Source organism: Oryzias latipes, chromosome 16 (assembly GCF_053564925.1).
Source record: "Oryzias latipes strain Hd-rR chromosome 16, Olatipes_Hd-rR_3.1".
NCBI lineage: Eukaryota > Metazoa > Chordata > Actinopteri > Beloniformes > Adrianichthyidae > Oryzias > Oryzias latipes.
This window is the reverse complement of record NC_136252.1, coordinates 20,467,091-20,588,986: the sequence shown is the minus strand read 5'-3', so window position 1 is coordinate 20,588,986 and position 121,896 is coordinate 20,467,091. Positions and strand designations below refer to the sequence as shown.

General features: G+C 39.8%; 6 protein-coding genes and 2 long non-coding RNA genes across 12 annotated transcripts; 4 read left to right on the top strand and 4 right to left on the bottom strand.

Annotated features, from left to right (window-relative positions):
• Positions 1–1,355: 1,355 nt before the first annotated feature.
• Positions 1,356–5,454, bottom strand: LOC144984390 (uncharacterized). The gene is made up of 6 exons (XR_013648028.1): positions 5,150–5,454; positions 4,020–4,111; positions 3,736–3,885; positions 3,206–3,339; positions 2,300–2,425; positions 1,356–2,005 (listed from the first exon to the last, which is right to left on the bottom strand). It is a non-coding gene; the product is annotated as an uncharacterized LOC144984390 (long non-coding RNA).
• A 17,015-nt stretch (positions 5,455–22,469) lies between these two features.
• sec61b (SEC61 translocon subunit beta) lies at positions 22,470–27,390 on the bottom strand. The gene is made up of 4 exons (XM_004077865.5): positions 27,231–27,390; positions 26,829–26,926; positions 23,760–23,864; positions 22,470–22,979 (listed from the first exon to the last, which is right to left on the bottom strand). The coding sequence occupies exons 1-4, from the start codon at positions 27,231–27,233 to the stop codon at positions 22,892–22,894; spliced, it is 294 nt and encodes a 97-aa protein (XP_004077913.1). The 5' UTR covers positions 27,234–27,390; the 3' UTR covers positions 22,470–22,891.
• A 216-nt stretch (positions 27,391–27,606) lies between these two features.
• Positions 27,607–31,435, top strand: alg2 (ALG2 alpha-1,3/1,6-mannosyltransferase). 2 transcript variants are annotated; one of them, XM_004077863.5, is made up of 5 exons: positions 27,607–27,819; positions 28,168–28,365; positions 28,538–28,675; positions 28,887–29,054; positions 29,936–31,435. In XM_004077863.5, the coding sequence occupies exons 2-5, from the start codon at positions 28,195–28,197 to the stop codon at positions 30,674–30,676; spliced, it is 1,218 nt and encodes a 405-aa protein (XP_004077911.1). In that variant the 5' UTR covers positions 27,607–27,819; positions 28,168–28,194; the 3' UTR covers positions 30,677–31,435. The 2 variants fall into 2 exon arrangements, with proteins under 2 accessions (XP_004077911.1, XP_004077912.1); XM_004077864.5 differs by having other exon boundaries at positions 27,608–27,819; positions 28,194–28,365.
• Positions 31,436–42,236: 10,801 nt separating this feature from the next.
• frrs1l (ferric-chelate reductase 1-like) lies at positions 42,237–46,821 on the top strand. Its single transcript, XM_004077862.5, has 5 exons — positions 42,237–42,764; positions 44,233–44,317; positions 44,530–44,668; positions 45,592–45,838; positions 45,914–46,821. Exons 1-5 carry the CDS (start codon positions 42,560–42,562, stop codon positions 46,084–46,086), a joined length of 849 nt encoding a protein of 282 aa, XP_004077910.1. The 5' UTR covers positions 42,237–42,559; the 3' UTR covers positions 46,087–46,821.
• LOC105355928 (uncharacterized) lies at positions 46,250–47,771 on the bottom strand. The gene is made up of 2 exons (XR_910242.3): positions 47,632–47,771; positions 46,250–47,188 (listed from the first exon to the last, which is right to left on the bottom strand). It is a non-coding gene; the product is annotated as an uncharacterized LOC105355928 (long non-coding RNA).
• On the top strand, positions 47,626–59,004 carry tmem245 (transmembrane protein 245). 2 transcript variants are annotated; one of them, XM_004078112.5, is made up of 18 exons: positions 47,626–48,312; positions 49,031–49,148; positions 50,390–50,485; positions 50,786–50,893; positions 52,270–52,467; positions 52,558–52,727; positions 53,983–54,006; positions 55,423–55,527; positions 55,604–55,686; positions 55,782–55,872; positions 56,343–56,441; positions 56,506–56,634; positions 56,708–56,830; positions 56,982–57,127; positions 57,195–57,295; positions 57,385–57,559; positions 57,679–57,873; positions 57,946–59,004. In XM_004078112.5, the coding sequence occupies exons 1-18, from the start codon at positions 47,713–47,715 to the stop codon at positions 57,989–57,991; spliced, it is 2,607 nt and encodes an 868-aa protein (XP_004078160.1). In that variant the 5' UTR covers positions 47,626–47,712; the 3' UTR covers positions 57,992–59,004. The 2 variants fall into 2 exon arrangements, with proteins under 2 accessions (XP_004078160.1, XP_011483528.1); XM_011485226.4 differs by lacking the exon at positions 53,983–54,006.
• A 2,749-nt stretch (positions 59,005–61,753) lies between these two features.
• On the bottom strand, positions 61,754–103,817 carry galnt1 (UDP-N-acetyl-alpha-D-galactosamine:polypeptide N-acetylgalactosaminyltransferase 1). 3 transcript variants are annotated; one of them, XM_078932616.1, is made up of 14 exons: positions 103,299–103,817; positions 89,608–89,715; positions 77,339–77,478; positions 77,078–77,246; positions 73,297–73,463; positions 72,699–72,826; positions 72,532–72,611; positions 72,140–72,310; positions 67,578–67,695; positions 67,080–67,260; positions 64,384–64,523; positions 64,197–64,295; positions 63,783–63,917; positions 61,754–63,623 (listed from the first exon to the last, which is right to left on the bottom strand). In XM_078932616.1, exons 3-14 carry the CDS (start codon positions 77,475–77,477, stop codon positions 63,477–63,479), a joined length of 1,674 nt encoding a protein of 557 aa, XP_078788742.1. In that variant the 5' UTR covers position 77,478; positions 89,608–89,715; positions 103,299–103,817; the 3' UTR covers positions 61,754–63,476. The 3 variants fall into 3 exon arrangements, with proteins under 3 accessions (XP_078788742.1, XP_023819785.1, XP_078788743.1); XM_023964017.2 differs by having other exon boundaries at positions 89,608–89,712; positions 103,299–103,808; XM_078932617.1 differs by lacking the exon at positions 103,299–103,817 and adding an exon at positions 102,244–102,265.
• A 10,643-nt stretch (positions 103,818–114,460) lies between these two features.
• ino80c (INO80 complex subunit C) lies at positions 114,461–117,137 on the top strand. The gene is made up of 5 exons (XM_004077860.5): positions 114,461–114,744; positions 115,742–115,855; positions 115,943–116,054; positions 116,217–116,284; positions 116,360–117,137. Exons 1-5 carry the CDS (start codon positions 114,577–114,579, stop codon positions 116,489–116,491), a joined length of 594 nt encoding a protein of 197 aa, XP_004077908.1. The 5' UTR covers positions 114,461–114,576; the 3' UTR covers positions 116,492–117,137.
• The last annotated feature ends 4,759 nt before the right edge of the window (positions 117,138–121,896 follow it).

Here is a 121,896-nt window from a genome sequence, read left to right as displayed (position 1 = left end):
CTCGTCGAAGCTCATAGGATAGTTGACAACACAGCCAACTCACATGCTGTCGTGTCTTTGTTTGGTGACTGTCGGATGTTGCAGCGGTGCTGAGTTTTCTTGTGTGTTTACTCAACAGGGTGTTAACGTCAATTAAGTAAATCAATGTTTATCCTCACACGTGTCAGGAGAGGAGCATAGGAGTGTGTCTACACCATATTGTTTTGCCATCATTTGTTCACTGTCCCCAAACACACACAGAAGTGCGCGTGCACACACACACACACACAAACACATTATGTGCCCTGATTCATTTCTTCACTGTTAGTAAATATACCCACCAGCTGGCCAGTACAAACAAAGCACAATGCTACAGTAGTTTTCCATGTGCGGGGTGGATGGAGGGCAGGGGGTGGAGCACAGTTGCTCAGTTGCTTTAGCTTTCCGCTTTCATTTCTATGGTGGGTGGTGTGAGAGCGTCACTACTGCTTCCTGTGCGCAGTGGTGTTTACACTCAGTCACACGCAGATTCAGGAAGATTTTGGTGACTGCATGATCATTTGAGGTCCAGAAAAAGACAATGGCATCACCATGCCTCCACTAATAATACGCTGCACATCAGAATCAGGGTCGCTCTCTCCTCTGCGTCTCTCTGTTGAGGCCTTTGGGAGAATCTTTGTGGCCACTTTCTCAGCTCTCCCTCCGGGATTCGGCTCCAGCTGCCTCAGATCCATTCAATTCCAAACCTCAGCTTTACTGGACTCTCTCGACTTTGCTGACCACAGCCTGTGTGCTGACATCACACACAGGAAGCGCAGGCCAGCACATACGCACTCCCTCGAAGATGTCACAGCCAGGACAAGTGACACATGGATGTTTCCCAGTGGAAGATAATGTTCCCAGAGCTTACAAGTTATTATCATAATTCAGCTTGACTTCATCAAACATAGCAAATACACCAGTTTCATGACCAGTTTTACATCATCAACTTTCTTTCAATTTCAAACATCTTTATAGAAATTATTTCCATTTTACCCTTTTACATTTTAATTTTCTTTGAGATATACACTGTCAGAAAAAATGTGCAAAATTTGTACCTTTAGAGGTACAATGGCTTGTCACTGGGGCAGTACCCTCAAGGGTACAAATGTTGTACCCTTTCATATAGGTGCGTATCTGTACCCTTACAGTATGTACCTTTCAAAGGCAAATATGTACCTCTGTGGACAAAATTGTACCTTATAGTGCTATGGTACCATAATGTACCTTTAAAAAAGGTACAAATTTGTTCTTTTAAGGGTACTGCCCCAGTGACAAGCCTTTTGTACCCTTTGATGGCAAATTTGTACCAGATACAGCACATTAAAAGACCAGTATACTGTTTATCACATTTATTAAACATTCAAAACAATTACAATTCTGACATTTCACAGTATGAATGTTTTAAGCTCCACAGTTTCACAACAGGATGCATATATTTACAATTATTAGCAATTTTACAATAATGAAAAATCTATATTTTTCCTTCAGTTCACATTGCATTCATTGTAACTATAACCTTAACATTTGATCAATTGTAAACAGCACATAGCACTTCAGTTACCATTTTTAAACCATGAAATAAAACTTGTGACATTAACAAAAGAAGCACTAGACCTCATTTTAAGTACATCTTTCTACTGCATTCTACATTTTCTAAAAATAGATAATAAAAAAAGTAAACTTATAACCAAGTTTAAATCCATAATTTAAATAATAAAATGCATAAATGTGATAAGATAATATTGATACAAATTCTAAAAAGAAGAACTATAAAACACACTAAAGATTACCAAGGATTACGTTTATGTCAATACCTAGTAGATCCTCTGCAAGCATCTCTTCTCTTGCTTCTTTGGAGACTTTGGCTAATGGAGCTTTTCTTTGAACAAGCTCAAGCACCTTTGGCACAATACTGGTAAACGCCGTCTTTGAAGCGCTGGCTTAAACTGACAGGTGATGGATGCATTCGGTCAACATCAAACAACTGAAAATTAAAAAAAAATTAGAAAATTAATCATTCACTTCAACTAAAACAAACAAAAGACATAAAACATTCTAATATTCTTTGTTGCCTCTTTCATTGCCATTTCCCTTTAGTGATCTCATTGTATAAATATTACTTGGCTTGAATGACTATATATTTATATATGAGTTTAGAAAATTACAATGTTTTTACCATTGGGTTAAAGCTGTTAATGTTCATTTTAGCAGATGTCTCAGCTTATATTGACATTCAAAATGTATTTTAAGCTGAGAACTGATTTAAAATGTCACTGACCCCTGAGGTTGTCTTCAAGAAAGGGTACTTCTTTAGTATATCCTCTCGCACTTTGCTGTACAGGATATGCAGGACATTCACATGACCTTCAACGGATGATGCATCCTCACCAATGACAGCAACCACCTATTGGATCAAATTTAAAAGTCCATATTAATAATAAAAAATACAACTGCAATCACTGATTACTGGGGTTAAAGCACTTTGAGATGATGTTTAAAGACAGTTTGTGCAGAATGGTTTGGAGTTGATCAGAAATTAACTTCTGAGTTGTAGGCGGGGCTATTGACACAGTAGTTACCTTCTGCTGATGTCCAATCATCCCTTTGTTTACGCCCTCTCCCACTAGCTTAGTCCTTCCAACCTAAAACTAACATTAGTGGTGAAACCAAAATGGTGAGCAATATTGAAGCTTTCTGGCCATAGTTTAGATCAAGCTCAGACAAGTATGATGAAGATGTTAATGGATCTGTTTGTCTGCAAGTGGACGCATCAGAATACGGCAGAGCAGAGGGACTCGGACCCACTTCATTTCATGTGGTGCGTCACAATAGAGACCTTCCTCAAACTGCATTTATTTTGTCTGTTCCTGATTCATCCCAATTTGAGTGAATACTCAAACCACCTGAGCCACTGTCGCCCGTATAGTCAATATCTTGTTAATTATTTAGAGCTTTGTTGAAGGAAATACAGAAGAATTATATGTTTGTATGATGAGGACAGTATTCCAGAATGTATTCAATGTGTTGTGACTTACTCACTCGGTGCAATCTGCTGTTTCCCTAGAAAACTTTAAACTAGTTTGGATGATCTGCCTTACTGCACTGTTTGACAACTAAACTGAATTGGAAAGACAGCCTGACTTTGAATGCTTGAAATGACTTTGTGAATAGATTATTTACTTACTTTGGCAAGAGAGGCGTCTTCAACTCTTCGTCTTGTTGTAGGACTGTGTTGTAATATTATTGTGTCATCTGAGTCCACTTCAGTATCTCCACTTGAACTGGTATTGCAGGTTTTTGCAGGACAACTCGGCTGATCTGTCAAAGTATTAAAGCTTTCAGTTACTGTAATATTTAAATGAGTGTGATAGCAAAAACAAAAAAAGTAAAAAAGATTTTTAAATACTGACCAACTTAACAGTTTAGCAGATTTATTATCTTGTCTAAGACAGCAATAGGATAAAAAACTCACTTATTTTCCCGTCTTTTGTTCCCTACACTATCCTGCCAAATAAATCATTAACCCTTAGACTCCTATTGATGCAAATACATAATCAAAACTCTTCAGCTCAAAAATGTTCTTAATTTAGCATGTACTTGAAAGCAAAAACACAGATTATTTCCCTTGGAAATAAATTCAGGCATCAAAGGGGAATTTACCCAAAACCATTCAAAACAAAATAGATAAATTACAATTTAAAAGAAAAACTTCACCTTCTGGATTTGTATCTTCGGCCAGACAAATTTCCAACACACCAAGGTTTGGGTTTTTCAACAGGAGATCAAAAACCTGCTCATCAACTTGTGTCTTTGAGTCATCAAACACTTTCAAGTCCAAGGTTGGGATGTTGAACTTTTTGGCAGCTGTGAACACATTCATTATCTTTAAATTAAAAAGCAATTAAAAAAATCTGTTTGCATCACAGCTGACAGTTTATCCACAAAGTTGACTGATTCCTGTAAAGAAAAATGCTGGAAATTGTGATGTTTCCACTCACCGCATTCCCAAAAGGATTTGAAGGTCAGCTGAACTTCAAAACTTTTTTTTTTTTTTGGTATTCGACATGTTCACTCACAGCTTGCATCTTTCCTGGTGGGAAAAAAAATTATATATTACAAAAAAGAAAAAACATTACAACACCAAAAGGTACCAACACAGCATTTATTCAGATCTAGGCCCTGTTCCAAATAAATGTATACATTTTAAAATAGTAATGGCAAATATACAGTTCACACTAGCTGCCACAGCAATGTTGCAGGATTTGTAGAACTGCTAAAAAAAAAACACTGACGACAATGCACTGGCTTCTAAGGGCCTACAGATTTATTTCTTGGAAGTTCATTTAAATTTTTTTATTTTTTCCTGGTTTATAGATGAGTTTTTGGTATGGGAAATCGTGACGAGTATCTGGAATCACGGACCTCCATTTAAAAAAAAATCTCTGCAGGAGAATGATCAAAATCAACAACACAGTGTAAACTTCGCTTGACCAACAATGAGCGATCATGACAACCAAACAGTCTCTGTCACTGTCTTGCATTCGAGAAATGGTGGCTGCGCGCGCACAGCAGCTAAGGCAGGCTGACATATAAATGGGAAGGACTGCCATACTGGGGTGTAAAAAAACGTTATTGGACTCCTACACATTACAGATTCAAATGATTAACGCATTGAATTCGACGGACCTGATAAATATCAGCAGGAATTATGGAGCTGGTCATTTCAAAAGTAGCTGGCTTCCTTACTAAGAAAGACAGAAAGAAAAAGAAAAGGAGGGGGGGGGGGGGGGGCAACAACAACCGGTGCATAAACGCCAGCGTACATCGGTAAAACGGCGACAGAATTATCTAGTGATAAAATGTATATATTTCAATGTATTTAACGGAACGCGGTACAACACCAATAAAAACAACAGCTTAATTCATTTAATGGCTGCATTTAGCTGAACTTCAAACGGCTGAGGCTAACCGTTAGCAAACTCCTGCTCGTAGTTTGCAATCTCCTCACAGGCACATACACGGTGGAATAGCAGCATTCCTCTACAAAAAAGTTATTCCTTACAGATAAAATAACCGAACCCGCTTAAAACAAGTTTCCAACTTATTTTTGAGCAATTAGCAGACTTACCTCAGTCACAGCCTCTATCTTCCTCCGGCCGCTGCGGGATAACAAAATGGCGGAAGAAACGAAACTTAAGAAAGTAGAGTGGGCGTGGTCTCGCTGGTTTACTCCAACATATTTCCTCTACGTTTTTACACCTACTTAAATAAAAATTACTGATGGTAACTCCGAAAAAAGTACTCTCTCATTTTTCCTGTGTAGGTAGAAAAGCTAAAAGGTACTAATATGTACACTTAATGTAACGTAGTAACAGAGAAATTTACTTTTTATGAGAATGTATGATTAGAAAAAAAATAACTTAAATTAACAGCTCAAAGACTAGAAATTTAAATTGAACTTAAGCCAAGTTAAAGTACACCATATAAGGTTAAAAACATCAAATAATTTTGTCTACATTGTGCTTTTGCTCTAAATTAAAGGCAAAACTTAAAACAGCTCTTATATAAGTAAAAAAACAAAACAGGCTCACACTAATACATGTTTAAAAGTTATTATCTTGATGCTCTGCACAATCAATAAAATATAATGTGCTTGTGTACTGTTCCGAACTAGTCATAAAAGATGTGTGGTCTCTTAAATATATATGGTTATTTTTTGCATTTTTTCCAAATTACCAACAACGTATTAAATGATTTTGGGTGACGTTTCATACACTTTGAATTATTACTTTTGTCACACAAGTGATTGTACCTTTGTTTGTGGAATAAAGGGTCCAAATATGGGCCCTCTGATGGTTGGAAACATATTTGTACCTTTTTTATCCTTAAATGGTACATATGAGTACCCTAAGGTGTAATTATGACTCACTTAGGGTACAAATTCATCATTTGTACCCTAAGTGTTCACAAACGTACCCCAACCGTACCCTTTTTTCTGACAGTGTACTGTATGTGGAGAAAAACGTTCTGGTTCCTAACCAGTGGAATTTATCTGGTTTAACCCTTGTCACCTAGGCCCTTTGACATTGTGAGTTGGGTCATCTAGACCCACTAGACAGTGCGCTGAACCTTTTTTCTTCAATGATTTGTGATCTTCACTGGTGTCCATGGATTACATGAAATCTTTCCACCTTTATCCACCTTTTTCATGGCAGGAATAACACATCAAAGTAAGGTGGGGGTCATCCAAGATAGCACAAGGGTTAAGGACCCATCCAGAAGTGCCAGATGAACTGGAATTTTCTGTGCATTTTGGTTAATATATGGAGCTAAACTTTGTGTAATTGTCTGTAGGTTATTTCTGTTGAGTAAACATAGCCCTTGTAAAATAAAGATTTAATTGTACAGATGTTTAAAATTCTGTTCAATTCCCTCCCAATTGTGTCAATTGTCTGATCGGCCAATATATAACCTCTCATGTGTCTTGTCTTCAGTTAGATTTGTTTCTTTTTTTGTTCTGTTAGGTCAGTTTAAATTTTGTCTAGCCATTTTTGCTTAAAAAACTCACAATTATCGCGTGGCTCTTTCATCAACTTTTAATCCATCAAATGAACACAATGAAGAACATCTGTATTTTTGTCTGTGCTCTGTTTTTAACCCTTGTGCTATCTAAGATGACCCCACCCTTACATTGACATGTTCTTCTCCCTACCATGACAAAGGTGGATAAAGGTGGAAAGATTTCATGTAATCCATGGACACCAGTGAAGATCACAAATCATTGAAGAAAAAAGGTTCAGCGCACTGTCTAGTGGGTCTAGATGACCCAACTCCCAATGTTAAAGTGCCTAGGATAGCACAAGGGTTACATGTATAAACATTAAATCACTTTTAGCTAATTACATTTATAATTTTAAAAATGCTTTCATGACATTTATCTTTTATATACATGTTTTTTGGATTCAGGTTTTTGAATTTAAAAGAAGTTCTGACTCGCCAAAGATTGTACCATTTCAATCTCCTTAAAAACAGTAGGAAGTCTGCCCCAAAAAAGAGAACAAATTTTGTAAAACAGTACAAAATACAATAAATTATAAACTGTTTTTTTTAATCAAGCATACGGTTCATTTAAGTTACAGCTTTATTTATTGACCTTACTATTTATGTTTTTTAACTTGTACCCTTCATACATCTTCTTTAAGTTTAAGAAAACTAGTTCTTCTTTCTCTTTCGGCTTTTCCCATCAGGGGTCGCCACAGCGAATCATCCTTTTCCACCTCACTCTATCATGAACATCTTCTACCCTAACATTAGCCAACTTCATGTCCTCTGTCAAGACATCCATGTATCTCCTCTTTGGCCGTCCTCTTGCCCTCCTGCCAGGCAGCTCCATCTCCAACATCCTTCTACCAATATATCCACTATCCCTCCTCTGAACATGTCCAAACCATCTCAGTCTGGCTTCTCTGACTTTGTCGCTAACACAGGCAACATGAGCCGTCCCTCTGATGTACTCGTTCCTTATCCTGTCTAACCTGGTCACTCCTAAGGAGAACCTCAACATCTTCATCTCCGCTACCTCCATCTCAGCCTCTTGTCTCTGTCTCACTGCTACCGTCTCTAACCCATAGAGCAGAGCTGGTCTCACCACTGTCTTGTACACCTTTCCTTTGAGTCTTGCTGACACTCTTCTGTCACACAACACTCCTGACACTTTCCTCCACCCGCTCCAACCTGCCTGCACTCGCCTCTTCACCTCTTTTCCACACTCCCCATCACACTGAACTGTTGACCCCAAGTACTTAAACTCCTGCACCTTCTTCACCTCAGCCCCCTGTAACCTAACGCTTCTACCTTGATCCCTCTCGTTCAGACACATGTATTCTGTCTTACTACGACTGACCTTCATGCCTCTTCTTTCCAGAGCAAACCTCCACCTCTCTAGCTGTTCCTCCACCTGCTCTCTACTCTCACTGCAAATTACGATGTCATCCGCAAACATCATTGTCCAGGGAGATTCCTGTCTTACCTCGTCTGTCAGCCTGTCCATCAGCATAGCAAACAAAAAAGGACTCAAAGCTGATCCTTGGTGTAGTCCCACTTCCACCTTGAACTCCTCTGTCTGACCTACAGCACATCTCACCACCGTCATACTTCTCTCATACATGTCCTGAACTACTCTGACATACTTCTCTGCCACTCCAGACGACCTCATACAGTACCACAGCTCCTCCCTCGGCACCCTGTCATACGCCTTCTCTAAATCTACGAACACACAATGCAGCTCCTTCTGACCTTCTCTGTACTTTTCCATCAACATTCTCAAAGCAAAAATGGCATCAGTGGTGCTCTTACGGGGCATGAAACCATACTGCTGCTCACAAATCTCCACCTCTTTCCTAAGCCTGGCTTCCACTACTCTTTCCCACAGCTTCATTGTGTGGCTCATCAACTTTATTCCTCTATAGTTGCTGCAGTTCTGCATGTCACCCTTGTTCTTAAAGATCGGAACCAGAACGCTTCTCCTCCATTCCTCAGGCATCTTCTCACTCTCTAAAATCCTATTGAACAACCTCGTTAGAAATTCCACTGCTGTCTCTCCTAAGCACTTCCATACCTCCACAGGTACGTCATCAGGACCAACGGCCTTTCCGCTCTTCATCCTTTTCAGAGCCTTCCTAACCTCATCCTTTCCAATCTCTGCTACTTCCTGCTCCACAACAACCACATCTTCCTCCCTTCTTTCCCTGTCATTTTCCTCGTTCATCAGCTCCTCAAAATACTCCTTCCATCTTTTCTGTACACTCTCCTGGGTTGTTAGCACCTTTCCGTCTCTGTCCTTAATCACCCTTATCTGTTGCACGTCCTTCCCATCTCTGTCTCTCTGTCTGGCTAGCCTGTACAAGTCCTTCTCTCCTTCCTTTGTGTCTAACCTGTCATATAGCTCATCGTAAGCTTTCTGTTTGGCCTTTGCCACCTCTCTCTTCACTCTACGCTGCGCTTCCTTGTACTCCTGTCTACCTTCCTCAGTCCTTTCTACATCCCACTTCCTTTTAGCCAACCTCTTCCTCTGGACGCATTCCTGTACTTCCTCATTCCACCACCAAGTCTCTTTACCGTCTTTCCTCTTTCCAGATGACACACCTAGCACCTTCCTACCTGTTTCCCTGATAATCTCTGCTGTAGTTTCCCAGTCCTCTGGAAGCTCATCCTGACCACCCAGGACCTGCCTCAACTTCTGCCTAAATTCCTCACAAGTTTCTTCATTCTGTAGCTTCCACCACTTGGTCTTCTTTTCTGTTTTCCCTCTCTTCTTCTTCCTGACCTCCAGAGTCATCTTACACACCACCATGCGGTGCTGTTTGGCTACACTCTCTCCTACCACCACTTTGCAGTCATTAACCTCTCTCAAATGACCTCGTCTACATAGGATGTAGTCCACCTGAGTACTCCTACCTCCACTTCTGTATGTCACTCTATGTTCCTCTCTCTTCTGGAAGTAAGTGTTGACTACAGCCATTTCCATCCTCTTCGCAAAGTCCACCACCATCTGTCCCTCCAGATTCCTTTCCTTCACACCAAACCTGCCCATCACCTCCTCATCACCTCTGTTGCCCTCACCAACATGCCCATTAAAGTCTGCTCCAATAACAACTCTCTCTCCTCTGGGGATACTCTCTATGACCTCATCCAACTCACTCCAGAATCTCTCCTTCACTTCTAACTCACAGCCAACCTGTGGCGCATACCCACTGACTACATTCACCATCACCCCTTCAATTTCTAACTTTAGGCTCATCATCCTGTCTGAGACTCTTTTCACCTCTAGAACACTGTTTACAAACTCCCCCTTCAGAATCACACCTACCCCGTTTCTCTTCCTATCAACACCATGATAGAACAGTTTGTATCCTCCTCCAATACTACGTGCCTTGCTGCCCTTCCACCTTGTCTCCTGCACACACAGTACATCTACCTTCCTTCTCTCCATCATGTCTGCCAGCTCTCTGCCTTTCCCTGTCATTGTGCCAACGTTAAGAGTCCCTATTCTCAAACCTATGTTCCTGCCTTTTCCCTTCTCTCTCTGGCCACGGACCCTTCTGCCTCCCCTCTTTCTTCGACCAACAGTAGTCAAATTTCCACCGACACCCTGTAGGTTAACAGCATCGGTGGCGGTCGTTGTTAACCCGGGCCTCGACCGATCCGGTATGTCAAAAGTGTTGTGGATGATTCGCATGGTTATTTTGGCAATTTTTACGCCGGATGCCCTTCCTGACGCAACCCTCTCTATTTATCCGGGCTTGGGACCGGCACAGAGGCAACTGGCTTGCAACCCCTGTGGCTAGATTTTTAAGAAAACTAGTACATCTAAGAAAACTAGTACATCTTGAAATGAAAAATATGGTTGTTTAAAGATGTTGTCATCAGCACTCTGCCTTAAGAAAAAACCTGCTAGCTTTAAGTAGACTGCAATTAAAATGTTGTTCATTTTTGCCTGTCAGAGGCCTAATCTAAACCTTCTTGTGGCTATTGTTTTCTCAGAAGATTCAATCATTTTATTTCAATTAGCTGTTGGTTTTTAATCAAGCTCAATTTTGCCTCACTGAATCGCTTGCACTGACGCATTTGTAGATTTATAGGAAGATACTAAGACCTTTCCTTATCAAACAGCCAATTAAAATATTTCATTGAAAATTAATGGATATATCATGTGAAATCCCAAAAGGAAAAGTTGTTTTGCCCATATCTTCACAGGGGCCTTTAACAGTCAGGGACCTCAGGCAGCTACCTACCTTTGTTTAACCTCTGCATAAACCCAGAGATTTGATGCAGAATTCATAATACTGTAAAAAAAATGTATCCAACCTTTTTAAGGAGCCATACAATTAAAGCCAAAACTACATAACTCCTATGATAAAATGACAAAAAAATGTGTGGTTTTCCTTTGTGGAGTTGAAAACATTTAGTTATTTTAGATAGGAATTTTAAAATGAAATCATATTTTCTTTCTGCTGATTCTGAATTATAAATTAAAAAAATTTCCTAAGCAAAGATCCTCTATTTGTTGTTCATGTTTGCCTGTCAGAGGCCTAATCTAAACCTAAGTATGCTAAACTATATAGAATACTTAGGTTTGACTAAAAAAAATATGAAGTGAACTGAATGTGCTGCCAAACATACATTCCCTGTATGTCCAGTGAGTTAAAATGTAGCTTATTTAACTTCTTTTTTTTGCTGCCAAGGCTTACAACATCAACTATAGTTAGAAATAAAACAATAACGCCACATTTTTGCTACTAGGCCGAACTAAAGCACTCGTACAGCACTTATTTTTTCAAACGCTGTAGGCTGCAAAAATCAGGTCTAATTTGTTTTAATTTATTTAGTTATCTGTGATTTAAATGTGTGACTTTTACATTGACTCTGGCTGGTTGCAATTATTTGTTTGGATCGTATGTTCTCAGGGAATCATGAAACACAAAGCAAGCTCACTCTTCCTCTGGTCATTTTTGGAGGTCAGACGCCAACTCGCTCCTTCCCCATCACTTTCTATCACCTTGTTTTGGCTCACTTATTGCACCTTACCTTCTATCATTTTGCTACTGGCTTTAAAGGCCTGTTAGTGAAGGTGTTGGAAGCACCTGGCTGTCTCTCACCAGCTGGCGTCCCTTGAGGTTGACCCTTTCGGCTTTTGTGTTCACAACTTTCAAGAGTCAAACTCTGCAAAGAAGTGAACTGTAAATGGAAGGATGGAAGACTCTTGACGGCCAGATGAAAGAATAGGAAAGTCAGGAGTTGGACTTTGGGGAGGATGGGGTGGTCCTCTTTCCTGTATCAAGCTTGGTTGCTTATCTTCATTGATCTCATGAATAATAGAGCTCCCTTGGCCGTGTGATTGTATTAGACTTGACATCGAATGACAACCTGGATTTACCAGTTTTTCAAGATGTGCACAAACATGAGCACATACATGTGAGCATATCTGCAGGTATATGCTGGTTAATCTGATTAATTCACTTTCAAATGTCCAGCTCAGGAGAATGACATACAGTCTTCAGATACTGACAGGCCAACAATATAGTTTCAAAATGAAAATGGCCAGACATGGAAAAAAACGTAGACAAACAAATTACTGTGATATGTTGTAGTGATACACTGAGTTTTCAGTAATTACTTTAAACCAGCGTTTAAGGTGAAGTCAAAGTATCCAAAAGGTCACAGTTAAGTTCCTGGAATATGAAGCTCAATCAAAGTTGTCCTTGTTTGACAACAAAACACATAATTCACAACAGTCATCAATATGAAACACCATCATCAAAAAGTAACAAGCTTTTTTTGCCAAATAAGAACATCTCCTGTGTTTTTGTGTATTTCTCTGCTTCTTAATAATGTATTGTACAACAGTTAAAGTCCAGTGCTCAATGCATGCACACACACTCACACACACACACACGCGTGCATGCTTCCCCTGCTGCCATGTTTGTGTTCACTGTTTGTCCCTGCTCATCAGTCATTCACTGTGTCAAATCTATGTGAGAAGAAGTTGCAAGTGTGCAGTTTTTCTCCCCTGGCTGCATGTAACTGAGGTTTATTTTTTCAGTTCTTCTGTTCATTCATTTATGCATGCAAACTGCTGAACATCAGAAGCAAAAGCAAGGGGCCTGGAGAGAATGAGGTGAAATGAGGAAGTTTGAAATGACAGAAAAGGGAAAAAAAACAGGGAAGAACAACAAAAGTCTACTACGGTGCTTAGACAAGTCCGATTTTTTCTAATTAAACATGCAGGAACTGACCAGCGTAAACTGAATTTAATCAAGAACCAATGGACCTTATATTTTGATTTGTTTTGAAATATGTATGGCTGACAGTGACTTTGGCAATTCTAAAAGTGCAGATGTAAACAGATGATTTCAAATGTTTTCTGTCAGACTCTTGTTAGTAAAACTAAAACTAAATATTTAATTCAGTTCAATTTAATTTTATTTAAAAAGCCCAATATTATAACACAATTGTCTCAATGGGCTTCACAATTGTACAAAACAAAAATTCAGTTATGAAAACAAAAGCTGATTGCTAAACTAAGCTGAACTGGGCATCCCTGCCCTCAGAGCCTCCTGCTTTAAGGCAGGAAGCATCCCAGACTGCTGCACAAAAAATTAAGAAAATGATTAAGAGAGGGCCTTGAAACCTAAGAGAAAAAACATTTTGTTCTTGTCATAAAATCTCTGAAGAGCCCACATCTCAGCTTGAAGCTGCCACTGAATTATGGCTGGGGGCATTGGGCGGTCTTCATGTTACTTTGCTGTTTGTTGCCTGAGGATTTGACATGTCTGTGCTGAAATCTCTGCAAGACCTTAAATGCTTATAACCGATTCGAGAAAACTCCATGTTTAAACTGTGAGAGGATACATGATGATGACATCTCAGCTGTGCAGCACAGCTTGTGTTCATTAAGCCTGGGAGAGCACACTGGACTGAAGGGAGCATTCTTGCACCTGAAAAGCGCAGAGAGTCAGTGAAGGCAGCATACTGCTGGGTAACAGCAATCCACTGATAGGGAGGTTAGGAATGTGCTCACATGTACTGTAGAAAAATTATAAACAAAGTGCTGTTTGAAAGTGGATAATGCAAACATTTTTTTTACATCAACTTAGGTTAATCTGACAAGAGGCCCTCAGCCAAAAGTGAGGCAAACACATGAGTATGGAATCATGAGATTCACCCACAAACAGCTCTATTGGCCACAGTCTGCAGAAAAACGCTGTTTAGAGTTTGACAAAATGATTCACATCGTGCATCCTTGCCGTGAGCTTTTCAGTTGCATAATTCACTCTCACCTATTACAGAGGCATGCACTCCGACACACACGACAAGCAATAACCTGCTCTGACAGATGCGCCATGAAGGAATGGGGCTGCCCTCAAAGGAGCACATAGCAAATCAGACAGCCACTGTATGCAAATCAAGCAGTCTGACAGCTTGTGTCAGAAAGAAGAGGCTATGCTGTAATCCATCCAGTATGTGATCGAGAACATTTTTTCGTTAAAAAAATATATTTCTATTGGTTAACAGGACATCTATATTACCCCCAAACTGTAAAAGTGAGAGATGAGAGGCAGTAGATTCATTGATTTGAAACCCTTTCTGTCCCAGCCAGGTGTTAGAAGCAACAAAAAACTTACTTTAATTAGTTTAACAGGTTAACAAACTTCACCAAAATGTCTTGTTTTTTGTCACACCGTTTTTGTCTGAAACACTTCATTTTGGCTCCCACCTTTTTATGGTCTCCCTGAGGGTCAGAGTCAATTCCCATTACTCAAAACCGACAAAGAGCGTGACTGAAAAATGATGACCGCAGAATGTTTTTAAAATGTACCAAACCTGGAGCATGCTTTATGCAGATATATTGCACAGCGACGTTGGTAATTGAGTGAGGAAGTCAGTGAGGTGTGTCAAAAACTTCGGTAAAAGCATCTTCAGAAAGAAACATTGAGCCTATTCCCATTTATGTAAACCAGCAAATATTTTGCAGGTATATAATCTCCAAAAGGAAAACATGACTTCATATATACAAAGGAAATTCGAGATGTTGGTTTTGATATTCAGTTCACGTCTGGAAGGCGTATTCGTGACTTTTAGAGTTGCTGATGATAAACTCTGAACCAACAGAGAGTTGTGAAAAACACCATGTGTACTAAGTGATCACTTTTATTGATGCTTTAGGAGTCACTGGAAATTTCTGTGTATTTCTTTGCTTACACAGCCCTCTGCTGGCATTTCCTTTGTTTCATCTTGTTTTGTTGCGTTCTGGACAATTCTGGATCTTATCTTTTGATTCCAGAGTTCACCGACATCAATCGATAACAAAGTAAGAACTTCACCAACCATTTGGTAACAGTGTCTACACTTTTATTTGTGTTTTAGAACTCAAAACCTTTACCCAAACTCTAGTTTTGGCTACATTTATAGGGGATTTCTGAGACTTATGAAAATTCTAAGCAGTAACTTATGATAAACAGCTCATTTTAGTCTAATGTGGAGATATTAAATAATAAAACGTGAAGTTCCACTGTCATTCTAAATTCATTATATTTGCCAAAAACGTTTCTGCATAGGATACCTAAAGACACTGCAATTATTCTTATTTTAGTCATAACATGTCTTAATTCTTACACAATTTCGACTTAACTGAGGTCTAGGCTATTAAGAGTTGCAGATTGAAAGCATAAAAAAAAACAAAAAAAAAACACCTCATGACTTTTTTACCAAGAGGTATTGTGTTAAAGCTTTCATGAGTACCATTTTATTGCCTAAGAAATTTGTTTTCATGTTAAAGTAGTTCAATTAAAGCCCCTTTGGCTGTAAATGTAGTTATTTTTACAGAAAAAAGTGTTAAGTGTGTTATAGATTTACATGCTTCAGGATGGATGCCTCGATCACTGTCATAAACAATATATTTAAAAAGTTTAACTTTAAAGCTAAGGTACTTAAACGTTTAGCACCCAAAAGTGTTGTTATTATCTACTAAACCAAAACCACCCAGAGTAAGTCTATATAAAAAGAAAAACTGAACCAAAAAACGACTAACAATAAATTATAAGAATCTATAAATGTCAAAGCTAAGGGAGTTTTATGTAGCGCGTTCCTTGTGTATAAACGGGGATGAGGGAGACGGGGGGGGGGGGATAAAGTAAATCTCTGCAGAGGCCAGACAGGCTTTTGTGATCCTTTTCTACAACATCCGCTCCCCGCGGGGCCACGACAGGCCCGGTGATGCTGCGTGTGACTGCCACAAGCACGCAGACGGAGTCAGCTGGACTGCTGTGATGTCACAAGCGTGTGTCCCCCAAAACCTCTCCACTCCTGCGACCTGACTCCAGTCTCTTAACCACTCTGAACCCGCCGTGCCGAGTGTATCAGGTGTCAGCCTTGTGCTTTCTAATAGAAAAGACTCTTGGCTGGAGTGAGCGAGGGTGTGTGCACCCATCTGTCTGTGTGTTGTATACGTGCTCAGTGTATTTTTAGCTGATTTTCCACTCCCTGTGCAGCGCTCCGAGGCAGTGACAGCACAGAGCGGGGACACTGAATCTAAGGATCACCTGGCTCTTAGATAATAGTGTTGAACTGGTCTGTGTCATCTGCTTGAATTGTGCTTGACTTAAATGTGTCACACGGTTGCACGCCAAGATGTGAATCAAGACAGAATAAGAGTACATGGTTGGTACTTTTTCTAATCTTTTTGCCAACTGATTCTTCATCTCTACAACATAAGATACCCCCCCCCCCCCCCCCCCGCTGCTCTTTATTTAGCAGAACCCTGTCTGTAGTTGAACCTCCACATTGTTCCATCTTCACAATCTTACAACAGAATTTCTTTTAATTTCTTCTCCCTCTATCAACAATCTCCCTTTGTTTCCATCTTCCTGTAGTTATTCATATCTTTCTTCTTGGTGCTGCTGCCTATCTTTTGTGCATTTGTGTTCTTTCCTTTTGTGCTTCTAAACTGACAGATCTGTGTAGTCAAGAGTATCAGTTTTCTTCTGTTTTTGATTTTTCTATTTTTGGATGGCTTTTTCACAGTTTGGATTTCCTTTCTTTCATTTGTTTCCTTTGCGTCTCTGTACATGTAATGCAATCAAGTCAAATACAATTGTTATTGCTTGGTAACACTTTTATTTACTATGCTTTATGTTTATAGAATAACTATTAGATACATGGAGTAAAAAAGTAGGATTAATGTTTATTTAGTATAAGGGAAATGGTATATTAAGAAAAGTATAATAGTTTGACATCAAATAATAATTATCTTTCTATATTCTTTGAATTCAGATACAGATTGGTTCCCTCCATCAGTTTTATTGAGTGGAAATTTGTGTTCACAATAGAGTTCTATCCAGCAATCCAGCTTTGATTGAAAATTTTAATCCAAAATGGAATTTGGATATTAATTTGTTTTGATTGTAGCATATTTTGCTTTAGTAAAAGATAAAACCAGACTGGTGATTAGTCCAGGATGTCCCCTCCCTTTGCCCACGAGTGGCCGGGATAGGCTCCAGCAGCCCTTCGACCCCGAAAGGGACAAAACAGGCTTAAAAGATGAACGACCGATAAACGAAAGATAAAACCACATCCATTTGACCAAAGCAGTTCATTTTAAGTATAGCAACACTTTATGATAATAAAAGAACATGAATAAAAGTGTTTTGATGAAAACAATATTACGATTAAGAAAATAGTTTTAAGAGTATAAAAAGAATTAGTTCAACTAAAGTCCCACTCCGATCATTTTTTGAGCTATTATAAAAGCAATCCCTGAGGTCTTTTAATTATGACCATTTAAACCCAAATTTTAAACCACATTTTTTTTCTGCAGAGCGGCGAGTTTGTTATAAACTGTCCTCTGAGATGTTGGCGGGACCGTTGGCACAGAGCAACCCCAACCCCCTTCCCCCCGTCTTGTTGCTGTGAGCTGGGAGAGGGAGCTTGTGGCCCGTCCAGTGTATTTTCTACATCACTAACAATCTCTTTTTCAAACTGCATTTTATGTCTGTGACTGAGTAACAGCAATTTGAATGAAAAATACTCAGAAATGCAATTTTTAGGTTAATTCAATGTGTATATGTTCTCCATCATCAGAAAAATGCCACAAGAACATGTTAAAAACACCAAAAACACAGTTTTCATTGGAGGGGGTCTTTGAAACACTAAGATCTGAAATAGGCTCTACAGCTTGACCAAGAATTTACTTCATGTATGATATCTGACTTAATGGGTTCTTTGAGGTGGGAAAAAAATCAGACCCATTAACTAACATGCTGTTTATAAATAGAAATGTGACGACTTCTGCTCATGCCACGCATCAAGCATGAAGTGTGGACGCGTCTTCTAAAGGAGTGCAGAGTGACAGATGAGGTGCTGATGGGTGCAGACTCAGTCTTGGCCCCAATACCGACACTCTTATTTCTGTTTGGGAGAGAGGGTGGTTCAAGATCAGGGAGCATCCAACTGGCACATACTGTACACGCATTCACAAATTCTCACCCCACCTGAGCCACATCCTGTTCATATGACGGTCTCCACGCTGAAATGTGGAGCCAGATATTTTTACAGTGAACAAGCTCTCACCTCTCTGCAAATCAGGCGGTGCTGCTGATCGCTGAGATTTAAAAGAGTCTGGCATCCATGTCTATTTGCTGACTAATCACTAGCTGCTTACTGGTCTCATGATCACTGCAACTGCACACATTTGATATAGAGTCATGTGAGACAGAAAATACATCCTCTGTCAGGATGTATTTCAAACCCTATGAAGGTCGAAGGTTATATGTATTAGGACACAATAAAGTTATTTGTGTCTTAAGAGGTCATGCAGTGGCAGAAATACATCTCTAGCAAATCTGAAGATGTACAACTTATCGGTGAGTCAGCGGGAAGTTGGAAAGCAATGTGGGTTTTGGATTTGCCCTCTGATTCCTGGCTTTGTCTCTGAAGCCTTGATGTTCATGCTGCTTGTTTTGTTTGCAGAATATACCTATTGTTTTTTTTAATATTTTTGACAAATAAAGACATATGTTCATTCAGAAATTTGCACTGAACACGTTTGAATACTGATTCAATCTGCAGCTCGGTCTCCTGAAATGCCTGTGTGCAGCCTCACTGCCATTTCAGCACAGACTGTGTGATGGGCATCACAACATTCCCTTTGCCAGGCAGCAGTTACAGGGTATCCCTCAGGATTCACTTGGTCAGTGAACAGGGATCAATTCCAGCCGCATGTTCATCCATTCCACGCTTTGCCAGCCTGGTGATCTGTTCAAAAGAGAAAAAAAAAAGAACAAAATCACACACATGCTTCACATGACTTCACACAGTATTGGACATTTGCATTCATCTGCAAAGAAAAATACTCTGCTTTGCCTTTGGATGGAAATGTTCAAATCCCAAACCCTGCCATGTGCCTGATATTTCGGCAGCTTTGTTGATTTGTTCCACAAATTCTAGTAACCCTTGTGCTATCCTAGGCACTTTTACATTGGGAGTTGGGTCATCTAGACCCACTAGACAGTGCTCTGAACCTTTTTTCTTCAATGATTTGTGATCTTCGCTGGTGTCCATGGATTACATGAAATCTTTCCACCTCTATCCACCTTTGTCATGGTAGGGAGAACACGTCAATGTAAGGGTGGGGTCATCTAAAGTAGCACAAGGGTTAAACAGGAAAAGCTAGATACAACATGAAATATGACCATTTTTTTCTGTTGTGCCACAACATAACAATAAAAAGCTGGCATTTACGATGGAGTTTGATTAGATTGTGTTCTGTTTTTTTTTCTCCTAGATTAGAAGAAACCTAAAAGTGACTGCAAACCTTATAAAGAACTATGTCATCACTGAAGTCTTCCTTCAGTGAAATAATCAAACACATTTGATCATTTGTTTAAGGCGTTTTTTGTTTCAAAATAATAATTTTGGACTGAATTATTTTTTTAACAAGTAACTCATTCTACACTGTTTACATTTAGAGGTCTCAAGGCCTGTATCACCTATATTATTGACCTTAAAGGTCAATCTAAACAGATTGAGAAAAGCTGCAAATGAGCAAATACAAATAAATGTGAGTTAGTTTAGGGGATTTGTCCGACAAAAAGAAATAAAGACTGGATGATTTTAGTCAGAGCTGAGACAACAGCGACAATCCGTTGTACTCCAGAGAGAAACAGTGAGTTGAATTGTGTGGACAGTGTCAGGAATAGTTTGGAACTACAGGTAGCAGCACCAAGGAGGGCCTCGGCGCTCCGCATCCTGCCTGGGCTTGTTTGGCCCTGAACATCGAGGGACAGCTTTTCCCAACCTCCTTCATATTTCATAGTTTTGTTGAATTATTCTGGCTCACTGCCGTGTTGCGCCTTCGTGAATTGGGCCATGGAGTTTACGATTGTATCTCACTCTGTGTATGTGTGTGTGAGTCTCGGGGACGGTGGGGAGAGCGGTGTGGGAGTAATGTCTGAGTTTACCACGAAACGCTGGAAGTCTTTCGGAAAGCAGAGCCATGGCAACAGAATGAATGAATGAATTAATGAACAGGACATGAGTGCTACGTTTAACATGAGATACAAGCAAGCACATTGACGAGCACAAGCCACAGCAGCTGCTGGTTTCATATTCATCACGGATAACCTGGTAACACAGGACGACTGAAGACTGAAGGAACTACTTCCTTTAAGCTTCCTAAAATGAGTGAGGTGAAGAACATAAAGATCAACATAGACACGTATCCAAATCAAAATCTGACTTTCAGATAAAATTATTAAAAATATTTATTAAACTAAATGGTTACATTGTGGTTCCTCAAACCCATTTGATTTGTTTCCACGCAAGTATATTATTTTAAATGTAACTAGCATGTAGAGGAAATTCATATCCATCTGATTTAAAACTATACAGTTGTCACCATCTGCTAAGTCCACATAATTTGAAAAAAGTAGTCTGCAGCGCCCCCTTCAGGAAAGGAGAAAAACACATTTAAAATTTCTAATTTCCAACTTTTATTTTTAAAATAATTCAAATTTATTTAATTTGTTGGACAAAATGACTATAGAATTTATTTTAAAAACATTCTAACTTCTTAAAAAAATTTCAGTTGTTCAGCAATTTATTATCTTTTGTTTTTATATTTAACTAATGAATTTCAGTAAAATACTTAAACTATGTTCCCTAAAGTGTTTTCCTCAGCATGCAAAAGACTAAATCTATTTGTTATGGTCACTTCTATGGCCACAGGTGTATAAAATTCTACAGACATACAGACCGCTGATCCAAACGCTTGTGAAATAATGGGATGCTCCCAAGAGCCAGTGTGGTTCTCTGATTGTTTGTCACATAAGGAAGAAATATAATTGAGATTTTCACACTTGAATTAACTATTCCACAGTGAACTGGCTGTACTATTAGAAAGAGTAAGGCTTTGGAAATGACAGTAACTCAGCCATGATGTAAAGTAACAGACTGGGTCGGTAGACGCTGAGGCCCACAGTGCACAGAGGTTACCAACTATCTGCAGGGTCAGTCCCTCTGGTCATGCTCCTTCATGGTTTTAAAATTATCTAAAAAATGATGCATAAAAAGCATGGTGGAATGATGTCCAAGCTGCTGCACTCCAGTCATATATGACGAAGAACGATGCGAAGGGTGGGAAGCTGTGGTTTCAAGCAGTGTTTCCCAACCCTGGTCCTTGGGGAACACTGTCCCGCATGTTTTCCATGTTTCCCTGCTTAAACACCCCGGATTCAGCTCATCATCAAGCTTTACAGAAGTCTGACAATGGAAGTCATCAAAAGCAGGGCAGGGTTAAAAAGGCAGGACAGTGTTCCCCAAGGACCAGGATTGCTAATGTAAAGCATGCTGCCAGTGGACCACAAAGCAATGCTAAGCTGTGATTCTGGAGAAATGAATTGTTCATCATCTGGCAAATTGATGGATGGCTGGGTTTGTGTTTGATGGTTGAAAGGGAATGGTGGTATGGGTTATTTATTTGGTGGAGCCAGGCCCCACTATTTGGAACGATTCAAGGCTCCCAAAGAGAACAGCTGGAGATGTTCCTATCTGTAAAGTCTCACACTGATAGAACACCACAGGGATAAATAAGAATGAAGACTGGGTTTTTAATGTCACAAATGTATTAGGAAGAAAAAAAACCTTTTGCATTTGAGCTTTTGCTTGGTAATTTGGTATAATGGCATTTTAGGTGAATGTATGACCCTTTTAAGAAATTTCAAAATAAAAAGCCTGTTTGTGTTTGTAACACACATCGCTTCCACACATGGATGTAGTGGAGTGTTTATGGTCCCATATGCATGTCTGAATGGTTTTTATTTGTACGGAAGCAAAAAAAAAAAAAAGGCTGGCATGAGAAGATTTACTAAACTCTCCTGAATATTTGTTTTACCTCTATGGTAATTTGTATCCTAACAAGTTAACACCTTGCTAAACAAAAAATATGTTTTCAGACATTTACGTGTTTTATTCTAAAAACTGAGCATGTGGTGATACCCTTACCTTTGGGCTTCACACCCAACAGACTCTGCAGTTGCTGAGGGCGTGGCCTAATTGTTCCATCCACATATCTATTTTTATCTATATATATCGATAGATATCTATATATCAATATATATATATTTTTTTACGGTGACTTGCCCGCCTTTGTGTTGTTTGCACTAATAAGACATTTACCAGAACAAAACTCTCGAGCACATGACTTCGATGAATCAAGTCATAAATGTAATTTCATAAAAGTTATGAAACTTTAAAATACAAAGTACTTCAGAGCCTTGTGGGAAGTGAAAATGTGCAGCTTTCAACCTTGTGGTTATGAGCACAGAAAGTTAGACAAGAGAACCGTTTCTGAACGTCTATTCAGTGAAATCATTTGGTTAACTTTCAAATCCCACTGGGTTTTTTCAGTTTTTATTGTACAATTTTACAGTAACAATTTGTACAAATGTTAACAAAAATGAAATTCCGGCCTGAGTAGAAATGTTTTCTGGGGAAAGAAAAAGTCATTGAGCGCTGTTCTGTCTTCATCAAGCCGACTAGGAAACGCGTCGCTTTGAGGGAGGGCAACACCAACATCTCACTTTTAAAGTGATGAAGCTTCCTCCTCTTCACTGAACACGTGTAAACCACAAATAAAGGGGAGGAGAATCACTGCTTGATAATAAGATTTTATGAGAAAATGGTCACAAAAATCCAATTCCTGTGTCGATTTGATAACTGCACAGGAAACCTGTTGATCGTTGGTTTGGTCCAGATCCACAGAGCTAAGAAGCCGAGCTGCAGAGTCGGCGGTGGTGGTGGGGGGCATCGGGATGGTTTAGGAGCGAGTGTACTTCCCCCAGATGTGAAGCATGAAGACTGAAGCAATAAACAAGAGGCTCATCACCAGCACTGGCACCGGTCCACTGTCACAAAGAGGAGACAATGATCATTACCCAGATTAACACGGAAAACAAGCTCACAAAATCCCATCAGTGGTCCAAACCTCAAAGGAGTGGGGGGTGGGGGCTCTCAGAGCAGATGCTGATTTTATTGATGAGATTTGGAAACAAGAGCCTCTCATATCTCAAGAAGGCTCTGAGAGGAGGGGGTGGAGGAGGGCACATTGCTAAGTAGCAGCATCGCCATACCAACCTTCCCTCCCGCAACCCCCCTCCTCTCCCCTCAGAAGGCTGTAATTGAGTTGACCTTTCAGTGTGGATCCCTTAATGAAGCTTTGAGGCCGGCCTCGAACGCAGCAACAAACACGCACTCGATACACACCACTGTACGGCGCGTCTGCCCTCCTTCAACTGCTGCCAAGATGCACTCAATAATCACCACAGCACCATTGATCAGCCATGGTCAGGAGACAGGATGTCTTCTCTAATATCAGGGGTGAGGATGTGGCAAACAGAAGTTTGAGGATGCGATTTTTCTAAGCGTGCGCCGCCGTAATGTGTAATTGCGTGTGCGTATATATAAGCACAGACATTGAAATCAAGCTGATCTGCAGCTCATACATCAGTTGTTTTTACCAAAGAGTCACGTCTGTCCAATTTCCTACCATTACACATCCCCCAGTGTCGGAAATTTTGAGGATTAACATGTTTACTTGAGACAAGTTAAAATGTCAGAGGCTAAACGCGTTAAGAGCATGAATATAAACCCCTTCTCCTGGTTGCTTTTATGAAAACTCTACGTACACTTTGAGCCCCGGTGAGTCTTCAGTGTAGAAGCGCCACATGCCACCAGTGCCTGCTGATCCTGTGGTCCGTCCGCCGCTACGTGTGCTGCTGCTGGTGGCTTTTCTGTGGAGCAAACAATGCAAACCAATGAAAGAGACGTTTCAGTGCTAAAACCTTTTTGTCATCATTTTGTGTCAAATAAAAGCAAAATTCTCAACAAAATAAAAGAAACCAAACTAAATTTTATAGAATTTAAATCTTAAAGTCCACAAATTCATCTCAGAGCCCAGCTGTGGTTATTGTCATTAGAAACCATTACAGTATTATAATATATGCGCTAAAGTACAGAATATTCAAATACATAATTCAAATACAACAGAAGCTGGTAATGAAGATTGTGAATGATTCATGGCCGTTTCACTCATGTGCAGAGATTAAACAGAGGTTAATGAGGTAATGAAGAGGATGCTGGGAATGGGTAATCATGAGAGAGGCCACACTGAACCTCTGATTACTCACTGATTAAGCCAACAGCACAACATCTATCTGCTTTAATCTATGAAGGGGTGTGAACTGATGTAAAACGCTCATCGTGAGAAACATCTAGCTGGAGGGTTTCACTATTTCCGGTCGTTTTTGACACATGCTAAGTACCAACTATAAAAATCAACATAAGGTTTTTGACAAATTATACAAGGAAATAATGTAAATGTTGGTTAAAAACACATCTGTCCAGGTTTACTAGAAGGGGAGCAGCTTTTGACACACATGACGGAGTATTTAAAATTAGAATGCTGAATAAATAAAGAAGTACAGTATAACAAAATTGGACATTTTATCTTTTTAGACCAAGTGGCAATGTAAACGAAGCTTCTGAAGCTTTGAGATTGCACAGCAGAATCTTGGTCCCAGAGTTTGAAGTAACTCATTTTCAAATAGAATTTTCTAGGACAAAAAAAACTGAATGAGACGTTTTAAAATCAAAAACATTTGTGGACCTCACTCCCACTAAGTAGAGTTGAATATTTGCCATTTAAAAGCTAGAATGCTAGAATTATTCATCGCTTCAACTTTAAAATTGGCCTCAGGGTTACTATGGCACACCAATCCCCTTTTATTACAATTATTATTTATTTTTATAATTCTTATTTGGTGGAAAGAGGTCATATTAGGTTATGTGTCACTACACTTGTAATCTTTAATTTATCAGAAATACACTTTTTTTAAAACGATTACGTTTTACACAAAGAAATTTTTGGGTTCATTGTTTCCTTGTTACAATGCTTAGCAACAGATCTACTGATGGAATGCTTGTTCAAAACATCAACAGAAACGTGACAAGAAGGACGCCCTTTAAAAGACGTCACATTAGAAGGAATATGCAATTGTGCGTTGAGCAGCAAAGCTAAGAATGTCTGCTAGCTCTGCCAAATTTTCTCAGCCAACAACAAACAGATTGTTCTGACATAAATGGTTTCATAGATATGAAAATTGATGTTTGGGGAAAAAAACAGGAGTTTAAGAATGTTTTTATTTAAAAGGAGTGTCAGTTTGAGAAAACAGTATGAGAAAAACATACACAAACAACACCCTGACACTTCATCCTCACAACTCAGCCAACCTGGTTGTGTTGGTTACTCTGGAGTTGATCGCTGATAACCTCTACTCTGTTGGGGCGAACATAATCATCCTGGAGGGCAGAGTTTGGTTTCAGACTGTGGAGATGTGCGACTGCTACTTGCAAAAATCTCATCTTAATTCATTTGTGCATCAAGATTCCCTCTATCATAACAGAGAGAGATGCTGCTCTGAATCGTCTTTGCAGAAAGCTGTCAGCCAAATCGTCTTACAAACCACTGAAAATCTGTAAAAGACACCCCCACGGTATCCAGGGGTGACCGTGGGGAAATTGTCTGGGGGGTGTTTTCCTGGGACACTCACTTCTGAGCTCTGACGTTCAATTTAGAGTTGGTACAAAGAATAACACCATTTCTTTCTGCAACTTTATTTCACACCAACTTGACGCTGCCTTACCACACGGACCTGAACCAGATCAGTCAAACAAAGCTGAATTTAGGAAGCAGAGATCTACAGACCACTGTAGCAGAGTCCATGTTCACTGCATGGATCCAGAAGGTCAAAACAAGAGTTAATAGTAAAAACGATTAGTTACTGAAAGAGAAAATGTGGCAAAATGTTTATGGACAAAAACTATATACTCCACTCCTGGACCTTCTTTACTAATGATACACCATCATAAAGAGTAATAAACAACAGTTTTAGCTGTATAAGATTTATAATCAATGAGCACCAAACACATTTTGTTTATTTGTTATATTTTGTCTGCTTTCTAAAAGAAAGCAATTTGCACTGTGATTTAGAAGAACTTTTACACCAGAAAGCCCTCTTATCACCATTTCTGGGCTTGAACCTGTGGCTTGCTGACCGCAATCAAAGTACAGTCTATGTCTGTGAGATTTTTCTTATTATATTTATATATATTAATTAAACAATATTTTTGATGTATGTAAAACATGACATGCTTTATATGCAATTCATTTTTGTTTTAGATTTACATATCAGAGTGTCTAATCACTAAAAGAAAGTTTAGATCACATTATTACAGATACTTGTTGATCCTTTTGGTATTAGAGATTTTATAAGATGCGGAAATAAATATTACAAAGTCCTTATTTTATTCTAAGTTTCAGAATGTTGTGCGAAACATGTTTGAGTTACAATTTAAGAGATAAACCCCTTCACACATGTAAAAAAATAAACACACTGGACAATTTCACTGTGGTAAAGGAAAAGTCTTTATATTATAAAGCATTTTAAAGCTTCTTGCTACCACTTTGTTTATTTGAAGAGATTTGATGTCATCCAAAAAAAAAAAAATGCACTAAATGTTTATTTACAAAGTTTTTTAAAATGATGTAGAAACCGATAAATGGCTCTTCTGGCTGTGTATGCATGATATATCTCTACTTACCATGTGGCAACTATTTATATCGAGAGCCACTGTACCAATGAAAACTACAGTTGTGTTGTTTGTTGTCAATTTATCAATCAATCAATCAATCTTACCTTTGTCTGACAGTGGAGCCTGCAGCCCGAGGAGCCACAGTCTTACTTGGGGAACGACTAGAAGCCCCCACATTTGTAGCACTTGCTGCTTGTCCAGGCTACAAATACAAGCAGAAAAATCAGGTTAATATTGTAATAGCTTTAGCTTTCTAATATGTTATAACTGTTATATCACGCACACGCTGTTAACACAATATAAAAAGGGTTTCCTAATAAACAATGCAAATACAAATTGACAGAGAGCTAAACCAAAAGTCCTAATTGGTTTTCTAATCAGAAAAATAGCCACGTCTACATACGTGCTAACATTAGCAAACCAGCTAACAACTCAAAACTGTAAACTTGTCTCTGAAACTTAACATCAAAATAGATTAAATAACACTAGTAAAAACAGTACTTTACCATGTTTTTGCTATTTTAGTCCTGAGAAACGCACTGAAAGTCTAAGCGCCTCTTCAGATAAATGTCCACTTCAAATGAATAGAAGTCTGCTAATCAGAAACTGCTCAAACCCAGAGAAGAGACCCTGGAAAGCTGACGTTTGTCTAAAAAGGACACGACTGCCACATTCAGGACCAGTGAAGGCGACCGAATAGAGGCCTGAATGGATAGCAGTTTTTAGTGTAACAACATTAAAATATCTGACGTAATTTAAGTTTATATTAGGAAGATAAATGTTTTGAATAAATGCTTAATATTGTTAACATTTTTGTTTGGAAAAATAAATAAATATAGACACTAATTGTATAAAGGCAAACTATTGGTTCGCTCCACTCTGCTGGGAGACGTGTCTCACAGGAAGCCCTGGAACACTGTGAAGGAAACAAGCGCCATTGTGGTTCAACTTACGGAGCTGCCTTTTATTCTTTTCAAAGGATAAAAAGAACCAAAATGGCGCATCAGAGGGACAGCTTCTCTAATGTGGTCATGGGCTAGTATAGCTTAATCACAGGTTTCCAAACTTGGACGGAGTAGTGAGGAGAACTAAAAGGTAAACAAGATCGCATCATTGTTTTAGATAGACGTTGTAGGTTTAAAATGCAATTGCTACTGCCTAACCGGTTAGGATTTACCTAAAGCGCGTGTTGTGCTACTTCCTTCAGTCTAACTCTAAATTAACTTGTCCGAAAAAGTAACCCTTGTGGCGTAAAGATAATCTCCTTAATATTTGACATATTTGTTTATTTTAATAATAATTGATAATTATTTACACATTTTCTGAGATTAAGCGTTCAGTTGCTTTAACGGTCATGGTATTTTCTGTAAAAATGATCTACTACATTTTATTCAATATGTGAACGATTCTGACGATTGATTACGTGCACTTCTACATCCTAAGAGTAAACCAGCCCCTCCCTGTGTCAGAATGGCGCGGGTGGTGTTTCTCCACCCGGACCTGGGCATCGGCGGTGCTGAGCGGCTGGTGGTTGATGCTGCTGTTGCGTTGAAGTCTCGGGGTTGCAGTGTTCAGATTTGGACCGCCCATTATGACCCCAAACATTGCTTCTCTGAGACGCTGGACCCAGACCTGCCTGTGGTGTGTGTGAAGACTTTTTTTTTAAATTCATTTATTTATTAGTTATTGTCATTATTCTATTAAAAATCTAGAAGATAGTGCAAGACTTTTCGAGTCACGACGGTATCTCTTTTTTTTCTTTTCTTTACCATACGTGAATATTAAATTATACATTTTCTTCATCTTTTTCCAGGTATGTGCTGGTGACTGGTTACCCACCAGTGTGTTTGGTTACCTACATGCCCTGTGTGCATACCTAAGGATGATCTATGTGGCCTTCTACTTGGTTTTTCTCAGTACAGTAGAGTATGATGTGGTCTTTTGTGATCAGGTGTGTTATTTATTTTAATCCTTCCTTAATATCACAATTTAGTTGTGATATCACAATAGTTGGATCTCAGATAATTCCTCCTCATATTTATTGCTTTTTTCCCCCCTTACTCTCTTGTATTCTATAAGATACTTAGGCGATTTATGAACAAGAAGTAAGAACTTCTGTTTGTTTGTCAATTTATAAAGGCTTTTCTCCTATCTGTCTCCAGGTGTCGGCGTGCATACCTGTGCTCAAGCTGTCTCGTCACAGGAAGAAGGTTTTGTTCTACTGTCATTTTCCAGACCAGCTTTTGACCCAGAGGAAGTCGGCTTTGAAGAGGTTTTACAGAGCGCCCATTGACTGGCTGGAGGAGCGCACCACTGGGATGGCAGATATGGTATGTACTGTGTTTAGCTGGAAAGCTTCCTTAGACATTTTCTCATTGGGCTCTTTTATTTTAAAATAATAAAGAAATGTACTCACAGTGTGTCATGTTTTTCCCCTCAGTCCGGTTTCTATAAAGCATCAATCAAGAGCAGCAACAAATGATAACCTTATGAACTTATAGTTTTAGGATCTGACAGTTTTTCTTAATAGATGTCTACAGACTTTTACAAAAATGCAAAAACAGAGACAGAATATTAGGCAGCTGAAAGCTGAACCTGCACATGTTACGCATCACATCAGCTGAATATTAAAATAAAATTTGAAGCTAATAAAATGATATAATTTAGCTTTATCGAATTACATTAAGACTTTCCTGCTGGATTTGGAGGCTTGATTGGTCAGTAATTTGATCATTTACTAAAGGGAAAAAAAAAAAAGCAAAGCAAGACGAGACGCTGGCACTCAAGATCGCCCCAGAAGGTCCATCGGGAATTTGAGATCTCTGGAACTATGTGCTTCCTAATATGCAGCATAAAACTTATTAAAAGCGGTCTGGCCGACATGCATGGGTTGAAAGCTGCATACAATTCTACTGCTTCAGTTTTTGTTTGTATCCTTTCAAACTTGATAGCCTGTAAAACTTTGTAATTTAACAACAAAATGTGAAATAGTAGCATCTCCAATGACTTGTAGCAGCTTGAAAAAGGCATAAATCCAGACTGATTTCCAAGGAGAAACAGTTTCTGAATCTCAGAGTCCTGATAGAGATGAAGTGACATTTGAAAACTTTGGGATAATGAGTGACCTCAGGCTGCTTTACACCTCAAAGGGAGCTGCAGCACCTGTGATATAAGTGAAATCCTTGTGAAGTTATCTCTGTTCTTTTTTCAGATTGTGGTAAACAGCCAGTTCACTGCAGGCATCTTCAGAGAGACATTTCAGAGTCTGAGCACAATCCAGATAGACGTTCTCTATCCCTCCCTCAACACGCGCGCCTTTGACCAGTCCAGCGCTGAGGCGCAGGGCCTGGGAGGGCTGCTCCCCGCAGGAACGTCCTGTCTGTTTCTGTCTCTAAACCGCTACGAACGGAAGAAGAATTTAGGGCTGGCGCTGGAAGCTCTGGCAGTCCTGAGGTGCAACCTTCCCCCGGGCCAGAGAGCAGGCGTTCATCTGGTGGTTGCCGGGGGCTACGATGACCGTGTCACCGAGAACATTCAACACCACACCGAACTGAAAGAACTGGCGGAGCAGCTCCACTTGGAGGATTGCGTCACGTTTTTGCAATCCCCCTCCGACTCCCTGAAGGTGGCGCTGCTGCGGGGCAGCACCGCCGTTCTCTACACCCCCAGCAGAGAACATTTTGGGATAGTTCCTGTTGAGGCCATGTACTGCTGCTGCCCCGTTATTGCCGTCAACTCTGGGGGCCCTCTGGAGAGCGTAGCACACGGGGAGACGGGCTTCCTGTGCGAGCCTACGGCTGAGGCGTTCTCCCAGGCCATGGAGAGGCTCATCAGAGACCCCCACCTCCGCAGGGACATGGGCCAGGCCGGGAGGAGGAGGGTAAAAGATAAGTTCTCTCTTGAGGCCTTTGCAGACCAGCTCCATGAGTACGTAGTTATGCTCAGCCAGTAATGGGAGGGCAGATGGAACCTGACTGAATGATCGTGGTCTCCAAAGAGCTGAGGAGTGTCAGATGATGGATCTGTGAAGGGATGCGGGGAGGTGCTGTCGGTTGCACTAGAACTTAAAGGACAATTAATCAGCATTCCCCTGGAGAGGTTGCTGCAGGAGAAGAAAAAGCTTGGAATTTTCTGTACCAATTAAGATGTGAGAAATGAGTTTTCCTATCATCTCTGGAAAAATGCCACCTTCACACACGTGTTTGTGTGTGTGTTGGTGTGTAATTCTGCAAGTGTACCAATCCCCAGCTAAATGAGTCTGGAAGGATTGATTGTGGAAGTGAAATGTTTTGCACTGTTTCTGTGTTTTCTTTTCTTTTTTTTTGTTGCAGTTTCTCCTTTTGTTTTGTGTTTTGGGGATGAAGAACAAGAATGTAGTCATCAGGGCCGGCGAGCCACAGCCCCGGATCGATACCCAGGATGCTTTCCGCTGCTTCCTGTCTGCTCGGAGCTTTGTTCACTGTCTCGCATTCAGAAGACATTGGCCTGCTCATGACTCCTGCAGCTGTGTGGAGGTTATTAGCAGATGATACGCAGTGTATGGCTTTATTAGAGGTCTGGCAGACAGGCAGCCTGCTTCTGTCTGGGTCATTATCAATGAGGAGAATAGCGGAAGGTCATTGTGTCTGCGCACTGGCCCTGACAGCCTTCCTACTGTATAGAAATGCTCTTATTGACATTCTTGAAGTCTTAATAAACGAGAGGATGCATACTTTCCTGAGTCAGTCTTACTTTGTTGGCAAGTTACTGTTTCTTTTTGTTTTCTTTTTGATCCTCAATGGAGCTGACTAAAGATTTTATAAATAAAAATGGATGCACAGAAACAACGGTAATGATGTAAATGTATAGAATTGTACTTTTAAACATTCAATACTTAATCACAGTTGCAGAACGGTGTTGAATTTACTCAAAGTGAAAAGTGGAAATCACGGCCGTTGAGTCTTCTGCATTATTGTCTAGTGTCTGTATTCTTTCTGTATGAGCTTTAACATTGCAGTGAACCAAAAAATGCAAGAATATTGATGTGAGCAAAAATCTTAAAGGGCTATATTATCAAAACTACGGTAATCAGAAAGGTTCTGTTAAGGACGGGATTTTAAGAAAAAAAAATCAGAACAAACAATTCCTGATACTTTTTTCCTAAGTACTATATCTGTTTTTTGCCACAATATGCATGGATCAGAGGTGAAAACCTTTAGGAATGGGATTGCATCCAATCCAGTATTTACAAATTAGCATATTCAAAAAGAAATTACTTATTTTAAGAATCAAACTGGTGTGAATCAACACCATTTAAACATAAAAATGCATTAAAATTGTATTAATCAGCTGCTTCTAAAAGCACAACTGTCCTGCATTCATGTTAGCTGGTAAAAAAAAGAGTTAATATTTTTCATTAATTCAGGTGGTTATGATGCAGATTTTTCAGCTTTAGCTTCCTCTCACATGTTCAAAGCATCCTGATGGCATCCATTTCGTTAAATCTGGACTTGCATCCATTGAGTTTTACAATCCCCACATGTCTCATCGATTCAGACGCTTCTTCACAGTCAATTTCAAAGGCTAAAAAGCAAAGGGATCGTCAGCGACGCCACTTGTTTTCCAAACCTACATATGATTCCTCCATGCAGGCCCAATTAGTGCCAGTGACCACGGTTTAATTTAAAATAGATACACAACTGCACGTCGAACAGGGATGCTCTCCAGATCAATGCATGCGTGTCAGTTTGATGTGTCTGTTGGTTGCAAATAGATTCATATGTGTTTGTACATACACATAAAAATGTTCTCATCCAAGATGATTTTAAAAATCCTTTTTCAACAGAAGATGTTTGATGCTTGGTCTGACTGAAGGTGAGTTTAGAGGAAGCTCAAATTCGTATTTGCCACAAGATTAGTTTGCATCTAAAAAAAACAAAAGAAAGGGAAAAACAGATACATTTTTCAAACTATAAAATCACAAACTTAACTTTGGAGAGAAAAGACTGAACTTTTTAACCAGCTCAGCTTGGATTAGATGGAGAAATCTTACATTTTTAAAGTTGTTTGCCTCTGGAGAAACAGGAAGTTCAACCTTTATGATTGCTGCCTCTTACTAGATGTTTTTTATTGGTTTTTAATAATAAATGTATTATAAATTATATATGATTGTTAAAGCTGTCCACAAAACAGTATCACAATGACTGTTGATGATTCTGATAGTTTCATTTGTACCACTGAATGAAATTTTTTGGCTTTGAGTTTTTTAAATTTGTCAAACAGTGTGGAGTAAAGCACAAATATGCAGTAGAGAAAAGGGCGAAATTCTGATTTCTTCACCTTATTTACTGCAGCAAAGCAACATTTTCTGTATTTTTTTGTCTGTTAATTTATTTGGGTTTGTATTTCCTTTATTTGATAAACCATTTTTATCATTTAGTTTCAATTCTGATGCCTGTTTAAAAAAATCCTTTTACTCTTGAGTAAATCTTTCTTTTGTGAGGAGAATTCAAATCTTTTCTGTTTGATCTTCCGCTCATGGAGGTAAAAATCTTCTAATTACAGGCTACAATTTAAATTAAAATGGTGAGCTCTTCCCATCACATTTGACAAAACAATAATTTTATTTCGTTGTAATATTTGTTGATTTATTATTTAATATTTAATGTTTAACCTACATGCCTCTAAGGAAGATTGTCACTGTGTATTGTAAAATGTTTTTGGAGATATTGCCCTGCAGAAAGTCCCAGGAGATCATCAAATGTATCAGTTTTGATACTTATTTCAGTGTTGATTCTTGACTTTTAGAAACCTGTCATGTAACCGGATGAAATTTGGCTGTAAATGTACATTTTCATGTATCATGGACTTTTAGAAGTGAAAAAGCCACAGAGGTTTCAGAATGCAAAAAATACTGATCAGCCAAGAGACTATAGGAAGCTTCAGTGATTTAGGAACTGTTTTCATGACAGTCCACCTGAGGAACCTTCAAGTGAAGCAAAGATGCCCAGAAAAATGTAGTTAACTCTCATTAGGCCAAACTTGACTTGGTGCACAGAAGCACAGAGAGTCTGAGGTCACCGCTTCCTCTTCTTGATTTCTTCTTTGAAGAAACTCTCTACCTCAAAGTTGTGCCATAGCCCCTCACCCTCCACTTCCACCACCTCCCTCCTCCGTCTCTGCCCTGTGGTGAGGTGGCTATTCAGATCAGGGTGCGTCTGAGTGGCAGTGATAACCGCAACTCAGGTGCCACTGGCACATGCTGTTTAATTAATTAATGAGACTGCAGGGTTGGTTTTCTAATTCCACCTAGCCAGCACCGGGGTGTGGGGGAGATAGCCGTGAAGTGTTTAGTCGTGTTTTCAGGCAAAGGGAGAAGTAATGCACATGAAAGTGTGTGTTACAGATGAAGATCCTTGCTGGCCACGAGAGAGCCCGTTTGCTCCTTAGTCAGACAAAAAAAAACACAAAATATTTTGGGTAGGATTTTCTGCCACTAGATTTTGAGGTTGAACAATGCCTGTTGGCAAAAACATAAAATGTACAAACGTTGCAGTATAAACCAACACTGTCCAGGTTTGGAGCCTTGCAAGCAGACAAAAGCAATACAGACAGTCAAAATGTTTTATTGGAACAACAAAATATGTCGTAAATAAATCATTACAAGGCTTACGTTAAGTTTAAATGTATGTGCAAGTCATTTTTGACAGTTTTACCTTTGACTCTAAAACAAAATCACTGCAAAAGGTGCTTATGGCAAGTGATGAAGTGAAAATTTGATCAATAAAAACAAACAAAAAACTAAAACAACAATTTTTTTCTGCCCTCTGTAATAGAAAAGGGAACAGTAATGTGATCCAGGTTTATATTTCCTAAAGTTTTAAATATTAAAGCCTCACAGCATGACAGCATGTCTTCAGAAAGTTTTCTTCTTTTTTTACCTTTAACTTATCAAATGTACTCAAATTTAAGAAAACCTGCATTTGTATTCACAGCTATCTTTGAGAAGAGTTTTACAAGTTTCATGTTAGCAAGTGATGCATTTCCCACTTTACTGCTTCTATAAACGTCTTAAATATATTAGTTTTCACACCATAAACATTAGATCCCAATGGCGATGAGTCTTATAGCAGCTGATGTCCCAGTTGAGAGGAATGATTTATTAATGATCCATTAAAGTCTTGTCTCTTTGGGAGAACACAATAAAACGTCAATAATCTCTGTTAGTAAAATGTTATAGATAGGTTCTATAAAAAGGACTTTATGGTTCAGTAAAGGGAAGCATTGTGACTCGTTCCGTTCTGGATGCTGCATAAGCTTAATAAATCTACAATAGCCATGTAAATAAAAATGGTTTCAGATTAACAGAGTAAGTTTGCATTATGTATATGCCTATAGACACATATATTGATGCAAGTTTTAAAAAAAATTGTTCACTAGAAAGATTTGTTCATTGAATTACAATGATCTAAACTCCACTTCCAACTGCTCTTCTTTTCAATTGAGCACCAGAGCCGAGGTTGTCTCCACATAAGACACAGAAACGGTTAAGACTGATTATTATGAAAATTGCCTTAATTTAGCATCTACTTGAAAGCAAAAACATGAGTAATTTTTGTTTTCATAGCTAGAAATAAATTCTTGTTGAGCTTTTTCTATCTAAGTCCTGTCATTAAACTCTTATTATCTCCAGAAAACATCTTTTAAAGGCATCTCAAAATAAACTAGATATGGTGCTTGAACTGTTTGAACTAAATTCTTGGCCTCACTGTGGAGAAAATGCTGACTCTAAAATATGGGTTTTTATTGAAGGAAACTGGTAAAATACACTAATGTTGTTGTTGCTTTGAAAGGTTTCTATAAGGTGTGAAATATAAACAGAATTACAACTGGATTACAACTTGATTTCTGCTCACTGCAAACACAGATCATTGTTTAGAACCGTATGCTGTTGTAAAAAAAAAAAGAAAACTTGTCACATGGTTATCATCTATGGCTTAATTTACGTCATATCTTAGGATTCATTAAAAAAAAAAAACTTTGACTCACTTATTTCCTGCCCAGCATCACAGATTATTTATCCTTCAAATTAGAGAAACTGTTCCAACTGCAAATAAAGAGCTAAAGCTTTAGATAAATAAAAATGATATTTTGTAGAATGACCCAAATAAACAGGAAAAAAATGTATTTGCTTTTTGATTTTCAGACTAAAGTTAATAATCACCTCTAGACATAATTATACCAGCATTGACTTTATCTTTAAAAGGAAGCAAAGCAGCTCGTTTCCCACAGTATTCAACATGTATATCATCACACGTCAACAAGCCGGCTGTCACTCACTTTAATCAATAGCTGTGCGTGCCGATCAATTTGATTCACAACTGACTTGATCAATTCGATCATGACCTTTCTGATTTTCATGTTCAATGTTGATTTTAGGTGTAAGTGTCTCCCAGGCAGCTCCTCGGGAGCAGCGGGAGGATGCAGAAAGAGGAAGGAAGTGGAAGACAAAAGAAGGGCAGAGAGGAAGAGGAAACGGAGGACCAGACCTCCCACTGAACCTGGCCAGCTTCCAAGGCTCATTCCCCAGTCAGTCATGGCGGATTGAAAAACAAACACGCACGATAACGCCTGAGTGTGCATCAAGTGAGAGGTGTCTCTCACACAAACAAACATGAGTTTAGATGTCAGAGAACACTCAGGCTGTCTTTGCCTGGTTTCATGGTTTGAGGGTTCAGATATGCACACCAATGCCTGCATGCATGCAGAAGTAGGCTGACACGGTGTACTCTGATCGAAGGGTGCCAATTCCCCCCTATGGCCCAAGAGGAACTCGCAGGCTGTGGGTGTGAATCCTCGGCGCTGCACAGGTGAGGATGAGCAGATCCCCACACAGCTCGGGAGGATAACCTCTGGTGATTACACCCACAGGGGGGATGCCAATCATGATGGATGTGTGGATGCCTGCAGGTGTGCGGGACAATGTGCCTCGATTGTTAAGCTGCTCTGTGTACAACTGTGCATCCACAATGCGCGTACATCAGCGACGCGGTGCCCAACGATGGCCTGCTAGATTGAGCTGTCAGTCGGCAGGCGGCAGATGAAGATTAATGGAGCGAGCAAACAATAAGAGGCTGGCAATGATCATAAATATGCTAATGACTGTTATCAATACACACTTACTGACATGCATATCAGAAAGGAACGCTTTGTGTGTGCACAGTATTCATGCAGCAGAGATTTGAGGTTGGAGGTGATTTAGGCTCCAGAGTTAAAACCACCCCCCGCCCCCCTCGCATCCCCACCCCCTCTGGAAAGGCACCAGCACACACACATGGACACACAAGCTGGCAGAGAGTTGGCTCCCTGATGGACAGATGAGCAGAACCTCCCGTGTGTTGTGTTTGAGTTGTGGGCTACAAAAGAGAGGGGAGGAGGGACCATTGAGTAGATGACATGATTGGTGTCACATTAAAATGTGTTTATTTAGTGTTTGTGTGCCTGTGAGAAGGGCAGCGGATAGTGATGGTGTCCATGCCAAGCTGCTGATTAAGACTACAGGTTTAGCTAATGGCACAATGAGAACCTGATTAGGAGTGGGAGCGAGGCTGTAAAAAGAAAAACCCAGGAAGATAAAAGGCATAGATGGACAGATCCATTCACTAAGCTGATGATGGGTCTCTTTGTTACCTCATCCTATTCTGTGGTTCTCTGGGGTCCTTCTGCAGCACACACTCATTTTTAAATGAAAACTTCTTTTATTTACCTCCTCTCTGTCTTTTTTCTTTTTCTTTTTTTTGTCTGCACCTCTCACCACCCATCTGGGTCACAGGGCACAAAAAAGAAAGCTTCAAAACAAAACCAGATCATGCACTGCAGCACCTGAAAGGCCATTTTCTAACCTCCTCCACTCGCCTTTTAGCCCTGCGCCTGCCTCTGCACTCAAGTCTGTCGGGAAATCCCGGTGCACGCAGGACCAACTTCATCCTTTAAACTCATCTTACTGCTCACACAAAATGCTCAATTCCACTGGACAATCCAGTCTGCAGGAGGGTGGGGATGGATAAACCGGGTAGGGGGTTATGATGGGGTTAATGAGCTCACAGGGGAAAGAAGAGGCAGAGATACCCCCTCTGGAACTTTGCTGTAACCTCTTTGTCCCATAGGAATCTGCAGAGGCTCTGTTTAAACCCTCGCATTCCCTGTGGTGGTTTTGCACCCTTTCTGCCATAAGCTGGTGGTTTATGCACCAACAGGAGCGGCTCAGCATTTAGATGCTTGGTTTCGTTATTGAGGAGCCCAGCAGAACAAACTCAAAAACTCAGTGCTGATCGCTAACACTGCCTCACTGCTGAGTGTGGGTGTGTGCGAACAGGTGTGTGTGTGACAGTGTGTCACTCTCTGTGTCTCATTACCATGCATGGTGTGTCAGTGGAGTCCAGGAGGCTGAGCCTCCTTTCTTTGCTCCTGGGGAGAGGTATAGATTACCAGGAAGGGGGCAGGAGAACCGCTGGAGCCCAGACCCAAGAACTGCAGGCTGGACACAGCTCCATGTTCATCAGTCTGTCTCTGGAGACTGTGAAGCTTAACCTGGAGCATGGTTCTGATTAACCAGGCTAATGACAGTAGCCCCCCCCCCCCCCCCCCCCCAACTCCCACTGCCCACTATAATCACTGCTTAAGGCCAGGGCCAGTTGGCCTCTATATGTAGACAGAGCTGGACTACAGCTCAATGCATGAGCCCACAGACGAGGGAACTTTAAGTCAGCCGTCAATGCGAGCCCTGACAGTCCCTCTCTCAGGAACTGATGTGTAAGAGGGCGGAAGGACCTCAAATAAATTCAGAGAAGAAATACAAGTTGGTGTGTTTGTCAGCTGTGAATATGAACGTGTGTGTCACACTCAGAGGTGTTTAATGAGCGCAGATCGATGGCTCATCTGTGCCTCCTCGTCGCCAAAGCAAACATTTCATCAGAGCAGCGCATCCCTTCAGCCTTTTGGCACACACTGGGAGCCCAACAGACAAACGACACAAACCAAACCGCGTTTGCAAATCAGAGCAAACACGGACGAGCCATCGCTCAGATCCAACTGTTACAGGGAATTACCTTGAATGTGTGAGAGGGCTTTACTTGGTGAGATGGATGTGAGGGTGGATGGGGGTGTAAAGCAGAGGGGTGCGTGCAGACAGAGGATCGTGTCAATATTGCTTACAGTGAGTAAAGTGATTTCTGACAACTCTTAAATGAATCCTTGAGTGTGGGGCGGCCTGCAGCGAGATCCGTCCGACTGGATGAGGGTGAGAGGGGGAGCTACAGGTAATAGCTTGGGGTTATGAGGAGAGCCAAGTCGATAAGCGATCTGGTTTCTTCACAAAGGAGCTGGAGAGAGTTCTTGTTGTGACTGATGACGATAAATCTGTGACATTTTTTTCCCATTTCATAAAAATAGTCACATTTTGAATTTGGAAGCACTTCAGAGAGTGTACTGTTTTGTCTCCTTTTTGTGACTCTTTTGCTTTCACTAACGTTCGCTCTGATGAAAATTGTGTTTTGGGTGTATTTAAACATGTTTCTATGGAATTTTCCTCATGATGGAGGACGCATATAAAGATAATTAAGGCTAAAATTGCATTTTTGAGTATTGCCTTGTTCAAGTTGTGAATCAGGAGCAGATGAAAAAAATGCTGTTTGAAAAAGAGCTTCGATGTTGCGTAAAAACTACAATTGACAGGCCACAAGCTCCCTGCTCCGCTCCATTCGGATGCATCCACAACTACATCCATGTACGTCTTCATTTTCCTGGTCTGAGCTGGCATTTGGCTCGAAACTATATGGTGGATAGCTCCTATATTGCTCGTCTTTTTTCTTGCACAGATAATATTAGAGTTAGGGTTTGTAAGGGGCTGTAAGGAAGCAGGGGAAAGTGTAAAAGTGGCCAAGAAAAGAACATAAAAAGAAATTAGCCTTTTTTAATTGGGGTTTGATATTCCTTATGATTTTTTTTTTGGTGCTCCCAGCAAGCATTCATCCAGTAAGGCCTGTATGACATCAGGCTTTTGATTTTTCGGTTTAGATCATGCGTTGCTTTTGCATTCTATTGATTTTCTCAGTGAGTTGACAGAGTGAAGAGAAGAAGCTCAGCAGTTTAAAGGCAGGTTTCCGTCCACAGAGCCTTATTGACTGACAGCTCTGACTAAGCCATCGGCAATGCTATTGATCCTCCGTAACATCCAGGGCTAATTCTGTGTGCCCGTGCGGTTAAAAAGCATCCATACTCTCCTTTTTTTTTTCCATATGAGTGTGCCTGCACATATGAGCCTAGCTGTGTCTGCAAACATGATGGCTGTCAACTTAGCAGAAGACAGATCTAAGCTTGCTCTCATAGCAGCTGTGTTTCTGAATGGATCCTGCAGCCATTGTTCTGCTGTCACCAACCCATCTCTCAGACCCAAGAGACACACCGCTGACATTTACAAGACACCCCCCCAATGCACACACACACACACACACACACACACACACTCTTGTCTGATTCTTCTCTCTTTCCCACTGCTTCCATCAAGGCCCCCGTTCATTCTCTCTTTCTGTCACTCCGTCTCTCTCCGTGGCATGATGTACGGGGACAGACGTGTGTGTCCGAGTGTGTGCCAGACAGTTTGAGTGTTTGTGTTAATGAGTGGCCCTTTAAGGCTATTAAGCTAAGATTGGTATGCCCAGAGTCCCTCATTACCCAGCAAGCATTGCCCCCAACACAGAATGGTAATTGGTTCGGAGAGAGGGAGGGCTGAGGTAGAGGTGGAAATAATAAGAGGATAAACACGAGATAATTGGGCGGATCGAGACCAAGAGAGGCGATTGATCAGGTTGATATGTGTCTGCACTGAGCGGCGGGGTGAAGAACAGGAGGGTTAAAGGTCACGCACTCTTGTATATGCACACACGTATGTTGTGCATCCGGCTTAAGCTTACATGCATCATGCAAATCTGCACAATGACACACTGACACATGCTCTGTGTGTCCGAGGGTCCTTAAATTAGACATCAAGCTGCTCATACTTGTATTTGTGATGATTGTCTTGTGTTATTATTTGTTGTTACACTGCCAGCTGTGAGTTTGTCCATGTGTGTGATTAAGGAAGCCTGTCAGACCCTGTCAATTGTCAGCACAAAACTCAGTGTAACAACAGCACCACCTGCAGTTCACAAGCATGAACAACGATGGAAATATAATCCTCTTCAACAAACACATGAAAAAAATGCATTTTTGTCTGCATAAAAAACTTGAAATGAAAACTTGAAGTACATAATGAATGTACAGCTGCTTAATTTTATGTTGTGCACTTGATGCTTTTATGTTTTGTTTTTTGCCTTGAAGAAACAGTTGCATATATTTACACCTCTGTGTCCAAATGACTTTAATGTTTTGACAATGTTTAGTCTGGATATCTTTTTAGTTTTTGGATTTCAGTCTGTCAAGATAGATTAATTTCTTTCCAACATCTGATTCCACAAGATGTTGCTACATGCTTCAATGGAAATCCCCCTCTTCACTGTGGTTAAAGACAAAAGATAAAAGTTTGGGAATTCCCGTGTAGTAAAATGAGCACATTTTTCTACTTTATTGGTCCTTTTTAATTTGTCTGTGTTTTACAAAAACTAATTTTGAGACAGAAACAGGTAAGAAGTGCACTTTGTAATCCCATATTTAGCCCTTTTTGAACAGTAGTGAAACTATAAACCACCCAAAACATTTTGATCAAATCTCTGTTTTCATGAAAGGTTTCCTGTGAGATTAGTTCTTAAACTACATGTTTTTCAAATTGTACAATATTTCAAAATCATCAATATGTTTTAAAGCAGTTATAAACATTCAGTGTTCAATATGTTCTGTTTAATGCCTAAACATTTCCCTAATTTTTTAACAACGGGCGAACTCATGACCATGTATCGGCATCCATTTTGTAGTGATTGATTTTACATAAAACTACTATCAATCCACCTAATACTAAAATGTCTAGTGCTGGAGGCCTGAGTGCCAGAACAAAATCTACAAATACATAGGGAGAACATGCACACTCCACACAGTGACCGAACAGAAAATTGAACCAGGGCTCTGTGGGGGGATGGTGCAAATCCGAGTTTTCATTTTCAAGCTCTGTTCGAGAGGGGAGAAATGGACAGATGTCGCCATCTAGCGTTAAAATTGTATATTACAATAATAGTTTTTTAAAAACATTTTTTTTCGCTCAAAATGTGAAATTATGCATGATATACATGATAATAAGATCTATTACCTTTAGAACATGTGAGCTCAGTTTTATATTCTATAGTCCTCTCAAAAACCAAAGCCAAAATGAGAATACATTTACATTTACATTAAATGAAAATCTAAACACATTAAGTAGCTGTAACAATATCTGACGAGCGTGGTTGTGCGGTTGTTTAGCTCTAATTGATTTGCGGGAACAGTACGTTGCGTGCGCTCATTGGACGGAACTGTGATTGACTGAGGACGGAAAGCAGAGAGCGAATGGGGGACACTCTCCATCCTCCTGATGAACATAAAAAAAAATAACTAACCACCAAAGGGCGTCCATCTTTAGGGTTAACGGGGGGATTATGTGTGCGTGTCGGATGATAAAATCACAAATCTGGCTAATCTAGGGCTGGATTAGCCTCGTGATCTCACGGTGATCGGCCCTGCGTTCCCTCTGAGAATCATACCAAAGGGATGCGGGGATGGTTCGGGGACTCTGCCATGGACGCATGTGAGCTCGCAGAAATCTGGGCAGTGATGAGAGTCCTCTTTGATTCTCGTTCTGGATAATTGGGTCTGAAAATCGTTGGAATTCGTCATGGTGTCGCTGCGGAGACTCCTGCAGATGTCGGTGCTGCTCTTCCAGAGCAGCTTGTGGGGAGTCGAGCCGAGCCCCACCGAGGAAGGAACGCTCCGGAGCGGCCACGGGGAACACGGAGAGCCGGGCCACCAGGAGCCTCACAAGGACTCCTACAGCACTTTTGCCTCTGAGTTCCTGGAGTCTAGATACCTATCTGATGACGGTAGGGATCTATTGGGGCATAAAGAAAGACAAACAGTCTCTCTCTGTAGCACCACCCCTCACTGCTGATTATTGATGTTGCATTTTACCTGCATGGGCTGCAGGCCTTTCAGCACCAAGGACAGCTCCCTCCTCTCATAGCTTTGACGTCAAAATGATTTCCAACTAACTTTAACCATAACTCCTAAACAAGGGTGAAAAATGATAACTGACATTTACATAACCTTTTTACATAACTTAGAACTCTTGAAGTTTATTTTATTAAGTACAATTCAATATAGGTTTACAACAGACCATATATGTTTAGGAAGTATTCTGTACTTCCTATACCTATATTGAATTGTACTTAATAAAATAAACTTCAAGTGTTCTACTTTTTTGTTAAGGAATGTTGTGGGTTGTAGTGTTTTTAAATAACAGGCAAAGGATAAAATAAATGTGGTTAAACACAGATAACTCGTAGAGGCTTTTCTTCAAAAGCCTCCATAACAAAAATTTCAAATATAGGTCATTGATGACACCCAACCAAGATTTACTTGGTATTAGTTTATCAGAAATTTGGAAGCATGTTATTCTGAGCTGCTATTTGAATGTACATATCAGTCAAAGTGTTTTTTGTTGTTAAAAAATAGAATTGACGACCCTTTGTATTTGATTAAATTCAGAATTGTATTTCAGAGTGACGTGTTTGGGATCATTGTCCTGCTGGAAGGTTTCAGCCAAAATGCTCTCACTGATGGAGGCCATTTATGGCCTCATTTTTCCTTTCCTTCATATGGATCAGTCCCCTTTTGCAGAAAAGCAGATCCAAAGTATGATGATGTTTTTACCCCCATGCTTCACAGTGGGTCTGGTGTTCTAGAGGTGCAACTCAGAATTCTTTCTCCTCCAATCACAGCGAGTGATTTATACCAAAAGAGTTCCATTTTGTTTTTATCTGACCACATGACCTTCTCCAATCCTCCTCTTTGGTCATGGTCGAAAGGTTGCTGTTTGGCTGTTTAAGGGTGTGGACAGGTGTCTTTTATATAGAGAGTCAGCTCAAACAGGTATCACTAATACAGGTAACGAGTGTTGAAGAGCTTCTTGAAGAAGAAGTAACAGGTCTCTGAGGAATAGAATTTTTGCCCATTTCTGGAGCTAAATACTTATTTTCTGCATCAGTATCAAAATAAATTCTTCAAAATGTATACACTGTGATTATGTCTTTTCTTTCAGTCTCTCACAGTTGAAGTGTACATGAACATTACACCCATCTAAACTTTTTAAGCAGGACAACAAGCAAAACTGCTGAAGAACAAATACTATTTTGCCCCAATTTGTTTATTTGTCCTTGTAAAATCTGCGGTTTTGTTATTATAGTGTGTACACCCCCACAGTGCAGATGGCTTCTGCTGAGTTGAGCCTGTTTGGCTGAACTCCATCGTTTTATGTGGGACCAACAGGGTGACAGATTTTCCATCTTGCAGGTTATCCGTTCCCCACCGCCCCACCAGTCGACCCATTTGCCAAGATCAAAGTCAGCGACTGTGGAGTAACCAAGGGCTGTATCAGGTGAGACAAATTTTGCTGCAACTCCCGCAAATGTAATTTCTGTGGATTATTGTACAGACTGTAATTTAAAAAAAAAAAAAGCATCAAATGGGACGTGTTTATCCAAACAGTTCCCTTTTGTTTTTAACCAAAGTGTTATTTTGCAATATTGTCGTGATTTCTATGCGTATGTAGTTCCTCTGACATGACAAAAGTCCTCTTTCTGCATTCAGATACGGAAAACCAGGGTGTGACGCAGAGACGTGTGAATACTTCCTAAGTTATCGACGCATTGGAACAGACGTGGAGTATGAGATGAGTGCCGACACAGACGGATGGGTGGCTGTGGGGTTCTCATCTGACAAGAAAATGGTGAGAAATGGCATGTTATCTCTGTTTGTTGGGACTGTAATCAGTAATGTGGCCCGTATGGAAACTGCACAACAGGAGAGCATGTCTTGGTGACTGTTTTGGACAGTTGCAGCTTCATACAACAATACAAAGAATGAGAGTTGGAAAATGAGTAAATTAACAATAACAAAGAAATGACTATGAACCTTTTTTGTGTTTCTCAATTCTTAGGTTTATCTTGGTTTTGAGACCTACAAATACAGAAATCGTAAAAGAAAAATCAAAGCTGTACATTTTCTGTGCCTGAAACTAGGAGTGTTATTTTCTGCACCCTTGCTGCACAGTAAGTCTAAATGATGTGGAGAAAAGCAAGCACTGATGCTGGCAGTCAGATACACCTCATACTACTGATAAGGGATCCAACAATGCTCTCTTGATGGGCTGGGATTAGGTCCAGAGATTGCTGGTAGTCACAACAATCACTTGGAACTTTCTGAACTTCTGGTTAAACAAACCCTGAATTGATGCCTGTAGACTGACAGTCCAAGGCTTTCACATTAAAAGAACTTTGGTCCAACAGTAACATTTTTATTTAAGAAATCATTAAAAAAATTTTTTTAGCTGAGGGTAAAGTGCCACCAGAAATCATACGATTGACCTACATTTACAGAAAGAGCAACGTGAATTTGTCAAGTGTCATTGTGGTTTAAATGGTTTTTGAGAATGCAGCTTTTTACCGCCCTTGGAGGTTTGATTAAATCAAAGTGGAGTAAAAGAAGTGACTAAAGACTCATAAAAACTTCATGTGTTAAAGAATAAAACCAGGGAGAAGTCCAGGATTTAATGACAGAGTTCTTGAGTTTTCAACTCATCGATTCCTCCTAAAAGCTGTGTCGAGGCAAAAATTTGAATGTAACTTCCTTGATCAACCTCATTTCCTGCAGGGGGGAGATGATGTGATGGGGTGCGTGCATGATGATAACGGACGCGTACGGATTCATCACTTCTACAACGTTGGCCAATGGGCCAAAGAGATCAAGAGAAACCCAGCTCGGGATGAAGAGGGAATTTTTGAGAATAACCGAGTGACTTGCCGCTTCAAGAGGCCTTTATACGTTCCCCGAGAGGAAACACTGGTGGACCTCCACCTGTCATGGTATTACTTGTTTGCGTGGGGCCCTGCCATTCAAGGTAAGCCATCTAGCCAGAAGCTTTTGGCTGTTTTTGCTGTCCACTTTCAAAAACCTTCTTGTTGCTTTCCAACAGGCTCTATCACGAGGCACGACATCGACAGCCCTCCAGTCAGCGACCGCATGATCAGCATCTATAAGTACGAGGACATCTTCATGCCCTGCACAGCTTATCAGACCTTCAGCTCCCCCCTCTGCCTACTGCTTATTGTTGCTCTCACCTTCTATCTGCTCATGGGAACCCCATAAGGAAGCAGTGAAGGCCTCAGAGAAGAAACGAAATGAAGCAATAAGAAGCAAAGCTCCCATTTCTACCTGGAACCACACTAAAATGCACACTTGGCACAAAAAATGACAGAAAAGAATATATTACTTCTACAAACGCTCCTGACAATTAGTCAAACAAATACTCTTGAGAAGTCATTTATAGACAATATATTAAAGTAGTACTAGTTAAGAAAAGTTTAGCAATTTCAACAGTTTAGGATAGCTTCTTTTTTAGATTCTGTATACCCATAGATAAATCTCACAAGTCTTCAAAACACTGCATGAAATCTCAAAAAAAAGCCCATGGACGGAAAACCGGCTGCTGAGTGATGATTTATGGTGAACCTGGCTAAAACTCAAAGACTTTGTAAGGATGAAAGGAAATTAAAAAAAGCTCACATGGACACTTCCGGCACAGATAGCCTGCTATGTTTATGTGGACAACTGCCAAATATTCTCTGTCACCCGCAGAGAATGTTTGTTTATCACAGTATTTTGGCCCTGTGGCTGCAATAAGGACGGATACACAAGCCTGAAGCAAACTGTGGACTATAATGCAACAGGAATCAAGTTTTTTTTCTTCCCTGGAAAGTTATTCTTGTAGCAATTCCTCTTGAAAATATCTGAATATGTTAAAATGCCAAACAGTGTTTTCATGGAATGGTAAACATTTTAAAAATGAAAGTTTAAGAAAGTATAAAGGACAATACTACTGTGGATTCATGAATTGCCTTGTCACTTTACCAGTATAATGCCAAACATCATCTATGAAAATGTGCTTACCTTACCTTTCTTGTTTTTAATAACAAGACAAAAAACAACTTACTTTTAGATGAAAAAAAACAGAAAAATATCAGGTTTTCTAAGAATAAACTCATTGTGTTTCTCATAAATTTGTCAATGAGAGTAAGAGAGTCATGTAAAATTGAATCATAACTGCCTTTTAATAATCCAATAAGGTACCTAATAGAGCTGCAAGGTGTGAATGTGAGAGTGTGGCCCTGCAACAGTCTGGCAACCTGTCCAGGATGTCCCCCGCCTTCACCTGAATGCAGCTGGGATTGGCCCCAGCAGTCCCAAGGCCCTGAAAGGATTTAAGCAGGTTTGGAAAATGGATGGATGAGTTGTCTGATATTATGTTGAAGGTAAATAGTCTGAAAGGAATGTTCTGTCAAAGTACAAAAAGCCAACCAAGAATTAAAGCTAATACACAAAGAAGACAAATAAAGGAAAGATAAAAAATAGGCTTATGACTTTTTTTAACCATGCAAACATATGTAAAAGTAAAACATATATCTATTTAAAAAAATATTGTAAACAGCAAAAATTAAAAAAGCCAATTTCAATTTTAAAAATGGCCTAAAAGACTACGTAAAGAAAATGTAAAGTAAACATAAATGATCATCCAAATAAGAAATTATTATTATTATTATTATTATTATTATTATTATTATTATTATTATTACTACTACTACTACTACAACTACTAATACTACTACTACTACTAATAATAAATGACTGTCCTACATTTCCCATGGTCCTCGTGGGGTGACGTCATGTGTCGTCATCCGTCCCCGGTGGAGCAGTTGGACACGCAGCGCCAGGAACATGGCAGACGAGGAGGGCTCGCTGCCGGCCCCCGGCCCCGTCTCCCCAGCGGAGAGTCCTAAAACCGAGCGGCCTCATTTCGTCTCCTTCTCCGAGAGCGTCCAGCCTGCAGTCGGCATGATGAGCCAGCTCCTGGCCCAGCACTCGTCCCTCAAGTTTGACAAAAACATCAAGCAGGCCTTCTACAACACCGGGGCGATGATCTTCGTGGCGATCTGCTGCGGGGCGGCCGTGCTGGTCTACTTCATCCTGGAGGCCTTCCTCCGCCCGCTGCTCTGGGCAGTGCTGTGCGGCACCTTCCTCCACCCCTTCAAGCACTCCCTCGCTCGCCTGGGCCGCTCGTGGCTCAGCGGCCTCCAGGACACCGGGACTCCCATCGTGGTAGGGACCCTGCTGGTCCCGGTGTGGTGCGTCAACTACGGGGTGGAGGCGATGGGAAGGCTGGTGCTGAAGAGGCTGACGGTGCTGCTGGTGATCGGTGCCGGCGCGCCGCTGGTTTACGTCCTCTACCTGTCCTGGAGCGTCATCGGCGTGCAGGTGATCCTCGGGCACGTCTGCTGGGTCATCGGGACCGCTCTGGACTGCTTCCACGCGGTGTGGGTGAGTCAAGGGCCGGCCATGCCGGTTATTAACATAATACTGCACGTTTTCTAATATTTTTACACTATTAGTAAAAAGTCCAACGTTATTAACACATTTTTGAACAACACCAAAAAATGTGTTTCAGTTAAAGTGACCGTTACTGCTGTTGCAAAACACTAATTTAAAAAAAATCTTTAACACGTCAAAATTTGCATTTGTTTGGGGTCATGTGGCCTGTTTCCTGTTATTTAAGCCTCTAATACAACACTGTTTTATTACTGCATCAGAGACTGGAGCCCTTTTTTTCCCTGTAATTTGTGTTCAACCCTTAATGATCAGCTGCTTTCTCTGAAGACAGTGTTGCACTCTGCCTGCTTTTATAAATAGGAAGAAAATCGACATATTGAATTACAGCAAAAGATGGCTTTGGTGTAGAACCAGCTCACATGATTGTAAACAAGATTTTCTCCAACAGGAAGTTCTAAAAATCCTAAATATGGAGCATATGAAATGAAGAGCAACAAAAAGATTAGCCTTTAAGTAACATAAAGTCAGAATATAATGTTTTGAAATTGTCCAAATGACAGATTGCATGTTATTGGTAGCAACTGACATAAGTATATTTAATTTTTTAAGATCTGTTATGGTTGTTCATGTAAAAGGGCTTAAAACACCCCATCAAAATGTAAAATATAAATGTTTTTTCTGTTGACATCTCTGCTCCTCCATATTACAGGTGTGCAGTGTGGTGTTTGGCTACTTGCTGGCAGTCTGTTTCAAGTGGAGTCCTCAAACGGAGCGATACCTAAAGACCATAGCCGTCCCTGTCTGGGTTGCACTCCTCTTCTTTGTTGGTACGTGTGGCGGTCTGGAGGACCTGTTCAAACCCATTTTCTCACACTTTTCTGCCTCTGAGGGGAAAACATTTTTCAGCTTTTTTCACACCGAGCGTAGAAAGCCTGCAGAAAACGAAGGGCTCCAGTGGAATTCTGTTCAAGCATGTTTTATTTAAGGGTGAAGGAGTGATGAGGAGGTTCTGTCCTTACAAGTCCAGAGAACAGACAGGGGTGCAGAGTAAGATGAGGAAGTCAGCAGTATTTTTAGCACATGTAAGGCGTGTGACTGCATGCTCTTACAGAGGGGTTCTCCTTAAAGACCCACTACAATGAAAGTCACGTTTTTAATGTCTTCTTATGGCAATGCTTCTCAATTGGTTTTTGCAAGGCCCCCCCTAGGAAAAAGAAAATGTTTCACCCCCCCCCCACTCTCTGCGGTGACTATAAATAAAATCAATATCTATAAAAATTGTGTAAGTATACCTGAAATTGTAACTTTAAACATTAAGAAAAGAAAAAAACAATTTAAATCCACTTTCAACAAATATTTACTTTATTTAGCCACACAGAAACCCTGTTATAGTCTATAACAGAAAAGAACATTTTTGACCAACTGAACCATTTGACGCTGAGAAAAATAATTCAATCAATAAATAATATTAAATGTAAATTGATCTGAAACATTAATAGAGCAGCACCAATATATTTAACGTTTTTAGTCTGAAGAAATGGGTAAAAAACATTGTGCTGATTTTTTTTTTTCTAAATGATGGATTGTTTATTTATGATCTCTTAAAGCACAGCCGTTTTCCTGTATTACCTGCTGTCTTTATGTCAAATACTGACACAAACTAAACGAAAGGCAGACGCAAAGAATACATTTATATGGAAAATAAAGACACATCATCAAAATGTCTACAATAGTTCATAAAGAATGACATTATTAGAATGAGTTTTTGAAATATCATAATCAAAAGGCACCCGATGATCTTGGTGTTGCGCAATAGAGGCTGTGCTCCCGCCCACGTCAGAGGTGAGTTTCTAATGAACTTCTGCAACTATTCAGAAACTATGTCTTAGAAAACAACAGGTTTTTGATTTTGGCTGAAACTGGGAACGCTTTGAAAATAGATCAAAAGATGATCGGACTGGGATATAGAAAACTTTGAGGGTCAAAGTTAGGCATTTCAACTTTGATCATTTTTTTCTTGACTAAAAATGCAGCATTGTAATGAGGTTTTTCTCCGATTCTGCTTCAGTGTCTCTGACTGGCTCGTGGAGGGTGCCCATATTTGTGGTTGTGGCTGTTCTTCTCATCGTTGGCTCCCAGGAGAAACCGCCCGTCGCTGGCAGAGGTGACGTTCGCTCCTCAGTTCATCTACACCCACTGCTAACCTAAACCAGCAGTACTTGTTTAAGTCAAAGTGCTTCTAAAATGCAAAACCCTGCAGGATATTCCAGATGGGCTCTTCCCGCCAAACCAACTTTTTCTGGAAATTCTCCTTACGTATTTTAAAGCTCAGTTTTTCTTTCTTTCACATCTTAACCTCACCTTCAATATCAGGGATTTCTTTAGATTTGCTTGATTAAGATAGAAAGACCTGCTGCAGTTTTGTCAGCACTTGTTTATTTTTTTTTCTGTCAAATTCCTGCAGGAGAGCTGTCTGGCCAGGTGCTGTCATTTGCTGCCAACACAATTTACATGGCCATTTCCTGCAGCAGCTTCCAACCAAAAGCAGAACTAAGTGAGAACTCCACCTCAGGTAATAAATCCCACTTTAGTTTCAGTTTGGTCTTCTGATATAGGAGTCCAGAAAGTGTCTGGTGATCGAGACAATTAGTAGGGTTGTGCCGATGGACGATATCATCGTCCATCGTGATGGGTGACTGACATCCCGATGGAGAGACCACCATCGTGATGCCACGCCCTCGCCACGTTGCGCGTCGACACCATAAGCCGCGGTTACATGTACAAAATATCCTGATGGGATCAATGGTCGGATTAGAATCCAACCGTGTAGATGGGCCCAGAAAAATGTTTTCAGAATGTAAAAACGTTCACTAAGGTCACAATTTCGGTCAGAATAAATCATTCGCACATGCGCAGTATTCGCACATGCGCAGTTTGAAAACCGGAAGAGGATACAAGTTCCCCCGAGCGGCTTTTTTTCCAAACTTTATTGAATATAACAATTCAATACAAAACGATAACAGCGCCGAGCGGCTATATATATTGACATGTCAGCTCGTTAAAATACGAGATGATCTTCTAAACGTGCTTTTAATAATGTTACGGTTATTATGAAACACCTGTTCGCTCATCATTTTAATTTTAATCCGTGTGGTCAGTGCTTTTTCTGAACGTAGCCAGGATTAGCAGTATGCTAACACACGGGCTAACAACATTAGCTTTGGGTGGTGCTGCTTGCTGGCTGCACGTAAACATGTAAGAATAACATCAGCCTTTATTTAGTCGGGACGGGCCTGGAAACACAAATCCACGTGATTGTTTGAATGTTTTCTAAGGACTGAGCGACATTTCTGCTTTGATGCTTAAACCGCTGTGTGTCTGCTGACGATCTGAGCTCAGACACACTTTTAGACCCGGTTCTGAGTTTGATAGCTCGTCCCCCTAGAGCTGCGGGACGGATCGCAGTCTTAAATCTCCCACACATACCGCTCATGTACCCCCCCCCCCCCCCCCCCCCCCATCAAACACAGAGCTGTAAATCCGCACTCCGCCGGTCCACTCCGCCAGTTAAGTGCGGGAGCGGACTACTTCTTTTCTATCTTGCTTGTTACTTTTTCTGTTAAAGTCACTTCCCTCAGTTTATACTGGATCATCGCGGATTAACCATTAGTTGGGAAATAAAATGAAAAAAGCAAAATAACGAATAGCAGTTATATAAGAACGAAAAATGCAAAAATACCCCCCCCCCCACGATGTCATCGTCCATCCCGATGGTTGACAGCAAACATCGTCAACGGCCAATTTAGGGGACATCGCCCAACCCTAACAATTAGTGTTCAGGATAGTTTGTTGTTGTCAAATGGGATTCTCATAAAGTTATTTTGAGAAAAAAAACCTCTAATCACTGGTTTTTGTCATATCCATCTCCTGATTCTCATCTACACAAAGGTGGTGTCAACCCAGTAGCTCCGCCTCCTGCGACTCCCGGCTTCCCTCGAGGAGCTTTACCAAGAAGCCTCTTCCACAAAGACAAGCGCTCCCGTAGAGCCAGTGATATCTATTTCATTCTGCTGGTCTGGGCTATTGCTCTGGTCCAGGTGTGGCTCCACCTCTGGATTGTAAAGCTGCTACCCATCCCTGTAGCTGGTAACACACAGGCAAACATTGACCCATCTATATTTATGGGTTAAGCTCCACGGCTTTCATGTGCGTTTCTTTCATTGTTTTTTTTGTTAGTGTGGGTGCTGAAAAAGTTGGCGGTCCGCTTCGGTCTGAAGAGTTTTGCCGAGCGCACTCTGACCTCGTGGTGGGTGGTGCTGGAGAAGTTTGGACGTGAACGGGAAGATGCCCTGCTCCCTGGACCAATCAAAGGCCTGGTTCAATTCCTGCTGCGTGTCGACATCAAGGTAACGCCTCCATCACACCCCTATCCAACGTCACGCTGGGCCACCCAACCTCTGCCAAACCCTCTGAATCAATTCAATTTAAATTCAACATTCTATAATTCAATTTATGATTTATTAATCTATTTATTGAAAGAAAATGTTTCTGTTGTGAAAAAGTTTTCACATTGCTAGGGATTTAAACACAACAAACATAACTTTCCTTAATGAATGAATGCAAATTCCTACATTAAAAACTAGGCTGATGTTATTCCCTTGTATTTACGTGCAACCAGGACAAAAAGTGACGGAAATTCATGTTGGCCACATGAAATACGTGCAGCCAAAATGCACACTGGTAACACACAGGCAAACATTGACCCATCTATATTTTAAGTGCGTCCAAGGTTGTATATTTATAATTAAACTTAAAGTTAAAGTCCCATAATATGTTATGCACCTAGGTGTGTAAAATGTGTTCTCCACATATGTCCCTCCCCTGGAGGAGTGGTGAGCAGCAGCAACAGCCGCGCGGGCTCAGCATCTATCTGGTGGTTTAACCCTAAACGCAGCGGTAATCCTCATTTTAACCCTTCCTCGGGGTCCAAGAAAAAACTTCAGGCCTGGCCGCACGTATTTCGAAAAATTACCTGCAAATAGACACTTTCTAAAAACTAACAGAAAAGCAGATATTTTAATAAATAAAAGGAATCTTTAATGAAAAATGGATCCACATATTTCAGGAATCCAATTTACCGCACATCTAGTAGGTGAAGATTAATTTGAATAATAGATTTTTTTAAAACCCAGACTTAAGACTTTCTGCTAGTTTCTAGTGTGATTCTCAAATCCCAATGTCCAGTTTTACATACCGGTACTTGTAAGTCCTGTCCACATGGAGCGCTGTGTTGAACTGGCATAGTTGGAGCATTTGAATGCAGCAAAGCAAACAGGAAGTAAGATGTTCCTCAGCTGTAAAAAAAAAAAAAAAAAAAAAAAAAGCCTCATCAGCTTAAAGAAACAATTGAAGCTAGACTTAACACATCAGCGGTTTTACCAGCGGTGTATTTTCTGCCTTTTAGATTTTAAGGGGAGGGTTTGGGGGTTATGTCTGTTTCGGGGATGTTATTTTAATCTCAGTGCAGTAAAGTCCTCGCCGTCTCGCCCTTTGCTGCTTGTACCCAGACTGAAACTCTCTTTGCTTTATGGGTACATGTGATGGACGCTGAACACATTAATGGTAATAATCTTCCCAATGTCTCTCTGTCTCCCTCCCAAGCTCTGGCATTGGCTTAACAAGCAGGTAATGAGTGTCTGAGCATGAGAGAAAGCAAAAAAAAGAAAAGGAAAAAAAAAGAAAATCAAGGTTAAAATAATAATAATATAAATGACCTATGCTTTTATGAATGAGTGGGGACACCCTGTTGTTGCTTCTTTCTCCCATCCACTGTCATCTGTTCTCACTGCTTTCCCGTCTTTTGCTTTGATTTTTTTATTATATCTTTTTAAGCTGCAGTCAGGCGGGTGGGCGGGACTTGTTGATCCCTCCGCCTCGTCTGTATCTCATCCTGCTTTGATCTAGCCGACAGCTTTGTCCTGACAGTGTGTGAGCTGCATGGAGAGACATGGCTGATGTGGAGAGAGCAGGATAGAGCATTTCACAGATGTGCTGCTTTTTAAACCATGTATGATACTGAGAAAAGACAATCTTCTGAGCACAAACATGTTAAACATCTTTAACATTTATTGATAATAGGAAAGCTTTTTTCTTGTTTTGGTGTTTCTTAGCCGACGTTCATCTCCGTTGTGGGTTTAAACTTGATCTATGGTCTGCTAAGTTAACCTTTAACCTTTTGAGAACAAAAGATTAACATTTGTATTGTATCCATGAACTGACATGAAACCAACCATGTAACATGAGCGCTTTAGGACCAGGCCATCTGACCAAGTTGCATCTAATGTTCCTTCCTTTCACACCCATGAGCTGTCTTCACTGCGACCCCTTGATGCGTTTGTGACGTCCTCTTGTGATCCCAAACGCAGAGGGAAGCTGCTAATGGACTGTAAATGCAGTTTAGAGCATTGAGAAACCTGAGTTAAGAAGCATACCGTCTCACAGCCAGGTGGACACATCTGACACCAGCTGTGGAGAAAACAAAACGTTCACAGTAAATGTTGTCGATCGGTTGTTTTTAAAGCGTGAAAGGGCTTTTATTCTCAAAATATTTCTGAGATTAAAGGTGTGAAAAACTGAGAAAATTGGGCAGGAAGGTAGAAATACTCAAACTTGAAAAATTATTATGTCAAAGATGTGAGAAGGTTGACCTCCCTTTAGGATGCTGCCTTCACGACAGAGTCCAGATGTTGACAGAATTGAATTGAAGTCTGATTTAAAAGTGTAACTTCTCGTCTTCTCTTAGTTGTTGCAGATTTCCTCGATTAATCTCAGAAATCCTAATCCTTTTATTTATGCCTCAATTCGTTTAAGGCATTCTTAGATTTATGTTGCAAAATCTACACACAAAAGATGTGTGCACAGATCGACTGGTGCATAGAGTGCTCAACCCTCTGATCCTGTTTGGCAAAAGAGAACATTCAAAAAAGCTTTTTGTCATGGGAAGAACACAGGTTTCTTCATGTATCTGATTCCTGTGGGTCTTGAACTTCCTCACTTTTGTGTCAACACACTCCCCTCTCCGTTTTTGTCTCCTGCACTCAGATGATAGTTTGGCTGGAGCGATCACTGGATAAAATCATCAGCATCTTCATCATCTTCCTCCTTGTTACAGGGACCCTGCTCATGGCTTTGCTGCTCACTGCTATGGTATGTTGTATGTACGATAAGATACTTCACTCCAGGGATGGTTCACACAGTCACAAGGATGCTGTTCTGTCTCCAGGTCCATCAGGAAAGTGTCCACATCATCGAAGTCACCAGTAACCTAATCAACGAGACAGTTTCTAACCATCCGGAATGGGCCAAGTAGGACAGTTTTTGTGACTTCTCTGTTGCTTCAAACTCCAGCGTGTCTCCTATTTTTACTAAACGATTCGTCACTCTCCTGCATCTCCTTCCAGCATGCTTCCAGAAGCTCGTGTTGTGCAGAAAGCTCTGAATTCAGCTGCTACCAATGTTTATCAGCACGGGAGAGAATGGATAACACAGAAGGTGGGAGCTCTAAAGTGGAGTTATTTCTTTTATAGCCAATAAAGTCTTAAATTATTGAAACTGGCAAAGTTTGACTTAAAAAAATACTCTCAATGAACCACCAAGGTAACAAGACGATGTGCAAGAGAAAAGAAGTAATTCTCAGCTTTTCTGTACATTTAAACTCGAAGTGACATATCCAACATTTGATAGGGGTTTGAGTCATTCTGGGCTTGACTATAACGCTACGTCCAGACTGGGCATGCGGCGTGCGTTCCTGAACACATGTTTAGCCCATGGTACATAGAGCCCCTCAACAGTTGTGGAGACGCATGAACACGAGAGTTTAGATTGCGGAAGCCTGAAACGCACATTTACTTAGAATTTTCATTGAACGCTGTCGCTTGAACGCAGGTTGCGGAGGACGGTGTGAACGTAGCTTTAGAACTGAGCTTTGACGATAACGGTTGTGATATTTTTTTTGATGGAAGCTCCAAAAGATGCTGGGAGACAAGGCCAACCAGACGGCAGTGATTGAGAAGCAGGTTTTGGAGCTTTGGGACAGACTGTACCACTCTTGGTTCGTGAAGGTAAGTGGACATTGTTTAACCTCTAAGCATTGGGTGATCCAATAACCAGCACTTTCCGCTGCAGAATGTGACCCAGTCTGGCCGCCTTCGTGGGCACAAGATGATTCAGAGACACAACAGCTGGCTGGGGGACATCCTGGACTGGAAGGACATTGCTTCCTTTCTTCAGGAAAATATTGAGACTCTGCTATCTGTGAGTTTTGGTAAAATGGAGATATTGATTTTGTAGATGTGGATATTTTACTGTTGTGGCGTTGCTCTTATAGATCCTGGAGTCACTGTGGGTAGTGATGAGCAGGAACGTCGGCCTCCTCATCTCCACGACCACCACCCTCCTCACCGTCTTGTTCCACAGTGGCACTGCGCTGCTCAACTTTGCACTGAGTTTGGTATGAAACCCTGAAAAAAGAAGCCCGTCCTGAAGCTTTACTCATATCAGGCATTTCTATCTCTGCATCTTTTTAGTGTTTATGCACTTGAAATTCTGCTGATGAAGACTCTGAAATGGATGGAAATGATTCTGTGCCGTTTCCTGTGCAGGTGATCTTCCTCACCACCCTCTTCTACCTCCTGAGCTCTAGCGGTGAATACTACAAACCCGTCAAATGGGTGATCAGCCTGACGCCTCTCTCCCAGCCTGGACCCTCCTCTAATATAATTGGTCAGTCTGTGGAAGAGGCCATCAGGTAAATGCTGCTGAGTCTAAGAGCCGCCCCAGAGGTCGCTCCGTCTGACCTTTCGTCTGTTTTCCAGAGGAGTATTTGACGCCTCTCTGAAAATGGCCGGCTTTTACGGCCTCTACACGTGGCTCACCCACACCATCTTTGGCATCAACATCGTCTTCATTCCCTCTGGTGAGTTGCCATGTTGTTTGTTATGCAGTTGCTAAGCCAAAAAACAGTGTTGTGTTGACCCCCCCTGCTTCCCCGCTCTGGATTTGAAGCTCTGGCTGCCATCCTGGGGGCCGTGCCGTTCCTGGGGACGTACTGGGCGGCTGTGCCGGCTGTGTGTGACCTGTGGTTGGTGCAGGGTGAAGGCGTCAAGGCCGTGCTGCTCCTGATCTGCCACCTGCTCCCGACGTATTTCGTAGATACCGCCATCTACTCCGATATATCAGGGTATGTGGGCGACATTTGAACAACAAACAGAGTCCCTCTTCAGCTCTTGTGGGCTTCACCGATTCTCCCACATGATAAACATCAGAAATGTTTTCTTTCTTTTTGTTTTTTTTGTGAAGGGGCGGACATCCTTACTTGACGGGTCTGGCAGTAGCAGGTGGAGCATACTATCTAGGGCTTGAAGGAGCTATATTTGGGCCCATCCTCCTCTGCATCCTGGTGGTTGCTGCCAACATCTACAGTGCCATGTTGATGAGCCCCAGCTCTGCCCTGCCCACTCCAGTGCAGCCCCAGTGGCCTGTCCACCCTATGAGGTAAACCGACGGCTCACACATGGGAGAAATGTGCAGATCACTGCTAAACAGCGTTTGTTTTGTCTGTTTTAGGGACTATGCCGAGTCCACCCCCTCTGTCCCGAAGACCAGCGAGTGAAGGCGTCAGAGTGTTCCAGTGATTCCAGTCAGCTGATTCTTCCAGCTAAGGGCTCACGATTTTCGACCTGGCTCTGCACTATCGATGTGGACCAAGAAAGTGCCAGTTGTGACGCCGTCTGAGTACAGAATGGAACCATTTGTCCAAACTTTACGCCAGATCTGCTCGTGTTATTCAGCAGGCAAACATCCTGATCTTCCACCCGGACCAATGACAGCTCATGATGTTCGTCATATTGTAAAGACACTAAGAGTGCCTAAAGTTATTTTTAATACTGAGAAATACTTACAAGTCTTGCGTCTTTTAGCAAATCAAAAGAGGATGTATTTTATATACTGAGGCTCCGATCTCGAGTCCAATTACCTGCTACTGTTTAAAGCTCTGACCTCTCCTCACAGAAAACAAGGTTACCGGTAGAACGTTCCAGAGTTCCCATCCCTTAGGTTACGTTACCACGGTGGAGCTTTCGTTTTGACGAGCTCTAAACCAGAGACTGATGGGATTTTTGATGCCGCATTCAGGAAGTGGGATCTAAGCCAAGGGGTTTACAGGAAAAGCCAGTTTTAACTCTTCATTTATTCATTTTGAGTTGTCTTTTACTTCTGAGAGCACTTAACTGATGTGGCAGGGCTAAAAGCACTTTCAGACGCAGCGCCTTGGTTCCGTTAGGTTCAATTCGTTGAGCACTTTTAGGTTTGAGTGATGGTGTGATCCTCTTTAAAGATGTCTGTACTATTCACTTCATCCACCTCACTGTTGCACTGCAAAACCTCAACCTTTTGAAAAAAAAAGACTTGTTTAAGTAGTTTTAATATTTTATTTATTTATTTTAAAAAGTGCGAAAAGATTTATTGAGCTGGAACTGCAGATGTGTGTAGAGTTGATCGATTATTAGCCACCATGTTGGCTATCTGAGCCGGCAAATGTTTTGTCTGAACGGTTTATGGAAAAGGTTTTTTATTTTTATTTAACAGTTTTTGGATATGCACTGAATAAAAGATTAATTAAAAACACATTTGTTTTGCAGCTTCTGTTGTAAAATGCTGAAAAATGACCTTTTCTCCATTTTTCCAACGTATCGTTAATGAGTTAAACTTACTGTGAGAGGACTGAGTCAGACTGTCATCTGCTCTGCAAAGGCCTGACAGATTTTCAATGTGTCAGTGAAGCCCTGACAGATGGACAGATAAAAAAATGAAATCCTCGAAGTGCTCTCCTCCAGAGCAGCTGCCGGTGGCGTCAACTATGAGCAGAAAGTGCTGATCAAATCCCGGAAGTCGTTCTCTCGAGTCAGGTAGTTTTTACTAGCTATTAATTTTTGAAAACTTTTTCTATAAACTCACTGTAAAGCGCTTCAACATAAATATGCAATTTGCCAGAGGTTGTCAAATGATAGAGAAAATGATTTGCTATTGCACCTTACGTTACTTCCATTGATCCTGCTCTTTTGACAATTTGATGGGATGCAGCAACAGATAAATCTGTTAATAAATAAATATAGAAACCTCTAATCCTGCAAAAGGGGTTCAATTACATATAGTGTGTAAAGGAGTAAAGATATTTTTTTTCCATTAATGTTTAGCTTCTGGATTCCGAATTAACCTAAACTTGGATTTGAATAACTTTCTTTTTTTAATACTTCTTATTTAAAAAGTAATTTAAAAAACTTTACAAAATGGGTGTCCATTTTAACAACAAAAACAAAAAGAATAAATGAGACACACAATCCGTGTTTTTAAAACACGTTTTCAGAATGTGTTTTACCGTTTGGTTGAACAGGGTGTTGAAGGGTTAAAGAGTGTCCACATCTTCACAGAAAACAAAATGGTGAAATGCAAAATAAATAAACACGCCTGAGGATTCTGGAGGCAAAAAAAAAAAAAATATTTACAGTATCCACCTGGTCAGTAATTTGCGCCTTTATAAACCTTTCCTCTGAAATTAAGAAGACTTGGAGGTTCTTCAAGCATCAAACTAATGGAAACATGTAAATTTGGAAGAGATTGAAACTATTTTTTTTCAAAGTAAGATACTTCACCAAACAGTATTTTAAACATCTGTGTTTTTGGGAGCTTTGATTTGTTTGATGGTCTTTCAAGTTTGCCTTGCAGCCTCAGATCATTAACACTATAAGACATGCAACATGCAACTAACTAAATGAGCCAGATTAACGGGGAGGCATCCAGCAGATTAGAAGGATGCGTTTCTGATGCAGAAAATTAACCAACTTGATTGCTCAGGGAGTCTAAATCATCTTTGCTCCGTCTTTACATCAAAGAAATTTCTGTTTTTTCTCCTCGTGTTTTGTGGTGGCCGTAAATCTTCAAAGGAGGAAAGATTCTCTTTATTCAGAAAGGCACAATGTGTCTCCTTGATCCTTTTTACAGAGAATTAGGATTTACGTCTGACTTTCCTGACCAGTTTAGCCCTTGTGCTGTCCTAGTCACTTTAACATTGGGAGTTGGGTCATCTGGACCCACTAGACAGTGCACTGAACCTTTTTTCTTCAATGATTTGTGATCTTCACTGGTTTCCATGGATTACATGAAATCTTTCCACCTTTATTATGGTAGGGACAACACGTCAATGTAACGGTGGGGTCATAGGACAGCACAAGGGTTAGAGAGACGTTGAGGCAAAAGGCCCTCACAGAGTCTCCTTTTTCTGTCAAAAGAGAGAAACGATTCTGCACACAGGATGTGTCATGTCGTCACTGCAAACAGATGGCTTCTAGAAAAAAAAAAAGCTGTGGAGGCGCCCACGTTTTGCATGTATATGTGAAACCCTGTCGTCCAATATGTCTTCCTGATGGACCATGTTGAAGCTAATGCTGATGAATAATTCATCCGATCAAGAAAAAGAGTTTCAGCCATTTACTCTGCACAGAGCACTCACTCAGTGTGCAGCCACACTATTACCTTCACACCGGACTGTCATGTTTATTAATAGGACACAGACGCGTCCCAAAAGATTTATCTCATTTCGGCTCAGTGTCGTGGCTGTTCCTCATCGTGGAGATAGAAGCAAGGGTCATCTATCAGAGAAAGCAGCTCACACAGTTCATGGCCTGTGACCTTGTGGTTTCTGTGTTGTGACCCTGAGCTTTTTTCGAAGAGGTCAAGCTGTAGACCTCTGAACAATATGGAGCAAGCCACCAACAAGAACATGACAGTCATTTTATTATTTGGGACTGCTTGTTTTACACTTTTTTCAGATGTTGCAAAATAACTAATAAGAGTTTTTGCCTTTAAAAGACGGCACAACAGTAAAGTCAAAAAAGTCAAAAATATGCTAAACTAACCTTGTAAAGAGCAGCAGGACTCTGGAAGAAAATTGCAGAAGAATTACGGTAAATGATCGATTTTTTCAGGAGTTTCAAATCAAAACAAACTAAATTACAAAACTCTTCTTACTGGATTTCAACTTATTGGAGTTGCAAGCAGTTTTTCTGATTATTACTTTTTTCCCCCTCACAACCTAAAAGAGGAAGGCTAAAAAACTATACTTACACTTTAGCACGCATGCAAGACTGTGAGGACTTCTACAGCTTACAGAGGGAAACAAGACAATGAAGCTTAACTGTGATAAAAGTGTGGTTGTGAGCAGTCAGATAAGACATTGTCTTGTTTGTACAGGAACAAAGAAGAAAAATCCCAGGAAGAAAAAAGAAGAAAGTCAAAGTAATTCCTAATGTGGAAGAGACTCTGCAGGACTTCATTTAGTGTTGGTGTAAATTCAGAAATCATCACACTGCTCCACATCTTCTGTAAACCTTGTAGCTTTTATTTTTCTACATTTGGATTCACTCATTGTGGAAGCCAGGACATGCCAGATACTTTCAACAACCCTCCACATCAGAGCAGGAGAACGCTCCGTCTGTGTCCGAGTCAAAAACTTGTCCGCTCGGACGAGACGGACCTGTTCTCCATCGCTGCCTTGTGCACCGCGAAGACGGGCCCACATCCTCGTGAAAAGCCTTCCTCCACTGGAGGAGGCTGAAATGTTTCAGACCCTAATGACTGCACTTCTTGTGCTCTGACAATGAGGACATACACACTCAAACACACTCACACACATTGGAAATGAGAAGTCTGTTGTCTTTACTGAGATACTGACACTCAAATGACTGCAGGCCAGCTTGGAAAAAAAAGAGATATGCAGCTATTAAGATATGTAATCTGTCCTGTCTAATCCACAGTGGACTGCTTCAACCTCCTCAGTCTCAACATGTATTGTTTTGTTTCTGATTATTCACCCAAAACATCCAAGTTACTTTGACATCCAAAGATGGAAGCTGCTTTCTACCAGGAGATAACAACTGTTTTTGTTCAGCAGCGGAAGCAGAGATACGTGGATTTTCTGCCAGTTTAGTCTACAAGCTCTAGAATCTGATGAACAAGGAGGATGATTAGTTAAAAAAAAAGAAACACACATTCACACCTGAACACATGCACTCACACTCCACTGGAGGAAAGTAAGCCCTTTCCTTGAAAGAGGTCACAGAGAAGATAATGTGCTGAAAACAAAACTAAAATATGAACCATGTTAGCTCTTTTCCAAATGTGAATCCAGCGACCGTGACCTCTGGGTGTGTTTTTCAACATCTTTAAAGACGACAGAGAGACAGATGATCTAAGATTACAGTAGAAACAGACAAGCCATGTAAAAAAACTGGACATAGAAATCTCAAGATAGCACAAACATCGTGTTTCTATATCTCTGGATATCTGCTGATGGCAGACATCGGGTCTTTAGTTTGTCTCTTTTTTGAATGGGCTCTCCCCCTTTGAAAATCCACAGTGTGGAGGTCTCAATCCATACGATGAGATGCCGCAGAGTAACACCAGAGGGAGACAGACACCGCTGCGGAGACGGTAGGAGGGATTCTGACACACGTGTGCACGCGCACTTTATCATAGCGCATTACAAAATTAAATTAAAGGAAAAAAAAAAAAAAGGAAGTCAACAAGGGATTCAGTCCCCCCTTCAAGGCATACATTCATCTCAGAGCACAGGGTCCTAAAACACACACACAGTTAAGTGCACACACTGATAGGAGGCAGTCAGTAAACGTTAGGTAATGAGCTGAGGGCTGGACTGCTTCTTTCAGGGAAGTTGGGAGAGCAGATCCTGGACTCCAGCGTTCAGTCTTGTTCTTACACACAGGAGCTGCTTGCTCTCTGCGGTTGATATCTCATTTAAAAAAAAAAAAAAGTAAAAAAAAAAAGTAAGAAATGTAAAACAGCCATGACTTATTTAGAGTGAGTCTTTCCTCTCTGTTCACTCTGAGGAGGCTTGAACACACACCTCCCCCTGATTTCTAGCAGAGGTAGTACCATCCAATCCATCCTCCTCTGCTCCTGGATCTCTTCGTGAGAAGTCTCTTTTTTTTTTTCCTGGGGCCACAACTCAATAAACACGGCCGTTCCCCTGGTGGTTTTTGTCCGGGCCGCAGTGTGTGGCCTCAACAGTGTGCGCAGTGCGGTCAGAAGACCTCTGGTAGCGTGACGTTGCGGAGCAGCCACTGTTGGGAGCGCACGTGTGTGCAGTCTCTGACGCTGGGCACCTGGCTGTCCTCCTCGCTGGCTTTGTCCAGACACTGGTTACTGTTGACGTGGACCAGAGTCAGCTTCTGCGCCGCAGAAAAACAAGGGAACGACAGGAAGAAAGCCTGGCTTTAGAGACATCAGTCAACGGGAGTTCATTAACACATGCGGATTCAAACAAGGAGCAGACTCCCTGGTGTTTTTTTCAGGTTGCGTAAAGCGTTGATATAATCCGGCCCACTTACCACAGGATCGTACTCCCAGAGCTGGTTGCCTTTAAGGTGATGGCACTTGAGCATCATGACAGGTCCATTCAGCTTGGACACATCTAAACACAAGTCGTCTGTCCTGATTTCCTTGTTAGCCGTGTAGGAGAAGACCTGCACATTACATAACAAGCATTTGTTTTTAGAGTAAAATCCATAACAGCGTTCCTCTGGATGATTGGATCCTCTCAGTCTAGCTTTAGCAGCATATTCTGTCTGACGTGCCCCACTTTAAACAACATCCCATAGACATTTATTTGGCTCTCATTCTTTGCTTAGGAGGTTCCAAAATAAGCCGACATGTTTTAGAACCATTTTCCCTCTGTTTTGCAGTAACTTTTTTTGTTATTTTCGCCTCAGCATTTGCTTCAACTTTCTCTCCCCCTGCATTACCTGGTTGCCTCCCATGCCGTGGCAGTTGAAAATGCCAACCTTCTCATTTTCCTTGCGGGCCATGTTGTCCAGACACTGGTTTGTCTCCACGTTACGGATCTGAACCAAATCAACGCGTCACAGTGAGAAACATGCGCAGAATGACTAATGTGTTCCTCTGTGTGTGTGTGTGTGTGTGTGTGTGTACCTCTCCTAGGGAATAGTAGTGCCTCGGGATCTGGGAATCCGGATAGATGTTCTCCAAGTACCAGCTGAAGGGTTTACACTGGAGTTTTTGTCTCAGAGACGTGCGAGTGGAAATGTCACCGTAGTCCACCTTGGTCACACCTGGAGACACAGACATAATTATGACTTCTATCTCACCAGTTTGACATGTTTTAAGTATGAGCCAACTTTGTTTTTCCAATACAAAGCCCAAGGCTTACACTCTGTCTTTGTCTTAGTTTACACTGCAATGCACAATGAGACATGAGCGGATGAAGATATGAGGTCAGTCTGAGCACAATGGGGGCAAAGCTGAACAGAACCAGCTGGATGAAGGTCAGAACATGTGGGGAAAGGTGTTTGTGTTTTGGTCAAGTGGAGTTCTCAGTGTCTATTTCAGCTGTGTGAGACTGTATCATGAATTTCTTTGTGGCTCTGTAGCAGTGAGGGAGATTGTTGGGCTGAAAAAAAAGTTTGGTGGCATTTTTTATGACATCCAAAAACACGAGATGTTCGGCAGAAAAAAGTCAAAGTTGCAGTGAAAGAAAGACAGATTTCATCTGCTTTGAAGAAACTGTAAGATTTTGTTTTTTTTTCTTTGTTGCTCTTTTGACTGCAAGCTACACAAGTAGCATCATGTTTCACGAGACCAGTTCCTTTGATAGGTAATGAAACTGCAGCATGAGTGAAAGTCTATGAAATCATTACTGACACACAGAGCACGCGACATCTAAACTAATGGATGGACAAGTTCCACGACTGGTTCCTCCTGGTGGTGATTCTGGATCCACATTGCGTGACGCGAGTAGAGAGTGACAGCTCTGAGCCATTCGGGTCACGTTCACCTTTCATGTTCTGGTGTGCTCCATGATGGAGTGTCATGCTACATGCAGGAAATTGAGCAGTACATCCTGTGTTGGGTGATGCATGTCCCACTGCCACAGTTACTTTTTTTTCTAACATGCCGTAGTTAACAGAACGGCTTCTTAGCCTTTGTTAAGGAGCTGTTGTGATACAGAACGTTACCAAGGCTTTGTTGAGTCTACAATAACAGTCTTTGAGATGATGCTGCAGGACAGAATAATTGACTTGTTTTTCTTTCATTCCATAAAGAAAAAGAAAACATTTCCGAAACAAATGTCGCTTTCCTGCCTTCGTGATTGCAGGGACAATTCTGGAGAAAGAAAACTTTTGGCTTAACTTTTATAAATCTTTTGAATTGCTTCAAATGTACAATTTCCTAAAATAAAGGGAAAAAATAGTCGTATGTTAACAAAAACAGATTGGTAATGTGATTTTGTGCCTGATTTGAGGTGCCATCTTTTTAAGATGCAGGCTGTTTTGAAAATAGACATATCAACAAGCTCTTTTCCATTTTTGTTTTGGTCCATAGTAATCTTACAAAATCAAAATGTTGATTGACCCTAACGACAGGTAAACACATGCAAATAAATAACCAAATCAGAATAATACAGCAGTGCAGTATTTTGATCATTAAACCATGTCTTTGGAATATTTGTTGCATTTTTCCACAGCTGGCTTTTATTTTCTCGCCAAACCCAAGGCAGAAAGAGTCGAACAAAACACACTGACAGAACTGTTTATGTATGAAGCCAGTGCAGCATTCGATGATGGCACGATATTTGTATCACATCTATATGAAATGTCAATACAAGTGTCAAACAAACATTGTCCTTTGTGGCCTTCTAGAACCTTTTCTGTCAAAAAAGTAAAAAAAAAAAATGGTAAAACAGGATGCTACCTCAGTCATGATGATGACATCGTTTGTTTGGGCTAAATCAGTGGGAAACAGTGAATGTTTAAAAGGGGACAAAGTTTTTTCCTCTGTCTTTAATGCTAACAGCTTTACTCAATCCCAGCAAAAAAAAGACCTTTTTTTCAGAAATATTTTTGCATGAAACTTTTTATTGCGGGTAAATGCACTCAGATCCATTATAATGATTCATCTTGCAGTCCTCGTCTTCACTAAAACAAAGAGAATATTTGCCCTTTTTACCCATAATTCATTTAATCTCCAGGACTTCAAATCTCACTTTGTTTAATTGCCAGCAAAGCATAAATTATGGGCTGGTTAAAGACAAGCAAGATCCAAACAGAGCGTCAATCAAAGAACAAGCAACAACACCTGAAACAGAAGAAGGATGCAGAGTAAAGCAGTGAAAAGACTTTTTCTTTTCCAATTTCTATTTTGCAGAGAGAAGCAAGGTGGTGTGGCACGCCGTCTTTCCCTGCAGCTGTCCACTGACAAAGAGTTATTGATTTCACCAATCACGTTGATTTTTTTTGCCCTTTTTTGTTAGACGAAAATCTAAGAAAAAAAATCTCCTTTTTCTTTTATTTTTTAAATTGGATCTTTTTTCTTTTTTTCAAATGTACTGCTCTGAAAAAGTGACATAATATATATAAAAAAAATCCCAATAATATGTCACACAAATAGAATCCCTCACACATTCTGCTTTTCCTTTACTGTCATAGAAATAGTGTGTGATTCCTGCAGGTAAACAGATGCTTTATGGTGTAACATTACTCACCACTATTACTGCATACAGCTTTGACGGACTAACCACTGCAGTATCCCACTGTCAATAACGGGATCACAGACCCGCCCTCCACACAAACACACACGGGCACACAGCTTCTCTACGCAGTCCAACTTACCGGGAGAGATGATGTAGAAGAAGTTTTTAAACTCATCCATCCATACTTCTGCCAAGCGCCGGTTGTTTTTGTTGATGATCTGTCCCGTTCCTCCAGGAAACGTGTAGGGTGTTGCCTTTCTGAACACGTGACCCACGTGAGAGCAGGTGACAATCTCCAGGGTCCCCCCACACTGCCAGATCTGCAAAGGGATAAAGCCTCGTCAACACGGAGGAGCAAAACACCTCGTGGAAGGAGACATACTTGAAGACCTGATGAGTAACAGACTGCTGGCAGACAGCTGTGTTGTGGCAGTCTGAAAGAGTTTGATGGAGAGCCAGTCAAGCAAGATGACACCCGACAAAGGTATTAGTCAAGACAACAATTTAGTCAGCTTTGAAGTGCTACATCTGTGACGGTGTGTTTGTGTGTGTACTTTTGTCGAAGCGAGCAGATACTCCTGACCGCCTGCCACTGGACGGAAGATTAGAGTCACGCCAATTGGCTGTGTTCACTCACTCTGAAAGAGATTTCCAGGTTCTCTCCACCCCAGATGTCCATGCCTGCGTCATAAGTGCCGATCTCCTGGAAATAATCTCTGTCTATAGAGAACAAGCCTCCTGCCATGGTGGGAGTCCTGCAGACACAAGCAAAAAGAAATACCAAGTCTGGTTAGTGCCACTTCATTTGCCAGCTGCCAATTTTCTAAAGGTCGCATAGCATCTACTGATCCCATTAAAATTTGAAGTCTCAAGCCCCTTCCTACTTTTATTTATATTTTTTCAATCTTTCAGTTGAGATTTCTGTGATCATGAGAGTTTATTGTCCTCAAAAAGTCTTCCATCTTTTAAGAACAACCAAACTTTCCCCTACCAGCTTTCATCTTACTCTACTTTCAAATCCAGAAACAGCAATTGAAAGACTGAGTAGCCTGGTCTTAAAAAAGTATTTTAAAGGCCCGTACACACCGGGACGAATATTTGCCAGGCGTTATTCGCCAGCGTTTTTCGCCACGTTTTTTGTGTTCACACCCAGGCGATTTTCGCTGACGATGAGTGGAGTGAACATGCAATTTCATTCCCTGACATTAGATGGCGCTTAATGTAAAACAGAAATACTCCTGTACACAAGGTGGCGCTGCGCAACTTTACGCTTCTTAAAGTCGCTTTTCACTCAGAAGAAGAGAGCAAGTATTTACACGCTTGTCAGAATCAAACAAAGAAAACATGAATATTTCAAGCATCAGTAGCTCCAACTGGTGCTTGGTTCGGGGATGTTTTAGAATGTCCGTCATTATTGCTTCGCGGCTGTGTAGATGCTACTTGGCGTCTATCTTCTTCGCTGGTATGTGTGCTCAGCAAGGCAGTTTTGTGTTTGAGCGCCCCCAAGTTGTGTTTTACTGTAACTTCAGAAGCTCCAGACACGTGAGCAAAAGCGCCGTTCTCATTGGTCGAGTAGATTTCGACGCGACGCGTCGAAAAAAAAAAACGAACCCGAGGCGTTTTTTTTTTTTGACGCTTTAACGCGTGGCGTTTTTTCGCGTCGGTGTGCACACTCTCGTTGGTGCCCTTTGTTTAGTCACGAGGCGTTAAACGTCGGCGAAAATCGCGGGCGAAATTCGTCCCGGTGTGAACAGGCCTTAAAAAGATAAAAAACCAAAAAACTACAGCTTGTTGAGAGATATGTAGACACGGGTGCATATATTAACTGTGTTACAAAAACAAAAGCTCTTTTACCAAACAAGCATTATTTTTGCTTTACTGTCACTTTAAAGTTGTTTCAAGGCTCAAGCTTCCAATTAAACCACTGTTTTTACGAAATTCAAACAACACCCAGTAATTCAAAGAGAAGCTTTGATCCTGATTAAAGCCATTTATCCAAGTACAGGCTGTCATAGAAACAAAAGCGGCGCTCGCAGCTCTGTGTGTTTAGCAAAACACTAATGCACAAAGCCCTTCTTTTTACAAAAAAAAGAACACACTAGAAATAAAGGCTCGTCTGTGAAAGTGCATTAAATGGCGCTGAATTCTCTTTTTGTGGAGAATTTCTAAGATTAACTGGAAACAGGATCTGAAACAAAGACTAGTTCATGCAGAATAAAGAGTCTAGACAGTGTGACATTACAGCAAATGATAATGTAGATAAGCTCATAATAATCACTTTATTGGCTCAGGTCTCCTACTCTGAGGCAAAAATGGAAGTGTGTCATAATGAAAGCAAAACTCTGGTTTTTCCCAGGGAACATCATGACCTGGCTGCTTCTATGAAGTTCTCATGATAAATCCTACATTTGTGCTACTCAAAGATAAGCAACGTTTGACTGAAACCCAAGAAGGTTTGGAACTAATCTTTGCAAAAGGTTTTACAATGCTGGAAAAAAAGTTCCACTGTTTTTGAAAATCTTTTAAAGTAGAACTTCCATGTTTATCTAATATTTGGATCCTCCTGTCTTTTAATGGCTTAAAGAGTTGTTTTTTTTAACTCGGCGGAAGGAAAACAGTTCTTTTCCACTGTGACATTCTAAAATCCCTCTTGGGATTATTATAGTTTTCCTTTAAATGATTTGAAAGAAAATGAAGACCTAAAAAGCTCCCAGAGAAAGCTTTTTGGACTTAAAGGAAACTCATGTTGATGGTAATGTTTTGTAGAGTTATTATCTTGCTTTAATGTTATATAAGGACATTAAATCTACTCTGAAGGTCAAAAACAAAGATCCACTTTTCTGAGTTTGACTTTGCAGGAGCCCCCATCCCTCCACCCCCCTATAGCTCCCTGAAATGACCTTGCTTTGGTTTTGGCACGTTTTCTTCTGGGAAAACGTTTATTACTCTTGATGACCTGGATATTTGGAAAGTGATGGATCAAGTAGGCCCCAGGCAATGGTAATAGGGGTTGCTCAGTTCAGAAGTTAGTTGTCTTTGCATTTATTGTGTTAAAATTCAGGTGTGACGGGTTACTTCACAGATTTTTTTTGGTCAATAAGATGTTTAAGAAAGTTGTTTTGGCCGTAAAGAATGACAGTTGTCTTCCTCTTCCAAAGAGTTTTTCTGCCGGGCAGCAGTGGATACAGTTGTTTTTCCCATACAGAATAATTGTGGTTATGTGTAACATTTGTACTTCTACAGGGTTTTAGTAGGAAAAATATTTAATTTCAAAGTTTAGATTAAACATGAATATTATAGAATCAGTAACAGTATGAATCTATGAATGTTTAAAATCCCATTCCGATAATCTTTTGATCTATTGTAATGGCGTTCCCAGTGGTCTTTTAATTATGATTATGCCATTTTAAGTAAAAGAAAAAAAAAAACAAGATGTGGTTTTTGCAGGGGGGCAGGAGTTCTTTAGAAATTTGCCTCTAAATTGTAGGCATAACTGTTGGCATAAGTAAGCCTGCCCTGACTCCCCATGATCCTTTTGTTTACACTCTCTCCAGCTTCCTTACAGTCCCTCACAACCCCAACCTAACATCACCAGTGCAACAAAAATGGCGAGTAATTTCAGAGCTATTCAGCCGTACAGTTTTGAGCCAGATTCCAGCTCTGACGAGGAAAACAAAGACGAGCTTGGATCTATTTGTCTGCAAGTGGATGCATCAGAATGGAGCAGAGCAGAGAGCTTGGGGCTTGCTGATCGTTGTTTGTACGTAAAAATTACAAGCTATTTCAAACAAACATTTTTGTCCGCTCCTGATTCACAATGATTTGAACAAAGAAATACTTAGAAAAACAATTTTGATCTGAATTTTCTTTATATACATCCTCAATTATGAGTAAAATATTACAAGACAATGTTAAAAACACCAAAAACACAATTTTTATTGGATTGGGTCATTAAGAGTACATAGCATCCCATTGGCTGTTTTAGCTGCTACCAAATAAACTAGGAGTTTAGATTTTTTGGCTTGTTTTGGACAAAAAAATGTTCCTCAACCACAAAAGATGGTTTAATAATTACTTAATAATAACTTAATAATTAATAAATAATTACTTATTGAAAATATATTATTGGGATTTTTATATAACAATCAGTGATACCTGTTCATTAATTCGTTTCTAAGACTTTAGTATTTAACTCTTTCTAGAAAAGGCAGGCAAAATCCATTTGGTTACTTTCTTTGTTCTCGACATGTCCAAAATTTATGCACTAATTCATGATTTGAAAACAAAACAAATATAAATACCTATACAGTGGAAAGGCACATATTTTTTAAAAGTAGTATAACTAAACCCAGTTCCAGAGGGTTTATACAAAATTATGATATATGCAGCTGTTTTAAAGTCAAAAGACTAAATTTTAATGTTTACTTTAATCCATTCATGATCCCTTGTTTTGAAAAAAACAACAAAGTAGCAACCCCTTTCATTTTATTACTACTGTTTAAATAAATGAGAGCCTCATAATGTGATCAGGAGTAATTTCATGGTCTTGCATTAAAAACTGTTTACATTTTTTTGCCCACTTACAATACACCCTCAGGAAAAGTCTGTCAAGTGGAACTGTGAAAAACAATCAACAACAAGGGTAAAAGGTGTTAAATGAAATGTATGGTATAATATGTGACCTTGAATAGTGGTGTTAAGCACACTTAAAAACAAGAACAGGAAGAACAGATAATAGACAGGAATTGAAGGGATTTTCTTGTTTTTAAGGAACTAAAGCCTTGAAGATCGTAAAGAATATGGAGCATTATGGATATATTTTTTTTTTTAACTTTTTGACAAAGACAAAAACCATAACTGCCAATAAAATATTATGATTTGGTCAACCAATTATGCCTTCCATGTTTCTATGTGGCAAAATCAAACACACTGTAAAATAAATCTGTATTCATTTGTATCTATTCTTAGTGGTTATGAACAAGGCTAAAGTTCTTGGGATTTCATTCTTAAGTGGTTTACACAGTTAGTACATGACCATGAGAGACTGGTTATACTATTAAAATCACTCAGTTTGGCTCTGGAGGGCAATTCTTATTTCATGTGATCCAACAAAGACATTAGTGTGAGTATCATAGCTCAAGCAGAGATGGAACTCTCCCAATCATTGCTTAAAGGTTGCTTGTGAGGGATGAGACAAACCTGACAGGAATTGTGCGGTCTCCTTTACGGCGGTCCATCTCTCTCTGAGGCACAGGATACCAGCGGAAGTTGAGCTTCCAGTTGAAGCCTCCATATGTCATGTCGGATCCCGCCATATACTCAAACGTATCGTCGCTGATTACATCAATGATGGGACACACCACTGTTCTCCTGTGATTGGACACACGAGCACAATCAACGCGCGTGTGACCGCAAACGTGACTTCTTTTCAAATGTTTAGATTCTAATCGACAACATTAATTGTTAACCAGCAACATGTGGCAACAATAAAAACTTCAATTTTTATGAGCCACTACTCCTTCATAAAGCAACAGCCAGTAATTGATTAAACATTGAGGGAACACTCAACAGTGTGATGTACTTATGCGTACTTGTCTTGTTTGATGCGAGTTAGCAGAGGCTCCAGCCACCCCAGGGTGCATTCACAATGAGCATCCAGAAAGGTTATGACCTAGAAACATGTAAAGAAAACATTAGGCAAATTCAGTCCCCCTTAACACCAGCAGCTGATGTCACATATGTGCACTTATGCACACACTTGGCCAGTGGAAATAGATGCTCCTTTGAGGCGAGCACGGATGAGTCCGGACCGCTGCTCCATCCTCACCACTCTGACAGGAACTTCTAACCTTCTGACATACTGCTCCAACTGGCGTTTCAGAAAGTCTAACACACGGGAAACACATTTAAGACAGATTAGTTGCACACAGCAAAAGCTGAATTACTCGTGTCCTTTTTGCTCGAGCGTCTGGGTCTTTGCACACACTCCAACCTGAACTCCTATAAGGTGAGGTGGTGCTGCATTGCGATGACTGGGAGGGGGTGGTTGAGGGTAATAACCCAATGTAATCCCAGCGGCTGGCAAATTAAAGACCTAATCTCCCCCAAACAGGGATTACCAGCATTGCAGAGGGTGGAGCAGCACACACAGCCCTTAGACTGAACATGTTTGTGCTGACTTGTTGTTGGGCACCAACGCAGTCAAACTCGCACACACAAACTGCATTTGGCAATCCAGTAAAATCCCACAGCAGGTCTCAAAATATAGGTTAAACCTCAAATAAGAGGCAATGACAGAACTATCTGCACTGTGTGTATTCACATTGCCGTTGTTGTGTGGTTTTGTGTCCGTGTACCTCTCTCACTGGCATCGTCAACAAGGACAATCTCTTCCAGCAGCGAGCGTGGTGAACGGTCAATAACGGAGTGGACGGTTCGCAGCAGTGTGCTCCAAGCCTCGTTATGAAAGACAATCACCACACTGGTGCGGGGAAGATCATCAGGGTATAGCTTGTTCTTGCACCTATAAAGAACACAGTAAAAAAACACTAGTAAACACTGCTTCTGTGGACTCATCCAGAGGCTCTTCAGACATCCGATTTAGAGAGCTATAGCTGGAGAGGGTCAACAAAGGTTGCAGTCCACGCAATTACATTTCTACACCCAATTTTAGAGAGTAAAAACCTCACTGCCATGACAGCCGAATGCACAGATTTTTATAAAAAGATAGAAAATGTAAATAATTAATTACCCACAAACCATGGTTTTCTGTTTAAACCAATGATTTACTCTATGAAAGTGACAGCTTCTGCTCTGTCTGACAGACAGTGATGTGGACCGTCAACTGCGCTGAAGCGGCAGAACCTTTTCCTGGATTTGACAGCTACAAGACAGTACTGTTGGGCGCAATAAAACTCAGACAAACAAGACCAAGTCTGTCATTAATCCACTACTTCAGCATGTGAAAGCAATATTTTCAAAGAATTCGAACCAACCGCTGCTATGTGATACATCATTATAAAAGCCTCTCTAAAAGGAATGTTTACTGAAGCCTGATTTTTGATGAATCACATTTGACTCTTTAAAAACTCTGGCCTCAAACTTTTCCCAGTACTATCCTGTAATGTGTGACCTGAGTTTTCAAAATCCCTACTAGAGATTGGTTTAAAATGTATCCACACAAATGCAGGAGATAAAGGTGACCTGTGTCTGAAAGATTTATGATGTTTTATACCCAAGACTCTAAGAAGTAAACATATTATATATGCAGCTAATAAAAAAAAACAGTTGGTTAAAAACTAAGCTAACTAGTAAATATTATGGTGTAATAAAACTCATATAAAAAGAGGCAAAGGCCAGAAACAACCAAAAAAAATTGTACTTTCTAACATGAAACGATAGATTTAGGATGTTCTCCAGTTTATTTCCCCTCATTCACCAAACAAAGACAGAGCTGATACCACACTGATTTCCTTCCTCTGACAAATTTCACTCGCAGCAGCCAAATGGAATATGATAGCCCCAGATCAATCCTTCAAACTCCCCCCTCTTCATCAGCTTCACCCAGAGAACTGGAGTGCTTTGTTTGCCTCTGTTGCTGATTAGGACAAAAGGAATGCAACAGAGACAGAGGTCAAGTATACACTAATTCTGAGTGTGTCCTCTGGAGCACGATAGATAATGCTGAAATTCTCAGTCACCACAAGTTTGAGTCCTAGAGAATTGCAAAAAAGGGCACAAGGGAAGATTTGCTGTGAAAATAGAAAACTTTTAAAGCCCTCATGTCGCAATTTCCTGTAGCTTCGTTTACTTAAGTTTTTTTGGTGTGTATTAGATAACAGATGTTTTCATACATGCATGTTCAAATCATGTTGCAGATTTTAAAAACTTTACTGTAGTCCTGTGTTTCTCAACATACAGGGTCCTGGAATGACTTTTGGCAGCAGAAAGCATGATAATGGCTTTGAGGTTCACACAGAGTGGATTGTGGGAATATTTACGATGGGTGTTCAAACTGTTTCAAATTAAAGCAGCGTCACTATTACGACACCAGACGAGCAGAAAACATCAACTCCTCAAAAAGGAGTGGTCATGGAAAATGTTCTCTTATGCTGCTAATCCACCCAGCCACATGTGCAAACACACACTCACTCACACACACACACCAACAGACACACATACACCTGTAATGACCTCACACGGGTTGGTCTCCAGTTTAGTTTCAATACATTTTCTGATTCTTAAAAAGAAAAAGAAAAAACATTCAGACACAAGACCCACATGTGAAACAAGCACAAAGGTATGCATGCTTTTACACGCACATCCTGTTGACTGTCTTATCTCTTAGGAAAGGTAGATAGACAAGGGGTAGGTTGGGTGAAAACATACCTAGTAATCAACTCACTCAAAGCCTAAAACCTATTTCACGGATCAATGTGTTTTCTTTTTAACCTGTCAAGTTTGCAGATGCCTCCACGAGCCAGTCTTTTTCTCTCTTACTAAAAGCCTCCTTCACTGACCTGATGAGCTGCTTTCCAATTGGGCGAACTAACTTAGACTAATCTTTCATGCAGCAGACTGGATGCACGTCTGCCAACTCCTTTGCCTGGCCATGTATCGCCAAACACCTAGCAGTCTTCAAGTTATATGTTGATACATAGAATTATTTTCTGTCCTGTTTTGACATTGTCATATTAAAACTTTTTCTTTTCAATTTGTATGTATTTAAAGCCTTATTTGCTCAAAGAAAAATTGGCAAAAGCTTTAAATTATTCTGCAGTTGTATTTCTTTTTTGCAAATGCACAAATTATGTTTAAAGATGCAAAAACTTTTACTATATCATTTTACAACTGCATAATACTTTTAAAAGGAATACATCTTTGATAAGTAAATTGTGCTTGACCGGAGTGCAGTCATTTTAACAGTGCACATCTGTAGTCACCAAGATTTGGTCAAAAATAGCCATAAAACTAACCCCATGCAGCCAGGAATGCATTTCATTTTGCAGGCATTACTACCAATGTGGTTACCATCTGCCTTTGTAAATTGTAGTTCAGTTTGGGACCGTTTCCTATACTCCAGCTGCATGCAAATGAAGTTGTTAATGCAGTCAGAGCACACAGCCAAACATGTTTAAGGTTGCAGCACGTCAACACTCTCCTCAAAATAACTGACTGACTGACTGCACAACACAGCAATTGGGATTGAAGTTGTGGCCTGAGATCACAGGAAGTGATAATGATGGGAAGAAGTGATAATTCTGACATGGGATCTAATCCACACTTAGATCTAGCAGAAGCCCAAAACATTCCACACCAAAACTGCTTTAATCAGAGAAGAGTCCAATGAGAAACATTTGCTGAGTTCTGTGTTGGTCTGAAAGGATTTTTCAAAAACACGCTGCTAAAAGTCAAAAACTTACAGTTGAAATATAAAAAAATCAGGAGGATAGAGAGGTGAAAATGTACCAAACAGACAGCAGAAAAACCCAAACAGGAGTCAAATCTTTTGGAAGCGTTTGGCTTTTTGTCTGGAGTCTGTTGGCAGTGACATTTTCAAAATGTCAGCTTGACCATCTTGCATCAATACTTGGCCGACCAAATAACCTCATTATAATAATACTAGTATTCGTTGATTTATTTGTTTGCTGGTCACACAGCAAACTTCAAAGATGGTATTGAGTGAATGACCCATATATTAAGCTTATTCAAATGAGCGGTCCTGGATGTTTATCAGGATTTTCTGCTTTCCCAATGGCCTTCCCAGCCACCACACTGACTATTTCATCAACGCATTATCAGAGTTTAATGCCCTCAGAAAAATGTGTTGTGCTTCTTATCTTTGTTCCATTTGGCATAATAATTGTCTATCCCACATTGTTCCATAAATGCATTTAAATACTTGACATTTACAAATATATAAATGAAATAACAATTCCAGGACTTAACATCAGTCCATAAACCCCAACTTTACCATTTATGGCTAATGTTGGCTTACGGAAGTGTTTTTTTTTTTGATAATGACTCCGGTCAAACCCTACTTTGTAATTTTAACCAATTTACTTATCTCAAGTAGAAAACTAAGAGTTTAGCTAAAGAAAGTAGCAGGGAAGACGAGTGTTTTGCCAAAATCCTCACCCCTCCAAACGGACGTCAGGCAGCGAACGATTCAGAGCAATCATTTCAGAAGCCATTAGGTTGAACTGGTTGATTTTAAACATTTCCTTCATCTTCTCCTGGTTCTCTTTAGGGATGACCACTGGCTTCCCACCTTCACCAGGTCCGTCTCGCGGTCTGGACAGGGAGTCTGCAGTAGATGCCAAGACATTTTGTATAGACCTTCTTGTGGATTTTTTTTAAGTACCAGATATGAGTGTATATGCTGAAATGTTTACGTACCGGCTCTCCCAGGCAGTCCTCTTTCCTTCTTGTCGTCACACTTGTTGCACTCGCTGAAGTAGAGCAGAATGAACATGTCCAGCATCACCCAGACCAGGGAAGTGGCTAAAACCACCTTGCAGTAGGCAAACCTTCGCATCCTAAAGATGTCAGGAAGAAAAGAAGAACCAGGACAGAGAAGTTGAGTTATGGGGGGAAAAAGAAAACATCTGGAAGGACACAAACCATTACAAAGTTTACCAAAGCGAGTCATCTCAGTTTCTGTATATTTTTTCTGATTTTTAAGTCTTTCCGTTTCCCTCTTAAGTGTACTCTAAACGTGTTCATTTGTCTCATCTTCGACTAATCCTTTGGCTTTTAACTCACAACTATTTACCAGCATTTCTAGTTCATGATCTTAATGCTGAGAGTCTAACATGAGTTCCGTGCAATGCCAAATGCAATTCTAAAGTCAATTCTAAAGAGAAGACATGAATTTAGGCCAAATTTAGCATCACCTAAAGCAAGCTGAGTGTTGCAAATTCTGCCTAATTCAGTTGACGTTTTATGGAATCTCACAAACTGCTGAAGATAAATGCATGCAATTTTAAGGCCAAGTCCCCCATAGGGGCAATTATATGCATGTTCCTCCAGCCTGATGAGCATATCAATCGCCTCTTTGTACATCTAACTTACGAAATCCCTGAGTGTTCAGTGCAGTGCGACACACATTCACAGGTGAGCGCACACACAGCGGGTAGAGAGAGGAACCGTGATAGTAATTGCTTCTCTTTGGTGGGCTGTGAAAGACAAGACAGCCACATTAAAATTCCACTGCTCCCTCCTTTTTCTCTCCTCCAGCACCATCTTGCAATGATCCCTCAAGTTGCAGCAGCACGAGCTGAGGGAAGAAAATTAATTTGGCCACAGATATTTCTCTCATACCCCTGGGAGAGAGGGAAAAAAAGAGTTGGTGCATAGCTAGCTAAGCTTGGCTTAGTTAAGCTTTGCTTAGGCAACTAAGGAGGATGGAGAAATGCAAAGCAGCATTTCTTAATTCTCTCTGACAGGATTCTGGTAATATGGAATGTAAGAAACTGCAGAGAAAGTGAAAATGTGATTGTTTAGTGGGAGTTTGTCTCTGACTTGTTGATGGAATAACAATGTCCTCTCAGTACATTGTAAGTTTTTACAGCTACTACATACAGTATATTTCATGCCCTGCCGAGCTGTTAAAAAGTCAGCACTTTGACTTGACAAAGGAAACAGATAAGCACATTCCTTTGGAAAATCAGGTGCAGTAACAAGTTTCAGTAGAAAATTTATGAAACAATAGCTAACATCTTTTTAGATTTAGGTCATTTCCATGGACACTGATGTCACATCCTGTCTTCAAAGAGAAGTTAAAAGCAGTGGGATGGATCTTTCATGAGCTAGATACAAGCCCTGACACTTGGATTCCCACTTTTGATTGATATTGCAAGTTAAAAATCTACCTCTGTCATGAATCACAGAGAAAATAAATGTTTTACTTGAAGCTAAATTGCTCCTTACCTACTGAGATAAGTAAGAACCGAGTAGCCTCTTTGGTTGATTCATTTGAGCAGAGCCAGAGCTGAAGGAGAGCTACAGAAAACTCAACACTAGTGTCATTTTATCACTTTGTAGTCTTAGAAACTTTCCGTGGCGACAGCTGGGATTAATGACTGTTTTCGACATCACCGTTTATCATCATTGTCTCGTCCTGTTCAATCGACAAAGACCGCAGGGACAAACACACCAGCGTCCCACAATTTAAGTAATCTAATAATGTTGTTTATTTATACCACAGCTGGAAGGGGTCTGAAATATGTATTATCTGCAGTGTGTGCTTATGATTTTAAATCTATTGGATTATGATTCCTAAAAAGAAACCTTTGTATTTGCCTCTTTGTTGTGTGCTCAGTGGACATGGCATCAATCTGTCACGGCTAGCTCTGTTTAGCATAAATACATCTTACTCTACAATTTATTGTAATTTGCCGGTGAGTTTTCTGATGTTAGAAACTTGACCTGGACGCTTCTCCATTTCTTTATGTTTATTAGATGTAATATTTAGAGAGCTAAACAGGCTGGAGCCGCACCACATGCACTTTGGGTTGTCACCTTAAGAACTCTTCAAGCCAGTAAAAATAACTATAAAACACTGTTGCAAATAATACACTGTGACTATAGAGGCAAGAGAAGTGGATGTTTATATTGGGATCATTTTGAGGCCAATATAATGGTGAACACTAAAAACATTCTCAGCTAACCTTGTCAGTTTAGATAAAGTGGTCTCCTCTTTACTGCTTATAGATGGGCTGCTGTAAAACTGCTCTTCACACTGCTTTATTGTTATCATTTATGTCTTTTCATTGTAAACACAAATACCAGCACAAAACAATTTTTGGTAGTTTTTATTTATTTATAGAACAACAAATACTATACCGGTACTTCTGTTTCTGTATTTTTACAAAGACGTTTATTTAAATTTAAAAATCTGTAATACAAATTACTGTATTTTCTGAAGTATCAGTCGCAGAACCAAAAAAAACAAGCACAATAAAGAAGAAAATAAAACATAAAAGTCGCTCTGGAGTATAAGTCGCAGTTCTGGGAGAAAAGTGCAATGCTTCTGAAAAGAATTAGCCAAACCCGGCGTAATGCTGACTTCTCACCAAACAAGATTTATGCATCAAATTCACGTCTGCTTCCTCTTTTTCAACATGCGTCAAATTCGGTGCTCAATGCTAGTCCTAAACATGTGTTCATAAACTAAGCAGTCCTGCCACGTGTGGGAAAAGCTACCGTCAAGTTTTTAGCCTCATAGCTACATGGAAACATTGACTGTTTATCTGATTTATAATGCACCGAAGACATGAATGACATTCAGAGACCAGGTTTATTTATTATAAAGAGCTCTTCAAAATGTGTTGGTAAGCACGTCTCCATGTCTGAGTTCATGGTGTCATTTTGTTGTTTTTTTGTGTGTGATCTTTATCACCTACTGCAGGAGCTGCGTCTGAAAGACGCCGCTTTCAGTATTTCAGAGATATAGTTATCATTTTTAAGGACTAGCACAATAGTTTCTAATTAAATTATTGAGTCTTTAAAACAAACATATTCCATTTGATTTTAAAAAGTTGTAGTATTTGTTCATCATATTATTTTTTAAACTGAAGCTGTTCAGATAAAGGAGACCCTCTCTTGGAAATTTTTCCAAAAAAGGCACACTTTAATTTTTTCCTGTTTTCACTGTCATAAACTATCTTGAAGGCTTTATTTACTCGTTGAAATATTTTTATTGTAAAATGATCAAAACTGTCAGAATTGTGTCAGTACTTTTTTTTTTATCATTGCTTGACAGACATAAACCTAAAGAATTAAAAGATGGTATTATTTTTATGACTGCTATAAATGAATGGTCACTAAATGAAGGCTTGCACTTTATTTTTGAACTGCTGTCTCTAGGTGCTCAGCTTGAGGAGAATGAGGAAAGAATTGCAGATGACATCCTTGCTCTGCTCTATACTCACAACAGCTTCACCCCCCGTTTCTCCGTGTTAAAGTGTGGGTGTCAGTTAAGTTCAAAGAAACCAGTGTTCAGCTTGAAGTCTTTTTCAAACAACAGTATATCGCTGCACTCTCCCCTATCCATTAACATGTCGGGTTCCCTCCATTTTTTTCTTCAACATTTTCATTCTGGGCATCACCCACACTCTCAACCAGCCTCCAACACCCCCCAAGTCCACCATTTCATTCCTTTCTTGGTGAAGCTGTCCTTCAAGTGTGGTTGCCATCACTACTTCCCGACAAGAACACAATTTCCCCTATCACACACTACTCTGTCTCTCCTCATCTTCCTCTCCTGCTCTCTAAAACTTAATCCCCCTTTAGAGATTGCATAACCATGGTTTCTCAAAACCACTTGGAATTACTCAGCGAAAGGACCCAGAGCTTCACTTGAATTGCTATTTACAGATGAAGCTGAAGGGCCTCTCTTCTGCTGATTTTATGGTTATATCTACCAAAGAAAATGAAGAAGAACAAGGAAGATAATACTCTGTAGGAATGTCATGTGAGAATGATTCATGTTCTCATTAACTGTGATGGTTTATTTGCCTGTTCCAAGACAAATATCTTTTATATTTTTTAAAGGAATGAATGACTTTAATTTAACCATATTCTCTGCTCTGAAAAACACTATTAAATCAGTAAAACAATTTCTGTTTGAAGTGCCTTTAATGGGAACTAACAACAGTAATTAGGCTACTGAAGTCTGTGAGCTGTCCTGGTGGCAAATAGTTTACAAGACAACACTGATGGGAGCGCCGATTTTCAGAGCAGTCATAATGTCTCTCAATTGGAGCAGAAGGTGCAGGCTAATACTAGGGGAGTGAAATAGAACAAGGTGGCCCGAAGCCCAATCTTTATGGCTTTTTATAGAGATGCTGAGACATCCAGCCAACTCTAGCAAAAAAATTTAAGGTCACTTCATATCATGGCATAACCTTGACTGCTAAGTGCACAATGGTCCCATAGAGGAAGTAAAACTAGACACAATATGAAAAAGGCTGAGGGATAGTAAGATGTGCTATCAGTTCATAGAAAAATAAATAGATAATCTACACTGCTCCCTAGATATATTCACAGAACACAAATGTTTATTAAATGTGTGATTTCACCATATTGCCATACTGTGTTCAGCCAGTTAACATGCATATCAAGCAGCCATTTTTTTTATCTGATTTCTTAAGTTATAGAATTCTTCAAGCAACCTGTAGCCCGGATAATATTTTTTCCTTTAACCCATAATGAAAATACATAAAATCAGCGCATGCAAGTTTCTCTCCAGAGAGCTAGTACTTAGCCGATACAGATGTGCATGTCTTAAAGTAGATTCTACAATAAAAATTGTTGCTGGTGCACTACTGGTGCTGTTGACCAACAGGGTGCGGGTGGCAAATGGTGGAAGAATGATAGATGTGTTTATAGGCAGAGTAAGAAAAAGAAAAGCAGGAGTGTAGTCTGACATCATAGCATATGGTGTGTAGGAACACTGGTGGTGAGGAAGATGAAGAGCACAAGGGCAGACCAGAGGACCAAGTGATAGAAATTGAAAAAGGAGTGTCGTGTGGATTTTTTTAAATCTTAGAATTTGGCAAGGATTGTTAGATTGCCTTTTAAGTCTGTTTTGCGCTTCTAGAAACCTAGAAATATCTATTAATATGCCATTTTGACTCAAGCAGAGGGAAAACTTTTCATTCAACCAATGCCAAGCGTGACACCACCCAGCTGGAGACTGGCAGTGCTCCTTCAATAAAGACATTTCAATAAATCTTGCATACTTATGAGTTAAGTTAGCCACAAATACTACAGATTACAGAAAACCATTAAATGTTTTAGATATTTTTAAACCATGCCTATTTATTATCAATGTATTCTGCAATGCTAAAAACCAGACCAATATAGCCAGCCTGTACTGCTGTGAACATGGTCTAACTCAGGATGTCACAACTCAAATGGGAGGATACCAGCTGTTCCCTTCTCGATGGTTCCAGAACAAAGGTAAAAATAAATAAGGAGAAATGAAAAGCACACTAAAACAGAAAATCTATTCTTAAAAGTTGAACTTAATAAACAATAAAACAGTAATTAAAAGTCCATCCATTTTCTAAACCCGTTTTATTCCTTACAGGGTCACAGTATAAACAAAAACATTTTTTAAAACATTGGAAAGTTGTAAAACTGTAGCTTGCAAATCTAAGTGACTGGTGGTTTTCTGCATCTTTTACATTCATTCTATTCCTGAAACACCGACTTTTTTGTTGTACTCTAATAGGCTAAACAATCAATAATGACCTTTTCTTTTGAAGCACTGCTCAATACCATTTTGGAGAGCTCAGTGTAAAAAAACATAAAGTGTAAAATAGAAAACTGCCAGTGGCAGTGCAAAAGTCCCATTTGAAATTGATTACCAATTCAAAACTTGGCTCGGGAGTGAAGTGGAATTAAAAACTTCAATCTCCAATTACTGGGGCATTTTTGGCCAAAATCAATACACATTAATGCCACAGCTGGTGGTCCCTGAATGGTGGAAGCGATTGCAGCTGCCTAGCAGCCGTCAAAGAGTGCACGCATTAAAAATCAATAATTACAACTGACATAATACTACATAAACCACTGCATCATGCCTGCTAGTCTTTTGACACCAGTGCACTGTAATTGCTTATTTAGCTGGGTTTTCTTTTTTTGTTTTTTTCTGGACTGTGTAAGTACAAAGCAAAAGAATCAATAACTGGAATAAAGCAAGACTAGTTACACCAAATATGCACTTGATCAAAGACTGTGCATTCATTTGGGGTTAAACGCTAAAGCAATAACACCTTGATCAAATCCTAACATTTACAGCTTCAACTAACCTGATTTGAGCTTGAAATTTTGCGTTTGGCCAACTGACATCTGGTCTGCACGATTATCCTTTACACTTGACGTTCTCATATTGTTCCTGTTGTGACTTTTGCAAACACGACAGAATTTACACAGCTCAAAAAAATTAAAGGGAACACCTAAACAACTCATTGTTACTCCAAGTCAATCTCACTTTTGTGTAATCAAACTGTCCAATTACGGAGCAACTCTGACTGACAATCCATTTCCCATGTTTTTATGCAAGTGGAACAGACAACAGGTGGAAATAATAGGTAATCAGCAAGACACCTCAAATGAAAGAGTGGTTTGCAAGTGTTGACCACAGACAACTTCTCTGTCCTAATGTTTTCTGGCTGATGTTTAAGTGACTTATGAATGCAGACAGACAGTGTCTACAACCCCCACAAGTGGCCCAGGCAGTGCAACTCATCCAGGACGGCACATCAATGTGAGCTGTGGCAAGAAGGTTTGCTGTACCTGTCAGCATAGTTACTAGAGCATGGAGGCACTACCTCGAGACAGGCCAGTACATCAGGAGATGTGTTTTACCTTTGAGCAAGGAAAAACAGGAGGAGCACTGCCAGAGTCCTGCAAAATGACCTCCAGCAGGCCATAAATGTGCATGTGTCTGCTCAAACTATAGAAACAGACTCCATGAGGGTGGTATGAGGGTCCGACATCCACAGGTAGGAGTTGTGCTTACATCCCAACACCATGCAAGACGTTTGTCATTTGCTAAAAAAAACTCCAAGATTGGCAAATTCGCCACTGGTGCTCTGTGCTTTTCACAGATCCATCCTCCAACACTAGGTTGCACCATAGACTCCCCAAGAGTTGGCGAATGCTTTGGTCCAGTGAGGTAGCAGATCACCCAGGAGACCATCCGCCGCCTCATCAGAAGCATACCCAGGTGTTGCAGGGAAGTCATACACAAACGTGGAGACAACACCCACTAGTGAGCCTCATTTTGGACGTGTTTCACAGACATTACATTGAAGTTGGATCACCATGTAGTGCGTTTTTCCACTTCAATTTAGAGTATGATTCCACATCCAGACCTTCATAGGCTAATATATTTAATTTCCATTAATAGTTTCTGTCTGGTTGTGTTGTAAGCACATGTAACTAGTTAAGAACAAAGCATTTAAAAAGAGTATTTCATTAGTTCAGGTATAAGATGCGTATATGTAGCTTTTCCTTTACTTTTCTTTGAGCAGAGTATAAAACTCTTGTAGTAAAAGATTACAGTAATAACCATTTCACATTAACATTTTGATTTTAGCCAAAACATTAACAAAAGACCAAAAATGCCTGGAAGGGCCAACTTACCTAGAGACTACAAAGATTTAAATAAAACAATGACACCAAACGATCAATAGACCATCGACAAAGAAGAGTAAAATTGTAATCAAAATCCAGTGCATCTTAAAACAAGAAATTATGATTGGAAAATCCATAAACCTTTCTTTGCAGTTATAAATTTTGAAAGGAGAAATGCCTGATTAGCAATTGACCTACTGTCCTGCAAAGATACGAAAAGCCATTTATCTTTAAATGCTTCAAACAAACCCTTCTATAATGAATAATGAAAAAATACTTCAAATATTTAACATACAGTGTCTATATGTCACAGTTTTATGCATTCATAATAGTCTCATGGCATTACCTGTATTAATTTGGAAAAGCTAATAATAGTTTTCTTATTAATTGTTTGTTTGCTTAAGCAGGATCTCTGAAAAACAAGGATGTAGAACGACAATGCAATCTCACTTGTCAGTCACTAAACAAAAACAGCAATATTTAATCTGACAATGTAAACTGATAATAGGAAAGTATATTAAAAAACAAGTACAGTTGTCTCTTTGTGTTGCCAAATAAAGTCATCTGTTTATGCAAACACAAGAACTAATTTTCTAAAGTTTATAATCTTTTTTTACTTTGACCAAAATACCCAATGCTTTTCTCATTTTATATTAAATTAGTACATACTCCCATACCAAGCAAGCTTCTTTATAAAACACTGCAAAAGAGATTAAAGAAAATGAATGTAAATTATGCCACTAATAGTAATAAATAGGGCTGCACAATATACCGCAAATTTATCGTTATCGCAATATCAAGCTGTGCAATATGCATATCGCAAAAGACAGCAAATTTGCAGTAAATGGTTACCTTAGATGTGGCCAAACAATCTTATGGCAGCTTGAAGTGTTTAATGGATTGAAAGAATCCCTTTCTGCATTTGACCAATCAGATGGACCCCTTCACGTTGTTAACTAATCGGATGGCGCCCTATTATGTTGTATGTTCGCCTCCTATGTCAACAAGGGTCATTTGTAGTATAATTTTTAAGCTGTTGTAATGGAATGGGAATAATATTTTTGGTTGTTTTGCTAATTGTTTATATACTGCAAATTATATCGTTATCGCAATATTAATTACTAATATCCCATATAGCGAGTTTTCTTCATATCGTGCAGCCCTAGTAATAAACAACAAGAGAGTAAGGTTTTATAAATGTTGATTAAGTATATGACTAAGCTCTAATGCGAAACAAAACAGAAGTTTTTTTATATTTGTTTTTGTTTTAACTAAACAGTTTTGGAAATTAGTCTACTTGCAATTTTTTCCCCAAAATATTGTGATTTCTGTCATTTCTGTGCTCAGGGCAGAAAATATTTGATGTATTTTAGCCTCCTTACTTATTGATTAATTACCTAAAGTAGTGAATTTACAGTAAACAGTAAAATTTTCAGGTAATCTATGGAGTCACATTTATAATAACTGAACTTACCCCTATAGCTAAGACAACAGCAACTTCTGCCAAATTTGTTTCAGATTCAGTGCTGACAGACTTTTTTTTAATTTTCAACAATCTTCAAAATGACCAAAGATTTTTTCTGTAAAAACTTTTTTTACAAATATTTTTTATTTCATTTGGATTCCCACTTATGGGGACTGTTGTCATTCTGTAGCACATTGTAGAAAATGCTCCCTCTTTTTGTTTTTTCTACAGGCATGATTTTCTAGAAGAGCATCAAGAAAAATTGCCTTTGTTTGGAAGTAAAATGTTGTAGATTTTGTGCATTCTTTTATTAATGGATACATTTTTTGACGTCCATATTTAATAACACCACATCTCTTTCTTTCTTACTGGTAGGTTAACTGATCTCTTATCTGCTGATGGTACGTCTTTTTTAATGTCGTCTGCAATGACAGATGTATTCAAGATGTTTTCACACACAGTGTTTTGCTCTCTGCCTGTTTAACAGATCTTCACCAGTAACTTTTCTCTAAAACAGTTCTTTAGTGCATGCTTTAATAAAAATGATCTGATATGTTTACACCAAAGGGTAAAACGTTGTCAAATTCAGAATAGAATCCCAATAGCAGTGCTCTAACCCTGTTCTGATCACACAAGTAGGACAAGGCAGTGGTCATGGACTAAAGGTACACCATTTACCCATAAGCCCTTCTCTGTCCTGTATGATCTTGCTTTACACTGATTTATAGTGTTTACATTTCCTGCCTTTGCGGGCTGTGCCGTACTTTTTCAAACCCTTGAGGCTGTGGTTCCATTCGTGTTGACTTGGGCAGCATTACAACGTGATCAGACTCCAAGACACAGCTGGTCCAGAGAATAACATCACAAACAAGTCTGTTGTTTATTGTCTAAAGAACAGTACTATGGCTATTTTCCCTCCAAAACATAAACATAACAAAGCTTCCAGAAGTTTTCTTTGGCTCTCTTTCTCATTAACCCTTTAACCCAGAAGCTTTAGCTCCAGTGTTGACATTCTTTCGACTACTGTGACTCTTGAACCATTTACGGAATTAACGTAATTCCAGCTGAATCAGTGGCAGGGAAAAGCAACCTTGTGCTGATTCCCAACACTTTACAGCAGTAAAGCGTTTACGCAATCAATGATATTGTCACGGCTAAAAGCAGGGTTGGGGCCAATACGCAACACTTTATGTTAGTAATGTGTTGTATATTGATACAAAGCCAACATGCAAAGCCATTTTTCTCCACTTCAGACTCAGCCATAAAGAGGGACTTCTTAATGGACCTACAAATACCCTACATGCTCACTCAGCATAAGCAACATCCAACCAAATAATTTAGCAGCAGTGATAATATATATATATATATATATATATATATATATATATATATATATATATATATATATATATATATATATATATATATATATATATATATATATATATATATATATATATATATATATATATATATATATATATATATATATATATATATCAACAAGTTAAAACATACAGTATATTCCTTTATGAAAATACCTTTATTGTTCAGAATTCCTTTAAATGTTTACGGACCAATGCAGAAAAGCCCTGAGCAATACAATGCTAATCTTTTAATACATTTTTTTTAAACTGCAATTAACAAGCAAAATATATGGACTACTAAACAACATTGAAGGAAGAAATAATAATGTTGCCTCATTTACCCTGAAACTAGCTAATCATACCAAAACAAAGTAGATGTGCCCTGTTGTTGTTGCTGCTGAGCATCCTCCATCAAAAGCAGTGCTGATGATGTCTCGTAAATTTCATGGAAGTTAGTTATTTGTCAGTGTACAATTTTTTTCCTGCATTAATATTTGATAACATTTCTCATATCAACTTACACTAAAATAAGAGGTGTAAAATCAATGTGCAGCGTGTTACTTTTTATTTTTCTGTGAAGTCGAAGGCTCTGCTTCGGTTTCCACACTGGCTCCTTCCTCCCCAAAGAAATTTTCTAAATATGTTTTATTGTTTGGCTTTTGTTTGCTTTTTAGCTCTGGGCTACTAACTTAGCAGACTCGCAGCTTTAAGTCACAAGACCAAGACGGATGTGGTGAATAGAATCTGGGAGTTCTTTTCAAAATAAAACTTCCTTCAGGATCAAAACATTTTAAAAAACTGAAATAATCTGTTATCATATTTATTAGGTTTTTTTGTCTGTGGCCCAGTACCAAGTGACCCACGGAAAGGTCCCGGTCCAAGGCCCGGGGAACACTGTTTTATAGGACACAGAAGCTCTAACAGTGTGTTTGAAAAAATCTAGCTGCAACACAGCAGTTGCAGTTGTAGTCAGTCTCTTCTCTAGCCTCCGATGCCAAATCATTTCATTGGTTAGTTGAGTCTTTAACATTGGTAATTGGTCGACCAAAGGAAGTGGAGAAGGGGTTTAGCAAATATATGGAGTTGGTAGGCCCTGCCCTGATGAGCGTCTGACAGTTTGCATTTCAATTTGAATTTTGACACAAAGTGCGACGCTATGCAAATGAAAATGCATTATACCAGGGGGCCGCTGTTTTGCAATTTCAATTGAATTTTGACACAAAAACAGCAAGACATTTTACAATTCAATAGATTTTCAGTTACTTTAAAATGAATTTAAAACAAACCATGTGTTCAAATGTCATTTTTTAATATTGTATAATAAATTGCAAAACACTTTTTCAAAATACAAGGTCAACTTGCATATTGAACTGCAAATTGCAAAATGCATTGTCGTCATTAACATCAAAAACCCATGACAATTTAAAATGCAATTGATTTTGTTTTTATTTTATATTTTATTTTTCATATTCCAAGCCAGACTTGCATATTGAATTGTCAATAGAAAAGTTCATTTTTAAATTGTATGATCAAATTGCAAATTAAATTGTCAATTGAGAATTGCATATTACTTTAAATTAGGACTAAAAAAACTTCCATAATCTACAATTAATAAACAAATGATCACTGTGATCAGTGTCTTTGCACTGGTTTACTCAATGGGCTGCAATAAATGGTATTCCTACCTTTGAGGTGAATGACGGGGTCTCTGGATAGATGTGTAGGATCCTCCACCAGCAGGGGGGCGGGGCCTCAGAGATCCCACTTCTTGTGCTCGTCACTTACACATGCTTCTTGAAGAGACAAGACAGATCAAAAATAAGTTTATTACAACAAAATGCTTCCCAGAGTTTTTTTTTTTTTTAACTTTGTTCAATTGTAGAATGGAGCTACTGGAAGTACGGATAAACTCTGATGCAAAGCTGTACTTTAAACAACCTCATAAAACACCCTTCCTCCCAGTGCAAGCACAAAAATGGCTTATTTACAACTAAAATACAAACTAAATCTATGATCATTTAAGCAAAAATGTTTCATTTCACACACAAGTGGAGATAGTGGATCATTTTAGAAATTGTTCACTAAGCTCCCTCATCTTTCTGAACTGTGTTGTAACTGTATAATCTTCGCTTCTTCCACACCCATCCACAGGTCAGACCTAACCAAAGGCATTGTGCCAGCTTTAAATCAGGATAAAAATGACTCAAAACAAGGACTATGGGATCTAAGCTATGCAAAAATAGGGATGGACAACGGACAAATTCCCACAACTGCTCACTTCACTTGATTAATCTGCTATATTTGAAAAATCCACAGAGATGAGATAAGACTAAAAAAAAAAAGACTCAGAGCAGGCTTATGTGCATTTGTCTGTGTGGGTTTGCAGTTCGGCCCTTGGCCTACTTTAAAGCCAAGTCATCATCCTGGGACACCATTTTTCCAGTCTGTGTGTAGTATATGAATGTAGAAGGTTTGTATTAATAGATCTGCATTAATGACAATGATGACACTGCAATGCGGTGCAGGTATGCATCAGTTTGACAGAGATACAGCCACATTAAAGGCATCAGTCTGCTTTACCCCTGGGTAAGTCATCAATTATTACCTCTATCCTAAAATATTTTGACACTCTGATCTTCTCAACAGAAATCATCAGAAAATTTGAGATGAATGGAATCCCATCTGCAAATTCAATACGAGACAAGCGAGGGCTTTAATGAACACTTTTCTATAAATACTCACCCGGTTCTCATAACAGTCAGAAAATGAATTTACAAAAGCATACTGCAGTGCAGATGGCATATCTGCAGCACAAACCTCTTCCTCTCCACTCTCTGCTGTCAACCTACAAGTGTTACTCCGTTACCTCAAACATCGCCATTCAAAATGCAAGAAAGGTACATAGAACTAAAGATAATGACAGAGGAAGCTGTTCGTGCAGGTTTGCTAGCATTGTACCCGACTACTATCAGGCATCTAAGCTTTTTTTAAGTTTTAAAAAACAAATCCTTCCCCATGTGTATTTAGGCCTCAAAACCACATTGCAGCAAAGTTTGGGTTTGGTTGTGTTTTAATAAAAAGACAAAAACTGCTGCATTACGACGTAAGTGCCCAAGCAAACTAAAAAATATTCATTTTTAATGCAATAATTCATGTCTGGGGCTTTGGATAAGCAGCTAAAATAAAACATGATTGCAAGGGTGATATTTTTAAATACATTTTTATTTTTCTATCATCTAAGTCCGAATTAAAAATAAACTCCCTAAAACAAGCTTAGTTATTTTTCTTCTATACCAAAACAATGTTTTAAATCAATTTGATTGATAATTGTATGTTTTTGTGCTCAAACATAATCAAGAATAGACTAGTTAAGTTTTTAAATGCTTATTTGTATTCCTTAAATCTACTAGTCCCCCTATAAGACTTTCTTCAACCTGTATTATATTATAATATTAAGGATTTTTTAATGAATTAGGTGATAAAGTGTTTAGTTTCTAAAGCAATCATTTTCTATCTCTTTAATTCATTCACTTTACTGTCATTTCTTCCTTCAGGCTATGACCAGCTGTGCACCAATGCAGGAAATGCATCATGGTAGCCAAATGGCAGGGCTCTGATCAACCCACCCCAGTCTTGCCTCAGTCCCTGTCTCAACATAACACTCCCCGTTATTAGTCAGTTATGTTTGAACAGTCTCTTCTCCCAAAAAGGCATGTTTCCATTTAGCATGCGTCGACGTAGTTCCTGTCGTAAATTCAGAACACCAGTGACTGAGGCGCTTTATGAGTAAAAAAGCGAGGAGGGGCTTGCCAGCAGACAAATGAAGAGGTTTCAGCAGCTCTCTTTCCACATGGAGAAATGTTAAGCTAAGATTTAAACATATATGGCCTGACTTAACCTATCCCAAGATCAAAGTGTAAGTCAAAGTGACTGAAAAACACAGGGGGGCTTTGAAATAACCTTTGTTCTGGATTATTTAACTGGTGGAGTGGGCAGAAATAAATCTCCCAGTTAAAACAGACTTTCACATATCTCCAAGCTCGGTGTGAAAACTGTGTGACAAACCAGCCATGTCTAAGCACTAAACCAAACAGTTCCACTCCTTTTTCTAAATACTGCAGGGGAAAAAGCAAAGAGAAGAAGACACTCAGACAAAAGACAGGTGACTTCTTTTTTTATAGGCTTTTAGACTTTGCTGTTTGATAGCTTGTGTTTGCATGCAAGTGTGCTTCCCAGTGAGCATTACTGTATGTTTCACGCAGCTCCATTTACAGCGTATGTTGAAACAGAGGGAGACCAAAGATGACATCTTTGGAATTAACAACTAACAGTGCTGTGCCAAGCCTGGGCAAACAGCACCTCCTCTCCTCCTCCTCCTCTTCCTCCTCCTTCCACTCATCTCTCCAACCTATTGCCCTGTCAAACCCCTCATGTCACAGATAGTGGGGGACAGGAAGGCTCTGCAGGGCGTGAAGCCCTCTATAGCAGTTCATACATGCACCAAACACCAAAGCCCCACAAGATAGAAGCTGGAGGAAAGTAAACAACACATGACAGCAACACTGCTACAGGCAACTGAAGTCATTGCTCAATGTTTCTGACAGCTTTCCAGGGGAAGCCCAAGGAGGAAAAACAGGAATTCCAGGAATAGAGTATGGAAAAGATAGGTAGGAAAGAGGTGTTTTCTACTTCCATTGACACTCCACAGTTTGGGTCATACAACAACTCCAACGCCAGCCTGTTTGATTTTACACAATTGTCAAATTTGCTTTTCCCTTATTTGACAGGATAGATAGATGCATCAGCTAACAGAGGTAAGGAAGGAAGATGAAATAGGGGGAACAAAGAAATGGGTAGAATGGGGAGATGAAAGGAAAGAAAAACAGAAAGACAGTCAGCTTCCTGTTTATAGAGAACACAGAAGGCAGGAAACAGGACAGCAGGACAGTAGATCACAGCACTGATGGTAACAATGTTAACCAAATGACATACAGTCATTTCACGCAATCACACATTCAGCATGTTTGACACATGTAACAGTTTGGCTATTCTTGGCTTTTGGCAACATGCTACTTTGCAGATAAATAAACAAAGCTTAAGGATTTCTGATAAAGTTTCTGATTTCTGTACTACCAGTAAATAAATTTGAAAGTAATAAAACTCTCATTTTTGGGAAAAGCATCCAACACAAAAACTCTGAAAGTTTGTCTTGAATGTATTTTCTTCTACACTTAAAAAATCCTTGTGGAAAGAAAAACAAAACCAAAAACCTTTTCTGCTGATGACAAATACATTTTTTGTCTAAGTGTTTTGCATTGTATTCATTGTCTAGGCTATGTTACCACACAATATGCTTAGCAAATGTCCAAAACCATAAAAGTAAAGATAGGAAAACCCTACGCACACTTGCAGAGATATGCTTGTACTACTGTTTAAATTTTTGACTAAAATAGCAGCAAAAGCAAATGAACAAGATGAACTGGAAAAGAGGATCTCCTTGTACTCCAGCGGAAAGCATAGCTGCAGAGATCACTGGAAATGTCATGGCACTCAGTTTACACCCACAGAGTGAAAAAAAGCCAAAAACCCAGGATTGCTTGACTGCTGCAAAAACACAGAAAACATGTCAGAGATATTGAGGAGCAGTTAAGAAAAGACTGCTTCAATAGATAAAATAAGAAGTTAGGGTTACCTTTTGTAAAAATAACAGCAAAAATTTGCGTTCAAAATTTAAAAAACCTATAAAGGAAAGTCTGTAATAGACAGGGAAAAGAAGGAAAGGGTATAGAAATACATAAACTGGAAGCAGTTTCTGTGCTTGTTTCTGTTTGAGTGGGAAAAAAATGGGGGCCTTCAACAGGTTTTTAAGGATAGAAAGCCCGTCCCTGCCTGCCCGATTAACAGAAAAATGTTGGGTGTGGTGTTTATTAATGCCGATTTTCTGTTATTGAACACTGTTAAAATATGCTATGATTGCATGTTGAAATAAACTACCAGGAGTTAATCAGGCAGGCAATAAGTACCAAACTGACATCACTTAGTCAGTTTGGTACTTAAAAAAAAAGTAGATTGATGATCTCATATTCCTAATCTCTTATTAAATTTTACTTAGTTGTTGTTCTTTTTAAAAGGCCTATACCATGCAAAATCAACTTTTTAAGCTTTTAAGTGTATCATAATGTTCATTCCTCACTATATACAACACCAAAGCGGTATTTTGATCAATTCACACATTTCTGAGTATTCCTTTAAAAACCTGCTCTCTGAGCACCAGCCCCTCCCAATCCGCGAAAAGGAGCGGGTCCTCACGAGCTGATGCAGACAAGTGATAACAGCCCCTTCCGGGAAGAGTCTGTGCTGCCAGGACCGCCCCCAGGCTTACACACACCCACTTTCACTGTGGAGCTACATTGCCGGTCTCTAGTGACTGGGCTCCTCCAAGACCTGGCCTTAGAGGACCGGGTCTTAGAGGTCACGGGCTCAGTGAACAGTGACCTTACTGTAGATATGATTATCAGCCTAACTGAGTCTAAACAAGTCCACTGAAAAAAGTCTTCTAACAAAAAAGAAAAGAAAAAAAAACACTCAAGAGTATCAATCTGGTGGCAGATAAGAGCTAGAGATGGATGCCTGTGTCAATGTGTGCTCACACGATGTCATACTAAGGTCAAGGGGAGATAGTCACAAGCCAGTGATGCCTTGACTTGATGCAAAATACAATTTAAAAAAAGGATTGATTATCTAACATAGCCCATAGTTAGACAAGTTCAATATTTGTCAGTTCTCACAAAACCAATGATGCATCTCTGTGTTTTTAATTAAGAAAGTGGTTCAAGTTATTGCGATGATTAGATCTGGAACAAAATTGCCAATAAGCTTCTGTAAAGAAAACATGTTTACTCTGCAGTAAATATAAAATGTGTTTGTTCAAGCTTTGTGGCAACTAAATGAAAGCAAATAGAGGAATCACATTTGCTGCAATATTACTCTTCTACTGAATACTTGGGGATATTACAATGAAAACAAAAAATACAGAGTTCAAGTAATGCCTTTGAACATCAACATGGACTGAATCAGAAAAATTAGATGTTTTAAGGAATATTTTTAAGCTAGTGATTTGGACTTTTAGAAGGTTACAACTTGCACTGTTTTGGGCCATAAACATCATTTTTTATCAAAGAGAAATGAAAGAAAGCTGGAACTGGTGCGTTAGGCAAATTTTCTCCAGCATACAATCATATATTTTTGTCAACCACATCTTAAAAAAAAAAAAAAACTTAAGAGGTTGCAGGTAAAATTTTCATGCCAGTGGCAGCTATAAACACAACAGTACAGAAAAATGCAAAGCCTTCACTTCTCTAAGCCAGTATAAAACACATCTCTGCTCCTCTGTCAATCTTTGTACTTCCACTAGCTCACAGGAGTAAGAAGTATGTCACTTCCTGCTCTGAGGAATACAGGAAACAAGAGTGTGAAGTTACCATAAACCTCCCCATGAATCTCAACAAGTGTAACAACTCATCAGCACGTGGGCAGTAGCGTGAACCTAGACTTGTTTATTGAGCATAAACAACTCTCAGATTTGTGTAAAAATGTTCCCAGAATCATAAAGTAAACTGCTGTTTCATGCCTGCCGTGTTCAGCTATCGCCTCTGTCTGTAATTAAGTATCCTGTCTTTATAATTTTAACATGTTTTTTTCTTTCTCTCTTAACATTTGAATAAAAGATAAATAAATAACTAAACTGCCCCCCCCCTTGTGACTGTAATTATCAAAAGTGCAAATGGCGACATGTCATTAACTAACACAACGAATGACATTTTTTCAATATAAAAGAATTTATGTTTGCGCTACAATGCAAAATCTTGGCAAATGCTTGTGAACATCCTGCCCCTGCAAACAGACAGCAAATTCTATTCTCTGCCAAAAGGCTGGGGACTTACAGGGAGGGAGAGGGGAATGACAGTGGTTTAAATGAAGCCCAAAACTTTTTACAGGTTTTGTGTTTTAGCCTTCTCCCTTTAGAGGTTACCAAAGCAAATCACACAATTGGTTTCAGTTTAGCCGAAAATACTAGATAATGGCCTGTGTTCTTAATGGTGAACATCCAGCCCTTCCCAATGATAGGCTTTTGATTTGAATAACTTTTTTTTCAGGCTGGGTCAAAATAGAATCGTTAGAAAGACTTCTCCTGTTTCACGTCCATATAGAAATTCCCCCATTTCAAGGACACATTCTTCCCTTCAGAGACAGGAAGTAAGGATCTGTGAATATGGCATCTTATTTTAATAATTTAGTGAGTCCTTTTCCATGCATCTTTCTGGGTTTACTAATTTGTTCTCCACTCTGGCATCCCAACAAAAGTTATAATAAAGTGTGGCTTCATAATGTAGCAAAACGTGTGATGTGCAAGGTTAGCAGCATTGGCAATTTGACTTATGTGTAACACATATTGTATAATGCCAATTCATATTAAACTTTATTTATACAGCACCTGTTAGTACAGACTGTTCATATATTTGCCTCTCATGAAAGTTTACTGTAAACACATAAACTCCAGAGAATGGTCTACAAAATAAAATCAAAAAACAATAACACTTCTTCCTATTCCAAATGGTTACAGTCTGATGTGATCTACGAATAATACTATAGTAAGACGAGAAGAAGAGTTGGGGGAGAATAGTTAAGGGTCAAAGTCTGGAGCAGAGTCTTGCTCTGACTAATGAGAACATTCCACCTTTGTGCATAATGTGCTGTCAGTTAACCTAGCTAACTACAGCTCTGCAGCTCCTTTATTGAAAGTTTAAAGCTTTAACAAATAGAACAAAAGCTTTGATTGAATAATTTTAATCACTTGAACCCATTTACCTTATTTTCAAACAAAACATGGTGACTGGATATTTAAAGAAAAATAGGTACTTTGAACTGAATTTTTGCAGAAGTATGTATTCTGTTTTGGATGCAAGTGTTTGAAGCTTTTAGGCAACTTTCATCAACTAAAAGCACAGTTATTTAGGTGATACATGGGAGAAACAGTCTGCTGAGTTTATGATGCAGTAACTTTTGCCAGAAACAACCAGAGCTTTCGAAAGAGCAGCCTTCTAGACAGAACTCGGTGTAGCTTTCTGTTTATACAACACCCACCCACCTTTAAATGGATGAAGCTAAAAAGACTTGTGATAAATATGCTAAAATAAAATAAAAAGTTTCCCATCTTGTGGACTGAAAGACCAATAAAGAACTAGAAAAACAGCATGAAGCTCCATTAATGAGGCCACTGGTGTCCTAATTACCAAGTCTGTAGAGAAATGAGACATTTGGGTTCCTATTTGGATTGTTTTGATGACATTTCCAAAAGGTGGAACAACAGTTAACATAGTCCTAAAAGTTATAACTAGAAGCTGTGCTTCATAAACGTAATTTTTTTAATAAAATATTAGTTACTTTCCTGAGCTCTTTTCCAAACCGTAAGTAAGACGACCCGGTCTCTGAGGCACGGAGTCCTTGTGGATGCTGCCCATTTCAAGACATCAACCTAGAGCCGGTCAACATCCAAACTTTTGCAAAGATGGATGTGCATCGCTTGTCCACATCATCTCGAGAGAACCTGCTCGTTTTTGTGGATTGGAAGGGGCTAGTGCTCAGAGCACCAGTTTTTAGAGGAATACTCTAAAAACTCTGTGAACGGATCAAAATACTGCTTTGTGGTTTCTTTTCATGAGGAATGGACATTATAATCCACTTAAAAGCTCAAAACATGATTTTGCATGGTATAGGCCCTTTAAGAACAGTACGATCTAAGCCCTTTAAAGTGTCTGTAGACATTTTATAAAAGCATCAAACTATAATGAAATAAAGCTCTATATGACATTTTTGGCCACTTTCCAATGTTTTCCCACTTATCAATGAAATTGTTGTTGTTGTTTTTTTAAAGTTAATGTTTTTGATCATCCCATGTCTACAAGAAAACAAGAGTGAGCAGTAGGTGAATAACCCTTTTCAACCTTAAACTAGCTTTAAATCAATGCATGTGAATCATTTATGCAAAAAGAGCAAATACAATAATGTCATAAATAATAAAACAGACCAATTGTGTAGGGATTGCAAATGGCTGCTGTGTAAAATTTAAATATAATATATAGTGTGCTCTGTTGAGGAATAACTTATTAGATGCATGGATAGAAGGATCTGCTAAAAGGCATTTCAAGCACCATTACCACTATTTTGCTGTGGAAAATCTCTGCTTTTACCCTTTCAGGCTGCCATAAATAGATGTCCTAAGGAAGTGTCCTCAGACTGAGATGGATTTATTGCAACCATTCTTGAACAACCTGCAACTTGTCCTTTAAGCCGCAGTATCACATTTTCCACTCCAGGCCACTTTAAACTGAACGCTTGTTTGACATACAATAACACTTTTTGTCGCAAGCATTTTGGTAAACAGCTTTTATTTACATATGTATTATTTTATTTTGAAATTGTGTACTGAGCTTAAGTATTTTGTAAAAGTTCCTTTTGAGTAAAAGTTGATCAAACCAAAGATATTGATATATTTTAATGTTGCACTCATAAATTATAGTTACAGCCCACAGTATTTTTTTTAAATGATAGCAAATAAAGTAAAAATAATACATTCACTTAAACTTGACTAAGTCTTTTTTGATCCAAAGCAGCCCTTTAGCTGCTACTTTGCAGATGTTTAGTGTAAATCATTTGAACTGTAACTGAATCTAACCATGAAATATGACCAGAATGTTCTTTTGTTTTATGAACTCATAATGCCATCTCTGTTTAAGAACATGGGGACACGCTTAAAAAAAAAATAAAGTTGTAAACAAAAATAGACCATAATTTCCCCTTACAGAAGAGAGTGAATGCAGAAAACAAGAGACTGCAGCTATGAGTTGAAATAAACCTCTTCTGAATAGTGTCCTAAATCCCATTTCCTTATCATTAAGCCAGCAGAAATACTGTGTCCATCCAGCTGAGACATACAGAGTGTGACAGTCTGTGAATCATCCGCAGAGCTTTATGCGGTTCAAACATACTGTGCCATACCGTAGCTTAGGTTTTACAGCTCTTTTTGCTTCCTCAGCTGCAATTCTTACAAGAGCGTTCTTTTTTTGTGTTTTTTTAATGAAGAATTGGGTACAAAGAACAAGACAGAAACACGATAGGTCACTGAATGTCAACGAGCTAAGATCACCCTGTTCTAATGCGGTTCATTAAAGTTTGATTTTACAACAGTTAACGTTTACAAGAAATACATTTATATACGATTATATATGCACACACACACTCAGATGTATGTGGCCTTTAGTTGATTCCGGTCTGAGAGTATGAAGTAGTGATCTGGCAGGAATTCCTGGTGGCTCTGGCTGACCCACTTCAATGCAACTCTATCCCTAATGTTGCCCATTGGAGAGCAAAAGGACACGCACACACACACAAGCATGGACGGATTCACATGTACAACTCAAAAGTGCCTGCCCAACCAATCCCACAGGAATAAAAACTAGGCTCTTCTTGAGCCTTTTTCTCTGAAGTCACCGTTATCTGACCTAGCTAAATTACCCATCAGCCTCCACCAAAACTTGCTGTAAGCTACACAGTAAATCTTGACAACCTATTCAAGTAAAGCAGAAAATATAATGTGAGAAAAATACTTGGTAAAAGCTCACTGGACAGAACCTTTTTTTGCTCTTTATATACTTGAGTTAGTCTTTGTTACCCTTTGTACATATTTTGCTCTCAAGCTGTCAGGACTTTCAAGTGCAATTGGCTGACATTTCTTCAGTCTTTCTGGAAAAACTGTTGGCTTTTTCACTCCTCAGGGGACTATTCTAACTTTCATTTTTCTGTAAACAAAACTAGCTGGTCTCAAGAGTTAGACATCTTTTTCTGCTTTAAATACACACAGGTTAGAGTTGAGCTGCTAAGCATTCTTCTTGTTATTTGGGGAGAAAAAAGGTTTGGCCTAGGCCTGCACAATATACCGCAAATTTATCGTTATCGCAAGATCAAGCTGTGCAATATGCGTATCGCAAAACACAGCAAAAAATGCAATAAATGGTTACCTTAAATGTGCTAAAAAAATCTTGTGGCAGCTTAAATTATTTAAAGAATCAAATAAATCCCTTTATGCATTTGACCAATCGGATAGAGCCTTTAGCGTTGTTGACCAATCAGATGGAGCCCTTTTATGTTAGATGTTCCCTCATATGTCAACGAGGGTCATTTGGAGTACAATTCTTAAACTGTTGCAATAAAATGGGAGTGATGTTTTTGGTTGTTTCGCTATTTGTTTATATACCGCAAATTATATCGTTATCCCAATATTAATCCCTCATATCGCATATCGCAAGTTTTCCTCATTTCGCGCAGCCCTAGTTTGGCCTGAAAACTGAATCTTCAGATATTTACTGTCCTGATAACAACTTACGATTAAAATTTTTCTTTTTTTTAACATAAATTCTAACATACAAATAAATTGACTGCCTTATATAAAATGTACTGCAGCAAAATTACCAACAATCATGGCAAACACAAATAAATGAAATTGATATCCTACTCTCTCATCAGCCCTTGATACAGTCTAGCTTTGTTCTTTTCAACAAGACATCTTCATCTTAAGAGTTAATACTAAGATGTGGTTCATGTGGTCATCACATGTAGTTTCAAGAAAGATTTTTTTAAAGAAATATACTGGAATTAGTTAAGAAAAATGAAAACATCATGACTTTAAAAACAGAAAATGGAAAAAAGGTTGAAGCATCAGTTGCCTGTCAAATAGACTTCTTATTTCCACAGCAGACTGATAAGCAGCTGCATGTTTTGACAGGTGGAATAGCAGACATTTATCACGGCTAATTGCTTCCACAGTGACCCTCAACAATGAAAAAACAAAATTTGTGATGAGTTTTTTAGGTAAAAGAACAAAATGTGTTGTGAAAAGGTGTCTTGGGATTAAACAATGATAATGAACAATGGAAAGAGACAGCCAGACAAGCAGTAGTCATACTATTAATTTTTGGTGACCCTTCTTTTCATGGCTTAACATGTGGGATAAGTGTAAATGCACAGCACATGGCTAAATATTAATATATCTGCTTATCATCAAAGCTAAATTTGACCCCATTATACATCCTGCAGGTGAATATATTCAGTTCACTCATCAGAGATTTAGTCAACTGTGTGTTCTCACAATGACTTATTGATAACTTACAGCTGTCATCCGTGAAGATACATTGGTGGAGTCATTTGTCTTTTCACAACACGCTCCTAAACACATGTCCTATCTCTGGTTGTCATTGCAACTTTTTTTTAGGTTTTATAAAAACAAGTTAAAAAATTAGCAGTCACGCCAGATCTGATGTATGCACATATCTAGCATAGTCAAGCTTCACCAAGTCATCTAGTTTGATTACCAATGTTTGATATTATTTCATATTTAAGTGTACAGCAACAATAAAAAAGTGTAACCCTGGTTTTGCGGACAGGTTTGTTTATGATCTTCATTTATGTGACTCTTTATAAGCATGTGTGTGTGTTTGTGTTCGCGTGTGTGTTGTATCTGGACATAGCCTGGAAGCCGGAACAATGGCATTCCTGTGTTTGGAGGTCCAGGTGGCTGTGGAAACCCAATCCTAAACCAAGCCTCGCTGGCACACAAGAGTGCGGGGAACGCCGAATGCTGCCGCTGCTGCCTGCCTCCGGAGACACCAGCCAAAATAGAGCTATTGTTCCAAACCAGCTTGAAGCATTAAATTCAAGGCAATTATGTCGGATGACAAATGCAAATAAAAGTACAGACGGAGACAATATTAACAATTTTCATCTTCAACTTCTCCCCTGCTGAAAATCTGTAATCCGTGCAAAGTACATGGGAATATACTTCCAATAAAAGCTATGCATAAACGGAATTAACTTTGTCCAATGAATATTATTAAAAAACATAGATAAAACTTGATTAAATTCTTATACCTCTGAAAAAAAAAACAGTTACTTTGACTGCTTTAAACTAAGTAACTGATGGGTTTGAACACAAAACGAAGATAAATAAAGGTGTAAACGATACATTCACACATCAGCTCATCTGACCTAAACAGAACCTACACACAGTGCAGGAAGCAAAGCAACTGATTTCACGGCCTTGAAATGAGGAACATGATTCATTTCCTTTCAATGTTGGACAGTCCTGCTTTAACTTTAGTTTGAATTGCAGATGCAGGCTCTCTGCACTGAGACAACTCAGACCACAAAGAATGCAAAAGTTCAAAACCAGGAATTTTGCACACATTTTAACACCAATCCCAACTCACTTTAATGGCGGTTGCAAAGATCCAACTACCACGCAGCAACACCGTTTCCTACATTACCGTCCACGATATGTAACACGTGCTCCATCCGTTCATTCTTTTAAAGAAGATATCTGATGAATTTAAATTGCTTCCTGTCAATTACGAAGCTTCATCCCTCTGTCTGTAGCCATGACTCTTGCTGGATTAATAGGGAATCCATTTTCTTATCACTCCAGATAATTACAGTTTTGTTAATGCATGCTGACTGAGGCACAGCCATTCTCTCTTCTTATTCACTCAAGCGGTCTCTCTGACACGAACACGAAAGTCAGGACCCAAAAAGACTCTCACACCAACATAGCTCAGTCCTCCTTCCGATAGGATTCAAGTCAGTGATGAATGTTTACTCTGAATGTTCTCCTTTTAGTTAAAACTATTTCTTAAAGGTTAGGCTATTATAGAGCAGTAAATTAAGATGGAAAAACACAGAGGCTCATAATACAACCTTTAACAAAAGTGGAGAAAAAGAGGAAATGAGCCAAAGGAAGAGAGCACACATGTAGGGCTGACTAGGGATATGCTGTTTTTACATACTTCTTTGGCATGGTTTCCTAACCAAACCAAATAACTCGATAACCGTTACTCATTTGAATTCATATCATTATTCATTCATGCGAGTGAAGCCAAAAGTGGTTAAAATGCGGATGAAGTTAACCCGGAGGTAAAAGTCAAGGTTGGACGCCTACGATGAAAAAGCCATTAGTCTAAGGAAAATAAACACCAAGACTAGTTTAAAAAAGAAAAGGAGTCTACGTTTTGTTTATTCCTGTCGAATAAAATAACTAAAAAACGGGTAGTAGCACATATTCACGGCTGTGAAGTGACAGTCGGTGTATCAAAAGGCGAGTCGCATCACGTTCCCGTTGCTTGGCTGCTTCTGTCAACAAGAATCCCTGCCATAGCGCCAAGCCTGCTGCTACAACCCGTTAGACTAGAGGCGGACCAGCGGCGAACTACGAGGGTGGCAGAGGAACAACCGTGCCGTGTGTGTTCGTGTAGTTTTCTTTCCCACTCACCTGAAAGTGACGGAGTCGCCTCAAATGGTCACCGGGGCGTCAAATACCGCAGGCTAGCTGCGAAGCCGAAAACTGACGGTTCAAAGTACCACAGCTAAGTTAGCAGAGTGGCTAGCTTAACGAGCTAACGATGGGGGAAGAGCGGCTCCCTCTGTGCTGTCGAGATAAAACAGTTACCTAAAAAAAAGAGGGGGGGGGGGGGGGCAACTCGGGCTGTTTGATACGTTTAAAGCAGCTACGAAAAACAGCCCCTTTGTCACAAAAAAAGGTGTCGGCAGTTTATACATCCATTTGGAGAAGACCGAAATGTGGCTGCTGGGAGATTCGGCGGGGATACTAATGCGGTCTCTGCGGGCGGACGTGCTGTCTCTGCCTGTCTGCTTGAGACAGTGGAGCCTTGCTGCTGCTGCTGCTGCTGCGGCTGCTGATGTGCAGAGCGAGCACAGGCTGCATCTCTGCTCATCCCTCCCTCAAACAACTCAACCCGGAAGACATTCCACGGCTGACCTCATCTTCTCTCACACAGCCCAGTAATTAATAATAAATCAGGGATCCTAGAGGCACAGGAAGCAAATCTGACTTAGCGTGAGAGCAGAGGCTTTACGAGATGTTGGTGAAGGAGCTGGAGCTTTTCAACGGTCTTAAATAAGTACAGTCAAAAGCCATAAAACACAATTCCTGCCTAAAGCATCTGAGTAACTAAAAACTGTCCAATAAATCAAAGCACCACCGTCACAAACATTCAAAACTACCTCTCAATAGTCCTAGTGTTAAAAAAAATTACAAACTGCAGGGAAATTGATGTTAAACTAGTTAAAAATGCATGTCAAAGGGCTTTTTTTAAATAGGTGCTACAATCTAAAACACCTCAGCAGTGCCACAAACTGATAGCTTTCACATCTCACTGCATTTTTATAGGAATTTATGCAAGAAAAGATCCAACTAGATTACAAAGAAAACTATTTATTAGAGAACAAACAAGATAAAAACACATAGTTTGAGAATGAACGACATCTTACTTGTTGAGATAACTTAAAAATTGCTTTTTAACATTAGAATTTAAAAACTGCAAAACAGCATCAGACAAACAGGTAATTAGAAAATAAATATTTATACATTTCAGTACCTCTGAAACACGGATTGCAATTATTTAGATGTATGTCTGTATATGGTCTCTTTAAAATGGGCTTTTCCAAAATAAATGCATAAAAAATAAATGAAGTTTTTACTGAAACACGTTTACATTTTTATTCTCTTTGCAAAAATAGCAATAACAAAACTTTCATAATGACTAATGTTTAGCAAAAAGAATTATTCCAAATGAAGGCTTGCACACTGATTACAACTGCTTCCTTTTATTATTACTTTTTTTTCTGAATGAGAAATGAATATGAAACTGTACTTGTAGATGCAGATTCAGTTTTTACTTCCTTTAATTAAGGAATTTCCTTTGAAAAAAGAGTTTCTGGAAAACTATTTTTTAGATAAATCTTTTAACTGCACTTTTGAATTCAACAGTGTTTTTGTTTTTACCAATCATGATGTTTTGTGTGTTTTTTTTAAATGCCAATGCAACAAATTGCTTAAGCTTTTAAAGAAAAAAATAAATTCTTATTTCTTGATGGCCGTTTAGATCCATAATGGATCTGCTTGCGTTTTATATTGACTGAAGCTGCTTCATAAGGTGCTTTAACTGTAGTTTTATCTGCACCAAAAGAAGAGTGATGCAATTTCACAAGGGCTGATTTGTTTCTGTGCTTTTATGGAGTCTTTTCAGTTTGAATATGTACAATCAAGCCTCAGTGCACTTGGGAAGCCAGAGAGGAAATACTGTTAAAGCTAAGGAGCAATAACTTCCACAGGGTAACAAATCATGAATCCAATAAGAAGCCAGACCTGGCATACGGTGTGTTGGTTATTGCTGAGGATAAAACCCAGCGTGAAAAAAAGAGATATAAAAAGATAAAAAAAAAAGAAGCAAATTGCCTCCTCTTTTCTGCAATAAAGAAAGTAGAGCTGTTTATGGCAAATGGGGGAAACCTCTGTTACAAGAAAGCTATAAACAAGATGTCAGCATTATTGCTTACTGTTACCTTTTCTATCCAGGGACTGCTTAGACGCCTTGACTGAAGGCACAACTTTATAAAAAATTACAATCAGAACCACACACACTCTTGGGAATGCTCCCTTTTTTCTAATGCCAGGCGGTACCTTGCCCCCCCTACATTTTATTCCACTGTTACCAATCATTCACTGGGGTGGTGTATTTTGTTCTTGATTGGCAGTGCAGTCCCTGGTGCAATTTTTGTGGAAAATTTATGACTGCAAATGTATGATGTTGAAGGTATGGCACTGGCCCCCCTTTCTAAGTGTTGAACATGCAAATTGTTTGTGTCAGCATCACTGCCAAACTCCTGTTGAACTTAATGAAGTCATTTAAGGGAGCTATTTTTCATTTTTACAACTCAGCGCTGTGCGCACGCAGACAGAAAACCCTCTGCTTCGACTTGATGAGATGTGAATAAAAGTATGTTGGCGCTTCCAGGTCAGGTCTCTCTAAATGTATTCGGGAAGAATGAGTCACAACAGTGAAAAGGTAAACATGATAAACCTGACCTCTTTTAATTCTGACAAAAATGCAACATATTAGTCAAATTTATGGAAGAGTTGCTTATCTTTTTTCTAACTTCAGTTTTACCTCTCTCTGGTTAGAATTGAGAGGTTTTATATATATTTTTTTAAGTATGTGAATGTATTGGTTTGATTCAAACCAGCTTGAACAATCACGTTTAAAACATAAATTGGTTAAAAAGTAAAGTGGACAACGGAAATTATCACTCAACTGAATATATAGTGTTGCTCTGTCAAGCGAGGTACCAATACTGTCCTATTTAACACAAAGGCAAACAAGACAGAACTTTGAAATTACTGGTAGGCTGAAGAGAAAAAGACCAGCCTAGCTGAGTCACTAAAGAGAATTGCATTGCTGTGAATTTAGCAAACATGTTCCTTTTCTTTAAAATGCTATTGATTCTGCCTCTTGGAGAGCTTCTGCTCGTGTGTGAACCCCTGCAAGCATTCATTCAAATGAAAGCTCCGTAGACACAAATGATCTCAAACATGCACGGACGGTCTTTACACACATGCCAGCTCACAAAGAGAGCTATCCATTCACATTACAGACATCGACAAGCATCCAGTACCAGTCAATGGCCTGCTGACACGGATCAATATCCCCTGCTCCAGTCTGAGGCTTACATGATTACCACTGAAGCCTACCGCAGAGCAGTCCAGCATCTGGCTTTTATGCTGAAACATCCCTGCAGCGTGCATGCTTGTGTGAATTTTAAATTTGAGTCTCAAAATTTCTTTTCAAAACAGTTGTATAAGGCTTTTTGTAGCTGCTGAAGATTTCACAGTTGATCACAGAGTAAAAAAACAACACAACATCACTTATTTGTTCCTATGAAATGCTGGATTTTAAATCGTATTTAAATAGATGCGCTTGTAATGGTTGAAACAAAAGACCAAACGGTTCAATTTTCTCACAGTTCTCAGCTCAGACTCCATTATTTTAACCATAAAACATTCATTTCATATTGTAGTTGAGTTCAAGCTGGGTCTCAGGACATATTTTATTCATATAAGTAGCAGCACTGTGGGGGGAGAAATGAACACAGCATTTAGAGAAGCCTTTTTCTGAATCAGCATTTCCTATGAGAGAACATTGCCCTCAAGGAGAGCAGAATCCCAGGGATGCTTCTCCATGCAAGTCCCAATAAGCTTTACTTATGCGGCTCATAAAGTTCTTTTCAGCAGCTACAGGAGTGCTCAGTGTAGGGGAAGAGGAACCATAGTGTGTGGACTATACTGAAAGTTCCATCCCAGACAAAGACCATGACGATTCTCCCTCAATTGATTTGGCATTCAATTCCACTGTAGAAAATAAAATAATTTTGCACAGCCAAATGGCATTGTACATTACACACATATATTGTCCACGGCTGTTCCGGTAGACGAATAATGACAAAGAAGTTTATTATTTTTCTTCAATGTCTTTGTAAGTTCACAAAGGTGTCAGTTCTTCCCCCCTAACATCTATAATGTACCATACAAGTACACAAACAAGTATTACCTACTATTTTACACAAATACACCCTTCAATATGAACGCTTCAGTCTATCTCATTTTGATGAAGTAACAGTTGACATTTTATTTTTAAATCTTGTACAATAAATTTGACAGAACAGGTAATTACCCAAAAATGTAAGCGTAAAAGAAGAAATACTGCCATTCCACAAATGCCACAAGTTCATTGCAATATTTATTGTATTTCTGTTAAAGGATAATGACAGAAAAAAAAACAAAAACAAAAAAAACGTTGATTTGTTTTAATCACCTGTCACTTATAAGGGATGTAGGTCAGAATTCATGTTTTAGTCAGTATAATTTACTTCTAATATAGTTTAGAAAAAAGGGCTTAATGAGGCAACTGAGAAATATCAAAGACCTTGGGGAAAAAAGATTCTTAAAACTGTGATGCATGTAAATTAATAACTTTTATTTATGGAAACCTTTGTTTATTTCTGAGAATCCAATTGTGAAAAAAAGCCCTGTTGTAATTGCTGCAAACCTTTCTAACAATAAAAAGATCAACAAGAAAAGAATATCCTGAAGATGATTAAGAAAAATAAAAACAAGAGCATTGTTATATTGCAGTCAATCACCATTTTGTATCATTAAAGGTCAATAAGGCAGATTTTCCTGGACAAAAGGGATGTTTAGGATTTTTCCATCCATCCATCCATCCATCCATCCATCCATCCATCCATCCATCCATCCATCCATCCATCCATCCATCCATCCATCCATCCATCCATCCATCCATCCATTTTCTCCTTTTCTCCTGCTCATTTGGGACCAGGTCAGCTCCTCTAGGGGAAGCCCGAGAAAAAAAGAAATCTTTTCCATTAATTGGAATAAGTCTGTTTTATTACCACTCAACAGGAATATGGAACAAAGACTCACAATTCCAGTTAAAACAGGAAATATCAAATATCTGGGTATCTACTTTTCCCCCAAACTATCAGAACTGGTGCAGCTAAACCACACCCCATTACTGAAAAGCATACAGGACGATCTAACACGCTGGACCAACCTGCCTCTGTCCCTTATGGGCAAGGTAGCCACGGTTAAAATGAAAATCTTACCCAAAGTTAATTATCTCTTCTCAATGATTCCCACACAACCGCCATTAAAATGGTTCAAAACATTAGACTCATCCATATCAAGCTTTCTATGGAACAACAAACCTGCAAGAATTAGTCTAAAAACTTTAAAATCTGCAAAAAGCTGTGGAGGATTAGAACTACCTAATTTCCACAAATACTTTCTTGCAAATAGATTACAATATATCTTAAAATGGTTAAAAAATAATCCAGAAACCAACTCATGGTTAGACTTGGAACAGGTGTTATGTGGAAAGATCAACCTGTCACAGCTACCATTTATTAGCCAAATAGTTAAAAAACAGGATTGTTTCAAAAGCATTAATATAAATGCCACCTTAACAGCCTGGTGGGAATTTCTCAAAATATCAAAATCATCAATTCAACCGTGCAAAATGACACCCATCTGGAACAACCCGGACATCCTTATTAACAAAAAAATGATTCACTTCCCAGCTTGGCAAGCAGGGGGCATAAAACAACTAGAGCACGTAATTATTGATAGAAGATTCATAACCCCCCAGGAACTTCAAGACAAACATGGAATAAATAACTTCTTGGAATATCAGCAACTTAAATCAAGTATTACTAAAAAGTATAAAATTAAAGACGACGATTTAAAGCTACCAGATGTAGTTACCACTCTGATTAATTTTTCAATGAATAGAACTCTCTCCAAAATATACAAACTTTTATGCAATTTAGATAACAATATTGCCCTTCCAACAAAAAAATGGGATGCAGATTTGAGCATCAGCACAGATGAAAGCTTCTGGTCAGAACTTTGTCTAAACACCTTTAAACTGACAAAAAGTTCAAATCTACAGCTAATCCATCTCAAAACTCTTCACAGAATTTACTACACTGGACAGAGGATGTTCAAGATGGGTCTCAGTAACTCAGACATTTGCGAGCACTGTGATAATAATCTACCCGACAGCTACATGCACGCACTGTGGTTCTGCACTCCTGTCAGGGCTCTCTGGCAGCAGGTATGTGTCGATTTATCAGTCTGGCTTAAGGTTTCAATCACTGCCTCACCGTCACTTTGTGTGCTTGGTGACATGAGTGCCATCGATATAGAAGAAGGATTAGCATCTATCATTTTCATAACTCTTTGTATTGCCAAAAAAACTATTTTAATAAATTGGAAAAACAAGAAAAATATAAACATAAGTCAACACAGAAATCTGCTGTTTGATCATATCAGCTTGGAAAAAATGTCAGCCCAAAGCTCAAGTAACTTTGAAAGAATTCAGTCTCTCTGGTCTCCTGTGGTTGACTCCATGACTTAGGGGGTGGAGGGCTTGGTCGTCGCTGCTCCTTGCCCTTCTGCCGTGGTTTGGGGTGGGGGTCGGGGCTTCCGGTGCCTGGCGGGGGCGGTGGGGGGCTCCGTTGGTCGGGGGGTCGGGTCCGGTGCCTGGGTGGGGCGGGCTGGGGCGCTGCGTGGTCCTCTGGGCTTGGGTGTGGGGGTGCGTGGTGGGGGGGTGGGGTGGTGGTCTGGCTTGGCTTGGGGGGGTGGTCCCTTTGCCTGTGCTGGGGGGGGTTGGCGGGGGGCCCTGCTCGGGTGGGGGGGGCCCAGCGGCGCCGGATGGGCTGCCCATCTGCACCTGGGGCTGGGATCGGCCCTTCCCTGGCTCTGGGACGGGACGGGACAACCCTCTCGGGGCCCCCGGTCGCTCTGGGTATCACCCGCTTCGGCTGCGGGGTCTGGGGTGGGGTGGGGTGGGGGGCTTGTCGGCCCTGTCCTGTGGGGGGGCGTTCTGGGGGGGAGGGGGGGCCCATTATTAGTACGGGTCGGGGGGGCTAGCGGGTCGGGGTCTCCGCTGAGGCAATCAGTGGTTGCCTCGGCCGGTTGGCCTCCTCGGTCCCGTCGAGGCCTGACCAGAGCTCTTCTAGGGCCGGCGTCTGGGGGTGGGGGCCTGGGCTTGCTCCGGGGGGGGGCGACGCTTTCTGGCTCCTCTCTCTCTGTGTGGGGTGGGTGGTGCCGGGCCTGGGGTGTCGGCGCCTCCGGGGGTGGGCCCCTGGGCTGGGTGGCCCTGGCCCCTTTGCTGGGGGTGGGCTGGGGGACGGCTGTTTGACCACCGGGGGACAGTCTACCAGCTGTCCCCAACTTACCCCCTTCCTTATATAACCTCATATTAGGGTGAGGGGGTGGGGGGTTTAGCCTGCGATGCGCCTTGGGGGGGGGCTACTTGGGAGTGGCCCCCCTCCTATGGTTGCCGTATGGAGTGGGCCCCCCCTCTTTCGGTTTTATTTGCACCTTAGACACGTAGGGTCCTTGGTAGGGGGGGTGCTTGGACATCACTGCAAGCAAGCAGCAGATGTCCTCCTGGCACCCTACCCGCCAATTTTAACCGCACCTTAGACATTTAGGGCCCCTTGGTGTGGAGGGTGAGGGGACATCACTGTGAGTAATCAGGAGATGTCCCCTTAGTGCCCTACTCGCCAATTTTAACTGCACCCCCCTTAGTACACACACCCCTCCCCCTTCAATATATACATTCAAACATAAACACACACACATGCACACAAACACCCTCTCAAACACCCATACACGCACACACATTTTACAAGGAAGGTGGGACCTGGGTCCATCTGTCCCCTACCCCGTCCCTGGTGGGGGGTGCGGGCCTCTTGGCGATGGCGGCCGTGTCCCTTGGGTGCCGGCTCCCTGGGCCCGGCGGTGCTCTCTCCGCGCGGTGGGGGGGTTCATATTACACCTGAGCCGGGGGTGTTCGTGTCCCTGGGGGGTGGGTCCTGGTCCTTGCCCCTGGGCCCCGCCAAACTTCCAACATGGCCGAGCCTGGTCGGGCCATACTTATAACATCCCTTATGGGCCGCCCTTTTTTCCCCGGGGTTCCCCCCTCCTGGGCGGGGGCGGCGGGCCCCTGCCTTGCTCCTACCTGGACCAACCGTGGGCCGGGTGGGTGGCTGCCTGGAGTGCGGAGCGGGTCTCCCTTGGGGGGTCCTGGCTCGTACCTGGGGTCGGGGCGGGGGGATGCCCGGAACTCCTGGGTGGTGGTGGGGTGCTCGTCTGGGGCTGTGGGCGTCCCTCTCCGGTGGGGCCCTGCGTTGGGCTCTTCCGGCGCGGCGGGGGGCTGCTTTCCTGGCTGGGCTGGGGCGGCGCTCTCTTTCCCTCTGCGCCTCCCTGCTCTCTGGCTCTGGGGGCCTCGCGGCGGTCCTGCTGGCCCTGGCCTGGGTGGCGGTCTTGGTCGCCCGGGGGGCGGTTGTTCCCTGCCTGTTCCCGTGTGGCGCTGGGGGAATTCCGGCTGCCGCTGCTGCTGCGGCGGGGGTATGGGTGTGGGGGTGGCTGGGCGCTCCTCCTCCTTCTTTTCACATTCCACCATCCATTTTAGAAGAACATAAACACTCACCTGAGCACAGGTGTTAGCTCACCTTTGCACTAATAGTTTGCATGATTGAATGAATGAAAGATTTCACACTAGTTGGTTTAAAGGCATAGGTATGCGTTCGTGAACACTATCTGTTTTGTGTGCATGCTGACATGTGGACATTTCTGCGGCTAGCAGGTGTGTTGATAATATTTGAGTGTGTGTGAACAGGCCCCGCCCTTTTTGTACTACATTTGAACCGTACCGTAACGATAAACAACCAGTAAACCTGTCTGCTCTATGCTGCTTCATGGTCTTACCCCCCTTCCCCTCCTATTATCACCCTCCTACCCCCCCCTCTCTCTAACGTCCCTCTCTCTTGTTCCCCTCTTTCCTTTTCCGTCCGGTCCAACACCAAAGATTTTCAAACATGATTGAAATTAATAAAGTTTGGCCTCAATTACAAAAGGGGTTTATTCAGACATACCTTTGGTTTGTCTGAAGATGAATAACCCCTCTTGTTAGAATAAAATATGTCCAACACAAGAGGCCCTCAGCTCTCATCTGTTTGCCTAGCTGTTGGACAGGACAAGTTAAAAAAAAAAAAAAAAAAAAAAAAAAAAGAAATCTTTTGTGTGTTGCATTTATCTGATTATTTTATTGACTTCAGTAAAGTAAACTGTTCATAATTGATAGATTGATTGGTTTATTCATCCAGTCTTCAAAGTCTACTTTTATGCAGTTGAAACATGAGGGTTGATTATTCAGAGGATTGTAAACCATTTTATAGGCAGTAATGAACAGCAATCTAAAAGGAGAGCACATTAATTATTTAAACTTACTGACCCACACTTGGGTCATAATACAAAACAACTACAAATGCTGTTGTTTTCCATTAGTGAGAGAGTCATTTTCACCTTCACCAAGACCACAAAACAGTAATTTTGCTGTCAAGCAAAGCAGTAGATTATTAAATTTATTCATTTATTTGATAAACTATCGTAAAACCTTCAGTTTCTCAGTTTATTTTATTATATTCTTCTATTTCATGCTCAATTCTGTTTTCTTTAAAACGGAAAACAATCCATGTGTTGCTGAGTTGATGAGATCTGCTCATGGCTATGTTTCTTTCAATGAAGGGTATAGCTCCCTTTTACACTTGAAAATCCAGCATGCCACATTGATTTCATTCAGATTTTGCTGTGTAGCTTGCTGGAACAAACCCAGATAAATAAATTGGAATGCAAGTTCTATTCCAGCTTCTTTTCTGAAGTCTACAAACTTTGACAATAAAGTAAAATAGAGCAGCCTCACAATCAAAGAGCCTTTTAAGTGTGGATCAATACAACGGTGTAACATGAAAAAATAATGAAGTGACAAAAAAATCACAGTTGACTCGAAATCTTTGTGGAAGGTTATCAGTTTAATTGTTTTATTCAGAGATCAGCCTCAAAGCTATTACTTTCAAAGGTATTGCCATTTCTAACAGTTTAAATGGGCCATTGCTGCTTTTTTAATGTTTGTAAAAACCTCTTCCAAACACAAGGGGGTGGCATGACTCCACTTAAAAAGGAACAATACCACACACTTGAACAAATACCCCACCGCCCCTTTTTTTTCTTAAAGAATTTTATCATTTGGAACTGATAAAGTTTGATTAAAACAATTATCTGCTACGATAGACTCTATGGATTTGTTACAGAACAATGCCAGGTTCACTCCACTAACCTGAAGGGCCATTGTTCTCTGTTAGTCTGCTTCAAACACATCTGATTTTTGCTCATCATGAAGTTCCCAGCGCCTAAAGAAAAATGTATTGAATCCAGGAGTGATTGAAACAGGAAATATGTAAAATAAAAAATAAAAATAAGAGAGATGCAGTTAAGAGTGCCCTGACGACCAAGACTGGAAAACATTGGTCTATCCATGTAACATTTTAATGGGAAAATCCTGATGATGTATTCCTGCTTCTACTTCTCCTGTGTACATATTAAGCAATTAGATGGAATCAGAAAATACTTTCTAAGAGCTACATCAACAATAACCACATGGCATTTCATTATGTCTGGTAAATTCTTGGGGAAAAAATGTTTTTCTATGGGCACAGTTAAGGTATTATTAGGCTACACATTATTGTGGTCTTTGCATAGTATAGCCCTTGGCAAAAAAAAAAGTTACTGACATTGGAAGTTCATTTTATTGAGCACACTGGAGCATAGCTTTTAGGTGTAGTGTAGGAAATATACACACTAAATACATTTTCAAAATATATTTGGAACATTTTTAGTTTACATCAGATAAATAGTGTATAAAATGTAAACTTCCACTGCCACACTTTCAGTATAGACTTGAAAAGATTACTTTTTGCAGTGAGAAAAGCCAAAGAGCTGCAGTCATTAACAAAATATATACCCAGTAACTTGAGAATATAACATTTTTTACAATATATGTGTTTTAGTGTAGCACATACTTGCACATGTAAATTTAATGGAAAATAAACAAACAAACAAACAAACAAACAAACAAATGAATAAATAAATAAATAAATAACAAAAGAGAAAGAAATAAATGTACTTTTGTTTTGTAAGGTTCTTCCGCACAGGAAGCTACCGGATTCACATCCGGGTTAGGAGGATAGCTATAATAGCATGCAAAGGCTAAATGTTGTGACCCAACGGGGACTTTATTTTGCAAATTAGTGAAACGTTTGTTCAAATGGCGTCGCAGAATCCCATAACCGTTAAGCCATCGCTGTCGGTAGCCGGTAGTGTCGCTGTCCGCGGAAAGAAGCGTCCCGGCAGTCCTGCGGTTCTGCAGACCGCCGGGAGCAGCAGCAGCACCAAGAAGAAGAAAGGACCTCCAATAACGACAACACAAACAAAAGTAATATTATCAAAATGTGCTCGCACACCAAAAAAGTGTCACAACAATGCCCCGTAGTGGCTTTTTTACTTTTTGCTCGTTTCTTTCTGTTTTTTAATTATTTTTTATTGAGATGCTGGCTTACGGTTTATTACATTTATTTGGCGCTTGAACTTTCTATTTTGCTCCTGAATGATCGACTGTGTTTCTCGACCAAAAAGAAGGAATTGAACACAGATTTCTCAAATGCATCTGTTTTTAGCAGCAATTTCAATCCCTTAAGTTAGTGCGATCTGGTTAAGGTTGCTTAATGCTGTGTTAACACATTAAGGACTTTTTTTTAAAACATTTTATTTTGAAAGATATGAGATGAGATATTCTTTATTGATCCCACGTTGGGGAAATTCAATTGCTACCGCAGTTCAGTGCAAAAAGAAGAAAAGAACAACAGCAATGTGCAAAAGAATGAAGGGTGTTCAAAATGTGCAAAAATACAAATACAAAATGTACAAAAAAATACAAAAGGTAATACTTATGTACACTATAACGACATAACGTATGTTATGCGTAATAATAAAATTAAATAAATAAAGTAAAAAGATATACAGATGGGCTATGGATGCATGATAACCGGTTTGAAAATGCATATTTAAACTGTGGCATTGTACAATCTAACAGCGGAATGAATGACCTGCAGAACCGTTCCTTCCTGCATGGGGGGTGTAACAGTCTGCAACTGAAGGAGCTGTTCAGCGCCTCCACTGTCTGATGTAGTGGGTGATAGGTTTTGACCATGATGGATGTTAGCTTGGCCAACATCCTCCTTTCACCCACAAAATTATTAAAAAATAAAATGATTAAAATAAAAAAAAAAAAAAAATTCAATTTACATCAATTAATTTTGAGAGAGTTTTCAAAATGAATTGATGAAAATAGCAAAAACTATGTGATTACTTGTATTTGCCCCATCTTTTCCCTTTTTTTTAATTTTTAAATTTAAATTGTATTTTTTTTTAAGGTAACAGCTACTGAAGCCATTCTTGAAGTGAAGGCAGCAGAGTCAGTAGACGGGGGTCCACCTGCCACAGAGTCAACGGTAAAACCGCCTCCTTTTAAAGACCACACATTTCAGGTGAGTGCCTGAGGTAAAGATGAATATAAAATGATTAGTGGCTGTTGGTCATTATTGGTCATTTGTTTGGTAACCTCGTGTTGGCAGCACTCAGGGATTGGTGGTGCAGCAGCAGGAAAAAAGAACAGGACCTGGAAGAATCTTAAACAGCTTCTGGTTTTAGAGCGGGCTTTACCCTGGAAGCTCGATGATCCAAACTGTAAGTTTAGTTGTTTTTATTTTTTCTGCACTGTGCCATTTATATTGTCATATTAAACTACATTTATTTAGAAGTTGGAGGTGCCTGCCATGAAACCTTCATGTCGTAGAAAGGCCTTAATATTACAATGTTACAAAGTCAGAGTTTGCTGTTTTTCCATAGATTACAACATCGACGCCCCTCCTTCTCTGAAGCCGGCCAAAAAGTACTCTGACATCTCTGGACTTCCTGTGAGTAATTAGTTGAACAAATTCCCCCAAGTCTTGTGTAAAGTTCACATTTAGTAATACTGAGCTTCTCGTCAGGCGAACTACACAGACCCTCAGACCAAGCTGCGCTTCACATCCCCAGATGAGTTCTCCTACATCCGTCTCCTACCTTCGGATGTTGTAACCGGCTACCTGACCCTACGAAAGGCAACGTGCATTGTTCCATGACAGCTGAAAAGGAGCTTAGAACCCCTTAAATCCAGTTTTTGAAGTAAAGTCAGTGGAGGAGGCTGCTGGGCCAGAGATCAGCTCTGCTGCTGAAAATGCTCCCTGCTGGGACTCTGAGCTGCTGTTGTGAAAAAAAAGGCTGTGTCTGCAAAAGAGACTTGTATTTTGAATGCTCTTTAAACATGTTTCCCTCTTCTTTGTATAACAGCTCCCATGGCGGAAGCATATGACAAACATGTGCTTGTTTGTTGAAATGCATTTCAAAAACCTGTTTCTTAAAAGGTAATAATCTCTTTCTCTGAAAAGTGAAATGTACAAGATCCAGTATTTATCAAGTGCTGTATAAACCAAACAGGTTAAGATACTTTTTTTATAAACTCACAATACCTCTGGTTCCTGTAATATGAATTCATATTCTGCTGGAAAACAAATGTTTGTATTAGTTTGTTTGAAGGAATTCATTCTTTGTTCACCTTTAAATTGAATGTATGTATGTAAATATGCCTAAGTTTATGATTATTAATTAGGAAAGAGACCTAATGTCATGTATGTTTATATGTTGGTGCATTTTATCTCTGAGTGGATGCAAAATTATTTTCTTGACTGGAGTAAAGCAGAAGCTATGAGCTCCTCCGCAAACACAAAAGTGTTTTATTGTAGTTTTTTCATTTTTAAGCATCTGAACTAAGTCAGTGTTTTTCATATAAGAGCCACCAGTGATGTCAACTTTAAATGTGACATTTTCTCTCTTGTTTTTAATTGTAGACAGGGGTTTCACATGAATCCTTCACTGCAGGAAGTTACGATTTTTTTTCTCGTTAGAGATGTCAAGTGGTGAAATGAATCAATGGTGGCCCTCAAAATATAACAGCCCAGTCATGGAGGAAAAAAGGAAAAGCCTTGTTTGTCTTTTTTAAATCCAGCTAAAGATTTGGTAACCTGTTGAAAAGGAAAATCCTTCCAAATGCCAACAAAAGATATCCAGTTAAAATCAAATTTTGTGTGACTTATTAAAATTTTTTTTTTAATAAAATGCAAATTTGCTTGTTACTAACTGCAAATGATGCGTTAGGTTAGGGAAAATAAAAAAGGATAACCAAAATGCACTGATCCAGAAAGGACAGCTTGCTTGTGCACCCAAAGCTGTATATATTTTCCTCAGAGAAACCTCCACTGTTGTCTAAAAGCAATTAAAACACACAAATGAGCCACACTGCTGCACAAGCTGTTCGTGTTCCTGCAAACGCCCAGTCTTCTGGTGACTGAGTGTTACTTCTTCCTGCTCTGAACTCCAGTCAAGCTGATGAGGGCAGAATAGTATATCTATTAAAATCAGACCGGCATTTCCATTCCTGCTGTGGCTTCAAAACCTCAACATAGTGATTAATGAACAGCGTCAGGGCCTTCTGCTACCCAAGCACACAATCCAACGGACTGAGTGTGCGTGTTTGCACAGACTCATTCTGCAGATTTGTGCACTTTCTGAGGTTTTCTTGCTGCGTCTGAGTTGACTGCTTTCAAGCTGGGGGGGGGGGGGGGGGGGGGGGGGGGGGGGGGGTTTGGATTTACAGAATTCATACAGGTCCCAGCAGACAAACACATAAGGTGAAATTGGCATCCATGCATGTGCACGTGTTTGTTTATGTGTCTAAGTAGAACGTGTAATTTGTTTAGTCCTGCAACTGAAAGTGTCCTTGCACTTGCTTCATGCTACCACTTGGGAGCGCCAGAGCTCCTCACATCTGCAGTCCAATCTTGCAGCATGTCCTCAAGAGTTTACATGAGTCCCACAGAGCAGAGAGAGGGCCCAGGAATGCTTTGGTCAAAATTTCAATTTACCTAGTATTCACTACCTTTTACACATCTGTGATATCCAACACAAAGTGGTAGCCTTTGAGAAACCTTGCAAAAACTTAAGGGTGGAAAAAAGTTCAGATAGAAATGTTAAGAGTTAATATTATTGCTACATGCAGACTCATACTGAAATCGAAAGACGAAAATCACAGCAGAGTGTGTGCTCAATCCATTGCTTCACACTGGGTTTATGAACAACTGTTATCGATTTTAGTCCAAAAACGATGAAAGGTTTGCAACTTTAAAAACTGCAACACTGTGTAAATGCACCCAACATGTGACTGTTCAGTTACAAAATACCCATCTTTATGACAGTTATTGTAATTCCTACAGAAGTTATAAACTGCTTGGTTGAAGGGTTTAGCATCACTTTGCATTTCATAAATAGTGTCCTCGAAGTCAACTCAATTCAGTTTTTATGTAGGTAATAAAATGTTTTTCACCCAAATAAAAGAAGAGGAAAAACAAATAAAACACTATAGTTAACATCTAACATCCACAACTCCTCAGTTTGATGTAAATTCATTAAACTCCTTAAATGGTTCCTACATGCTTCTAATTTTCTTTGCATGTATTTTTTTTTTGCACTGCCTTTTTTGTGAGTCTTTGAGCCTATTTACTATCTGTACTTCATCCAGCAACAGATGCATTACTCACCAGACATGTCTCACTTCTGAAGGAATACAAGAAAAATCCATGAAAGCTACCCTCAAATGTCAGGTCAGTAAAATGGACCACCAGCTCTGCTAAATTGATCAATAGACCAAGTCCAGCGCCTGCAGCACCAGTGTGGTAACTTTCATATTTATGCGTCTGACCTACAGAAACAGAGGAAGAAATGAGGCGGCTTCTTTCCACAAAGACTGGATAATCTTTGCACTCTTTGATAACAAATTAAACCATTTCTTTGCAGAAAACTGCACATTTAGTTTGGATGTCAGACATTTCTTTAGCACCTTTAAGTTGATTTTAAAATAACTAAAATGATAATTCAACAACAAAATAAAACCCAATGTCATAGATGTGATCTTTTATTTTAAAACCAGCTTGTAAACGTTCCAAAAGCTTAAGTTTTTTTCTTTTTTTAAATGATAAAAAAAGCTTTTTTCTTCCCATTTTTGATCCAAATATAAGGTTTTTTGTCCAAAGAAATGTGCTTCTGAGTGTTGTTTACACTTCCCATCATGTCTAAAGTGCTCAAACTGAACTTTTATACCACTTTCCCTCTTTGTTCAGATTTGGTGGGAGATGGAAAGGTCAGAGTCAAAGAGAAAGAGTGAGACTTTAAATGGCAGCAGAAGGTATAGAGGCGAAGCAGACAATGATAACCCTACTGGCAGCAACGCTGTCAGCTTTCACATTTGTTCTTGAGAAAATCTTTAAAATTAAACAGTGAACTTTAATCTCCTGCCTGTGGTGTTTCATTTTAAAACTGTGACCTTTTTTTCCTCAGAAAGTCAAGACTGTCTGAAATTGTCACAACCTGTAAGACTGTCCAGCGTCGGTCCTTTTTTTGTTGACTAGCGTGCAGTATTGAAATGGCACACACCTTTATTAACTGAAAAAAAACGTACAAAACACATACAAAATTGGCATACAATAGATGTAAAGACTGTGAAAATTGATCTTTTTTTGCAAAAATTACTGTCTTTGCAGGTGTTTTCTGTTTCGTAATGAACTCTACAGTTCAACTGCTGGGTGTCTCTTTAACCCTTAAAATCACAATTGCTTTATGCATGTGGCCGTTTTTAATTCTTTGCCATTTGCCACCTTCACAACTCCACTGTGTCGCAGCTTTTGTGATTTGTCCCTGTCTTAACAGGGACAAATCACTTAAAAAGCTGCCTTTTAACTAGAACTGATTATGCCATTGCGGTCCACACAGTGTCACTGCTACCCGCTTCATTAGGTCAAGAGAAAAAAATAACCACACACACAAAACAATGATCACTCCCTCAAGAAGGTCTAAAGTGGTTCTTTTTCACCTCCCGTTTGATCGTAGTGAGCGAATGCTGGGAGTTAGCAATTGTTATTGGGCTTGTGGAGGTCAAACAGCACAGTGTCATCAGATAGCTAATCAACTCACTCAGGTATCATTACACTGGGCTAAATCCCTGTTAATCCCACTGAAGATTCAATCAGTTTTCCCTCGCAGGTTAACTTGTTTCTCCCTGTGTGTATGTGGACTCACATGGAGGCATAAGGGACAGATAGAAAGGTAATTCTTCATGTTGATGGACAATGATTGTCCTTCAGCGGGCCATACTCACCATCTCCTCTCTGTCCTTCTCATCGTTTTCCTGTCCCGTCCATTCCCGTCTCTTCCCCTGCTCCCTCCTGCCTTCTTTCTCCTCACCAGGTTGTTCTCAGATCTCTGTTGGCTGTCTCTCTGCCGCAGCAGAGTCTGATTGATATGCCTTCTGTAAGTCAGTTTATCTGACAGATCTTCCTTTTTTACCTTGCTGTCCACCTTTGGTCCAAGTAGTACTACAACAAAGAGCAATTTTTTTGTTTTTAATTTTTGTCCATACATTGGTTTAAAGTCAATCGAAATGGAGATTAAGTTCCACTTTATTCTAAATTCAGATTTATTCATTCATTCATCTTCTAAACTCATTTTGTCCCTTTCAGGGTCACGGTTGAAGCCCATCCCGGCTACTCATGGGCAAAGGCAGGGGAAATCCTGGACTGGTCGCCTGTTTGTTGCAGGGCAAAATTAGATTTAAATATTGAAAATTTACAAACCTCTTTTATTGGAACTAAAATGGAATTTTACAAATATATATTCACTTTCATCCATCCATCCCCCTGTTGACATGGCTCAGTTCACCTTCATCACCCAGGCAGCCCAACACTGGAGTGAATGAAGTGTCAGTGGACAGACACAGAGGTAATAGTAGCGGATGCGACCCTGCAACCTTCTCCACAACAGATGGAACCAATCTCACCGGTGGAAGACAGACCATCTATTCATGCCGACATACCACAGTGTGTTTGTGTCTATGTGTGTGTGTCAGATGATAATACCCATCCATTTAGACTGCTGCTGGTGATGCAAGTCAATGTCTCCTCGTGCTTAAAAGCTGTTACGTGTCAAGACTGAAATGTGCACTTTTAGATGTGTTTGTGTGCATGTAGCTTCAAACCTGGGTCTCAGAGCAGATATTTTATCACCAGCTCAGCTCTGAAAGACAATTTACTGTCTGTTGGCTGTTGTGAGAATTTCAGTTGCCATCTGGAAAAATGATCTTGAGTGACTTTGAATGAACTTCTGTTTTTCCTGTATTTCTTTTGGAAAGGGACAAGGCCTATTTTGAGAACTAAATGCACAAATATGTGCATGAACGGTACAAATTAATAGGTAAATTATCAAATTTTAAATTCCAAGTTAAATGTGTGACTAGAGGGAAAGAAAGATTTGAAAATATAAAAACAGTAACTGGTGACTGTAAAGCGCTCCACATTACAGCAGTGGAGAGGAGTTCATCCTGATGCTGCAGAGGCTTTATGAGGTACAGGTCCTCTAATAACTACCTCCCTTTGTACACAGA

Bases quoted from the DNA above. Each gene is read 5' to 3' on its own strand.
- frrs1l (XM_004077862.5), top strand. From the start codon at position 42,560: ATGGTGTCGCTGCGGAGACTCCTGCAGATGTCGGTGCTGCTCTTCCAG. The intron at 42,765-44,232 runs GTAGGGATCTAT...TCCATCTTGCAG, and splicing joins TAGATACCTATCTGATGACG to GTTATCCGTTCCCCACCGCC. The intron at 45,839-45,913 runs GTAAGCCATCTA...GCTTTCCAACAG, and splicing joins GTGGGGCCCTGCCATTCAAG to GCTCTATCACGAGGCACGAC.
- tmem245 (XM_004078112.5), top strand. From the start codon at position 47,713: ATGGCAGACGAGGAGGGCTCGCTGCCGGCCCCCGGCCCCGTCTCCCCA. The intron at 50,486-50,785 runs GTGACGTTCGCT...AAATTCCTGCAG, and splicing joins ACCGCCCGTCGCTGGCAGAG to GAGAGCTGTCTGGCCAGGTG. The intron at 55,528-55,603 runs GTATGTTGTATG...TTCTGTCTCCAG, and splicing joins CTTTGCTGCTCACTGCTATG to GTCCATCAGGAAAGTGTCCA.
- alg2 (XM_004077863.5), top strand. From the start codon at position 28,195: ATGGCGCGGGTGGTGTTTCTCCACCCGGACCTGGGCATCGGCGGTGCT. The intron at 28,366-28,537 runs GTGTGTGTGAAG...ATCTTTTTCCAG, and splicing joins TGGACCCAGACCTGCCTGTG to GTATGTGCTGGTGACTGGTT. The intron at 29,055-29,935 runs GTATGTACTGTG...TTCTTTTTTCAG, and splicing joins CCACTGGGATGGCAGATATG to ATTGTGGTAAACAGCCAGTT.
- ino80c (XM_004077860.5), top strand. From the start codon at position 114,577: ATGGCGTCGCAGAATCCCATAACCGTTAAGCCATCGCTGTCGGTAGCC. The intron at 115,856-115,942 runs GTGAGTGCCTGA...TCGTGTTGGCAG, and splicing joins TTAAAGACCACACATTTCAG to CACTCAGGGATTGGTGGTGC. The intron at 116,285-116,359 runs GTGAGTAATTAG...GCTTCTCGTCAG, and splicing joins CTGACATCTCTGGACTTCCT to GCGAACTACACAGACCCTCA.
- galnt1 (XM_078932616.1), bottom strand. From the start codon at position 77,477: ATGCGAAGGTTTGCCTACTGCAAGGTGGTTTTAGCCACTTCCCTGGTC. The intron at 72,311-72,531 runs GTACGCATAAGT...GTCCAATCACAG, and splicing joins ACTCGCATCAAACAAGACAA to GAGAACAGTGGTGTGTCCCA. The intron at 63,918-64,196 runs GTAATGCAGGGG...TGTAATGTGCAG, and splicing joins ACGGCATGGGAGGCAACCAG to GTCTTCTCCTACACGGCTAA.
- sec61b (XM_004077865.5), bottom strand. The intron at 23,865-26,828 runs GTAAGATTGATT...TTTGCTCCACAG, and splicing joins GGCTCCACTGTCAGACAAAG to AAAAGCCACCAGCAGCAGCA. The intron at 22,980-23,759 runs GTACGTAGAGTT...TCTTTGTGACAG, and splicing joins GACTCACCGGGGCTCAAAGT to TGGACCGGTGCCAGTGCTGG.